Consider the following 123967-nt stretch of genomic DNA (forward strand, 5'->3'; position numbering starts at 1 on the left):
GATATATATGAGAGTAACTTTTAAATGACTTAACTTTATTTTTAGTCATTATAAAAATGATATTTAATTACACGTAGCAATAAGTTAAAAATGAAATGAAACCTAAAACACTTATCAGCATCGAGCTATTAAATTATTAGAGGCCTGTGGAAAGTTTGTTTGTTGTTTGTGTATGCCAATTAATTTGATTTATTTATATTTACTTTACGTATTTTTTTATTCAATTTGCGTTTTTAAATAGAAATTCATTTAATTAAAATTATTTTTATTTAATTTAATTAAAATTTCTAAATTATTCATTTTAGAGTGATGACACAGATTTAGAAAAGTGTTCGAAACGTACATAATTTTTTTTGAATTTATATTTTAACAGCAATCTTCTAAGAATACAATATAATTGTACATATGCAGATATTATTATAAATATATTTAAATATATTTGAATAAATAAATCAATATTACAATAAATATATTATTGGTTCTCAAAACGTGAATCGCGTCACATACAAGATAAATAAATAAAAGATTGATAGATAAAGCGATCGTCAAACAATGAACAAAAACAATAATATTTGTAAATTTATTCGTTTAATCGCTGATAGAAATAATATTTGGACTTTGATAAGATATTCTCTATACGAAATGGAAATGTTTATTAAAAAATACGATGATTTAATTATTACGCATAGAGATAGAAAAATTATCATGTGGAAAGGAAGAACGGATTTTTTTCATAGAATTTATATATATATATATATATATATATATATATATATAAATACACCAATTTTTATAAAATATGTAGGCTTCGTTGTCGCTGATAAGGAAAAAACAAAGTTCACTATTTTTCTGTCTGTCATCTTATCAGAAAACCAGATTGCTCCCAATGTCTAGGAATATTTTTTGGGTCGATTACAAATCATCACTTGTTGTACTAATGACAATAATGTTGTCATATAGACATTTTCTATATTTAATTAATTTTATAACAGAGTCAACTTTCCAGTTGGGGGTCTACAATAATTTTATAGCAAGTAATCAATAAATTTTACTTCATTAACTTAAATAATTGTCCAAGGTTACTCATTTAAGACACCTAAATTATTCAAAATAGAAACAACTTTCCATAGGCCTATAATAATTTCATAGCAAGTAATTATTTTCTTTCAAATGTTTAATCTCTATTAGTGATGCAAATATTAGGATATACACATATACATTAGGGTGGTCCTTAATATGGACATTTTCGAATTTCCTTGTTCCCAAGGGCTCAAATGATTCCAAATTGATAAAAAACAATTCTCTGAAAGTTAAAGCTCTTAATATTAACTTTTAGATAGCGCACAATTCAAACAAAGTTTTGCATAAAAAAATCCAAAAATTTTGCAGGGCATCGAATTTTCAATAAAAAATGACAAACTTTCACTTTTAATTCATTTGTCTCTAAGTTATACCTAAAATTTTTTTTTTTGATTTTCAAAATTTTTTCCATGCTATTTCCATACAAAACCATGCTCTATCGAAAAGACAATATTAAGAGCTAAACTTTCAGAGAATTGTTTTTTATCAATTTGGAACCATTTGAGCCCTTGGGAGCAAGGAAATTCGAAAATTTCCATATTAAGGACCACCCTAATATACATATTGATTTAATTATTCATAAAACCAGAAGACATACTTTTTGAAAATTTGTACGTTTCGAACACTTCACATACATCTGTGTCATCGAAATATATTAAATAAACGTTTAAGTTATTTTTTAAAGAACTACATGTTTTACGAATTGTATTTACTATCTTATGTTCCAACCTAGTATTTTTTCGGCATCCCAACAGTCAACCACTATTTTTTTTAAAAAATATCAGACTAGATATATATTAGATATGAATATCTATAAGTAAACGGTGTTGAAGGAATAACCACGAAAGGCAATTTTGTTTTGAGTTTTTATTTTAGACCTGGTGAGAATTATATCATACTGCTTGATATAAAGTTGTCCAAAGTTGGAATCAATCGAGGGACTAGTTTATATTAGCCTTCTTTTTTAAATATTATCATTATAAGAAGACAACATACTAGTTAAATTTTATTCTGTTTAGTTTTTATTCTGTACGTTTCGAACACTTTGCCAAATCTGTGTCATCATTTGGCAGTTTTAAAATAATTTTAATACGAATTAAATGCAAGGCAAAAGCGAATATAATAATTTATATCATTATAAAAATAAATAGATGAGACTTTATAAAATATTTTAAATAAACAGAAGCAAAATATAACTAATTAGTAATGAATAATTAATATATCATATGCCTGTTTATCAATTTTTTATTACCGATTGCATTACTTTTAATTAATTTATGCTAAGTTTAGTTTATATTCAACACGTGTCTAGAATATAAACAAATAAAATTGTTGTTGCAATAAATTTAAATATTATTATTCCATAAATGATGGGACTGTTAAATTTGACAATAAAAATGTTATATAATTATAATTACTATTACAGGTAATTATAATTATAGTAAATTTAAAAAATGTATAAGGCAATAAATTTCATTTTTTTTTTTTTTTTTTTTTTTTTTAATAATTTTATTTGATCATCTATCTACAGGAGATATAAAATCAATTGCATGGCTTAGAATTTAACAAAGAAAGAAAAAGCTAAGATCTGCATCCAGTGATGCAGTTCTTTACAGTATGATATATAGATAATAAATTTCATTTAAATATTTATTTATTTATTTTACGGGCTGTCAGTATAATGATATAATAAGGCTCATGTCAATATTTTACAGATTTTATATAATTTAATTATTTTATTATTTATTCAATCATTAATAATTTATTTATTATATACTTATTTATTTTTAGTTAATACTGATTATTTTTAATTGGTTTGTTTCATGAAAATTAATATATGTATTTATTGCAAGTATTTTCAATATAAATTTTCATTTATTATTCAAAGTAAAGTTTAAAATTTTTAAGGAATTATATTTTGTTTGATTACGTATTTAAATATTAATAATTAAACAAATAAATGTTATTAAGGTTTATAAGTTAAGCTATACAAATATAGCCGATAGCTTATTGGTTCTTTGTCTAATTGTTGCGTTTTTTATAAAAGTAAACTTATACATTTTTTAACTCCTGACACGATTTTTAATATTTTATTTTAATATTTAAAAACTGTTTTGAACTTTTAAAAATGGTTGAGTTTTACATTTTTATATTGGAAATATCCAGGGCGGAAGGCGAGGACGTCCCTTCGTCTGACTTAATTTTTATTAATTTAATCATATTAATTTATAACACAGTATTATAGGTATATATTATATAAAGGAATGCATACTCTTAGGAATCTATTAATAAAATTCTGTTAATAGGTCAACGACTCGTCCAGGTCACTAATTATATACATTTATAAATGTATATGTTTAAAAATTTATATATATATATATATATATATATATATACTCGTATATACATTTATAGAAATTAACAAATAATCGATACTTACATTAAACAGACGCAAGTTATAACAATAACATTTGTTTAAGAAAAACGTATTGAATGAAGTTTATTCACACCGGTATATTGTATTCAAAAATATTATTTTTATCTATTAAAAATTTTATTATATATATATATATATATATATTGAGGACTTTTTGGACACATATATATATATATTGTTGTACACCCCTGATATTATAAGTTGCTAACCACTGTCATAATATTAGATTCCTAACAAGTCCAGACTGAAATCTTAGAACCCCTGAGCTTTAGCTGATATTAACGGTTCATATTAACTTTTCTCAGACTACTGCGTAGTAGCTGACATTACACATTCTCTCACGAAATCATAAATCTACATCGACAAATCTCAGCAAGATCCTATTATCGACATTCCGCCTAGTTAACAATTCTCACCAAGTTCGCATGAATAACATTTTGTTTAATCAGCTAAATTCATTACTTTGTCCTTTTCGTTGTATAGAACATTCGAGGCAAATCCCCACTACGTTTCAAAGGATTTTAGTTTTAATAATTATGAAATAAATCAGTCTTAATCTGTCGGTCGCCGGGCAAACACTTCTCTTCTAATACCTCCGAGTTCCTTGTACTTAAAGTGAAATAAAGTGAAGTTTTTGAAATAGTCTTTTCATTTATCAATTTCAAGTATTTTCAGCAAGTGAGTTTTCAGAAAAGTCGGAAGGTCCAGAGCAACAACATCGATTTGCATATAGCGGCGCCAATAGCCCTTTCTGTTCATCAACGCGGTGTCCAACATATTATTTGGTGACAGCGGTGTTCGACTGCCCAACAATATATATATATATATATATGTGTGTGTGTGTGTGCGAGGATCATACTTTGAGATATTTTAGATTTAATTTTTAGATGGCAAATAATAGAGACAAGACAAAGAAACTCACAAAAATTACATTGCCTAATTTAGGAAAACAAAAATATGTTTATATATTATTATAAATTATAATAATTTTGAATAAAATTGACAAAATTTGTTTCTACGTTTCAAATTTTATCCCTGTGCCATTTTCAATCAATTCTTATTATGATTTTAATAGAGACTCACTCTTCTTTTTATTTTTTAAAGAAAAATCTAATTAATTTTGTTGTAGTTACTTAAGCCTTTTATCGCATAAAACATAAACATTAACTTTGGCGAGCAGCGCTCGGGTTAGCCCGCTAGGATACGACATCTAGGCGCGAGCAGTGTTCGTGCGTGCCCGTTAAGTGGTTAACAGTTTTAAAAAATATATGATTTCATCCATATAACTCTTAAGTTAAAACTGTCTTAAAATGTCCATTATACTTTTCGATAGTTCTTTGTATTGATATTAAAATTATTTAATATTATTTATAATAGTTTTTAAAATTTTAAAAATCAACTTAATACTGAATGAGCAATTAATATGGACTTAATTTATGAAAAAAAAAATTATAAAATGGTCCTTATATAAATATTTTTTATTTAATGTGAAAATGGAATTTGGTGTACCTATATATCAAGTTCAAAAAACTCTGTTGAAGAGCATGAAATAATTTAGCAAAAATGTTAAAAATGTATTTAAGGAGAAATATAAGGAATTTAGTATCTTTATTAATATTAATAATTTATATAAGCAATCTAAATATCAAACAATATTGTTATAAATAATAACAATATAGTTACAAATATAAAGTTATGGAACAATCTAGTTATGAACAAGGTGGTTATAAAACAATTAAGATATTAATAAAAAACAAATTCCATAAATTAATTGATTGTGAACGTTTCGAGTCATAATTTATCTCATCAGTGTAGAAAATAACAACACAAAATATGTATATATAAACATATTATTTAGATTACTTAAGGAAATGTATATATTGTAATTACAATAAGTAATTTATAAAGTTAATGTATTTATAAATTTTTTGCTACCTTCATTAACCTTTTGAAACTCCGTATTTTTTTTAATATTTTTGAACTTGCAATTGAAATTAATACTAAATTTATTTATATATTTATTTATTCACAGACGAGCCATTATTGTTTTAAATGTCTTGATTTAAATTTTCATCGAATTAAAACATGTCTAAACCAAATGTATATTATGAATATATCCAAAAGCAAATTTATATTAATATTTACAACAAAAAACAATTACTCTTTATTTAATCATGCATAAAAGGGTTGTTTTCTTATAAATAATTTACCTTATGGCACTTCATCAATACACCACTAGTTTAGTTAGAGTTCTATATAACAATCACCACTGTGACACCACTTCATAGAACTATTTCTAAAAACGTGTTAGAACTAAAATATTTAAAAAAAAAATCCGAATTTTCACCACACACGTGCACGAGTGGAGTGGAATGAATTAATTTTAGAACAAGAACTAAACTTTATCTTTGTTTGAGTTCTATTATTTTGGGAACGTGCTTCGGCGTGGAGCACCAGGCGACGACTGACTACTGACGGTTAAAGACTGGCGGAGCGCCCGTCGGCTCAACTCGCCCCGAGAGAAATAGATCGCTTCGGCGGAACCAGATGGGGGGAGGGAAATAAGAATTTCGTTGTCAGATTTTGAATTTTTTTTATATATACTTATGAAAATAATTGAGAAAGGCATTCGGAATTATGTCTTCTCTATGATACGATGTTCTATTAGTATCGACACCACGAAATATAAGGATATGGATAAGGATTTTATCCTAGACGAAGAGTATCGTAGATAGCCGATGATATCCGAAAAAAAGAAACACGCTAGTTGGATGCACACTATCCCTTGGCAACCAGTGGAGGTGCAAGAAGCTCAATTAATAAAATATCATATAATATTTATATTTCATACTCTCAATAATCATAACTCATATAAACATTTTACAAAGTGTAAATCATATTTAATATATCTGTTTGGACGTCTTTTCGTTTTATTATATTGGCCATGAAGGTGACAAACTTCAGAGCATTAAGCTTTACACGGAATGGTTGCTACCCCTAGTAGCGGAGTGTTTTTTGAACTAGTTACTTCAAAAAAGTAAAGTCCGCTTAACAACATGTAAATAACCAATAAAAATAAATATATCTTCTTTCATTATAACTCAGTAACAAATCAGTTATTGTGATTAGAACTGCAACAAATACATAATATACAAACAAATCAGTGTTTAATACAGTCCACAGCTACAAGGGTTAAATTATAACACAACAACCTGAATTATCGAAGGAGAGTTTTAATAAATTCTATAACTACGTAACAAAAGTACAATCATATTATACTTATATTTTACACACTCATATAATCTGATTTTACAAAGTGTAAATCATATTTAATATATCTTCGTTTATAAGTCTTAAAAACTTGAAATGATTTAATTACTTGATAACAATTTCGCAACAATTACTTGTTAACATTTTCAAAAAAAAAAATACTGAAATGATTTCAGTAATCTAAAGATATCAGTTGGGAATTATGCTGATCTTGATAAAGATCAACCACTAATTAAAAGTTAAACTAGTGAGGCGCATAGCATGGTGCCTTAAGGCAAATTGCTGGAACTTCCCGTACCAAAGAATTTTTTTTAAAAAAGATTAACATTTTTGAAAAAAAATTACTCTGAAAAAATTAGATTTTTGAGAAACTATAAATTTTTGACAAATTTACTTTTTTTTGAAAAAAAACTTTTTGAAGAAAAATTTATTTTGAAATATTTTGGAAACTCTGAACTTTTTTTCAAAGCAATCGTACTGCATAGGGACGAAATATGAAAGCGCGTAGGCGCCGCATCGCCGTCTAACGGATAAACATTGGTACGGAACCCATAGGAATGCAAACAAAATTTATACTTATTGTTAAAATCTTTATAAAATATCTAATAATTTGATGTGCATATGTCTAATGATCATTTTTGACCGCCAGATGGCATTTTTTTACGTTTTTTACTAGATCTCCGAAATCGCTAGACCTGCCTTCATGAAAATTTGATCAGTTCTTCATCTTGTTAATACAAATAAAATGTTTTTTGAATTATCCAAATCGGACGCTCCGTGCTCTTAAAAACTGAGTTACCCTTTTTGGCACTTTTTGTCCCATGTCTTCGGATCGGCTAGACCTGCCTTCGCCAAAAACTAATCAGCACGTCTCCTTGTCAAAACGAATCGAATGTTTTTTAAATTATTTAAATCGCTTCATCGATGTTTTCGAAATACACGCACACACACATACATCCATTTTTTCTAAGGTATGCCAAAATGTTCAGAAGGTTTTGAAACGTAAAGATATATAAAAAGTTTCATTTTAGATTCTTTTGCGATTACTATAACTTACCCTACGGGAAGTTAAAAAAAAGTTATGGCGTCATCAAAGAAACTAAACATGGCGATAGAGATTTTAGTCTAATCGAAACATTCTCCGATATTGTAGGACAAATTGGCAAGTTTCTGAGTCTTTTCTTAAACTTATTATTAATCGAGTAGATTATTTATATTTTTCAGAAAGTTCATGCAAGTCTTAAATCGAAATGTCACTTACGTCTAGTATTATTGAGTTATTCATAAAAAAATGTTCATTATAAAAGATTCTACCGAACATTATCTATTACAAAATAATAAATACCTGTCTCTCTCCATTATGATTTACGTCACCATTCCCAAAGCACTTGCGTATTCGCAAATATTTTGCGACATTTACGACTAATATTCACAGAAAAACATAAAAATGTTGATAAACACAAAATATTTTCACTGGCGAAACTTTTTCACTTTTTACTGGTAATCACACTATTTGTACTTGAGGTAGGAAGATAGAAGTCGTTGTCATAGTTGAACTTTAAGAGTATACGAGGTTACTGTGGATAATAAAAGATATAGATAATAAAAATTATAAAACTAGATAATAAAAATTATAAAAGATTATTTAATTTTTTTATATTTATATATTTGCCAAATAATGCATTTGTATCAGACAAAGTGTTGGAAGGATAGAAAACGATCCCTTGTTGAAAAATGAAATTGCATAAGACCTTAAAAAACTTTAAGGGCCGTTTATTTAACAAAAAAAATCATGAAATATTTCGAATGTATTTCACATGAATTTTAAATAAATTCAAAAATTAAAAAAAAAACGGACTATTTTTTTTACGTACTGATGTTGAATGCAGGTTAATAGTAATTATCATCCTGTATTACCAAAGGAAAGGGGAAAAAATCTGATGGTGTTAGTTCCTAATATTAACATCAAGATTCGCACTTCAACTGAAGTTTCTCTATTCCTTTTCCTAAATAAATACTTATTTTATAAAAAATATTCAATTTTTGTTGCATTTGTTATTTATGATCAAAACAAGCAAATACAATGCTTTGGTCATATAAAATATTGTTATAAAAGTCTAAAGCACAAATGGAGTTTTACCCATGTTACTTTCATAATAAACTTAGGTTGAAAAAATTTTCTTTATCAATTTGAATGTATGGAAGCGAAGAAAGTATATGTATAAGTATATATATGTATATATATATATATATATATATATATATATATATATATATATATACAAACATAAAAATATAATTATAATTTAGAATGACATATAAATTTTGAATGACCTTAATTTTTGCAATGCACTATTTGGCACAAAGCTCCATTGTACTTGCCAAGTACGACAGAGTATACATATATACATACATATAATATATATACAAATATAATATATATATATAATATATACATATATATATATATATTATTGTAGTAAATCGTAAAATTCTTTGTTCACTCACCAGATTCCGTCCAAATGTGAATTTTAAAGACAAACAGACGAGTCAGAGTCATTGTTTGTCGTAGAATCATCTGTGGATGTCTCATCCTAGTGTAAAACATCACACCATCACAATATATATATATATATATATATATATATATATATATAGAAAAAACTCCAGATTCCTAAACAAATAGATAAATTATCAAGAAAATAAATACAAAACAGAGGTGTTATCATAGGACTGTGAGTGTCAGTTAACCACATAAGCCTGTATACCAAAGGTTCTCAAAGATTTGTATCACAGAGTCCTTGGGGGCGTCCCAATTAATCAGGTCATAACTTAAAAGATTTTTGTACACCCCACCCAACATCAAGTGTATTTTTAGTACTCTGAGACAATTGTATTTTTTTTAATTCAGGAAAGTAATAAATGCATGTGATATCTAACTAGAGACCTACCACTCTTTCTTGTGATATTTCGTTATTTTTTGAAAAAGCCATCCAACCCCTTATGTCGATAGAAAGAAAATTAAACATTTAATCGAAATATTCCATAATTCTTTACGCTCCCCCATAGATTTGTGGTTAGAGAGCTATTGCTTCAAAATTCGATGCCTATCTCAAGCAAGTAATAACATCTGTTTTCAATTGGAAATTTACATAACAATATGTTTCCAAGTGAAAATAGCCCTAAAGGGGTGTCCATTAATCACGTGAGATTTTTAGGAGATTTAACAAAAATTCACGAAATATCACGTATGGGAGGAAGGAGTAGTAAGATATTAGTAAGATATCAAGTGTATTTATTTCTAGCTTATTTTTTTTTAAAAAATCCAAACATTTAAAAAAAAAATCAAAAATTTTATTATTTTCTCTCGTAACTAAAAATACATGTGATATTTGGTGGAGAAAGGCGGTAATTTTGAGTATCACCACGTATCACAAGGGAAAAGGGGGGTCCAAAAATCTCTAAAATATCATATTTATGTTTGCTCAATGTTTCAAGAAGTACTAAATGATCACAAGAACAATGTTTAAAAAAAAATAAAGAGATTGAATATTAAAATCTGAAGATTCAACAATATTTGATAAAGAACAAGGCACCATACAAATTTATGGTAAAACTGCAAAATTTTCCACTCTCTCAATTTTAATTCATATTTTCCAGACTCTATGATAAAGCACGAATTTTACTTTAAAAAAAACAATTTATTTTCATCAATAGTTGTCCACCCTTCCCATTTTTTAATTGAACAAATATTTCCCGATGCGCACAAACAGTACATAGTCGATTTTATGCATAAGGAGCAATTTTTGCAAAAAATATAGAGAGCTTGAATATTAAAATCTGAAGATACAACAGTTTTTGATAAAGAACTATAGGTACCATACAAATCTATGGTAAAAACTGTAAAATTTTCCACTATATGAATTTTTTCAATCTCAATCAATTCGCTAGGCATGCCACATAACAATATAATTTAAAAATAAATTATCGGATTTTAATTCGTAATTCAAAAATTGCTGAATTAATAAAAAGCACGGTGGTAATGTTATATCAAAATCTTGAATCTTTCAATGTACCAATTCAATTTAAATAGAATCAGTCCCAGATTAGGTTGGCACTTGCAAAGACTATTAAGGGACATTTATATGTGGCATGCTTTGCAGTGGGTAAACTATTCATTTATTATTTGTTAGCTACTCCTTTCACTTGTGCACCACATTTGCAATCAGTTAGTCATTTTCGTACTAAACATTTTGTAATAGAAATATTTTTTATTGCAGAACAACGTTTGCCGGGTCAGCTAGTATATATAAATAAATATATATATATATATATATATATATATTACATACACACATATATATACATACATACATACACACAATATATACATACATATATATATACAATGTATGAAGTGATATACACAGTGAAGAAGTATCAACTCTTTTGTTTATGCTATTTTTATAAAGATTTATGAAACAAGATTCTGAAAAGCGTCTCTGCGAAGTATTCGACTCGTGATATAAAATTGTGGCAACATCAAAATTGAAAATAATTTTTATATGTGCTATATTTCTATATTGATAATAATTTCTATCTGTGCTTTCAAACTAGAGTCCACTGAAGATGACACAAAACAATGTGTCGAAACGTATGCAAACAATAAAAATGTTACAAGTTCATACAAGTTTTTATTTGATGTATTGCCCTGAAGACTGATTCTCATATATATATATATATATATATATATATATATATATATATATATAATCCTCAAGATATATATCATGTATCCATTACCCCTGCCTGTAAAATTACAAATAATCGATTTATAATAAATTCAACCCCACTTCCAAGTTCACAGAACAATCTTTATTCCACTAATAAACCATAAAAATTTACTAATATTGCAAAATATAAAAACATTTACTCGTCTCGATATCAACCGACCAACCAACCAACCATCCAAGCAAACAACCACATTAACAAAAAAAAGTCTTAAACCTATGAACAGAACAAGAAGAAAGAACTATATGTAACTATTTTATCCAATGTACAATTATAATTAACATAATAATAATAATAATAGTAACTAATTGTAAAAGTAGATAATAATAAAGCGAAAGCAGAGTCTTGAAGGTTTCGTATAGTATAATATTATATTTATATATATAAATATTTGTTTTTCCTAAATCACTAATATCTTCTGAGTTTAGAACCGATTGAGAAGCTCATTGGAGATTTTTTTAAAAGTTTATACATGAAGGAAATCGTTTTGTACAATGGTAAATGAGACCATGGGGTAAATATATATATATATATATATATATATATATATATATATATATATATTAGGGTGGTCCTTGATATGGACATATTCGAATTTTCTTGCTTCAAAGGGCTCAAATGGTTGCAAATTGATAAAAAACAACTCTTTGTAAGTTTTAGCTCTTAATATTAACGTTTAGATAGAGCGCAATTTAATCAAAGTTTTGTATGGAAATAGCTTGAAAAAATTTTCAAAAATTTTAAAAATGTTTTTTAGATGTAATTTAGCAAACAAATGAATTAATAAAACTCATTAATTTGTTGCTAAGTTATACCTAAAACATTTTTTTTAAATTTTCAAAAAAATTTTCTTGCTCTTTCCATACAAAGTTTGATTGAATTGCGCTCTATCTAAAGGTTAATATTAAGAGCTAAAACTTTCAGAGAATTGTTTTTTATCAATTTGGAACAATTTGAGCCCCTGGGAGCAAGGAAATTCGAAAATGACCATTTTAAGGACCACCCTAATATATATATATATATATATATATATATATATATATATATATTATATGTGTTGAGCTTTGAACAAGAAATCCAATAAGTAATAAATAAACATAACAGTTTTTTTTTTATCAATTATGTATTGTCAACTAAGGTTTACCATCTGTTTCATTTCATTTTCTATAAATATTTCTGTTTTATTCCACTAGGCAAGAAATTACATCTATTTCTGACTAGAAATGATATATCTTTTATAATATCTTTAGTTATTAATTTCTGTTTGGACAATCCAGATATCCTGGCTCAAGAAAAATGTGAAGTGATATAGAACTTTCACTCCAAATTTATGAAGTGGAGATCTTTTCATGTTAAAAAGAAAATAATTATTAACTGATCTTTATTCTTCAGTTATTAATTTCTGTTAGGACAATCCAGATTTCTTGGCTCCGAGGAAATTTATCAGCAGGAAGATCCAAAGTCGGCTCAAGAAAAATGTCTAGTAATATAGAACATTCACTAGAAATTTATGAAGTAGAGATCTTTTCATGTTAAAAAGAAAATAATTTTTAACTGAAGAATTGTAAAAGAAACAATTAAAATTATGTTCAGAGATGTTAGTTAAAATTTTAGTCTTCTGAGACAATCATCACTTATGATAGACAATATCTAAGTGCAGCATTTTTTTTATATTTAAGCCCTTTTAGGGTTATTTGAATTACAAAAAAAAATCATTTTGGATTGAACTTTTATGAAGTACTAGATCATCATTAAATATATATGTATCTCAGAAATTAAACTAGAAAGTATAAACTAGCTAGTCAGTTCAGGTTGCACATTTTGTATTAAACTTTCTTGAGATTGCTTTCTGTGATATAGATTATTATAATTATTAATTAATAACATATATTTATATGTATACAATGTTTGTATATAATCGAAATTCTCTTTTAGACGTTTTTTTTTTAAATTATTTTGATAAAAAAGTATTTTTTGTCGGTTAATAAAATGCAGTTTGTAATGGTATTGTAGAACAGTTGCGCTTGTAAATTTTTCCCACAAATAATATAGTTTAGTTTTTTTGTTAAAACTTGATAAAATACATATATAGTATTATATATTTTTAGAAAGCTAATAAAATTTACTACAATACTGTATATTTTTAATAATTATCTTTCTAACAAATTTATTTTTAATAAATATTCAAACTTAATAGTTCATATGTTATTAACAGTGGGTAATTTATTTTAGTTTTTAGCTGATTTAAAAAAAAAGAAAAAAAAGTGTTTAAAAAATACGAAATGATGGTTCCTTTCTTTCTAAATAATTTCTATTTTTTTAACTATTTTATCATAAATAACTTTCGTTTTTTCTTTTTTATTTTCTAATCAAGATGATGTTCTTGATAGATGTTCTAAAGATGGAACGCATATAGTTCCAAAACGTCGATAATAAATAAGTTTAAAAAAACTTTATTTTTTTTTAACTTATTGCATTCCTTGCTCAAAGCTCAACAACAATAATAATAATTTTTATTTATTCATACTATATTTAGTTTTATTTATTTTCCAATTAAGGTCATGTTCTTGACAAAAATCCTAAAGATGGAACGTGCATTGATCCGAAACGTCGATATATACATAATAAATATTTAAAAAACTTTTTGGATTTTTAACACTATTTTGGATTCTTTGAAGCTCTTATATATATATATATATATATATATATATATATATATATTATATATATATAATTAGCAGCTAATTCGTCGAATTAAATTGATAAATTAATTTGCACTTAATTTGTACGTTTCGGCGCTTAATGTGTGTCGTCGTTGAGTAAAACTAAATTACAGAAATATTGTTTGAAACAACGAATACAATTTTTGAAAAAAATATTTGAACTTTAAAATGAATTCTATTAAAAATGTGAAATTTTTCATAGCGAAAAAATTAATCTCATATTATTTTCCCAGTTTAGTATGTATGTAAAAATATACATAAGTTTTTAAATAAATATTTTAATATTTTTTAAAAAAGCATATTTGAAATCACCGAAATCACTTAAAAAATTAAAATAATGTTTCATTTTTAAAAAAATACTATTCATTCCTTGAAACAAAATGTCTGTGTTTTAAACTTACTGAATAATGGGACATATTAAGCATCGAAACGTATAAATAAAAAAGTGAAAATTAATTAATCATCTTTAATTCATTGGTTGCTAATTATATCAATAATGTTTCAAGATCGAAAAAAATTTCGATTGATTTTTGAACACTTTTTTATATAAAACTGTAGACAGCTATTAGCTTATTTTACAATCTTTGTCAAAAAAAATCACTTCTTATTAATTATCACCAATAAAATTGATTTTCAATTATAAAAAACTCGTTTGTATAATTTATAACAACAACAAATACGATTTAAAACAAATCAGTCAATATTCCAGAAACGATAAAAAGTGACAAATGCAAATATAAAAAATTATTATTAGATATTTCATTTATTAAAACTAATGTAATGATCATAATTCATAACTTATTATGCCTGCAATTTCTTCGAATTTAAACATAGGGGTTAATTCTGGGATAAAATAGAAATGTTATGGTAATACAGTGGAAGTCCTTTAGTCCGACACTTGACATGCCTGATGGTCTGGAATTTTTTTTGGAAAATTTCTTTTTTTTTCAAAAATGTAAGTAAAAACACATGAGAGCTATTAGAACGTTTTCAGAATGATTCGGAATCATTCGGAAGGATTCGGTAAAGGTTGTGTTCATGCTAACTTCAGTTGTGTCAAGGTTCATGAACAAAGTACGTTCTACGATATGCGTAGTCCCTACGTTCTACAAAGAATTCGGCCCTCGAAGGATATATCAGTAGATTTAACCAATTAATTAATTGAGGCGTCCATTAATCACAAGAGGCTTTTAGGGGCAGGGTGGGTTTGATAAAAAATAAAAAAACATCACGCGGGGGAGAGAGGGGTTTAGTAAGATATTACGTGTATTTATTTTGAACCTGATTTAAAAAAAAAAATCCAAAGATTTTCAACAAAAACACACGATTTTTTCGTAAATTCGAAAAATTCTTTCGATGAATTTTAGGGTGGGGGAGGGAGTTTAATTTTAATATCATCGAGGGTGAGGGGGGATTCAAAAATCCCTTAAAAAATCGATCACGTGATCAACAACTTACTGACAAAAAAATTTGCAAAACCTCACGCGGGGAGGGAGGGGTTTGGTAAGATATTTTACGTATATTTATTTTTAACCTAATTTTTTTAAAAAAAAAAAACCCAAACATTTTCAAAAAAGTACACGATTTTTTCGTAAATTTGAAAAATTCCTTCAAAAAATTTCGAAGTTTGGTGGGGGGAGGGAGGGTAATTTTGAATATCAGTACGTATCACTAAGGGGGAGGGGGAGTGATTAAAAATCCTTAAAAAATCGATCACGTGATTAATGAATGGCCCCTAACTGTACAGTGACCGTGTTCTTTTAAAACTAACACTCAATCAGAAACTAAAAACCATAAAATAGCTGAAAATAAAAATCATTAAATTTTATGTAAAAATAAAAAAAATGAGTTTTGGTAAAAATTTATAAGAATTTTGTACATATATTTTGATAAATGTAAAATATACTGTATTGTTTCTATTTCTTACGTAGTTTAATAATTAATCTGATTGTTTTCATAATTACTGCCCGATAATCCGGAATTTTGGGTCCAGAGCAAGCCGGACTAAAGGACTCCTACTACACTATGTTACGGGTCTATGTTCGTATTAACTGTGTTGTAACAAACTATAAAAAAGCTATGTTTTTGCTGGTCGTTTGAGCGTTTTACACATAAAATCTAACCTCCAAAACGCACGGACTTCAACAAATAATTTTATCAAAAGTGCAACTTTGATAACACATGCGTGAAATTAGGTTTTATTTGGAAAACGCTTGATGGCACAGCAAGTACAAGTTTGGACAATTTGTTACAGTAGAAGTCCTTTAGTCCGGCCCCCAACAGTCCGAAATGCACAATAGTCCGGGAATTTTTTTTTGAAAATTTCGTTTTTTTTTAAAGCAAATAAAAACGCTCGTTTGCTATTAGAACGTTTTCTGGGAGGTTCGGAAGGAACGTTGTATCCAAGTTTATGAACAAAGTACGTTCTACGATAAGTATAGTCCCTACGTTCTACGAAGGATATATCAGTAGATTTAACCACCTGACTGTGCTGTGACCAAAACTTAATCAGTAAAGGACACGAAAACACGTAACACTAACTCTCAATCAGAAACTGCAAATCAACAAATGGCTAAAAACCAACAAATTTTTGTTTCATGTAAAAATTAAAAATGTGTTTTGAAAAATATTTTAAATATATATTCTAATAAATGTAAATTAAGCTTTGTTGATTGTATTTTCTACTGATTTTGTCCGAAGCCGGATTAAAGGACTTTTACTGTACTATGATACGGGTCGATCTTCGTATGAACTGGTAGAAACAAACTATAAAAAAAGCTATGTTTTTGCTGGTCGTTTGAGCGTTTTACACATAAAATCTAACCTCCAAAACGCATGGACTTCAACAAATAATTTTATCAGAAGTGCAACTTTGATAACACCTGCGTGAAGTTAGGTTTTATGAGTAAAACGCCTAAACGCACAGCAAGTTTGTCACAGAAGAATTCCTTTAGTCCGGCTCCCAACACTCCGGAATGCACAATGGTCCGGGATTTTTTCAAAAATTTTGTTTATTTTTAAATATGCAATTATACCAAGTTAAAAATCTAGAGAGTTATTAGAGCATTTTGGGAATTGTTCGGAAAGACTCGCTATTGTTCGGTAATGGTTGTGTCCATGCTAAAATCCGTTGTGTCCAGATTCATGACCAAAGTACGTTCTACGATATGCGTAGGCCTTACGTCTACAAAGGATATATCAGTATTTTAAACACTAACCGGTGCAGTGACCATGTTTTCAAAACTTAATCCTTAAAGGACATGAAAAACGTAACACTATAAATTTTATGGAAAATAAAAATGTGTTTTGGTAAAAATTTAAAAGTATTTGAAATATATATTCTAGTTAAATGTTAGAAAGAAATATTGTTTGTATATCCTACTGATTTTGAAGTACATTTTTTAATCTTTTTGTAATTGCCGCTCGATAATCCGGAATTTTCGATAAAGGACTAAAGGACTACTACTGTACTGTGTTACGGGTCTAGCTTCGTATAAACTAGTACTAACTGTTTAAAAACTATTTTTTACACATAAAACCTAACCTCCAAAACGAACAAACAATTTTATCATGAGTGCAACTCTGATAACACATGTGTGAAGTTAGTTTTTATGTGTGAAACACCTGATGGCACAGCAAATGCATGTCATTTCGACAGTTTTTACTAGCAACTTATATGAAAAAGAACCGTAACATAATTTTGTCATAACATTTTTAGGTTATCGCAGAATTAGCCCCATAGTCTAAAAATTAGAATATTCTACGTCGACATTAATCAATATATATATTTTTTACATTTCATTTTCATTCAAATTTCACATCTTGATTTCGAGTTGATTCGGCGCTCCCTCTAACGCGATATATACACAATAAGCAGAACACAGTTCTCGGTCCTTTAATTTAAATATATACAATTAAGTACTTATCACTTCTTTTATAAATATCTCCTACTAGTCGTTCAAAAACTATCACTTATTTACATTTATAATTATTATTAAGTACTCACAAAAGTAGTCCCGACAATAAAAATTAATCTCTTGTACTTGTAACTCCACTCCACTCCACTCGACACTTTTTTTTGTCACAGTCTTATAAATTTCACAAGTAATCATTATCTTCGGCCAGGTCCCTCGAGGGGCTCCGGTTCACTTCGGCAATGTTCGGAGTGTTATTGGCGGACGAATTGGAGGTGCCCTGTTTGGGGGTGCCGTCGGGCGGGGCGTAGTTCAGGAAGTCCCAGATCAGGATGGTGTCGTCGTGGGAGGAGCTCACTATTTGGAATTCGTCGAACTGCAGTCTGAACACTCGTCCCGTGTGCTCCTGACGATAAAACAATAAACAACTCACTCATAGGGAAAAAAATTTAATGGATAGTGATAAATGATAAAAAGGTCCATCACAGATATCTCAAAAACAAAGTTAAAAAAATTTACAATATTTGGTCAAGATTTGACCAGGGCTTTTTCTATTTAACCCGAGACCCTTTTTGAGGTAGGGGGTATAAATGTATGAATATAAATACTTACAATAACAGAGACTAAGATCTTATCTAAGTGACGGGATATTTATAATTTACAGTTTTCTTAATATATAATTAATCATAGTGATCCCCACCAATATTTGAAAGTAGAGGGCAAAAGATGTATAACTAGCCATGAACGATAGAAAAAGGTTTTTCATTATTGCCATTTATATTATGTGCTTAGTAAAAATTCATTTGTAAACTCATTCTTATTGAAGATTGTACGTTATTGTTCATAAATTTTTTTTTAAATATCCGCGCCCATTCCATTATGGAACATCAACAAACTTTTTGGTAGTACTTAGAATGTCTAAATAGAATACAAATCTATAAACAGATGTAATAAATGCTTTACAGAATATTTATTCATTGTACATTACTAAAATTATATATGCTCGTAAAATTTTCTGCCAATAGAGATAATTAATTTACTAATATAGAGCAATTATTACATTGTAGCATTATTTGCTATTAATTGTTTATTTTAAAATTATTACAGTATTACATTGTTTAGAAAGTAAAATTTTATGCAAAATTAATACTGGTACTGCAATGATATAATTCCAGTATGATTATAATTTCTTACAAAATATTTTAGTTTTAAGATAATCAAATTTCAAATTTGTGCTTGATTTGTTGCTTTCAAGAGACAAACACCAAAGTCTGAAAATCCTTAACAAAAGTATTTTCTTTCGTTGTTTTTTATTTCTTCGTGAGTACTGTTGGTTACGAGACCTCAAATATAATTTTCAAGTATAGGTTTTTAAATTATTTTATAACATGTATCGTTGATATTAAGTTAGATTATGGATGGATGATAGTAGATACACGACTTTAAGTGTGTTTTAAAGTGCCAGAATGCACCCTTGATATAATTATACACAGGGTGTCCCAGAGTTCAACGTCAAGCCCAGACAAGGTTATAATATTGGTCATAATTATCATGGGAAATTTAAAAAAATATATCTAATGTAGTTTGAAAATATGAGTTTTTAAGTGCAAACCAATTGTTTTGGTGAAACTGCGACCATTTTTCGGTTATTGTGGTTAACAGTCTTTTTATACAACTTCTACAAAAGCTTACAACTAGTTGGGGTAAAAAGTACCAACTGAAAATTTACCCTAGGAAAAGATGTGAACACTAAAAATAGTAAAAACAAATGTAAATTTGGTTAAAACTCTGCTAATGAATATTTCTGACAAAATACCAGATCAAGGTTGTATACAGTGTTATCTTTGTAACAAAAATGTACCCAGTAAATTTATATTTTGCATTGGTTGAATAATGTAGCTATAATTTCGTAAAAACCATTTAAAATTAAAATAAAACATTGGATCAGATTGACCCTTGGACGTCCCATTTTGACCCGCCTATGGGATAAAACGGTCCAGGCTACAAATTTTTGAATACCAGCAAAAAAAAACATTTCTAAAATGATGAAGTAGCTGGAATTTGCACTGAACATAGTCAGATAGTTGTTTTTTTGATATGTGTTATTTGTTGTTATGAAATCGTTTTGGTTTTCACAACATAATTGATCAATGTGAAATTGGACCTTTGTGTCCGGCCCTAACCTTGCTATTTTAAAGTAGAGAGAAAAATGGATGAAACCAGTGGGTGTATCACTAAATGAACGATTATATTTCCAGTTTCTTTTTCCGGAAATATTTTTTTCATTGTTGGTTTTTTTTTGGTTTTGAGTACTGCAGTTTAGTTTACGACATCTAAACATAATTTTTAAGTAAAGAGGCGCTCCGACTTATGAGAATTTGGAGCGATTTGTTGCTACGAGCAAAATTCGAGATAAAAACTTTGAACAAGTAACAGTTTTCTCAAAAAATGTTCTTAGCAAAATGAAAATATGAAAAATTTCTGCAGTTGTAAAAGTTTATAAAAATTTAGAAATGTCTTTAGAAATTTATGCACGTTTGTAAAAATTTATGTACATTTATAAAAATATTTCAATAACTTACAAAAATTTATAGAAAATATGCTGAGGTTCTTTAAAATTCATAAAAGTCCATAAAATTTTCCTCAATTTTGTAAACCTATATAGTAATTCTTATTAATTTAATAAAATTTAATGAATCATATATAAAAAATCATAAACATTTATAAAATTGTAAAAAAAATCAATGAAATCTCTTGGACGATAATAAAAATCTTAAAGAATAATCTAAAATAAAGAATCTAAAACCTATAAAAAAAATGGTTTTTAAAATAATAATAATTACTATGAAATAAATATGATACTGAACACAAGTCTCTGAGAGAAAAAAGGTAACTTTTAATTAGTTTTCTATATTTACCACCAATGTCCTCAAACACAAGGAAGATGTTGGAGCTCGAGGGTCCATGGCAGCCATCAAGTCCCATACTTTGATTTTGCCATCATAGGCACCTGAGACGATGCGTTTTGAATCGAATCTTATGCATCTTACTAGCTCCTCGTGACCCTCCAGAACTCGCAAGCAGGCTCCACATTCTATGTCCCATAACCTAAAACATAATAGATAATAATAAATAATAATAATTAATAATAGATAATAGTTAATGATATAAGTGCTAAGCTAAGTATCTTTTTAGCTTTGTATTTTACTAATTGTAATTAAGATTCGTTTTCGGTAATAATTAAATATTATTAATGATATTAGTGTTAGGCTTAATATAGTTTTAGCTTTGTATTTTATCAAGAATAATTTAATTAAGATAATTTGTTTTCTGTAATGAGTAGTTGTAATCCTGTATCATAAATATATGAAAACTAGAAAAAAATTGTTAGAAAACCCTTATGTCCTCATAGAGTTTTTTTTTAATTATTCACAGTTAGTTTCAACAATCAGATTACAAATCTATAAATACAATATATTAGATGAAAGTTCTAAAAAAATTAAGTAATAAAGTGAATGAGTAATGAAGTCAAAATGAATTTAATAAATAAATTTCTGTTTGAAAAATGTCAATTGAAAATGGCGCCAATTAGATTTTAGTAAAATTGATATCATTATAAATATCAGTTATCATTTAAGCATTTGAGTTTGACTCATGTCAGGGAAGTTCATATAACTTGCCTCATGACAAAATGCCACTTACATCTAGTTCAACCATTAATTACATACCTTATTGTATTATCACTGGATCCACTAACAACTATTCGATCTCGATATTGTAAACAAGCTATGCCTCTTTTGTGTCCATTCAGTGTTCGAACAAACTCACAACTAGATGTATTCCATACCTGGAATAAAAAATGTATTATATATATATATATTATATATATATATATATAAATATCTTCTATATATATAAAAATAAGTCGGGTTTTCCTTCCTGACGATTTAACTCCAGAACGCACGAACCGATTTCGACAATTTTGCATTCGTTGGAAAGGTCTCGGGCTCCGCAAGGTTTATAGCTAAGAAAATTAGTTGTGCATGGCATCGTGCCTTAATGCAAGCTGCTGGAACTTCACGCACCGTAATTAAAAATTCGAGTAATGACATTAGTGAGAATTATCAGAATTATGCTTGGTTAAGTCAACAAGCAATTTTTGCCCCAAGAATAATGATGTACACGCACTGAATTTCACCATTCAATCAAAAAATTTCTGGCGATTTGGTGACATAGCAATGATTCCGACTGGTCTTCCGTTTGACTTCAAACGATTGCAATTTCCAGTTCGCCTTGCGTTCGCAATAACAAGTCGCAAGGCCAATCGCTTAGTGTTTGCGGGATAAATTTCAAATAGATTATTTAGAAAATCATTGTTTTTCACATAGGCAGTTATACGTTGCCTGCTCACAAGTTGGAAAACCATCCGCTTTGTTTGTGTTAACGTCAGACCAAAAAGCAAAGAGCACTTCAATGAAACGGATAATTTGCGAATTCGCTTTCATTTACTTAGAGAAGTTCAACTAAAAAACACTTTATTTTTGTAATCGAAACAAATTCATTACTGCTGTATAATAAAATCAAATTTTTCCTTTTCAAATATAAAACAAACAAAAAATTTCTTCATCTTTCTCACGAACCATCTGGTGGCGAAACGAAGTTCGTCGGGTTTGCTAGTATATATTATAATGTATAAAAATATTACCTTAATAGTTCTATCCCCACTGGCTGAAACAATATATCTTTCATCAAAATCAACAACATTGACGGCTGCACGATGTCCAACAAGGACTCTGCGCAGACTAATTTCTGTAGATGTCGTCATGTCCCATACGGCTATTGAACGATCCTGAATAAATAAATTTTAAATTAGGTTATTACCATAATTATATCATAGGTATTATAAATTCTATTTTTTCCTTACCTTTGAACATGTGACCATCATCCCGTTACTAAATCTCAAATGCAAGACAGCCTCACAGTGATGTATGAGTGTGTTGACCATAGCCCCCGTGGCTACGTCCCAAACACGGACTGTGGAGTCACTGGACCCCGATATTATCACTCGTTCATCGTATTGCAGACACAATACTGAACCAGTGTGACCGGTCAGAACCTGAGATAAAAATTATAGAATTAATATTATAAATAAATTATCATTTTAGGGGGCGTCCATTAATCACGTGATCGACTTTTTGAAGATTTTTTGATATTTCAAAATATTTCAAAGTATAAAAAGAATCTAATTTTTCAAAAATGTCAATTTCTTTCAAAAGTTTCAAAAATCTATTTTTTTCTCTTTATCTTTCTCTTATCTTTTTCAAAAAATTAAATTTTTCGTACAGAAAGTTCCAGCAATTTGCCTTAACACTATTCCTACCGGGACCGGTCAAATGACCGTTTTTGATTTTTACTATTTTTCATATCAAACGTAATTGAATCGTCATCAAACTTTATGACTTTTCCTAATATGTGAGTATGATACGTTTTTCAATGTTAATTTGTTTTTTAACTTCCCGTAGGGCAAGTTATAGTAATCGCAAAAAAATCGAAAATGAAAATTTTTGCATTTCTCGACGTTTCAAAGGTTTCTGAATATTTTGGCATACTTTAGAAAAAATTGATGTATGTGTGTGTGTGTGTGTGTGTGTATGTGCGTGTGTGTATGTATTTGCGGATACAAATTTTCGTCGACGATGTCGGGAACATCGATCAACCGATTTGAATAATTCAAAAAACATTCGATTCGTATTGATAAGGAGACGTGCTGATTAGTTTTTGGCCAAGTCAGGTCCAGCCGTTCCGAAGATATGGGGCAAAAAGTGCCGAAAACGGTAACTCAGTTTTTAAGAGAACGGAGCGTCCTATTTGAATAATTCAAAAAGCATTTTACTTGTATTGACAAGGTGAAGAACCGATCAAATTTTCATAAAGGCAGGTCTAGCGGTTTCGGAGATCTAATGAAAAAAGTAAAAAAAAAATGCCATTTGGCGGTCAAAAATGATCATTAGACATATGCACATTAAATTATCAGATATTTTATAGAGATTTTAACAATAAGTATAATTTTGGTTTACATTCCTATGGGTTCCGTACCAATGTTTACGCGTTAGACGTCGACGCGGCGCTTACGCGGTTTGATATTTCGTCTTTATGCAGTTAAAGCAGTACGATTGCTTTGAAAAAAAAGTTTGGATCTTTCAAAATATGTCAAAATAAAGAAAACATTTTTTTTTTCAAAAAAAAAAAAATTAAAAATTTTTTTTTATCAAAAAAAAGTAATTTTTTGTCAAAAATCTTATTTTTTCGAAGTAAATTTTATTCAAAAATGTTAATCGTTTTTAAAAAAATAATAATTTTTGGTACGGGAAGTTCCAGCAATTTGCCTTAAGGCACGATGCCTTAATTGCCTTATGCCTAAGACAGAATTCCACTTACAGCTAATTTCAATTTTTATTTTTGGAAAAAAAATTGTATACTGTCTTGCCTACCGCGACCGGTTATTTGACCGGTAGTACGAAAGACGATGTTCGTACGGCATTTTTTGAAATAATTGTTAGGAATATGATCGAACTTACAATAAAATGTAAAATCAGAAGAATTTAGACTGGTAAAAAATACCTTCTGCAAATGTATATGCATTTTTTTCGATTCTGTATGCACTCTGCACAAATGAGGCAAGGAGTATAAATATTGCACTTCTACGGTATAAAAAGTGGGTTTTCTCATTTTTGCTCAATGTCTATGTGTAGATAGATTTTTACGAAGGAATCCAAACAACAAATTGATAGATTTTGTTTTGAATCCAAAGGTTGGTTCAACTACATTGACAGCAATCAAAATTGTTGTAAAAGTCTACGTATTACTATCGACAAACATATATTTTCAATAAAGGTAAGGTGTGAATTTATTCAACACATGTTCAATAGTATTCAGGAAAACGTATAAATATTAGTAACCGTTCAATATACGATGTAAATATTATTATGCCTAGCAAATCGCACAAATGGAGTGTAAAATTTTGGTAACCATCCAGTATACGTAGCAAACTGAGAATTTCTTTGAAGATTTATAACTGATGAAACCGTATTATCAAAATCGCTAGTACGACGTAAAAAATATATAACGTTTTTACCATCCTACATATAGCTAAACTTTTAGTAATAAAAACTGATGGTAGGTACAATTGAAGCAATATAACTGCTATAAATACTAGCAGAACTAAAAATCAAGGACTTCAACAATCAAATAATATTTACAATTTTGGAAGATAAGAAAGAAGATTCTAATTTTCACTTACATACGCATATCTTGAAAAAATTACACTAATACGGGAGTTAATTCAATTGGTATTAGCGTCGTGCTTGGTGTAGATGTCATTCATAAAATAGTCAGAAATCATTCGGTAAAATATGAATTTTAGAGAGAATTCATCAAGGATTTACATTATTTTGGATTCATTCAGGATAAATCCATTGTTGTCACATAAAGAAATTACGGAAAGACGATGTACAAGACGGGAATTTTCTATTCCAATTAACTTGCCGTATAGTTCTAACAAGAATTCAGAAAAAAATCAACTAAGTACAAGTGTAAAACAGATTTACTAAAAGAGAATATTCCAGATATTATTTTAGAAAGCTGATAAGGTGATCAAAATCAGCCAAAAACGTAAAAAATGCACTCTAAGAAAAAAAATCGTAAAAAATTTGAAAAAAAACAGAATAAAATGTATATTTTGCATTCTAAAATAAAAGAAATATTTTGTATTTGTATTTATAAACTCTTAAACTAGCATATTAACTCTTCATTCAATACAGAAAAATATAGCTTTTGTATGACCGGTCGGAATAGTGTTAAGGCATGATGCCATACACAACTAGTTATATATATATTTTCTTACCTGATTACATTGTAGTGTACTTCTATCCCAGATTTTAATTGTGTTATCCCTTAGGCCTGATACGATTTTAGTATCATCGTACTGCAAACAGTAGACTCCTTTGGAGTTCTCTGATCGACAGTTGATTCTTTGAAGATTATGTCGACCCATTCGCCAATTGGATTCAATGCTATCAATGTCCTAATAAATATATAAATATAATTATTTATTTATCTTCTTATATATAAAAATGAATCGCAAAATGTGTTGGTAAGCGCATAACTCAACAACGCCTGGACCAATTTGGCCAATTCTTTTTTTAAAATGTTCGTTGAAGTCCAAGGATGGTTCTTACGGCGAAAAAAAATCGAATAATTGCCGGGAAAACCCTAACAACAGCCCTTTTCTTTTTCTCGTACAAACGTTTTCTAACTAAAACGTAGAATCAATTTGAGCTTTATTGCTATTATATAAAGTTCATATTAAATTACAAGCATCCACTATATACTCCTTCTGAACGATTATTCGGGTTTTGATAAATCTTTCTGAAGTTTGTTAAGGAAATTTTCTAGAATGTATGTGATTATATTTCTGGGATGTATGTGAAATATTGTAGAAATAATTAAAAAAAAATTGTAAAAAACGACATGTCATTGTTTGCATTGAAAACAAATAAAAACTATCTTCTGCCAAAAATTTCAATTTACTTATGTACCTAAACAATATTAGAATATGTATAATAAATTTATGATTATGAATAAGAAAAATGAAATGAAAATCTACATTATTATTGCCAAAAAGCAGCTGAGATGTGCCAGAAATAAAAATAATATTAAATACAGTATACGTATGGCAGATTGAATGATACACATATTAACAGGATATGACAAATTAATTCACTTAAAACATGAATTTAGGTATTAATCAGGGCCGGTCTTGCCTTTGATGCGAAGCATGCGAAAAATACGAGCGCACGCCTTAGGGGGCGCCAACACAAGATTCGGATATTAAATTTTCAATATAGTATTTTTTTCAGCATATAATTTCTTTGCATCTTTTACTAATCTTTCCGCAATATTTTTAAAATTCGTAAAAAATTCACTTTATAACAACAAATGGGAAAGTAAAGATGAATACATACAATTCGGCCCACACGATATCGATTAGGACAAGTTTAAGATGCAATTTTGAATATCTTAAATAATAAAAAATTAAATTAATTTAATGCAACATGAAGTACTAGTGTTATGTTATGATTATAGTTATGTTATACCGTTTAAAAGACTTCAATTTCCAATATAGTGTTGGGGAATGGAAACTCATAATTTTATTTAAAGCAGTTCTACATTTAATATCGCTCATATTATATATGTATATGCATTTTGGCGTAAAGAGTAATTTAAAAAACAATAATAATTATTTTTGGGTAAACGGTACATATTAGTATATTATATTAAAAATTGTAGACATGGGTACAGGACAATGTCTGTCGGTATATAAATATATACTTATATTTCCTTTCCCTACCTGCATGATTTTAGGATAAAGTGCTGTATAAAAAGCATGGCTCGGATGCAAAGTGCCTGGTCTCGGTTTGAACAAATACTGAATCCATCCTCTCCTCTCGGCCAACCCTCTCCATGTGGAATCATGCCTAACTTTTTTCTCTATAAGTTTTTTCCAGAGCATCCCTTCGGCTATGACCCTCCTCCATTCTTTACAAACCAACTCTGCTGATAACAAACTGTCTGCATCCAGATAGGACAGGATGGATTCTGCAATGTGGTCTAGGCCTTTTTCTAGAAGAAACAGAACAAAAATTAATTCGAGAGCATTGGAGGAGGATTATTAAAATTGCTTTATATTATTACTTGGTAATAATGTGATGAAATCCCTCTGCAGCATTGGTTTCAAATAGGCATCTATATGTCCATGCTGATGGTGACACATCCTTGATAGGAGCCTTTCGACAAATTCAACCTGTTCGCTTTCTGTCCATCTCGAGAACAAAGCCACACAGCCGTCTCTTTCTTGAGGGAAATTTGATGATGATGTTATCTGGTGAGAAAAAGAAATATATAGAATCTTAACAGACAAATCAAACGGGTTTAGCTCTATTTTTTTTAAGTAAAACTTCATTAGGCGCGACTAAGGTGTAAATCCGTACAAATGCAACGGAAGTGCGTTACGGCAGATAAGATAAGACAAGAGTCGAGTGCCAATGATTCGTCATTCGCTCTCGATGATATCATTTTTATACGGGTCGATTGTGATTTGTCGTCGCGTATGTGAAATAGAGGATCTGTCGTTGTATGCGTTCCGATATTAACAAGGAAATCGGCATAGATAAATAAACATTTTAAAGTTACATCGTAGTACAGATCTTGATTTAATGAAAAATTCCTGAATCAGAAGAATACTTTACCCTGTTCCTTGAAAATAATAAAACAAATTAAGCATTTGTGCCGTGTACTAAATGTAAGTTTATTGATTAGAAATTATTTCTATATTATTCGTAATTTCTATAAATCTTTGAAGTTATTGAAATGGAAAATATTTTTATAGGCAAAACAGGTATTACAGATCACAGATGTTCACATAATGAGATTATATCGTCAGAAAAAAAAGTAAAAAAAATACAAGCAGTCAATGAATGTATGTTAACTTTAATTACATGAAGTTCTTCAAACACAATTATTACATGATGATTGAAGTTACGAAAACAATATTTGTTTAGGCTTTGTTTAACATAATCCACTCTGTGAATGAATATTTTAGAATTTATTAATCAGCAATTACTTAATTTTTCTAACGAAGGTTCATTTCTAAATGCTAACTGCAATGACAAACCGATCATGTCATATTTGAAGTATGACTTTAATTACATTATTGTGTTTAAATAGTATACATATTTTTAATGCTATTATAAATATATATTTATCATTTATTTACATATATATAAAAATAAATCGGGTTTTCCTTCCTGACGATTTAACTCCAGAACGCACAAACCGATTTCGACAATTTTGCATTCGTTGAAAAGGTCTCGCAAGGTTTATAGCTAAGAAAATTAGTGGTGCATGGCATCGTGCCCTAATGCAAATTGCTGGAACTTCACGCACCGTGATTAAAAATTCGAGTAATGACATTAGTGAGAATTATCAGAATGCTTGGTTAAGTCAACGAACAATTTTTGCTGCAAAGTATAATGATGTACACGCACTGAATTTCACCATTCAATCAAAAATTGCTGGCGATTTGGTGACATACCAATAATTCCGACTGGTCTTCCGTTCGACTTCAAACGATTGCATTTTCCAGTTCGCAATGACAATTAACAAGTCGCAAGGCTAATCGCTTAGTGTTTGCGGGATAAATTTCAAATAGATTATTCAGAAAATCATTGTTTTTCACATGGGCAGTTATACGTTGCCTGCTCACGAGACCAAAAAACAAAAAATGTGGTTTACCAAAGATCACTTCAATGAAACGGATAATTTGCGAATTCACTTTCATTTACTTAGAGAAGTTCAACTAAAAAACACTTCATTTTTGTAATCGAAATAAATTCATTACTGTGTATAATAAAATCAAATTTTCCTTTTCAAATATAAAAACAAACAAAAAATTTCTCTTCTTCTCACGAAACCATCTGGTGGCGAAACTGAGTTCGTCGGGTTTGCTAGTCATTATATAAATGTGTATAATGTGACACTAATAAATATGTGCATCACGAGTGTTACCATATTACTAATAAACATTATTCAAAATTGTTATATGATGTATTTATTTTTACTTAAATACCATTTTGTACAGTAGCAAATAAGTTTTACTTCAATCGCGTCTGAACCTTACGCGCACTCTTTAAACGATAAATTCAAATAATTCCTTTACCTGTTGTGTCATGTGTCCACCTATCGGCGACTGCATCATCTGATTGGTGTCGTAGATGTTGGTGGTCTGGTGTTGGTACAACTGGGCGAAGGCGTTCGGGTTCGATCCGAGAGGAGCCGAAGACGGAGGCGGAGGATTCGTGCCAGCGACCGGAGGAGCAGGGGGCGGCGACGGCGTCGGCGAATACACCATCGTCATCGCGAACTGAAACGGAAAAGGACGAAGAAAATTATAATGGATTGAAACTGGTTTAATCGAATTTATTCTATAGAATACAGATTTTGTTCATGGCAGAAAAAATATGAAAATAAAAAGTAAAAATCTAAGACAAATTAAGTAAAAAAATTGAAACGTTTTGGATAATTTTAAAACAAAACTCTGGAAAATTCTAATTAACTCGACTAAACAAAATATCTAAATTGTTAAAAATTGCAAAAAGCTTTGAGTTTGCTTGATGGCTTTTCATGTTATATATTTTTATATTTGTAGTCGGAAAGGAAAATTGTATTATTAGTGATTCAGAACAATTTATTTGACAATCGCAAATTAAAAAATCAGATATTTTTGGACAATTTTCAAAGAAAATAATAAGCTGTAGAGCATGTGCCTATATAGGGTATACCACATTTATAAAAGTCACTTGATTATTCACAATAAATTTTGTAATGGGCTCTTTTACTCATTTTTAATATATTCATTTTTTTATTAATATAAGTTTGGAAAAACATTTTAATCAATAGTATTAAACTGTTGGTTGATCTGTCGATTCAAATTTCAATCCGGTGGATTTTAATAAAAGCCAAAGAAAAGCATGGCCGGGTTTGCTAGTATATATATATATATATATATATATATATATATATATATAATATATAATGTGTAATAATAATTCACACTAATCAATGCCATTTCGTGGATGAACGGTTTCCCATGACTTATAAATAAATATTGTTTATTATTTATGTTTATATAAAGATACACGCAGGTATAAATTTTTATTTCTATATATATCCATTGAATGTAAATCACGTTTAGAAACTCGTTTTCTTTCTATTCTCTATAATTTAATAACAAATGAATATATCGACATTAAACCTTGTGATAATGATAATTATTATTATTGTTATTATTACATCAATAAACAAATTGTTGATGAGACTAATAGTTGTCATAATAATATTTATATAATATATTTATTACTATATTCATTACTAAAGGTAAAAATAAATATAAAATGGTATATACGAATGAATCGAATCAAATAAACAAATTATTTAATAATCATAATATATTATTAGTATATTTATAATTATATTTTTTATTTATTAACACAATTTATTCTTAAGAACATTTCGACAATATGTTCATTACGTCTCTAGAAAACTTATTTATTTGAAATTTGTTATATTTAATATCTCTTGCATAAGTTAACTAACAAGTACATATTTTTAAATAAAAAAAATATTTATACTAAATAAAAAATATGTAAATAATATAAGATAAAATCTATATGTTTAAATAAATGTAGTAATGAAAAGAAACAAATTAAATTGTACATTAATACTATAATTAGTAAAATATTCAGATATATATTTGCATTTGTTTTGTTAGATATATACATATATATCTGGTATTAATTTCACAATTTTAATGTTTCAGTCGAATGAAAGTAAAAGCCATAAAAAACTTATTAAATAATAAGAGAAATCTCGAAAAAAGAAACATTTATATATGATTCATAAAATGAACAAATATAAAACGCTGCATATTCGCAAAGAGAAAGTCCCAGCAAAGTAAATAAATATCACACCAATACAAATATAATTATAAATTATATGTAATATGTACATTTATATTTATATTAAAATATAATTGCAAAAAATAATTTGCTGAAGATGCACTGGATATATATTTCAAAACGTTCATAAGATAAAAATCGTATGAATAATTAGTATAGGGCAAATTATGATATTACAGGTAAACGTGCTAAAAAGTGTAACCAGAGATAAAATACAATTTCGATATTTCGCAGAAAATATTTTATAAAATTATATCCAATAATTTTTTTATTCATTTCAAAGAAAAGAAAACAGAATTGGACTCACATTAAAAAATGTGGTGTGCAAGTTGCAAAAAAATGAAGAAATTTTAATTCACTAAGTAATTACTACTTTACTAAGAAATTTAATATTACTTGGTAAAGTTTATTAAGATATACTTATTGATAGATGAGAAAATGAATTTTAAAATAAAACACCCTACATTCTTTATTATTTATTTAATAATGTTAAGCTTACAGACGTTTAAAACTGTTCCAAATATTTATGAATATTAAAATTAAATAAATATAATAAATGATGTAATAACAAAAACAGCTCATAAATATAAAACGAGCTCATTAGTCATCCAAATTCACTAGCAAAATTATTTAAAAAAAATCTTGATGAAGATTGAATTAACTTAGTTATTATTATAAGATATTATTTATAAGAAAATAGTAGAGTATATAGTGTTATTATTAAAATATTGTTAATATTATTTATAACGAATGGAAAAACAATTATTAAGTTGACTATAGTATACAATGTTCCTATTTAAGCTGACAATTATAAATTCCACAAATGTACTAAATGTCCTTAACTGGATAGTAGTAAATATAATAGTGAATAAAAAAAGATGTTCTATTTGTATAAAATTTGATTTATTAAAGTACAACATATTTATACTGATAAGACAAGAGTATTATATGTTCATGTATGTACATCGATTGCATGTACTTATAAGGCTTTGCGAATGAAGTTGTTGACACGACACGCCCATGTAAATACATGTAAGAAAACATCAATAATTTCTGGAGAATTCATAAATTAGTGCCAATTTTCACATTTTTAAATAAATTTACTAAATACTAACCGCTACAAAATATATTTTAAAATTATTGATTCAAATATCATATCTTATTATATTTTATCTTATTATATTTTTAGTATTATATCTGTATGTGGTCTTAATTTTGGCAGCAAAAAATATTTTAGAGGGTTTTGTAGCTATGGTATACAAGAAAATATATTTTTTTACCTAGTTTAGAGTATATCGTCACTAACACAAAAATCTAATACAAGAAAAACATGTCAATTAAGGACAAGACAACCATTGAGTTGCTTTCTAAGAAAACCCACATAACTCAGGACGCCCTGGTATGTTTTGAGACTACATAAATTAAGTTCAAAGTTTTCTGACGAATATTATATACGTGGTCTGTTCAAAAAGTACCCGGAATTTTCGTTTTTTCAAAAAAATATTTATTTATTCGTCTACATTAATGTGGTCCCCTTCAAAGTAGTCCCCCCCAGATATAATACACTTATGCCAGCGTTTTTTCCAATTTCGAAGCACCCTTGATATTCACTTTTTGATATGTCCTTGAGCACTCTCAGCGATTTTCTTCAATCGAGGAAAACCGCCGTCCTTTCATGGGTCTCCTTCAACTTTGGGAATAGGAAAAAGTCACACGGAGCCATATCTGGTGAATTTTTGCACTTTGCAACACTTTATTTCATTTTTTACGCAAAATTTAATACAAATTCTTTGACTTTTCAATTCTTCCATTGTAAAAATCGCCGAGCTCAGAAAAACACGTCGAACCTTAGCGACTACCACAGAAAAGTAAACAGTGAATATAGCTGAAAATTTCATCATACTTTAGGGGCATGTATACCAACACAATAAAAAAAAAATTTTGACAATCAGACACTCCAGACCCGCGAAATTTAATTATTAGTAATTCCGGGTACTTTTTGAACAGACCACGTATGATGTTTGAAGAGAATATATATTCCTGTGTATATATATGTATATAAATCGTGTTTTATGCGTACAATATATATAATATAAATATATAACATCCGAGAGAGTAATTACATGAACCGTTGTTTTCTGACACGGTCGTAAATAATATAATGCGAAGACTCCGCAGAAGAAACCATACAATTCTTCCTCTTCCTTATGATATTGAAATCGCTATAAATATACAACTCGAATCGAAATTTACATTTAAATAATTTGGAAGCAATCTTTCACAAAAAATACTATTTGTCATAATTAACTGTTAACAATTTCAGTATCAGAATATTTTCCGGAGGAGTGACACTGCTTTACGAGCCAGCAACCTGCCTAATAAAAGATGCTTCAATCGATTGAAATTTAAATCAATAAAAAAAACAATTTATCAATATTAAAAAAATGGATTTAAAACATATTATACATCTTGTCTTATTAACAGAATCAATATATTATTTAAAAAAATATTTTTTTCTAAAAACCATAATAATAGAGATTCAATATGGCGTCGAGAGCAGCAAAGACTTTGGGGCACCCGTACTATGAACTATTGATTTTACAAAAAAAAATTATTGAGTTATTGAATGAATTGTAGGAAATTTCATCTAGTTTAAATTCGTACGTAGCTACTTTTATTGTACAATGAGCCGAAAAGGAGGAATTTAAAAAAAAAAACAATTTTTTGACGCCATTTTTCCAATATGGCGGCGCCGACTTGCCGTGAAAATATGAGGTAGCAAAGTTGAAATTCGCAATTCTATAAGATTACCAATTTCCAAAATTTTCCGAGTACTATACCGGCAACAGCCTTTATTTGCACCAAATGTCTAATAAAAAATACTTCCTTTAAATGACTCAGTTTATTTTAAATGTTACTTGTTTCACTGTTCAGCAAGAAGAGAGTTATTTTTCATAATCAAACATAAATATAAGATGGCGGATACATAGGTATGATAGGGGAACATTATTGCCAACATTACTAATAGTAATGGCGGGAAATTTGAATTATTATACAATATATAACATAACACAAAAATGTGTCATACAATTTTGTCTAGTCTGGATTATAAGGACAAATTAAAATTCTCAATAATTCAACTCTAAGTGATAAATTTTTGTAGCAATAGTCTCGACACACAGGTAGCCAATTAGATAGCGATATTAAAAAATCGATATTATCCGACCCAATTTTCTTGTAGTGAATGTTTTATCTCTATTGTTTATTATTGAAAATCGTTCACATTCACATCGTTTTATTTATTGATTCATAATTTTAAAAAATCACCAATATTACAGAAAGTCTAATAGTCCAGTCATTATAGTAATCTCACCTCAGAATTCGAGATACCCAGCTGTAAGTCTGTAAATACTTGTATATTGACACCCTAAAGTTGTCTCAAAACCTACATATGGTAGGGTATACGCAATGTAGGTTTTGAGACAACTTTGTGTGTGCAAAATACAAGTATTTACAGACTTACAGCTGGGTATCTCGAATTCCGAGATTTTTACCTAATTTAAGCTTAAATGACTGGACTATAACAAAATAATTCATAACAGAAATTCATCACATTGAGATAGCACAACCGTTTGGGTTGCAACAGCTTATTCTCAAATTCTGATCAAACACAAAAAAAATCAATTTTGACAAAGGAAAAAATGTATCTCACACTTTTGCACAATATATTAAAAATTATGAACGTTGTCCTCCCCTGGCAGGTACCGCTATGTAAAGTTTTTACAGTGTCGTGTTTTTACCAAATGATTCATACAACACATTTATACGTTTATATATGCATTTATAATATATATATATATATATATATATATATATATTGTATATGTTTGTATATTTTATTGTATGAGAAGAACAAAGTCTACTACACCGACAAAACATACAACACGAGGTTACCACAAACAACACGTGAATTTTATATAAATAGATCATCTCTAAATGTTTATAATAAAACCGTTGTAGAATCACAAAATTTCGAACCAGACATATTTATTTATTTAATTTATTTTATAAAATTACTATTGCTCATCAGACAGCTATCTTTCATAGAAAACTGCTTACAAAAAAAACTGCATAAATTCAGCATAAAACATGAACAAAATCTTGGACACATTATTTAAGAAAAAGTCAAGATAAATACTAATTTGTAATTGGACTAAACTGAATCAGGCGTACAATACAAATTAATAATATATTTCTTTAATCACAAATATATAAATGTGATCAATCAAATGCATTTTTTGTATAAAATTTACCAAACGAGGACGTTTATTTTTTAAAATAATGAACACACACACACAAAGAATTTTCTGAAATTGCAATCCAAAAGTTTATCTATTTTAAACAAAATACTTTTAACAACTCAATAATTCGTACAAATATTTTATAAAATTGAATCCAACCATTTTTTCGTTTATTTCGAAGAAAAGGAAACAGAATTGGGCCCATATTAAAAAATAAAGTGCAATAGAAAAAGATATTTTAATAGATGATATTTTCATAAAGAATTTTCTGAAAATGCAATCCAAAAGCGATGATAATAATTTATGATATTTTCATAAAAAAAATTCTGAAAATGCAATCCAAAAGTTTAGCTGTTTTAAACAAAATACTTTTAACAACTCGATAATTCGTCTCATATAATATCACTCATATCAATATAATTTCAATCAAGTACATTTTTCACTTCCATAGATATAAAAAAAAGACTTCTGACAATTTTGGATTTTTATTTGTCATTTTTGAATCCTACAATTTTACTTGTTTTTCATTTTAGGACATATATAAAATTTATTATATAATAAAAAAAATCATACAAGCACAATAAATGGTCACTGCAAAATTATAGCAGATTTTTTTTATTTTAGATAAAATAATCAATGAATGGCTGATGTGAAATTATTCTATTTTGTAATCAAAATATTTATTCTAGCATTAATAAAGAGATTTTAAAGTCTTCAGAATCTCAATATAATTTCAAGTTGAAATTATTATTATTTCAACCAATTCCAAAATATGAAAAAAAACTAACAAAGGCCAGAAGTATTTTAGTAGAATTATAGCAGATTTTTTAAATTTTAGATAAAAAATATCAATGAACGGTTGATGTGAATTTAATGGATTTTGTAATCAAAATATTTATTTTAAAATAATTAAAGAGATCTTAAAGACTCCGTAATATCAATATAATTTCAACCATTTCCAAAATATATAAAAAAAATCTAACAATGACCAGAAGTATTTGTAATTTTGAAGTCAATTTTTTAATCCTAGAATTTTACTTACTTTAAGGCATGTATAAAAAAAATTATCATAGCAAAATCATGAAGAGATGTGCTGATTAGTTTTTGGCAAAGGCAAATTCAGCCGTTTCGGAGATACGGAGCAAAAAGTGCAAAAATTAGAAATCGAGTTTTTGAAAGAACGGAGCATCCGATTTGAATGATTCAAAAAGCATTCAATTTGTAATGATCGGAAGAAGTGCTGAATAATTTTTGGCAAAGGCAGGTCTAGCCATTTCGGAGACACAGAGCTAAATGTACAAAAAATTGCAGATTTTGAGGGAACTAAGCATCCGATTTGAATGATTAAAAACTGCTTGTGTTGACAAAACGATCGCTTTTGAGAAAAAAAATATAATTTTCAATAATAATTTTTTTTTTAATAATTCTAATTTTAATTTTAATTTTGCTAAAGCTCTAAAGCTCACTTATATGCTTCAAGTAAATAACATTACATTTGCAATTCAGTTTATATAATTCTTATAAATATTAGACAATGTCCTTCGTTTTAAAGTCTTTTGATTTAATTTTGTTTATTTACTTTTTTGTAAACAAATATAAGTAACAGTATTTATAATAATCTATTTGAAAACATTTAATATTCCTCGAATATTTCATTAAGGTACGGGAAGTTCCAGCAATTTGCTTTAAGGCACGATGCCATACATCCCTAGTTTTATTTTATTTTTACCGTTTCGTTTTATATTGAATTTACTGCATTTTTCATATTTACATATTTCTTGTACCTTACAACAATTTTGTACCCAAGACTATTACCAGTTTTGATTAACAAGATAAATTGTTACAATTTTTAGTGAATATTGTAAATTTTATATCGAAAAAACAACTATTGAGTTGTTTTTTCCAACAAGTCAAAGTAGTATACAATGTACCTTTTCGGCGGACTATTGTAAATCCATTAAATTTACTGAATGTCCTATACTGGACAGTTGTAAATAAAAAGAGTTAATAAAAAAAAAAAAAAAAAAAAAAAAAAAAAAAAAAAAAAATTTAACGAAATTTATTAATTTCGCATTTACACGAAATTATAAACACAAAACTATAATTTGCTTTTATATCTATAATAAAATTTTCATTGTTTTAATATCAAAATACAACACTACAAAATGCATGTTACAGTTACGAATTCTCATTATAAATGTAGATGGAAACTCCCTGTTTTATGATCAAAACTAAATTTTTTGTGTGCATAAACTAATTTGTTTGAAATATTAAAACACTTCGGTGCAAAACGGGAGATAAGTATATTTTTTCTACTATAAACAAATCTTAAAAACTCCAACAAGTACATTCTTTTCAATTCCATCCATCGACTAAACTAAATTCAAATTACAATAACACAATTGTTCATTCATGCAATAAAAATACTCAGCAAAACAAAGGAGTCCCTATTACACAATTTCCACAATTTCAATGTATGTACGTGTATGTATAATAATCATCTAATGTTAATAAAATTTACACTTTTTATCCTCTCACTTATTTTTGCAACTGACTAACTAATTTATGTGCGATATGTAACACCCATTTACATTTATTTAATGCTTCGACTATTTTGAATAGAAAAATAGTTTCACTTGGATAATTGAAATTTTCGAAGAATAAAAAAAATGGAGTAAAAATTGTAAAAGATGTTATAATATTGTATTATATTCAAGTGAAAGGGTGTCCATTAGACGTGAGTCTTAATAAAAAAAAGGGGGGATGATAAAAAAAATCACAAAATATCACTTGGGGTAGGGGAGGGTCTAGTAAGATATCACTTTATTAGATTATTTTTTACCTAAATTTCTAACAACGAGAGACAGGGTAAAATGCTATTGATAGAGTTTTTTTTGACTATTTCGCTGGCGATACAGTCTCATTCTAGCATTTTGTATGTGCCTTCCATATATTGCAATCAACATGTGATTTTAAAAAAAGAATTACAAACTAGTGGGGTGCATGGCATCGTGCCTTAAGGCAAATTGCTGGAACTTTCCGTACCAATTTTTTTTTTTAAAGATTAACATTTTTGAAAAAAAAATTAATCTAAAAAATTAGATTTTTGAGAAACTATAAATTTTTGACAATAATTTACTTTTTTTGAAAAAAAAAGACTTATTGAAGAAAGATTTATTTTGAAATATTTTGAAAATTTCGAACTTTTTTTCAAAGCAATCGTACTGCTTTAACTGCATAAAGACGAAATATCGAAGCGCGTAAGCGCCGCGTCGGCCTCTAACGAATAAACATTGGTACGGAACCCATAGGAATGTAAACAAAATTTATAATCATTGTTAAAATCTCTATAAAATATCTGATAATTTGATGTGCATATGTCTAATGATCATTTTAGACCGCCTTTTACTAGATCTCCGAAACCGCTAGACCTGCCTTCATGAAAATTTGATCAGTTCTTCATCTTGTTAATACAAGCAAAATGTTTTTTGAATTATTCAAATCGGATGCTCCGTTCTCTTAAAAACTGAGTTACCGTTTTTGGCACTTTTTGCCCCATATCTTCGGAATGGCTAGACTTGCCGTCGCCAAAAACTAATCAGCACATCTCCTTATCAATACGAATCGAATGTTTTTTGAATTATTCAAATCGGTTGATTGGTGTTCCCGAAATCGTCGACGAAAATTTGTATCCGCACACACACACATACACGCACACATACGTATACACACACATACATCCATTTTTTCTAAGATATGCCAAAATATTCAGAAACCTTTGAAACGTAAAGTTATATAAAAATTTTCATTTTCGATTTTTTTGCGATTACTATAACTTGCCCTACCCGAAGTTAAAAATATCCTTGATTAATGCACAAATGCAATCGAACAACATCCTGATTATGAAAACAGAAAAATCTTGATTAATAATAATAATAAAATGTCTAATTTTAATAGTCCTCATAAATTTTAAAACCTAAACTCATACTTTTTATATGTAAAATAAATAAAAAATGAAAAAATTTTGAACTATTGGTTTTTTTATACCACAACTCACTTAATGAAATATTATAGGATAATAAAAATACTTATCAAACATCTTTGATCAATAATTCTATTTGCACGAGAAACCTTATTATCACGAGAAAGCTTTTCAAGTCCTATTTTATTTCTAAAGCAATGCAATATGTAATTTTAGAGACAAAATTATAAAAATATTCATAATACAGCTTGAGCTTGAATGTATAATTGCAATCGAACAACAACCCGACTATGAATAAATAAATAAATTTTGTTTAATAATATAGTAATAAAGCACATTTGATATAATGATTTGAGGCTCAAATAAGATATCTAATTTTAATAGTGTTTATAAATTTTAAAAATTTAACTCTTACTTTTTATATCAGCAAAGTGAAATTTAGTCAAATATTGAATTTTTCAACCACAAATTTCACAAATTAAAGCCAAAACACCTAGAATGTTAAATCTGGCCATGGTTTATGACAACAAAAATTGTTATCGAGTATACATTTCTATTTAATATCTTCTGCAAAAAGGAGCAAAATAAATTCTTCGACATGAAAAAATGCAGTTGTGAAGGAAAGAAATTACAAACATTCTTTATATCAGCATCAGTATCACGAGAACTATTTTGGAGCCCTATTGAATATAAATTTATGACTACAATAATGCAATATGGAATTTTAGAAACCACAATACAGCTTGATCTATATAAAATTGTAATCGAACAACAATCTGAATAAAATCTAGATAAATGAATCAAAAATGAAGTTATTAAGCAACTAAGGGTACTATATTTTAACAATATATATAAGTCTTAAAAATGTGACTTATTTTTGATATATAGATGTAATCTATAAAATAAAATTCAGGCAAATATTGAATTTTTAACCACAAATTATACAATTAAAGCCAAAACAGCCAGAATATTAAATCTGAGTACAGTTTATGACAGCAAAAATTGTTATCTAATATAAATTTTTAAAATTAAGTGAGCAAAATAAAGCCTTTGACATGAAAAAATGCAGTTCGAAAGCAATCTAACTACAAATATCTTCTGTATCACAAGAACTATTATCGAGCCCTTTTGTATATATATTTATGACTGATAAAATAATAGTAAAGCTATTAAGCAACTTGAATGCAATATTTTAATAATATTTATTATTAAGTCTTAAAAATGTGACTTACTTTTTATATGTAGATGTGAGCAATAAAGTGAAATTTAGCCAAATATTGAATTTTTTAACCACAAATTACACAATTAAAGCCAAAACACCCAGAGTATTAAATCTGACCACAGTTTATATCAACAATTGTTATCGAGCATAACTTAACCAATTTTTCTATCTAATATCCTCTGCAATAAAGAGCAAAATAAATCCTTCGACATGAAAAAATGTAGTTCTAAAGCAATCTAAATAGTATCATGAGAACTATTATCGAATCCATTTTATATATTTTTATGACTAATATAATGCAATATGGAATTTTGGAAACCACGACACAGCTTGATCAATACAATTGTAATCAAACAAACAACAATCTAATTGTGAATCCTGAGCTTAAAAAAGAACTTAAAAAACAAAAGCCTGTGCTCAAAATAGTAATAGGGCTTCTAAGCAACCAGGATACCATATTTTAATAATATTTATAGATTTTAAAAATGTAACTTTTACTTTTCATATGTAGTGGTAATCAACAAAGTGAAATTTCACCAAATATTGATTTTTGAAACCACAAATTATATGAATCAATACAAAGCCTTCAGGACATTAAATCTGACTATATTTTGCAAAAATATTATTTGCTAGAAAAATTTTTCTATTACAAATAAAACCCAAGTCTTTCACCGCCCTTTTCCACATATTGCCTAACGTCAAAAACTGAGTCCATCAACCCCACATCCACAAATTACAACAAAATCTCCTTTATTTTAACAAACTCTTTAATATCCCTCTGACCCAGTTCGCCCCCAAAAATCGATTTTCCTTCATACCTGTGAATTACTGTTAGAATCCTCCATCATCTTGTCAGTTTCCATTCTCATCATTGTACAACACGAAAGCACTCGCGGGCACGGCCCCCTCGATCTTTAAGGATAATATTTCACGATAATGGGGCATATAGACGAACATTAAATAATAGTTTGGTACGATTTCAAGGATTAAATCAAACACAAAGCAACATGATCGTGATATCACATCTTTCTACGACAGAAGGTTTTCGAGTGCGCGGCCATTTTGACTTTTGTGAAGATGTTAAAGGTGAAGTGGACGGTGGAAATTGGGCGCTTAATTTGAAAACGAAATTGTAATAAATAGTATTTAAACATTTAAAATGGCATATAATATTATTAATTTGTTAATAACTTATTATATTGCACTTATCTATTCTTTTATCATACTAACAAATACTCAGAAAGTATTTTTTATTTAAATTATCCCCCGTAACCGCAACTCTTGACAGCTTTCCAATGTGAAGTCAGCAACAGTTTGCAGTTCGTATTTTTAGCTCGAATTTCAAAACATTTCGAAACATACAGATTAAATTACATTTGCCAAATAATGTTTGTAAACAAAACTGCTTTAGTATTGTACCAAAAATAACTCCACAACTTTTGTCCCTGCATTGATTAAAATAGTTTCCTTAGGTTAATGACCAGCATACATCAAGACATGTTAAAATAAGGTATGTCATAAAACTAATGAAATCTCTTGTGCATCTGGTTAGTCTTTAGAATCTAAAGCAAAAAGCATATTTTCTTGTCCTGGGGCACAATTTTTCATCACCAGCTGTGTAAATATCTTATTAGAACCACATCAAAGACTTCTTGCAACCTAACCTTCACTCATCTTTTGAATTAATGTTACTACTGTAATAAAATTTAAATTTAATTATTTTCTTCATTTCTTCAAATTCCTCTATGTATATATATAAAATAAATTTATTTCTTATCATTACAAACAATTCTCAACAATCACTGAGCTTACTAATGTCTTCATAAGGAATATCATCGACTTTTCGGCCTTTCAAAGGACCTGACATCAATTCAACAGAAACACTGAATTTTCTTTCGTTTAGTGAAGTTAAAATAGCTTTGTTTCCTGCATAGCCTCCGTTTAAAATTAAAACTGGCTTTCCTATCGCTGGAATTACTGTTTCTAGATGAGCCTAATAAAAGACATAGATTAAGAAAAAATAAAGCATATAAATATAAATATAAAATAGTTAAACATATAAATTTGAAGAGAAGTAGCAGTTTGAGTCAAATAATCACCTGATCTAATTTTAAGCTATCTGCAGTATCAAGCATTTTTACTTTTGCTGAATATTTATCTATAAGTTTCACAACAACACCTTTTTTTCTATAATATTTCTCTCCAAGACTTTCAGTAACAACCTACAAATACAGAAATATTAAAATAAATACATAATATTACTACATATTACACTTAGTACTTTTATAATTAAAATATTATTTGATAAAATAAATATGTAATATTACATATACTTGGAAAAATACTTTAAACTCTTTAAAACCTTTATAATTAAAATATTATGTATAATGCAAGTACTAATATCAATCTTGAAAATTTTCTAATATTTTTCATGATACATTTATTTTTACCCAATTTGTCAATATAAAGACAACAAGAAGAGTAATAAATGCTATGTGCACACACCGAAAGCAAAATTGAAGGAATTTATAACTTATAATACACAAATAAATAAATAAATCAATTATTATTCAACATTTGTTTAATTTTAATACTAATTACTTTACTACCTTAACAATTATGTCTTCAGCAAGCCAATGATCTTTCCGTATCCGTTTCTTTCTTGATTCTTCCATTTTTATAATTTCATCTAAAGCTGATAATCGTTTAGAACTTGATGGTTCATCTTTAACTGATTTTGCCCGTTTTCTTGAAAATTCTGATGTAGTCAATAATGCTTTTGATAAAGGTTTTATCTCTGCAAACATAAATACCTTAATTAATACAACAAATTATTATTATTTATATATGTATGCATATATAATTATGTTTATAACACAAACCTACTGGTTCAGTTTTGCGTTTTTCTGCTAAATTCAAATTTAAACTAAGTTTGTCTCCTTCATCTCTTTTTAATTCAGTATAAACTACTTCGTCTGTGCTTTTTGCTTGTTTCTTGCCTCTTTTAATTTGTTTAGCCAAAAAGTCTCTTTCACGATCCTAAAACAACAAAAATTTAGTAAACATACACATATATTATATTATTTTTATTACTTACTTCGTCATCCTTGTCCATTTTCTCTTTCTTAGCCAAAGCCTCCTGCATAGCTATCGTCTCCGGATCCCTATCAATATACGTAATAAACCATCCTTTCTCAGTCTCATCAACAACGCAATGTCCTTCCCTCCCCAACCACTTGACAAACCCCGTCAATGTCAACCACTTTGTAGCATTCATGTGCAAATGATTCCTATCAGATATATAATCCTGATACACTTTATTAGCAGCCACTCGTTTAGTTCCAAATTGTCTTCTCAGAAGTTCTAAGAAGCCGTCAGAGAATTCTTTTGAAAATTGATCTAGGTACATGTGTGAGTTATCAGCAAAGATTAAAAGTTGTCTTTGATGGGATTCGGACATTGTGTGGCATTTGAAACCGTTTTCATCTCTGCATTGTTTCTGACACATTTGGCAGTACCATCGGAGCTTCTGGAGGCCTTTGGCCTTCATTTTGTTGGCTATGTACTTGGGGGTACCTACTTCTGCTTTACCCATGGTTGATAATATATGTAGACTTTAGGGTAAAGGATATATTAATTGTACAACATAAATACCCAAACAACCAAATATCAAAGATTATTCAGTTCCTTATATTTATATAAATATATTTATAAGTATATTCCTTGTGGTTTAGAAACTAGACATTAATTGTGATTAAAATGTGAATTTTAATAATAATTTTTATTGTTTGTTGACAGTTTGCATTTTGACATTTCTCAACTAATGTTAAGTTAGCTGCATGTCGTGAGCTATGTGCGCGAAATTTGAAATATTTAAAATAATTATGTATATCTAATGTAAAACAGTACGTTACTAATTAAATTTGAGGCAAAATGTATTATAAATACCTTTATTTAGTTCAAATATGCCTTAATAATATATTTAATACAAATACTTTAATTTGTTAAAACAACCCAGATTTGTATGTGATTTCATACACTTTTTAACAATCTATTCATTTACTCATTTTTTAATATCAAATTATTTATAAAACACTTTAAATATACTTTTAATTATAACATATAACTACATTTACATAACATATAAATACATTTATTATAATTTTTATATATGTAATTATATAAATGTAAAATTCAAAAACCCCGCCATATTTTTATCTCAAGATGTCTGCGCTGTTATGTCAAATCATTACTGTCAATGTCAAATGTTAAGTCGATATTTCTTTGAATTAAATTATATACATTCATAATGAATAATTATTGATTAGTTAATTTATTAATTATAATTAGTGTGTAAAATGTGTGGTGTAGTTTAAAAATATTGTTATAATAAAGAGTGATGGAAAAGGTGCGATGTAATAAAAATATATTTAAATGTTTGTTATTTTATTTACTAAAATTTATAAATATAGAAATTTATTTTCCTTCACTAATGCTCCATTGTATTAAAATTGTAAAATATATATATATTTAGACATTACAACAGAACACACAAATAAACATATATAATATTTATTAAGTTATCAAAACTTTATACTGTTTTGAGTTTGAGCTAGAAATGCACCATGGAGCAATATTTTTTAATTAATTAAGAATACCCAATTTTGATAGTATATTCCACTAAATAAAGGCTATGATGTTAGACGAAACGTATGGGTTTTAAACCCATAAGTCACTTTTTTAAAAATGCATTCATACTATTTTTTATTGATGTAACGACTGATCTTTAAACCTATCTAATATATATATATATATATATATATATATATATATATCTTAGATGTAATCTTATATGTCCTTTCAGAAAAACTCTGAAAGAGAAAGAAAAAGACTACATCTGAAATTGACAAAACTCAAAAAAAACTTCTCGATTCAAAAACTTCAATCAAAAAAACATCAACCGGTACAAGCAAAACCCAATTGTTTGATTCCTCCACAAATAATGTCGACAAAACAAGTATCAACAAAAAATCCACATCACAAAAGGAGAAAACAACAACAGATCTGCAAAAAAAGGAAAAAGTTAGTAAATCTATTATACAAAACGGTTCTAAAACAAGACTCGATAAAGATAAAGATAAAGATGTTTCTAAAACAAAGGTAGAAGGTAAGAAAATTGATACAAGTAAAATTAAAAACGTGCAAGCAGATAAAAAGTATGCAAAAGTACCAATAAACTCAAAAGAAAACTCTTTCGTTGATCAAGTGCCTTATAATGCAACAAAAACTAAGTTAGTTAAACCTAAAGTCGATGATAAAACAGGTTTAGATAAAAAGAAACGTATCGTAGCTGATAGATTGAAAAATGGTGATGCAAAAGTCAGTTCGTCGAAGAAAAAAGATAGAGTTATGGCTACTCATACAAATGTTACTGTACAGTCGCCTGTTCATTCGAAACAGAACTCTTTGGTTGAAGATTTGTCACAAAATTATAATGAAGTGTCTTCTATGTATAAATCGACACCAGAAGCTTTTGGTGACAACATAAAAGTGTCTTCTAAGACAAAATCAAGACCAGAAGATCTTGGAGACAACATAAAAGTGTCTTCTAAGACAAAATCGATACCAGAAGCCTTTGGAGACAATATAAAAGTATCTTCTAAGTCAAAATCGTCCTCAGATAACACAGAAGTGCCTTCTTCTTCAAAACCAACACCAGAATCTCTCCGTACCAACACCGAAGAGTCTTCTATCTCTGCACCTAAAAAACTGAAGCGTGAAAAAACCTTGATCCTGGAAACAAACGAAATAAAAATCCTTAAAAATATTAGCTATACCATCGACTTGGACAACCCCGATGCGGAAATATCTTTAACAAATTATCCAAACGATGACGAAAATTACGACTACGAGGACGATTTTGAAAGTTACGAATCAGATTTCGAATCTTGTAGTTCTAGTTCACCAGAAAACCAGGAAGAAGACACATCTGGGAGTGACCAGGAGGAAGATAACGAAAATTTATCATCTAATAACGATTTAGATAGTTCTAAGGATATGGCAGCTAATAAAGATGGTACTTTTAAAGATTCTGGTGCATCAAAAGTTTTTACCCAAGACGAGGAACGTAAATTGGATTCTGGTAACTTTGATTTGCCTTCTAAACCGACTTTAAGTTCACCACCTACGTTAACAGACATCAATGAAACCGACAACGTGGTTGATGAAGGATTTGCTGAACAATCCAATCCAAAAAGTGATCTTTTAACTGAAGAATCATCATTAGGTGATGATATTGTTGTCCATTACGTCGAGATGCAACCTTTAACTTACAAAGAATTCATGGACAATAGTCTTCACCAGGAATCGCTACAAATACAAGAAAATCAAGATATGAACATCGATGACCTTTACCCCATACCTCGGTACATCACCGAAACTGATAACGCCTTAAATCGGGACTTCCCCGTAGACTTTCCCAAACTGAATACTTTCCTAAGAAAAGCCGCAAAAGAAGTTCTGTCTTGTTTAGAAGAACAGTTGCAGCCGAAATTGAAGCACAATAAAGAAAACCTGGATTTTAGCGAAGGATATTATAAAATGCACCAAGATTTATTCAAAGGAATTCCTGCCAGTTGTTTGTGTTTTCAAAACAACAAAAAATTTTTGGCAGCAGCTTTTAATGAAGTCAATTTGAAAAACGAGAGGCGCAATGCTTTGGATTTGGGTTCTGGGGATGATATTGATATAAGGTAAATAATAGTAATATAATATATAAACTAGTGGTGTATGGCATCGTGCCTTAAGGCAAATTGCTGGATCGTAACAAAATGTTGGAATATTAAATGTTTTCAAATTATTATAAATACTGTAACATTTACTAATATTTCTAAATGATATAAACTGATTACAAAGTAAAAAATTATTTATTTAAAGTATATCAGTGAGCTTTAGAACTTTAGCCAGAAATAAAATTAAAATCTTTATTATTTTCAATACAAATAAAAATTTGTTGAAAAAAAAACAGTAATACATTTTTTTTTCTAAAAGCAATTGTTTTGTCAACACAAACAGAAAGTTTTTTGGAACATTCAAATCGGACGCTTAGTTCCCTCAAAAACTGCCATTTTTTGCACATTTAGCTCTGTATCTCCGAAACCGCAGGACCTGCCTTTGCCAAAAACTAATAACCACTTCTCACAATCATTACAAATTAAATGTTTTTTAGATCATTCAAATCGGATGCTCCGTTCTCTCAAAAACTCGATTTCTATTTCTACACTCTTTGCTCTGTATCTCCGTAACGGCTGCACCTGCCTTTGCCAAAAACAAATCAGCACATCTTCCTATCAATTGTGCGTCCGAAAACGTGGACTAAAAATCGTATTCATACATACATTCATACACACACACATCCATTTTTTCTGTGGTATGCCAAAATGTTCAGAAACCCTGAAACGTAAAGATATGCAAAAATTTTCTATCTCTATTTTTTGGACGATTACAATAACTTACCCTACGGGAAGTTAAATAATAAATAAACTAATTAATTTATTAAAATATTATAATGAAATGAATTACAGATATTATAAATATGTTTGAAAGATTTATTTAGAAATTATTTCTGTTTTCAAGTTAGTTTATTATTGCTTTAATTTAAATATTTGATTTTATAATAAACTTATAGGGATATAAAATAAATAATATGCATCATTATAAAGAAATTCAAGGGCGAATCAAAATTAAATAAATAATATTAAAAAAAAATTAATTAGGGTCCGCCAGATTTTTTTTTGAAAACGCTGTGAAAAACTACTGAATATTTTCTCAAATTTTTAACTTCCCGTAGGGCAAGTTATAATAATCGCAAAAAAATCGAAAATGAAAATTTTTATATATCTTTACGTTTCAAACGTTTCTGAACATTTTGGCATACCTTTGAAAAATTGACATATGTGTTTATGAGTGTGTGAGTTTGTATGTTTGCATGTTTGTATGTATAATGTGTGTGTGTGCGGATACAAATTTTCGACGTTTTCGGGAACAAGGGTCAACCCATTTGAATAATTCAATAAACATTCGATTCGTATCGATAAGGAGACGTGCTGACTGGTTTTTGGCAAGGGCAGGTCCAGCTGTTACGGAGCTAAATGTGCAAAAAAATGGCAGTTTTTGAGATAAATAAGCATCCGATTTTCTCATTTTGCTTGTGCTGACGAAATAATTGCTTCTGGGGAAAAGAATTTAAATTTTTTATTTTTTTTATTTTTCAAAAAGTTTTTGTTTTAATAAAATTTATTCTTTGAATATTTCATTAAGGCGCAGTTCTAGCAATTTGCTTCAAGGTTATTGTTTCAATTTAAATAAAAAATACATGATACATCATTATAAAGAAGTTCAAGAAAAATCAATTAAAAAAAAAAAGTACACAAATTTTTATATAGGGTCAGGCAGATTTGTTTTAAATGCTATGAAAAACAACTACTGAATAGTTTCTCAAATTTCGTTTTTCATTTGAAAGTACAATAATAATGGAAAATAATTTCATTATAAAAAAACTAGAAGACGAAATGATTCTTAAAATTGCACAATTGTGTGTTTTGTTTTCAGAAGGACTAAATCGGATAGTTACATCTGCATATGGCACATACAAGACATTTCAAGTCCAAAATACATTTTAAACTCAAAATCAGCAATTAATTGCTGCAGTTTTATAGATAATTATGTTCTAGTTGCTGGATGCAACGACGGGTAAAATAATTTGAATAACTTATAAAGTATTATTAATATCATTTTAGTAGTAAATATTTTGTTTTTCTAGATCTTTACTATGTTGGGATTTAGATGAAAACACAAGTAAATTTGATGAAACTTTTAACAGAAATATAAAGTTACCGAGTCAGGTTATAATGGAAGAGAATTCTGAGCGTGGTTCCATCACACAGATAACTTTTATGAGTGATACGGAGTATGATATTAATACACAGGTATATATATATATATATATATATATATATATATATACTAGCAAACCCGACGAACTCCGTTTCGCCACCAGATGGTTTCGTGAAAAAGATGAAGAAATTTTTTGTTTGTTTTATATTTGAAAAGGAAAAATTTGATTTTTTTATATAACAGTAATGAATTTATTTCGATTACAAAAATGAAGTGTTTTTAAGTTGAACTTCTCTAAGTAAATGAAAGTGTATCCGCAAATTATCCGTTTCATTGAAGTGCTCTTTGGTAAACCACATTTTTTGTTTTTTGGTCTGACGTTAACACAAACAAAGCGGATAGTTTTTCAGCTCGTGAGCAGGCAACGTATAACTGCCCATGTGAAAAACAATGATTTTCTAAAAAATCTATTTGAAATTTATCCCGCAAACACTGAGCGATTGGCCTTGCGACTTGTTATTTCGAACGCAAGGCGAACTGGAAATTGCAATCGTTTGAAGTCAAACGGAAGACCAGTCGGAATCATTGGTATGTCACCAAATCGCCAGAAATTTTTAATTGAATGGTGAAATTCAGTGCGTGTACATCATTATTCTTTGCGGCAAGAATTGCTCGTTGACTTAACCAAGCATAATTCTGATAATTCTCACTAATGTCATTACTCGAATTTTTAATTACGGTGCGTGAAGTTCCAGCAGCTTGCATTAAGGCACGATGCCATGCACAACTAATTTTCTTAGCTATAAACCTTGCGGAGCCCGAGACCTCCCAACGAATGCAAAATTGTCGAAATCGGTTCGTGCGTTCTCTAGTTATTTCGTCAGGAAAGAAAACCCGACTTATTTTTATATATGTGTATATATATATACTAGCAGACCCTGCAAACCTTGTTCTGCCATAAACAATATATCTAGTGTAAAATGTTTTAGAAAATACTAACTGATTGCAAACGAACATTGTGACCCGCAACTTTTTCAAATAATATAATTTTTTATCCAGGTCTGTGTCCTTTACAAATACGGCTACATCTCCATCTGGACAATCGTCAAAAACCAACAAACCACTCTCAATCAACTAAATTTATCAAAAGACTCCTCTGGCCTATCTCTACAAAGCAACGTCCGTCTATTCAACAGCCACACGTTGAAAATAAAACCGTTGAAGAGCAATAAATTGGAACAGTTATTAGAAAACCAAGAACCACTTTTCAATGATACAAATAAAAAGGACTTCAACAATATGTTGAATGATTCGAATATGGATTTGGAGTATTGTAATATGTGTTTAGATGCCACTGATCCTCGACTTGTTTATGTCTTTGCAAAACATTCACAGTATGTTGTTGCTTGTAATGTCAGTTGGGATGATCGATTTCAGTATTATTCTTTCGATAATGGTGAGATAATTGATAGATAATAATATTAATATATATATATATATATATATATATATATATATTTTGTATGATTCTGAATTTGATGTTGACATATGTATTAACATAGTCTAATAATCGGGCATAACATCAATAAAAAACATGAATTTCTTTCAAAAATTTATTTTAAATCCATACGTTTCGGCTATAATCCTAGCCTTCATTCAGTGGAAACTAAAAATAAAATTAAAAACTAAAACAATTGAATTGGAGTGAAAAGAAAAAAATAAAATAGTAATTAGTACTTACAATTAGTTGATCTTAGTGTTAGATTGGAAAATTTAATAATCCATGGTATTAGGATATGGTAATGCACTACACTATGTATTATAAACATTAACTTGAAATTACACAATATTTTCACAAAATACTGATTTTCAAAAATCACAATTGGATAGTGTTTATTCGTAGACTGGTTGAAGATGTAATGGAGAAAGACATTTTTAAAAATATTTTTACCAAGATTCTACACATGTGTGGAACGAATTGCGAATCCTTTGCGCGACGCTTTTATTGTTTTGTAAGAAATTTGGAAATGTTATCTAAATAGAAGAGATTTGTGTCGCACAGCGTGTTGAGTTCATTCCGTTTATTTATTGTCTTATTGTTATAAATAGTTAAAAAAGATCCTTATAAAGAACTTATACGTACTCCCGATAACAAAACTAATAACAAATTGGTACCAAAAACCAACTAACTCTGGACGCTACCTTAATTACTTTTCTTATCATCCACTCAAAATGAAAATAGGTACTATAATAAATCTAACTGACCACGCAATACTTCTATCGGACAAAACATTTTGGGACAACAACATCAATTTAATTACAAAAATTCTAACAGATAACTAATATCCCTTAAAACTTATAAACTCCGTTACTAGTAACAGACGAACGTACCTTTTGAACAAAATGGACAATTCTACAGTACATAACGATTTACCTGACTCAGAAACTCATTCTGGTGTAATATGTTTGCCATACATCAAAGAATTGTATGTTCCTTGGAAAAAAATCTAAAAAAAAATATAACTTTTTTATAAATCTGGACTCCGACTTGTAACCAATTTAGGCAACGACTAGTACTATTTTTACCAAAACAAAAACCCCTTTTAATATCGAACGACTTAGAAATCTCGTCTATCAAATTAATTGTCTAGATTGTAATTTAATTTACATAGGAGAAACAAACCAGAACTTAATGAAACGTTTACAACAGCATAAAAACAATTTAAAAAATCCGAGACAATTTAAAACTATGATTGCAGAGCATATTTATACTTTAAAACACAATATGGACTTTTCTAACCCGACTGTACTACAATTCGAACAAAATTTATTTAAACGAAGAATTATAGAAGGATCTTTTTTAGCTATTTATATCAATAAGACAATAAATAAACGGAATGAACTCAACACGCTGTGCGACACAAATCTCTTCTATTTAGATACCATTTCCAAATTTCTCATAAAACAATAAAAGCGTTCGCGCAAAGGATTCGCAATTCGTTCCACACATGTGTAGAATCTTAGTAAAAAATATTTTTTAAAAAGTCCTTTCTCCATTATATCTTCAACCAGTTTACGAACAACACACTATCCAATTGTGATTTTTTTAAATTAGTATTTTGTGAAAATATTGTGTAATTTCAAGTTAATGTTTATAATACATAGTGTAGTGCATTACCATATTCTGCTACCATGGATTATTAAAATCTTCCAATTTAACACTAAGATTAACTAATTGTAAGTACTATTTACTATTTTATTTTTTCTTTTCACTCCATTTCAATTGTTTTAGTTTTTAATTTTATTTTTAGTTTCCACTGAATGAAGGCTACGATTATAGCCGAAACGTATGGATTTAAAATAAATTTTTGAAAGAAATTCATGTTTTTTATTGATATTATGCCCGATTATTAGACTTTGTTAATACATATGTCAACATCAAATTCAGAATCATACAATATATATATATATATATATATATATATATATATATATATATATATCATTTAACCATTTATCCATTCCAGATACTCCCCTTCATCTATGCTCAAACCCCAACAAACAACCCTGGTTCTCGCTCCTATGCACAGAGAACATTTTCATATTCAAAAAATTCCATCCAAAGCCCATAATCAAAATTACAATGTCTACAAATTTACACCAAAGTCGACCAAAACCGAATGAATGTTACATAAAAAGCTCTCCGAGCCATCCTGGACTTTTGTTTTCCATAAAAAATACACATTTGTGGATATTGGATGTAGTGAAACAAGAAATTGTGTGCGAAGGTGATTTTAAAGAGAAAATTAAGGATGTTGAGATGTGTCGGAGGATGGACAGGGATTATCTGGTCAGTAGAAAAAATATTAATATAAAATTTATTTCTGCTAATGTGTGGTTTGTTTTTTCAGATAATATCCCTTAAGAATCGCATAGAAGTTCACAAAATATCAAAGAAATATCGTTTAAACACTTCAGACGACATTATTAAGTACCAAGAAGAGTTGTCGGATTTTATAAAATTGTTTTAAAAATATTTTTATATACTTTTTAATATATTGCTATAGTCTAGTCGTTATTCTAGTCAAACTATTTAGATATATTTTTGATTTTTACACTAGTTGCACTTTGTACCTGTATATATATTTATAAAACAAATACAAATATATGATTATTAAAAAATGGTTTGGTATTATTATTGATCGAACAAAATGTCATGGAATATAAATGATAATATAGATTTACTTATATTTCTTTCTGTGTTAAATATTATGCTTGAAAGAATATTACAAGTCGTGTATAACTTTTAATTAATAATAGAATTCCAAATTATCCATTAAAAAAAATTTTAAATGGTCAACTTATTAAGGGGTTATTCTAGTGTAGGGACATGAATTTTAAGTAATTTTTAAGTAATCGTAAAAAAGAAGTATTCAATGTTTTATTATCATTTTTAACATCCCGAAGGAGAAGTTTATGTTTTCATAAAAAAATCCGATTCGCTAATTTTATGTTTTCTCGACGTTTCAAACCATTCTGAATCGGATGAGACCAAATTTAAGGGAATAGTATGTGTGGTTGTGTGTGTGTGTGTATGTGAACAGATTTTTGCCGTAAATCGACATTTTCTCGAAAACGGCTGGGCCGATATCAAAAATTTAAAAGCCACTCGATGTATCTCGACCAGGACTATCGTTTATCAGTTTTGTGCGACGATCGGCCAAGCCGTTTCTTTATAAATCGCAAAAAAGTGAAAAAATTTTCGTCTACGTTTTAGCCCGCAATTCTGAATCGATTTTGAAAATTCAAAAACCGTTCGAAAGATATTGGTTGGGAATCGTGCTGATTAGTTTTTGGTAGAGATCGGCCGGGCCGTTTTCTTGTAATTAACTGTTGAAAAAAAAATTTAGGCCGATTTTCATGGAACTTTTTTTGGCATTATATATCATGGTCTTATAGAACTTACTGTAATATTACGGTCTTACGACAAGTAGTTTAATTTTAAAAATTCGTCAAACTTTGTTAAAATTATTATCGTTTTTTTTAAAGTAGGATTGATAAAGTATATTATTTACACTTTTTTTTTTTGATTAAGTCGATTATTTACACATATCGGGAAGTTCATGTAACTTGCCACAAGGCTAAATACCAAACCAACTAGTTTTTATAATTTATCTATCAACATTACAAGAGTACAGAAAAAACCTAAAACATAAAAAAAGTTTAGAAATTAGCTTTTGTTTAAGTGGGTGTCTCAAAAAATTGATCATGAATAAATAAAAAAAATATTATTAATTTAGAATGATGAAAGTAATGGCATATACAAGGATTAAGTTAAAAATATTTTAACATAATGTCTACTGTTTAAAAAAAGCTTCAATTTCTTTTTTGTTTCTCAAACTTTTAAATAGTGAAAATAGAAAATTGGTGATGAGGCTAGTATTGCGAGAGAGAAGTCTATAAAGAAGATTCTCTGAAAATTTCAAGTAAATTGGTCCAGTAGAACTTGAGAAATCGTGGACAATGTATTGATAAAAACAGTTTTGAGAAAAACGCATTTAAAAGAAGGAAACGGAAGAAGATTATCATAGTCAAACAGCTAAATTTCCAAAAATAATTACAATTTTTAAAAAAATCCTCTCGTATATGTATTCTTGAAAGAAAAAAACAATCTTTTTGATTTTCCACACTACAATACCACCTTATACTATATTTTTTTTTATAATTAAAAAAAATCAAACATATTTACAATAACCAGAAAGAAATTTAAAAAGTTTTAATTATCTGTAACATGTACAATTGAAAATATATCAATATGATATCAATGTGATGTTGTAATGGATGATGATAATTTAAAATAAAAAAAGTCTACAATTTAATAAAACATCTATCTGAAAAAATCATTCAAAATCTATTTTCCTGTACATGGCACAGAATCTCAACAAATTCAGATCACGTCACAGCCATCTCATTCTACCATTTCCCAACATTTATTTCTTTTCATGTTTAGCTTGCGTTTTATAGGATATATAAGAATTCCACCCCACCGAAACAACCTGCACGAACAGCACTTGATAATTCAAAGGCATCATATAAAAGTTCACCAATTGCGCAAACGGCCACAGACAGTAGTTGGCTTTCATTATATCCACATAGGTAGTTTTTGTTTCTGCAATTGCTTGATGGAACGATTTACCTGTTACTAAATTCAGGGATGTTACAATGGCGAAGGTGAAATTCGGGGCCATCAATATCTGATCCATGAGCATTTTTTGAAGTGGGGCGAACTTACTAGGTTTGACTATACGGTGAAGAGTTCTGTACCAGACTGTCAACCATGGAGCCTAAGGTAATAATAATAGATACATGTATAATTGATTTATAAGATATGTATGTATATGAATTTTACTTACGACAACTGTGGCTCCAACAAAGCAAAATCCAAGCGTCCTGCTGATTTCATACTGACTGAAAGGCTTTTTTTCTAGGAATTTTTGGGCTATAAAATCACCGACTCCCATAATTAAACTAGTTTGAGCCACTTGAGTGAGAAAGGGCTGTTTCGCCAACATAGCTTGATATGCTGCAAGTACTCGCCTCATGGTTAATTTTTATTTATACAAAACAACGTAAATAAAAATTAAAAACTATAAAAATATTTTAGAATATAAATTTTAATCTAAATCAAGATAAAAATTTAAAAACATCTTTGATTACAGGTTAACCTTCACATGTTTTTGCCGACATGCTAAGATTGACAGTTCTCACTGACAGGTTTGATATTTGAGGTTAGGATTAATTTTATCTAAAAATCTGCAAATTAATTAGATAATGACCATAAAGACATAATTATTATTATTTCATCACGAGCATATAAATATAACTAATAGATATTGATAATTTAAAGTTTTGCTGGTTGTACTCATTGACAGTTGTGTTGACAGTTTTCATAACAGGTTTCAAATTAAACTGACACTTATTAATAAATTATTGCCACATAGACCTATGTGTACGTAAACTATAAACAAGATCAAATTTTATAAACATTATATGTTAAATTTAGTATATTAATTAATTAATTTAATCAAATAATATAAATCTTAATATTATTTTGACATATAACTTTTTTGGTTCTGTTCCCAACTGACATTTATCCTTCAATTCATCAATAGATGTCAAAACTTGTCAAAATTTGACATATTCACTTTTGTAAGCCGCCCACGAACAACAAACTCTTCAATTTTCCTTCAAAATCTCTTAAAATACCCAAAATTATGTATAATTTAATAAACACAATACTTCTTCTATACACAGCCTGCATAATTCACATATCTCACGGTACGTTTTACACATAATGCAATATATATTCACAATTTAAATATTCTAGGTTATGTTTCAATTTGATGGCTGACGTGGTCTTTTGTAAAATACTATATTTGTAATGAAATTTTTGTGTTTGTAGCTGGAAAGGCTACTTACGTGACTTGTGGGTCTGTTGTTAAGCTTTTGAACGAAGATGGAAATGTCAGATTGCATTCTCACGATGTTAAATACGGTACTGGGTCTGGACAGCAGTCTGTGACTGGTACGAAGATTCAGGAAGACTCTAATAGCCATTGGCTTATTAAGGCTCCTACAGGAAAGGAATGCACTAGAGGGTAATAAAGTATAATTAAATTAATAATCAGCACTTTGTTAATATTGTATTTATTTGTTTCAATAGCGAACCTATAGAATGTGGGTCTGTAGTACGGTTGCAGCACATGGCAACGAAGAAGAATCTGCACTCACACTTTTTCCAAAGTCCTTTGTCTGGTAATCAGGAAATCTCATGTTACGGAGACTCTGAAGGTAGATAAACATAACATTTATATAACATGTATAAGTACAATTAGTTATTAATATTTTATTAAGGTGTTGGAGACACCGGTGACCACTGGATGGTAGTTTGCTCAGGAGACAAGTGGAGACGTGACCGCAGTGTCAAATTGAGACACATAGATACACAAACGTAAGTAAAATCATATAAAAAAACTTACATTACATTTACTTACATTTCAACTGTATATTTCTTCTCTCTAGTTACCTTGCCACCTCCGGTAGGACTTTCGGTCAACCCATCAGTGGCCAAGCTGAAATAGTAGGTGTCTCAAACCCCCATGGCGGCTATGTCGATTGGAAAGCTGCAGAAGGTTTATATATTCATCCAAGTGAATTTGGATCTAATTATCGCTCTCCTGATGCTGGAATTCATACTGAGTTATAATCTAGGATGAATTAGATAAATAAATATTATATGCCAGTCGTGTGTGTGTATGAGAGATTTTTGTTGTGTGAAGAGTACCTACAATTTAATGACATTAGATTTATTGTAATTATATGTGATTTATGTTTTATGCACAAGTGTTAGAAATAAATAGAATGTTTGTAAGAATTTGTAATATATAAATGAATAAATATATATATGTATATGGAATTAAATATTACCGGCCTCCTTCATTTGCATTAATTTTTTTCTAGTTTCTTATTTTGCTATTAGTTATATTTAATTCTAATTAGTGCTCATATTTGTTGTCAATTCAATGTGTTATGTTTCATTTTAAAACTCTTACAATAGTCCTTTTACATTAGTCAATCCATTATTTTTATCAATATTCATTTCCTGGTTTTAATGCATCATTATTTTTCTATGAGCTAAAATAATTAATAAATAAAATTATAAATTAATTATATTTTGTATTCAAAATAACAAAACTTACCTTTTTTATACCAGTTTTCCTTTTATTCCTGTTCAATTATTTCGGGAATAATTTATTGAAACAAATCCTTGTTATATTTTTAAAATTTATTCACGTTTCGATAAATGTTCCAGAAGTGTGGTAACATTAACAACAATTGTCTTGAGAAGCGTACACATACACATACATACATATATGTATATATAGGTATATGTATAATAATATAAAATTAGTGCATTTACAATTATTATTATTATAATTATTTATATTTATATAATATAATTTTAGATAATTTTGTTTTATTATGCATGTGTGTAATTTTAGTTATACGCACAAAGAGGAAAACAACATACACACATATTCATTTATACACGCATTATAAAGATCATCAAACTTTTGGCTAGTAGAAATGGACATAGAAATATATATATATATATATATATATATATATATATATATATATATATATATAAACAAATGTAATATTTTTTCAATATAAAACAAAAACAAAATAATAATATGGAACTATTATCACTTACAACAAGAAATTACATAGTTTAAAAAACCTTTCATCAAAATTATTATTACTTTTGAAAATAACATAAAAATTCAATAATAAAAAAACAAATGTAACAGCAAAGCAAAAAAATAATTATATATATATTTATAAAAGTGATAATAGCGAATCACAGTTAAGCAGGGCACACTTTTACACATAAATTGAAATATATATATACATATATATATATATATATATATACAATACATATATATATATATATATATATATATATATATATATAAATATTTCCAAATGACAACAAAGTATGCAAACACACAACTACATATCAAAAATGTCTTTACATTAAAATTATTAGTCTTATCAAACACTTATGTACTAAAATTTAAAACAAACATCATCATCTCTACATATACACATATAAATATATATATATATATATATATATATATATCAATCACATATGTATATATGTAAAGATGATTTACAATTTAATTAAAATAATGCCCCCTAAAAAAACTTTAACACCAAAGCTTCGTGTGAAAATGATTGACAACACGAAAACATCAAAACGAATTGCACAGTTATTGTTACAAGTCTACTAACATTACTTAAAATTAAAGCTATATGTTAAAACAATTAATATTCATAGTTAAAAATATATAAATGGATAAATGAGGTAATATGAGCATATTCATTATAGTGTTTATGTATCTGTATATATATATATATATATATATATATATATATATGTTGAAAATGTTTAAATATATATATATATATATATATATATATATATATATATATACATTTAGTTTCTTGACATACAAAGTTATTTATGAATAAAGTTAGTAACAAATTTTTTGATAAACGTGTAGAAATGACTACAAGCCTATGAATACAAATATTTGTCCATAAGTTCTTGATAAAAAAATGTTTGTTACAGTATAAATATTTTTTAAAGGCCAAATAATTTATTACTAATAAAAAATATCAGAGAAGAACATGACTGCTTGCTAATACAGTCATTTTGCATAAAAATTTGTAAATAGATGGTTTATTAAGTAAACCTTTCATTTATTAAGGAAAGCCATTAACCCCCACAAATAACTTTAAAGGTACTTATAAATATATTAAAATAAGTAAACAGTATAAGATCAATGCAAGTTGGAAAAATATATCACAAATTTGACTTCGAATATTCTATAAAAGTGTTGTGGCATAAAAATGCAATTTTAACCAAATAAATAAATGGTTTCAAAATTTTCTTCTGTATGCCAAGAAATTAAGCAATATATATATATATATATATATATATACAATACATATATATATATATATATATATATATATATATTATACAATACATATAATATATATATATATATATATATATATATACAGATTATTTGAAAAAAGTAAATGCTTTAAAAATTAGTTAATGGCACATACACAAAACTAATAATACATATATCAAAAACCTATATAAACGTACAAGAGAGTAAAATGTATAAATTCCCATATTGATTGATTAAAAATATCCTCCAATTAACAATAATTAATAAAACAGTAAAAATCTAAATATACTAATTCACCCACAGAATTAAAATCGGCAGGACTGCAAATTTTAAAATCATTTGCGACATGGTATAAAATATACTACATGGCATACTGATTGCTTATTTGATTAATTTACATAGCAACATCGTATTGCAAATATTTAATACAATTTGTGATCTAAAAAGGTCTGTTTAGTTTAAGCGACTTTAGTAAAAAATCCACTTTTGTGTGTGTATATATAAGAAATAATATGTATATATATATATATATATATATATATATATAAAGTGTATACAATATTTAATATTTTATTTTGTTTGAAAACAAAACTAATTCATATATATACAACACACATACACCAAAACGTACACAAAGTTTTTAAAAGATATACATATATAAAACAGTAACAAATATAATTATTATTATATATATATATATATATATATATATATTGAGCTATGATATACAAATTCTCAATTTTTAATAAAAAAGTTTATAATTCAAGCCGTTTCCATTCAATAATAAATTCTTTTAATTAAATGTTAAATAACAATAATTTTGGAAAGATGTGCCATTCAAAATTTAGAAAAATATCTTAATCAGTTTCAACAAGTTTGGAAACTACTGTTTAAATAATATTATTATGATATATTTAGTAAAACAAAAATGACTTAATTTTTAGAAATTATAAGTCCAATTCTAGTCGAGCTGATAGGTTGGTTTTTGTTGCAAATTAAAATAATAAATCATTGATTTATAATTGTTGTTATTTTCGCTGTTATTATTAAAAAGGTGGAATTATCTCTCAAAAAATAATTTCAGCAATTCTACTTGAGCTTGCAGTTTCATAAAAATATATTTATTTTACTCTAATATAATTTAATTGTTCTAAATATTTAAGTAATTATTTATGCTGTTTAAAAATATATTTTAAATATAAACGACTATTTAATTGAGAACAATTAGTTGTAGATTTAAAAATGTTATATATCAATTAACTATCTTAGAGATAAAAATATCTAAAGAGTGTATAAAATTTAATATGAATGGCTATTGTATTCAGAAGAATTAGTTGTAGATTAAAAAATGTTACAAAACTACCTTAAGGATAAAAATATCTAATAAATGTATAAATTTGGCATGAATAATTATATGCCTAACTAATAAATAGATAAATTTCTTATCTCAACATGGTACAGATATTCTTTCCCAAAAAACAATTCCACCAATTTGAGTTTAAAATTCTGGTCAAAATATGTTTAATCTACTGTATAATGTCTTATTATAAATCATTCTGAAAATTTAAATAACTATTTAAATTAATTTACATTAAGAATATAATTGAAATATGAATGGCTATTATACTTAGAAGAATTAATTGTAGATTAAAAAATGTTACAAAACTATCTTAGAGATAAAAATATATAAAATTTATGAACAAATAATTTTATGAATTTATTATTTGAAATTGATTATTAAAAACTTCAATAAAAACAGCAGGTGTAAACATTCTTTCCCAAAAAAACAATTCAACCGATTTGACTTTAAAATCCTAGTAAAAATATTATTCTACTTTAAAATATCTTAATATAAATAATTCTATTTGAATAATGATTATTAATTTGCTTTAAAAATACAATTTAAATATCAATGACTATTTTAAGTTAGTTATAGAAAATGTGTAACCTTTTTTTAAGTTAAATATTCTTGATAATTATAAATTAAATTTAAAAGGCTTAAAACACTTGAAGATATCGTTTGATTTATCTTTAAAATTAGATCTAACAATTTAGAATCTAATAAAATAATTAAACCAACTCAAGCTTGAAATTCTAATAAAAATTTAAGATAGTATTATAAATAATGTAAAAATATATTTAAATATTTTATTTAGAAGAACTAGTCGTAGAATTTAATTTTCATCTTTTTTACCTTAGAAATTTGATTAAATCTGATTTTTTCATTTTTTTTATACAGAAATCTGTATATCATAGCATTAAAATTTGTATCTACAAATTATTTATCTCAAAAATGGGTAGTTAAAATTCAATCTATTTACAAAGATTTAAAATAGACACATGTATACCTCTATAGACGTATACACATTCGATTAATATCTATATAATATAAGTGTTTTATACATTTACAATTAAAATCAAAGCATTACATCGAAGCAGTGATAGCCCTTGGAAAAGAAACACATCGAAACTGGTTTCATGTGTTCAATATTTATTAATATATTTTTTTATATATGTATATATTTAATTTTTAGGCGCGCATCAGGAAGAGGGTTATTATTTATATTTTTCTTGTGTATAGGTCGAAAAGATGAAATTTTTATTTAAATATAATTTCATCTTTTGCAAATGTGTGTAATTTATTTAATATTTGTTTTTAATTCACTCACTGCTGTTGAAGTATTCAGAAGCGTTGCCTCTGCATATGGGACAGGTACGATTTGACTGGGAAAAGAAAAATATAATGTTAAAATAAATTTTTAATTTAATATAAAATGTACTGCTATTAAAGAAAAGGTAGCAAGAAAACATACATTTCATAAAACACATGAAATGTACACTAGAAACAAAACATATTTTGGATTTCTCAATGACAATTTTACACTCAGGTAATAATCTTGAAATAATATTGTTTATAGAACAAAAGAAATAATACTTTTTCAGTTTTTGAGGTTTGACATGATATCTATATTATAAAGTATAAAAAAAAACTTACCCTGAGCCATTTATCAACACATTTTGTGTGGAACTCGTGTGAACAAGGTAGAACTCGAAGCACCTGTCTAGCTTCAAAATCACACATGCACACCACGCAGGATGTTTGATCTCCTATAAATTAAAATAGTATCAATATATTATAAATATATACAAACATATATATATATATATATATATATATAAATATATATGTATATATATATATATATATATATATATTAATATATATAAATAATTTAATATTAAGCTTAATATAATATGATTATTTAATGTTCATAACAAAATATTTTCTAAAATTGTTAAATTAAAAATATTATGCTTTCAAAAAAATTCTTTCGGAAAAGAATAATATGATAGTATTCTCTGTAAATTATCAACATGATTTTAACACCTAAAATTAAAAAGTTTAAATGATGTTTTAAAAACTGAAACTAATATTTTCATGCACAGATGCATTCAAAGTTAGAATAGTAATTTAGACATACATTTAATTTTAGGTATTCAATATAACATTAATTACGTAAATGAGGTCAATTTTTATTTTAAAATTTTTAGCTTCAAACAATTTTTTTTAATATCAAAATGATTCAAATTTTAATTTTGATTCTGGCTAAAATTCTAAAGCCTATTTATATACTTGAAATAAAAAATATTAACTTTGCAATTCAGTTTATATAATTCTTATAAATATGAGATAAGATTGTTCATTTTGAATCTGATTGATTAAATTCTGTTTATTTACTTTTCATGTAAACATATATAAACGTCATGGTCCAATTTGAAATAAATATTTTGTATAAAAATATGAATAATGAAAGTTACAGTATTTATAATAATATATTAGGAAACATTTAATATCCCTCAAATATTTCATTAGGGTACAGAAAGTTCCAACACTTTGCCTCAAGGCACGTTGCCATGCACCACTAGGATTCCTTTAATAATTAGACTCACCTTGGTAACTAATTCAAATGAGATATTAAAAAAGAATGTTGATACAAAGTTAAAATCAATTATTTTTGTTAATTAATTAAATTACTATCCCAAATATCTATCAATTATAAGAATCTTTTATTAAATCAATTTTCTGCTCTCTTTTTACCTGTATGTGTATCAGCATCGTATTTATAGCTGGGCAGCTGTTCGATTTCGTGTCTGGCGAGCCCCCTTGGCTTGGCCTCTCCGAGTCTTTCTGCCAGAGACAATAGAGCCTCGTAATTCTCGGTTTCTGTTGAATCTGGGGACCCAACCGACCCTGGCATACCACCTGAACCGGGTACGGAACCATCTGGAGGACCGTAGGGCGACAAGGGGAACATTGCACTGAAAAAAATAATAATATATATTGACAACCGCTTAATATGACGTAATCGCACTAGGAATTTGGTTTCCATATAAAATTCCTTAAAAAAACAGCTGTCTAGTCGGATATATTGACCTCGATTACATTGACATGTCGCTTATAATGATCCATTTTTGCAAACAAATATGTCCAATTATAATGACCGACATGATTCTACATGATGTGGCCAAGTCTACGAAAGCAATTGCTATGTCTTTTGTGCACAATAGCACCAGGGACTGTTTTTACAATAAAATTATGTAAAGAAATCAATCAAAAATTACTGATTACTTACATTAAAACATCACTTTTGTATGTTTATGGGTAGGGTAGACCAATTATTAATAGTCCACCACGTCATATCTCGTAAACAAATAAAATTAAAATTTTTTTAAAAAAATATTTGATAGTAGAGGGCAAAAAATGTAAAAATGTATAACCAGTCATCACCATCATTCTTATGACTTTGCTAGCAGAAAATAAGCAGCAATGAGTGGGATAAAAAGGACCAGCTGAACTTTTACTTTGGCAAACAAGTAAGCAATAAAATAGTATAAAGTTTTAAAAAAAGCAATTTTACAAGAGATTAATTGAATAAATTGTTATTCCGGCTCTTCTGATAAATATTTCTGACCAATAACAGATTAATGTAATATACTGTGTTGTCTTTGTTACAATGTACCCACTGAATTAATATTTTGCATTGGTTCAATAATGTAGCATAAAATGCCTTTAAAATTTAATAGAAGAAATTGCATCTGTTCGCCCCCTGGTTGTTCCACTTTACCCCGTATGTGAAGTAAAATGGGTCAGATACCAAATGTTTAAAAAATAGTAAAAAATATAATATTTATATAATTAGGAATTATGTACGTATGCATGTAAGTTTTTCTGAAAATAGTTCGATAGATGCTTCTTTGATGTATGTTATGTGTTGTTCATTGGGTTTAGACAGTATAATTATCGTAAGTCAAATTGGAACGTTGTGCCCCCGCCCTACCCTATGTCAATTTTATTTTATATTAAATTTTAATGTGTCATTTTTATTTTTAACTAGATGACCCGACAGACGTTGTCCTGTACCCAAGTCTACAATTTTTTAATATAATATACTAATATTTACCGTTTACATAAAAATAATAATGAATGATTTTTAAATTATTCTTTACGCCAAAATACATATACATTTATAATATGAGCAATGTTAAATGTAAAACTGCTTTATGAAATGATGAGTCTCAATTCTCACACTATATTAGAAATTTAAGCCTTTTAAACGGTATAACATAACCCTAACCATAATATAACACTGGTACTTCATGTTGGATTAAATTCATTTCATTTTTTTATTATTTAAGATATCCAAAAATGCATCTTAAACTTCTCCTAATCGATGTCGTGAGGGCCGAATTGTATGTATTTATCTTTAATTTCCCATTTGTTGTTATAAAGTGAAATTTTGACAAATTTTAAAAATATTGTGGAAAGATTAGTAAAAGATGCAAAGAAATTATATATTAAAAAAAAAACTATATTGATAATTTAATATCCGAATCTTATGTTGGCGCCCCCTAAAGCGTGCGCTCGTATTTTTCGCATGAATCGCATTAAAGGTAGGACAGGTAATTAATACTTAATTTCATATTTTGAGTGAATTAATTTGTCATATCCTGTTCATATGTGTATCATTCAATCTGCCATACATATACTGTATCTTATATTTTTTTAATTTCTGGCACATCTCGGCTGCTTTTCGGCAATAATAATATAGACATTTCAATGTTTTCATTTGTTTTCAATGCAAACAGTGACATGTCGTTTTTTGCAATTTTTTCCATTTATTTCTACAATATTGCACATACATCCCAGTACTTTATAATCACATACATCCTAGAAAATTTCCTTAACAAACTTCAGAAAGATTTATCAAAATCCGAATAATCGTTTAGAAGGAGTATACGGTGGGTGCTTATGATTCAATATGAAGTTTATATAATAGCAATAAAGCTCAAATTGATTCTACGTTTTAGTTAGAAAACGTTTGTATGAAAAAGGAAAAGGGCTGTTTTTACTGTTTTCCCGGCAATTATTCGATTTTTTTTCACCGTAAGAACCATCCTTGGACTTCAACAAACATTTAAAAAAAAGAATTGGCCAAATTGGTCCAAGTGTTGTTGAGTTATGCGCTTACCAACACATTTTGCGATTCATTTTTATATATGAGAATAAAACGTTTGTATAGGCTTTTCTTTTAAATTACTGGAAAATGTAACATATTTGCACATTAAAAAGTTTTTCTTCAGTACGCTTTTAATGACGACCGGTTAGTATGACGAGATTTCGGCGTCCCTTCGATGTCATACTAAGCGGATTCTACTGTACTATCAATCTGTACAATCTATATATTAGGTTGTCAAATATCTCCCTTCCGCTTTTTTGCTCTTGGTTTATAATACAAAAAGGCGGAAAGGAGATATTTGACAACCTTATGTATATTTATGTTTATTTGCGTTTAAGAACTTCAATTTTTACTTAAGGGGGTCTCCTCATCAGTCAGTTTCAAAAAATCGATTTTTTTATTTTTGCTTCAATCGTTAGATTAATTATTTAAGAATATTCTTGCAAAGTTTGAGAGTCCAACTCAAACTAGTTTAGGATTTACAGGTCCGAGTAGAGTCGCGCGTGGGGCAAGCGCCAGTCAAGCCGCGCAACTTTAAAGCTTATTTTCCGAAAACCGATTTTTGTAAAATTCCGTGCACGATTAAAAATGAACCATAAAAGCTACATATACAAGTAAGACACCGTTTTTTAGATAATTTTATTGTCCATAGATTGAACTAAAAACATGTATTGAAAATTTTCATTTTACAATGTTGTTAACGCAATTACTCCTTAAAAAAGCCCTAAAAAAAACAGTACTTTTTTAAAAAAATGTTAAAAATGTTTAAATTTCAACTTTGAGCCACCATAATAGTCTATGATATGCAGAAAAGCCTTCTGAATAAAGAAGTATTTCCATTTTTAGTTTCAGATAAAAATTACGGGCTGTACCTTGCACGGAGTTTGAGTTGTCAATCGCGAGCTGCTGCGCAAGATTGTTTATAAATCAGCCATTTTTATTTATTTTGACATACAATAAATTTTATTTTGTTGAATAAATACGTGTTCAAAACTATGCAAAAGATCTTTTGTTTCTCTTGTTGTTTTCATGTTCAAAAAAAATTCTGAAAAATCCCTTTTTTTGTAAGCTACTGATGAGGAGACCCCCTTAAACTGATCATTTTCAGCAAATATTTCGCAAAATCGGTTTCTCATTAAAATTTATGAAATCTAAAATTCCTTATGATAAGAAAAATCATTTATACAAATTGGAAATTGGGACATTTGGAAATTGAGAGCGAATGTCAAATCATTGGCACTCGACCTTGCCGTATGAAACTTTCGTTGCAATTGTACGGATTTACACCGTAGACGCGCTTAAAAAAGTTTTACTTCAATTTCTTTTGTTTTTTGTATTGAATTTTCCTTTCTCTTTCTCTTTCGTCTTATGTCTTAGTTGATATTTCTATATTTACCATTATGAGTCCTTTCTACTTTCTACTTACAGGAAATTGAGCAGTATCCCCGAATACGGCGGCGGTGGTGGTGGCGGTTGCGCGTGCTGCGCCACCGACGGCGGCTGCTGCGGTCCATGATGGTGACCACCGGCACCTCCATTCGGATGGTGATGATGATGATGGTGATGGTGGTGGTGGTGCAACCGGTGATGACCTGTGGCGGTGGCCGTTGCCCCGTGACGGTTCAGCGCGTGCACTGTCACCTGCTGTATGCGGCGTCTGATCGGAGGACCGTGGCGGTGGACGGCGGCGACGGCGTGGGCTGCGGCGTGAGCTGCTGCTGCTGCCTGGGCGGCGGCCTGGGCTGCTGCTTGGGCGGCTGCCGCTTGTGCGGCCTGCTGGGGGAAGAAATGATACATAAATAATACAGTTGGGTAATAATATTCTTAGTTTAGATGTAAAGTCGTGATGTTATGCAATTAAGGGCGAAAAATGGTAAGCACGTTCATTATCTAACATTTGCACATTAAATAATCAGATTTCTATTGTACCTTTAATAATATGCGTTAGAGATGGGTAACTCAATCCGGAGTTATCACTCCTAAACAACTCCTATCTCGGAGTGAATCCGAGTAGAGTTGTTTCACAGAATTTGTCATATCCGACTTCCCTAAACTGATATTAATCTTTTAACTTGTTGTTAACTCGTGCAGACATTTACTGTTTTTGACGTTTTTGCTTTGGGAAGAAAGCACCGCTTTCTCGTCTCACAGACACTTTTATACCTTTTAGGTATGAAACTCAAAATAATACCATTGTGTATTTTCCAGAAAATATAAAAATATTACTTCAAGATACAGAACAATAAAATTGTGTTCGCGTATGAATAACTCAAATGTATAATTTATTGAATAGAAAGGGGTCATATTTCTCATATTCATGGGTACCATTACCAAACTACGACAATCTTGGCCGTGAATGACGGCAATCAGGAATATACATACCGAAAAATACACGAAACAAAATACATTTAATCTGGTTTTTCCATTGCCTGAAATAACAACACTTTAGAGTGCAAAATATATCAGTGACGTCAATAATATTTAAGCAGAAAAATATATAGTATTAAATTTTACTTTTACACATTATATAATTGTTAAAAGTAATAATATGCTAATCAAACTACCCGATATAACTTAATTCTCGAATGGAGGTAGCAGAACAAAAATTAGGAATCAGAAGTATTATTATTTTGTTAAAATATTTTATGATAAATGTTTTGCTTTTTACAAAGTTTTCTACATTATTCTTATATAATTAATCCAAACTAGCTGTAAGTGGAATTCTGTCTTGAGGCATTATGGCATCGTGCCTAAGGCAAATTGCTGGAACTTCCCGTACCGAATGTTCGAGGAATACTGAATGTTTTCAAATAGATTATTATAAATATTGTAACATTGTCTAATATTTATGAGAATTATATAAACTGAATTGCAGAGTTGAAAATATTTGTAAAGTATATTAGAACTATAGCCAGAATTAAAAATAAAATCTGAAATATTTTTTATAAAACTAAAAAAAAAAAAAAAAAAAAAAAAAAAAAAAAATTAAAAAAAATTTTTTTTTTTCCAAAATCAATTATTTTGTTAAGACAAGCAGAAAGTTCTTTGAATCATTTAAATCGGACGCTTAGTTCTCTCAAAAACTGCCATTTTTTACATATTTAGCTCCATATCTTCGAAATGGCTGGGCCTGCCTTTGCCAAAAACTAATAAGCACTTCTCCCAATCATTACTAATTGAATGCTTTTTAGATCATTCAAATCAGATACTCCGTTCTCTCAAAAATTCGATTTCTATTTTCTGCACTCTTTGCTCCGTATCTCCGAAACGGCTGGACCTGCCTTTGCCAAAACTAATCAGCTCTTTCCCTATCAATAGGATCGAATGTTTTTTGAACCATTCAAATCGGTTGATCCGTGCGCCCTAAAACGTGACTGGAAATTTGTATCCATACATACATACACACACACACACACACACACACACACACACACACACACCAACACATCCATTTTTTCTGAGGTATGCCAAAACGTTCAAAAACCTTCAAAACGTCGAGAAATGTTAAAATTTTCAATTCCGATTTTCGGCCCATTACAATAACTTACCCTACGGGAAGTTAAAAATCAATTATTCTCTCATCAAAAGAAAATAACTAAATTGAATTTGCTTCTCAAGTTTTGAGTTTTTACTTTGGTTAACACTGTTAAAATTACGAGTCATTGAGTCGATCATGTGGTCGACCGAAAAATTTTACAACTCATCATTTATTTGGGAATTTTTTAGAAAAATTATTTTATTGATAATTATTCATAAATTTTCATTTGAAAAAATTAAATAGGATTTGACAAATCCTCGGATGCATAAACAACGCACTATAGAACACTTTTGTGTCGAGTATTTCGGTTTCAAAATTGTCGGAGTCGTGGAGTTGTTAAGCGGATATAACTCCTCCCTGAAGCGGAGTCAAATCCGAGTCGATCCGGCTTTGGATATGATAAGCCCATCTCTAATATGCATATATTTGTATCTTGGACTAATTTTATTAGACTAGACTACTCATTTTACATTCCTTGCAATAATAATAAAGATTTTGCACTCTATCCCTACGATTATGCCTAAAACAAACAATTTTGATTGTTGCTTATCCTAAATTACATGCATATTCTTGACATTGATCAGAGGATTTTGTATTTCTAGCCTATTTTCTATTCTTAAAATTTAACAATCGAGTTAGTTTTTTTATCAATCATTTATGTCTTAACTAATCAGCACGATCCCCAACCAATATCTTCTATAAATCCTTTACCCAAAACTAGTGGGGCGCATGGCATCATGCTTTAAGGCAAATTGCTGGAACTTCCTGTACCAAAATTTTTGAAAAAAAAAATACTCTGAAAAAATTAGATTTATCAGAAACTATAAATTTTTGACAAAAAAAGACTTATTGAAGAAAAATTATTTTGAAATTTTTTGGAACTTCTGAACTTTTTTTCAAAGCAATCGTACTGCTTTAACTGCATAGAGACAAAATATCGAAGCGCGTAAGCGGTGCGTCGCCGTCGAATGGAACCCATAGGAATGTAAACAAAATTTATACTTATTGTTAAAATCTCTATAAAATATCTGATAATTTGATGTGCATATGTCTAATGACCAGATGGCATTTTTTCTTACTTTTTTACTAATCTCCGAAATCGCTAGACCTGCCTTCATGAAAATTTGATCAGTTTTTCATCTTGTTAATATAAGTAAAATGTTTTCTGAATTATTCAAATCGGACGCTCCGTTCTATTAAAAACTGAGTTACCGTTTTTTGCACTTTTTGCCCCATATCTTCGGAACGGCTAGACCTGCCTTCGCCAAAAACTAATCAGCACGTCTCCTTATCAATACGAATCGAATGTTCTTTGAATTATTCAAATCGCTTCATCCGTGTTCCCGAAATCGTCGACGAAAATTTGTATCCACACACACACACACACACACATTTTTTCTAAAGCATGCCAAAATGTTCAGAAACCTTTGAAACGTCGAGAAATGCAAACATTTTCATTTTCGATTTTTTTGCGATTACTATAACTTTCCCTACGGGAAGTTAACAAGTAAATCAGTGGCTCAAAAAAAAAACCCTATCCTTTACTACCTGATGCTGCGCGGCATTCTGCATCTGCTGCTGATGCGCCTGATGCTGGTGCCAATGCTGCTGTTGCTGCTGATGATGATGATGGAGGTCGATGGCAGTCTCGACCGCCACGCGTGTCCTTATACGAGCGAGCGCCCTTCTCATCGCAGTCTGCTGCTGAAGGACGCCGCCAGCAGCCGAATTAGCGGCTACGGAGCATACGCCCCCATTAGGGGCAGTGGTAAGGCCTACGTTCGGGGGAGCCGCACGACGCGAGCGGATCGTCGGGTAGAGTTCTAGTTGGGCAGACTGAGGAAAATCATGATAATTGATTGACATGATAAAAAATGGAAAGGAAAGCTCTCTTTGTGAAATTGAAATGAAATAAAAAATATACCACAACTTATAGAGCTCTATCCGATGCCGCAAACGCAAATTATACAGTAATTATATATATGTATTTAATTGAAGCCACTGATTTACGTGTTTGGGGAATTTAAATCATTTACTAAAGATTGGAAAGGACTATACAGTAACACAAAATAACACTTAGCAGAAGCACATATATATATATATATATATATATATATATGTATGTATATATATATATTAGGGTGGTCCTTAATATGGACATTTTCGAATTTCCTTGCTCCTAAGGGCTCAAATGGTTCCAAATTAATGAAAACCAATTCTCTGAAAGTTTTAGCTCTAAATATTAACTTTCAGATAGTGCGCAATTCAATCAAACTTCGTATGGAACTAGCACGGAAAAAATTTTGAAATTAAAAAAAAATAATAATAGGTATAACTTAGCGACAAATGAATTAAAAGTGAAAATCCGTGTCATTTTTTATTGAAAATTCAACGTTCTGCAAAATTTTTGATTTTTTCATGCTATTTCCATAGAAAAGTTTGATTGAATTGCGCTCTATATAAAAGACAATATTAAGAGCTAAAACTTTCAGAGAATTGTTTTTTATCTATTTGGAACCATTTGAGCCCCTGGGAGCAAGGAAATTCGAAAATGACTATTTTAAGGACCACCCTAATATATATATATATATATATATATATATATATATATAACAAATGTATTCTGAGTGGATAGATAAATATTAATTTAGAAATATGTACAAACAACACTCTTTTTCGCACTAATTTATTAACCAATAATTTTACAAACGTTTCGAGACTAGTTTTGTCTCATCATCAGTGAGTTATAATTTAAAAACTAAAATATGGAACCTAAATTAGCATTATGTGTTATCCGTCACAAGTCGTCCATTATACATGTGTTTGATATTAAATATATTAATATTTATTTTTTGTCCATTGTGTTTGTTATTCATCATATTACAAACTACAAAAAAGGGCTTTTTTATAATGATTTTAGTTTAGCACGGTTTTTACATGTAAAAGTGGGACCTATCTTCCCTGTAAAACGGCGGATATGTGTATATTCATTGTATAAATTTAGGAAAAAGAAAATTGTGTTTTGATGCGTTGAACTTAACAACACAAGGATAACATATAATGCTAATTTAGGTTTCCATATTTTAGTTTTTAAATTATAGCACAGTGATGTTGAGACAAACCTAGTCTCGAAACGTTTGTAAAATTATTATTTAATAAATTAGTACAAAAAAGAATGTTGTTTGTTCATATTTCTAAATTAATATATATATATATATATATAAATATATATATATATATATATATATATATATATAGACATACATATATATCAAAATCTTAAGTTTCTTACCTCAGTAGTAATGAACAGCGGTGGAGGTGACAGCTGTGCTATTTGAGGAGTTGTGGAGTGTGTAGTAAGCGCCAAGGAAGACAATTGGGGAGCCCGAGGTGCTCCGCCACCTGCTCCATGATGCTGGTGATGCTCCAGAGATTCTGCTATTGCTATCGCTCCATCAGATCTCTAAAAAATTAAAACAATATTTAATACACTACTCATATTTACTTTTATTTATTTGTTTATTGTATACATAGCCCATTAATTCCAGAAGATTTTAAAGAAATAATTAGTATAATACAATTATAATGAGTTAATAGCAAATAATTATCATGTAACATGTTCAAAACATTACTTACAAAAATACATTATGGATCTAATGCAAGCAAATATTTGATATAAACTATAAATAATTTTATAATTTTAATTAAATCTGATTATATGCCAAAAAGTATTTACTAAAACCTCTACAAAGTACAGATGAAAATTTGAACTTGAACTTGCTTTAAAAATGGTAATTAAATATTTTTACAATCCAATACTAACCGTAGGAATGTGTTGATGATACTGTGGTACTGCAATGGCACCAGGTGCTGGTGCAAACTGCGTCAGCCCCAGTTGACAACTAGTCGGGTATTGTGCATGGTATATACCATGTACCTAAAAGAATACATACCAAAAATTAAAATAACGACTTACAATCTGACAATCAATTGTATATGTTTATATCTTTATTTACCTGACAAGGTTGCAAATGTGGTGGATGTCCATTTGAACATAGAGATATGTGTGGTCTTGGAGGATATGACCAAATATGATCTGCAGTCAATGGCAAACTAACTGGCACCTGGAACATAACATAATAATAAGAAATAAATAGTCAGCAAAATATAATATTAACATGAGTATATCTGTAAATGATGTACTTGTGCTTGTTTATACCTACAATTACACTCAAATTATTTAATAATTGATAATGCTCACATTATGAGTGTAATATCAAGTCTTGTAAAAGTACAATTGAGAGCCATCAATATTGTGTAAATAATAAAGATTAGAAGATCTGTTATTTATAAACTATTGGTATTCGTAGTTTAATATATCCCATTATATTTATTAATGTATTTATATATATATATATATATATATATATATATATATATATATATCTTATATATAAAAATGGAGCTCTCTTTCAAATGTCCGAATAAAACTCGAAAACGGCTGAATCGATTTGGCCAGTCTTAGTCTTGAAAAATTCGTGCCAATCCAGAGAAAGTCCAAAAGGTGAGGAATTATTTCAAATCCGCGTAGAAACTTTACATTTTTAATTTGAAAATTTTTGTAGAAGCGTAATTCAAATAAAACAATGGACGGTGGCAATTTCGTGAAATGTCAAACGCTTTTGACAGATGATGTTCAATTACGTTTAATAGGATGTTTTACGCGCATATTATTTATTTATGATAAATTTGTAGTAAGTAGTTTTGTTTGTAGTTTTATTTATATACAAAAACGTTAGTAAACGGGCCGCAAGTGTTACTAAAGACTCAAAATATCAACTTTTTTGAAATGTTAATATGAAAATGCACTTTTTGGCACATTTTTCTCAAACACGGTGCTCTGAAAGATCTCATTTGTATAATTATATACTCATTGGTATATATAAAACATTTTCTAGGTTATATTATTTTTTATTTATCTTATTTAAATTCAGAACCCAAATTTGGTATCGATCAAATGGACATTTTGTCGAATAACATTTTTCCAGTTATAATTTCCCAGAATTTATCGCAGAATAGATAGTAATATATGAAGGTCCGGGATTAAAAAGGTCCACCACCGATGTGCCAGAAATCAGTAAAGTTAAGCATTGTTTAACAACAATATTTGAAAGTAGAGGAAAAAAGATGTATAGCCAGCTACAAACTTGATTTGAAAACGATAATCTTTGAAATGGGGGAGATAAACGGTAATCTTTGAAAATCCATAATAAAAGTATTTTCTTCCGTTGGTAGTTTTAGCATTAGTTAAAAATGTAATTATTTTGTAAAATATATTTAAAATTATAATAAGGCTTTAAACCTTTTGCCAACTGCCCGTTACAAGTTACCCCGCATATAGGATAAAAAGGTCTAGGTAACAAATTTTTGAAAGACGTCAAAAGAGCACATTTCTACAATGATGAAGTAGAAGTCAGTTTACTGAACGTAGTCAGATAATTGTTCGTTTGATATGTGTTATTTGTTGTGATATAATTGGTTTGATTTATATAATATCATTAATATTTGCTCAAAGTCAAATTGGACCTTTGTGCCTCGCCCTGCTCTACATATATACTTTTTACTAAATTTACTTTAATTCATCGAATGTTACTTAAAACTTCTAAAAAAGCAGGATAAAGAAGAAATACTTAATTAATTTTTTATCTCTCCTCGCAAAAATTTGAATTTTTTTTATAAGCTCAGTAATATTATTTACAATTACACACAATATCCAGAATCTAAAAAGAATCTGAAAAATTTGAAACGTAATCAATAAGTCGAAAGACCAAGAAATACTTGGATTGAATTATACCATGTTTACTATAGAAAGTGTATAAAACTTCCAGTTGCTATAGAAGCATGTTTGCTATAGAAAGTGTATAAAACATCCAGTTTGATTGTGTTGACAAAATATAGATAAACTAGTGGGATTTATTGTTTTTATAATTCCTCACTGTATATAGCATTGAAATAACACATCCTTATACACTGAAAGTATTAATTTTTTTGATTCTCTAGAAATTGTTTAGAATATACCTTACTTAGCAAAACAACGTTTGCCGGGTCAGCTAGTATATATATATATATGTACTTACATTTATATCAACTACCAGAGATGGTTGATGTGTCGAAGGAGCTGTTGTCTGGAACAGAGGTGTAATTCCTTCAGGCCAACTGTTGCGATCACGATATCTGGCTCTTCTCAAAGGCGGTGGACTAAAATAAATATCACATCATATTGAATTGCACACAACTCTAATTTACAAAACTATTATATGTATTTGTTGATATCTGGAGAATCGAAATAAATTTCATTCACAATTTCAGTCCAAGAAATACCAATACGTACCTGCTCTGCATATGCGGAGGTCCATTACCATTACCATTCTGGTGTCCATTAATCAGTCCATTATTACCAACCGGGTTGTTATTATTCGAAGACAAATGATGTCTAGGGCTTCGGCGTTGTCTAACAAGCGGAGGAGGATGTAGGAGTGGCCCCTGGTCATTCCAGCTCCCCTGAGATGGATTGTTCATTGAAGAACTGGAAGGTGTCGCATTTTCCCTAGGCCCATCGTCTCTTATCCGAAGAGATCTTGTGGAGACTAGCCTTCTGCGCTTGCGAGATGGACTGCTTGAGGAATTGTCTTGGGAGGAATGGGGGCTGTTGCTACCTGGACCTAAAAAAAAATTGTTTTGAATATTTATGGTTTTTGAGTGAATTTAATTGTGGACTTACTGTTTGGTGATCCGCTGTTGTTTGGTGAAATGCTTGCTGAGTTATTTGAACTGCCTGATCCATGTTTAACAGAATGTTCCACTTCCATGGACCATGCACCATCCTGGGGCAACCCAGGCGATATCATATTATCTATAAGAATAAAATATAAGATTATTAACTTTTTATTAAGGGTAAGTTATTGTAATGGGCCGAAAATCGGAATTGAAAATTTTTACATTTCTCGACGTTTTGAAGGTTTCTGAACATTTTGGCATACCTCAGAAAAAATGGATGTGTGTGTGTGTGTATGTATGTATGTATGGATACAAATTTCCAGTCACGTTTTAGGGCGCACGGATCAACCGATTTGAATGGTTCAAAAAACATCCGATTCCTATTGATAGGAAAAGAGCTGATTAGTTTTTGGCAAAGGCAAGTCCAGCCGTTTCGGAGATACGGTGCAAAGAGTGCAGAAAATAGAAATCGTATTTTTGAGAGAACGGAGTATCCGATTTGAATGATCTAAAAAACATTCAATTAGTAATGATTGGGAGAAGTGTTTATTAGTTTTTGGCAAAGGCAGGCCCAGCCATTTTGAAGATACGGAGCTAAATATGTAAAAAATGGCAGTTTTTGAGAGAACTAAGCGTCCGATTTAAATGATTCAAAGAACTTTCTGCTTGTCTTAACAAAATAATCGATTTTGGTAAAAAAATTCGTCCCATTTTTTTTTTTTTTTTGTATATCGAAAATATTTATTTTTAATTCTGACTATAGTTCTAATATACTTTACAAATAATTTCAACTCTGCAATTCAGTTTATATAATATTTATAAATATTAGACAATGTTACAATATTTATAATAATCTATTTGAAAACATTCAGTAATCCTCGAACATTTCGTTACGGTACGGGAAGTTCCAGCAATTTGCCTTAAGGCACGATGCCACCCACCCCACTAGTTTATTTTCTTTTGTGAGTAAACTAAATTTGATACCAATCTATTTCAATTATCCTCACCTCTACCATTCCAATAAGATTGATAATCTCCTCCTCGATCCATCATATCAGACCTTGAAGAGCTGCCCATTCCCGAGCTGCTCATATTTCTAAAATCTCTATTCCCTCTCTGCATCGGCCCATCCTGAACACCTCTGGGTCCCATCATATTGGGACCGTTTCTCATACTGGGTCTGTCCTGGGGCCCCGATATGCTGTTCCTTCTGTCGCCGTTCTGGTCGGAGGGCATTTCTGGTCCAAAAGAGAAAACCTGCCCTACGCTGCGGGACGACAACGGTTTGGGGTAGGTTTGGTCTTTGGGGCTGTTGCGGTCGCTGCCGTTGCCCTCACTAGGGATAAAAGAAATAGTTAGTTTGTGAATTTATTTTAGCCAATGACCACTCATATATACATTTATTTATTAACTTCCCGTAGGGCAAGTTATAGTAATCGCAAAAAAATCGAAAATGAAAAATTTTATAGATCTTTACGTTTCAGAGCTTTCTGAACATTTTGGCATACCTTAGAAAAAATGGATGTATGTGTGTGTGTGTGTGTGTATGTGTGGGTGTATGTGTGTGTGTATGTATGTACGTGTGTGTATGTATGTGCGGATACAAATTTTCGTCGACGATTTCGAGAACACGGATCAACCGATTTGAATAATTCAAAAAATATTCGATTCGTATTGATAAGGAGACGTGCTGATTAGGTTTTGGCAAAGGCAGGTCTAGCCGTTTCGAAGATACGGGGCAAAAAGTGCCAAAAACGGTAACTCAGTTTTTAAGAGAACGGAGCGTCCGATTTAAATAATTCAAAAAACATTTCACTTGTATTGACAAGATGAATAATCAATAAAATTTTCATAAAGGTAGGTCTAGCGGTTTCGGAGATATGGAGGAAAAAGTAAAAAAATGAGCCATTTGGCGGTCAAAAATGATCATTAGACATATGCTCATCAAATTATCAGATATTTTATAGAGATTTTAACAATAAGTATACATTTTGTTAACATTCCTATGGGTTCCGTACCAATGCTTATGCGTTAGACAGCGACGCGGCGCTTACGCGCTTTATATTTTGTCCCTATGCAGTTAAATCAGTATGATTGCTTTGAAAAAAAGTTCAGATCTTCCACAATATGTCAAAATAAAGAATTTTTTTTTTTTTTTTTAAGAGTAATTTTTTGTCCATATATATAGTTTCTCAAAAATCTTATTTTTTCAAAGTACATTTTTTTCAAAAATGTTAATCGTTTTTAAAAAATTAATAATTTTTGGTAGGGGAAGTTCCAGCAATTTGCCTTAAGGCACGATGCCTTAATTGCCTTAAGACAGAATTCCACTTGCAGCTAGTTTATTTATTTATTTATATATTTAACGCCTAAGGCAATAATACAATATAGTTACATTTTGAAGTGTACTAATTATAAACTAAAGAGATAATATGTGAGAAAATTAGAGTATTAAGAGTTCATAGATAACTGGTATATATATATATATACATAGCACTCAATATAAACTACAAACATATAACATTAAAAAAAAACTAATAAATTTAAACATTTAATACACTATAAATCACTACTTAAGACAGTCTTTTAAGAATAATTTTTCTGGCTTGATTTTTTATATTTGTCACCGACAGGCCAAAGATATCATTCTCAGAAGCAAATTCATTTACTGTATCTATTGTAACTTAAAAACAACTCATCTAATACAAACTAATTATTATAAATTTAATTTTGCAGGAAAAGACTGAAGAAAAAGGAATAAAATATGAGAGAATAATTTCAAATAGGCAGTTTATTATAAGTATATTTATATTATTGTAATTGAATCTTAAGTCATTTAATTAATATGAATACAATATAAAACAATTTAGTTCAAAATTGAGTAATCTACATCTTTTTCAAAAAGAAAATTTTCTAGAGCAACTCTGCATAAAAATATAATCTAGGCTCATTGTGTTTGTAAAAAAATACATAACTATTATATCTGTGTCATAATTTATAAAACAATCGTTTGATACGAATGATTTATATGAGAAATATGCTTAGGATTAAATATTATAAAATAGTTACTGATATCAAATCTCTACAACAATCTACTATTAAAAACATAATCAAAACCCAGAAATGTATGCAAAAATAAATACTTCTGTACCAATGTTTGTGCCATATCCATCCAATGCATAATTTTTATAAACATAATACTAGTTGTGTATGGCTTCGTGCTTTAGAGCAAATTGCTGGAACTTCCCGTACCGTAATGAAATGTTCGAGGAATATGAAATGTTTTCGAAGAGATTATTATAAATACTGTAAAATTGTCTAATATTTATAAGAATTATATAAACTGAATCAAAAAGTTAAAATTATTTATTTAAAATATATAAGTGAGCTTTAGAACTTTAGCCAGAATCAAAAATAAAATCTGAATTAATTTCAATATACAAAAAGAAATTGGAAAAAAATCCCAAAAGCAATTATTTTGTCAAAACAAGCAGAAAGTTTTTTGAATCATTCAAATCGAGTGCTTAATTCTCTTAAAAACTGCCATTTTTGACACATTTAGCTCGGTATCTCCAAAATGGCTAAACCTGCTTTTGACAAAAACTAATCAGCCTATCAATAGGAATCGATTGTTTTTTAACCATTCATCATTCAAACCATGAAAAAATGCAGACATACAATACACACACACACACACACACATTCATATTTTTTCTGAGGTATGCCAAAATGTTCAGAAACCTCTAAAACGTGAAGATATGCAAATTTTTTCTTTTTCGGTTTTCGTCCCATTACTATAACTTAACCGACGGAAACTTAATAAAATCTTAGTCTAATACTTACTTAAAACATTGTTCATATTCACTGTATTCCTTGAACCAGTTCTGCATCCGATTGCTTCTATTCGAATTCTGGTTCCTGTTTCCCATCGAACTGATGCTCCCACCTTGAGGCATCGAACGATTAGCTCCTGATGGCATGCCTTGTGTAGCACCTGAACCACGATTTTGGAAAGTCGGTGAAGTCCTAAAAAAATAATTAATACTTTAATATATATTGAAACTTACATTTGTAAATAATAAATCAACTCCGAAGTGGCTGGATCTGTTTTTCTCAAAGACTAATCAGCAATCAATAGCAATCGAGTGTTTTTTGAATCATTAAAATCGGTTGATCCGTGTTCCCGATTTTTTATTTATTTATTATTCATAGCAAGCTATACAAAGTACATTCAGCTGCATTTGTTACAGTTATTTATTAATTGACGGCGTGAGAAGGATCGCTATCCTGCGATAGCGCCTTCATAGAAGTTATGTTATATTTTGTAGTAAATCATTGCAGATTCTTTTTTTGAGACGCTTTGGTGGTAAAGGCTTGAGCAGATCTAACGCTAATATGTTTGGATGACGACTTAGACGAGTAAAGACTAATTTTTTCTTCTATAGTTCGAATTCTGAGATCTTGATGTATCAACCAATTGGGAACGTATTTTGGAGCGTTCACGATTTCTTTCAAAATTTTATTTTGGAACCTTTGTAGAATAATTACGTTCGATTTACTGGCCGCACCCCATAGTTGTAGACCGTAGGACCATATTGGTTTAATAATTGTCTTGTATATTAGGAGTTTATTTTCTATTGTGACTCGTGATTTCCAGCCCATTAACCAATTAAGTTGCCTACGTGTTAATTCAAGCTGCTGACGCTTCTTTAGAATATGTTCATGCCAGGTTAATCTTCTATCTAAATGTATTCCCAGATATTTAACAACATTGGATACAGGAACCAAATCACCATTCAATCTAACAGGGGGGCATGAACCTTGTTGTAAGGTAAAAGTAACGTGAACTGATTTAGAGTTATTCACTTTTATTCTCCATAGTTTCATCCACTTTTCTACTTCATCTACTGAATTTGTCAAGGAAAATTTGTATCCGCACACACACACGCATTAATTTTTTCTAAGGTATGCCAAATGTTCAAAAACTTCTGAAACGTTAAGATATGCAAAAAAAATTTTATTAACTTCCCGAAGGAGAAGTTTATGTTTTCATCAAAAAATCCGATTCGCTAATTTTATGTTTTCTCGACGTTTCAAGCCATTCTGAATCGAATGAGACCAAATTTGAAAAAAGTATGTGTGTGTGAACAGATTTTTGCCGTAAATCGACGTTTTCTTCAAAACGGCTGGACCGATTTCAAAATCGTGCTGATTAGTTTTTGGTAAAGATCGGCCGGGCCGTTTTCATGTAATAAAGTTTAAAAAAAAAATCGACGATTTTCATGATTTTTTTGACGGTAGATACCATAGTTTTCTAGGTCATACTAAAATATTACGGCCCTACGACAACTCGTTTAGCTTTAAAAATTCGTCAAAGTTTGCAAAAATTGGTATCGTTTTATTGACATTTGTCAAAATGAGATCTTTGATCGACGTTTTCTCAAAAACGCCTTAACCGATTTCAAAAATTTAAAAACCATTTGATGTATTTCGGTGAGGACTATCGTTTGTCAGTTTTGTGCGACGATCTGCCAATCCGTTTCTTTATAATTTGAAAAAAGTGTTAAACTTTTCGTCCACATTGAAGCTCATACTACCAAATCGATTATAGAAAATCAAAAACTGTTCGAAAGATATTAGTTGGTCGTGATACTGATTAGTTTTAGGTGAAAATCTATCGAGCCGTTTTCTTGTAATTAACTGTTGAAAAAAAATTTAAGCCGATTTTATGGATTTTTTTTAGTGATATATACATGGTCTTATAGAACTTACTGAAATATTACGGCCTTACGACAAATAGTTTGATTTTAAAAATTCATCAAAGTTTGAGAAAATGAGTAGTTCTTTTGAGATTTGTTAAAATTAAAATTAGACTATTTACTTGGTATAATGATAGAGTACTTGGTCTTGAACATAATAAACCATTAAAGTCCCGAAAACTGGTTCAATTATATAAAATTTGCATTTAGAAAATACTCCGAGTCAAAGTGTTCGTTCGTTTCAATTATGTGTAATAAATCCACTCGGAATACTTTTAATGACTCATAAATTAATTTATATTTTATTGATTAAGTCGATTATTTAAACATATCGGGAAGTTCATGTAACTTGCCTCAAGGCTAAATACCAACCAACTAGTTTTCGAATTTTAGACAATTACAATAACTTGCCCTAGAGGAAGTTAATAACTAGGATCAAGGTAACAAAAAAATGAAGCTTCAAAGTATAAGACACTACATTTCCGATAACATGCTCTTGCAAATAAATAATTATCCTTTATCCTTTATCCCTTATCTCCTTATTACCTGTTATTGGCCGCCGAATAGTTCCTCCCGATGGCTCCGCTGCCGGAGCCCCCGTTTCCGTTGGGTCCTCCGCCCCACATGTTTCCGCCCCCGTTTAAATTGTTCGAACTCGGCGGAAGTGCATACAGCATTGTGGTGCGCGGTCTCGAACGGGGCGAATAACAGAATGTCCTGCGCATCGTGGTTCCATGATTGCTGGGGTTCATCGTAGGGGCTCCTCCAGAGACCCTCCTGTCTTTGTTTACTGCCTCTTTGAAGGACTCGACAGTATGTCCTCTCTGCCCCGATAAGGGCACCCCTGGAAAAGGAGAAAAGATACATTAGAAATATTGAAAATAAAAATGATATATGTCTGTCGTTATAGCATCTTAGTGTAAATATAATTATAATTTGGTGTAAGAGGCATTTTGCCGTTTTTTCTATTATTATTGGCCTCGTAAAACAGATATTAAACAATTTTTTTTTCTTTTTTCTTCAAAAAAATTCTTCAAATCTATATCAATTTACTCGCTGCACTCGAGCAGGATACGAACTGAGTATCCCTGTACGTGCTGGCCTTGTTTCAATCGACTTAATCTAGCTATTAACAAATATTCATTAACGGTGTATGTACCAAAGGCGCAATTCATAATTTCAAACTCTGATAATTTTTTATAATTCAACCAAATTATTTTTTTTAATTTGAAAATTTGTTTTAATTGACTTATATAAGTATGAAAAGAGCTATTAAAAACATACTGCCATAATTCAACCACTTTTCATAGGCCTATAATATTTTAGAATGTTCGTTTTAGAAATTCTATCGATGGGAAAAGTTTTAATAAAATTATATAAAAAGTCACATTAACGAAACATTGTGTTACGTATAATATGTCACATTAACGAAACATTGTGTTAAATATAGTATGTTACATTAACGAAACGTGGCTCTACGTATTTTCAACTTAAGTTTGCAAACGTCGAACAACCAAGGACACTTTTTTATATTTATCTTTATAGCTTTGTTATTTAACATAATTAATATATAGTATTATATATCAAATTAAAGGTAATAAAATTGCCTACAAATCTGCGTGTAAAAATTTATAACCTTTCTAATAAAATCTAAAAAAAATGTAATCAAAATGGCTTATACAGCATTAGTTTCATCGGTTACAGATTTTTGTATAGAGATTTATTTTGTTATAAAAAATTAAAATATACCAAAAATACAACATATCATATTATATCGTTAAAAAGTTTATAAAATTATCTATAAAACTACGTATGAAAATCCATAATGTTTCTAACAAAATTATATAAAAATAATTTAAATTTTGATATCAAAATGGCTTCTATAAGATTAGTCATCGGCTGCAGTATTTTATACCTGCGTGTATTTTATTATAAATAATTAAATATAACAATCAAAATATATATTGTCTGCATATAATGTTAAATATATTCTCTAACAAAATTAAGTAAGAAAAATATGTGAAATTCTAAATTTTGCATCTAGTTATTAGTCGTTTGGTTACTTTTTTATTAGCATAATTAGTATAAGATCCATATATATTTTTAATTTATTATATTATATTGTTAAAAAGCTTATTAAACCATTTATTAATCTGCGTATAACATTTGATAAGGTTTCTAACAAAATTATATAAATAGATGTTTTAAATTTTGAAATCAAAATGGCTTCTATAACATTATTAGTCATCAGTTGCAGTAATTTATAACTGCGTTTATTTTATTATAAATAAATAAAATATAACAATTAAAATACATATGCTAAAAATCTAGTGAAATTATCTACTTATCGGCATATAATGTTTAATAACATTCTAAACAAAATTATATAAAAAACATATGTGAAACTTAAAATTTTATTTTAAATCTTTATTTATTAGTCCTTAGTTACAGTCGTTTATGTTAAGCAGGATTGTTCTAAAACTCATATATATTCTTAATATATTAAATTATATCGTTGGAAAATCTATAAAATTATCTACAAATCTGTGTATAGCAACTTACAAGTGCACATTTGGCTTCAACGCTTTGGCTTAATAATGGATTTATTAATTATATTCACTTATTATGATCAATTAGAAGGTTAATACAAAAATCTATAATTGCAAAAATGTTAATCTTGCAAAAATCATCAAAAAGTTAAATTTTACTTCACTTCTTCCAATGTCGGTGCAAATCGATTCAGAATAGCTTCAAAAACGTGGAAAAGTAATAAAATAAATTTTCTGACAAAATATAAATATTATATTGACATTATTGTACTCAATTAGAAAGTTGATACAAAAATCTATAATTACCAAAAAACTTGATCTTACAAAAGTCGACGAAAAGTTAAATTTTACCTCACCTCTTCCAATTTCGCTGCCAAACGATTCAGAGTAACTTATAAAACGTGAAAAAGTAATAAAATAATTTTTGTGGCAAAATATAAATATTATATTGGCATTATTGTACTCAATTAGAAAGTTGATACAAAAATCTATAATTACCAAAAAACTTGATCTTACAAAAGTCGACGAAAAGTTAAATTTTACCTCACCTCTTCCAATTTCGCTGCCAAACGATTCAGAGTAACTTATAAAACGTGAAAAAGTAATAAAATAATTTTTGTGGCAAAATATAAATATTATATTGGCATTATTGTACTCATTTAGAAAGTTGATACAAAAATCTGTAATTGCCAAATATCTTAATCTCAACAAAAATCGACAAAAAGTTAAATTTCATCTCACCTCTTCCAATGTCGGTGCCAAACGATTCAGAGTAACTTATAAAACGAGAAAAAGTAATAAAATAATTTTTGTGGCAAAATATAAATATTATATTGGCATTATTGTACTCAATTAGAAAGTTGATACAAAAATCTGTAATTGCCAAATATCTTAATCTCAACAAAAATCGACAAAAAGTTAAATTTCATCTCACCTCTTCCAATGTCGGTGCCAAACGATTCAGAATAACTTCAAAAACGTGGAAAGTAATAAAATAAATTTTCTGGCAAAATATAAATATAATATTATATCACATTTTTATAATACAGGTTTCGTTATTTTATATATTTGTTACTTATATAAGAAAATTGAGTTACGCATTTCTTATGAAAAGAATTTTTCTGGTGTTTATTTCATATTTTGGCTAGTGTAGAAAATATTACGTTATTCAATTCTACATTTTGAGGAATGATGTTTTAATTTAATAAAGATCAGATATGAAATCATTAAACTATTTTTGAGCCAAAAAATTTTCATAAAGTGAATTTTCAATTATAATGTAAATTCTAATAATATATTGACTTGTTTTATCAAAATAATATATATACACATAAATCCGCTTTTGATCAAAAATGCTTAAACTAAAGGAAACTCACTAATTAAGGGGTTACACCACGGTAGATTTTTCGAAAAACCAAAAAATTTTTTGGGCTAGAAATATACTGTAAACTATATTATATTACATTGACATTGTTGTACTCAATTAGAAGGTTAATACAAAAATCTATAATTGCCAAAAAACTTGATCTTACAGAAGTGGACAAAAAGTTAAATTTTACCTCACCTCTTCCAATGTCGGTGCCAAACGATTCAGAATAACTTAAAAAATGTGAAAAAGTAATGAAATAAATATAAATATTATATTGACATTATTGTACCTAATTAAAATGTTAATACAAAAATCTATAATTGCCAAAAATCTTAATCTTACAAAAATCCACAAAACGTTAAATTTCATATCACCTCTTCCAAAGTGAGTGCCGAACGATTTAGAATAACTTCAAAAACAAGGAAAAGTAATAAAATAAATTTTCTGGCAAAATATAAATATTATATTGGCATTATTGTACTCATTTAGAAAGTTGATACAAAAATCTGTAATTGCCAAATATCTTAATCTCAACAAAAATCGACAAAAAGTTAAATTTCATCTCACCTCTTCCAATGTCGGTGCCAAACGATTCAGAGTAACTTATAAAACGAGAAAAAGTAATAAAATAATTTTTGTGGCAAAATATAAATATTATATTGGCATTATTGTACTCAATTAGAAAGTTGATACAAAAATCTGTAATTGCCAAATATCTTAATCTCAACAAAAATCGACAAAAAGTTAAATTTCATCTCACCTCTTCCAATGTCGGTGCCAAACGATTCAGAATAACTTCAAAAACGTGGAAAGTAATAAAATAAATTTTCTGGCAAAATATAAATATAATATTATATCACATTTTTATAATACAGGTTTCGTTATTTTATATATTTGTTCCTTATATAAGAAAATTGAGTTACGCATTTCTTATGAAAAGAATTTTTCTGGTGTTTATTTCATATTTTGGCTAGTGTAGAAAATATTACGTTATTCAATTCTACATTTTGAGGAATGATGTTTTAATTTAATAAAGATCAGATATGAAATCATTAAACTATTTTTGAGACAAAAAATTTTCATAAGGTAAATTTTCAATTATAATGTAAATTCTAATAATATATTGACTTGTTTCATCAAAATAATATATATACACATAAATCCGCTTTTGCTCAAAAAGGCTTAAACTAAAGGAAACTCACTAATTAAAGGGGTTACACCACTGTAGATTTTTCGAAAAACCAAAAAATTTTTTGGGCTAGAAATATACTGTGTACTATATTATATTACATTGACATTGTTGTACTCAATTAGAAGGTTAATACAAAAATCTATAATTGCCAAATATCTTCGTTAAAAAGTTAAATTTTACCTCACCTCTTCCGATGTCGGTGCCAAACGATTCAAAATAACTTCAAAAACGTAGGAAATGATTTAAACAAAATTTCTGACTAAATACCGAAATATGATTGACGTCTGCACCCGACTACTTCCGAACTCGTAATGAATGTTAAAATGGCAACTGGCAACATAGCACCTAATGTTCTCGGTTCTCGTTCGGTTCGTGTTCGACTCCAACATCGAACCCAATCATTTTTAAACAAATCCATCGGTAATGTTTTCGCAAAATTATTGTAAATATAAATATAATTGTGCGAACAACAAGCGAACGGATGTTGTTTGGAATTTAAGAACTCCGAACATGTTTTTATCCATTTGTTCCATTGTTTTTGCATCGAACATTTATCTATAATAATGGTAATGATAATGGATCAATTAATACACTTCGAGGTTTCGTAACACCAAAAATTTCCAAAATTATAAATTTCAAAATGTTAACTTGAAAAATGATGTTCTATTAATATAATAATGACTCTGCACGGATCAGAGAGATGGACTCTAAGAAAAACCGACAATTGAAAAACAACTAACGAATCTTTGTTCAGTGACTCACGAAAGAATTCTACTGATAAAGGAATAAGCTACTACTTAACTTGCAGAAGAAAAATATTTAATGAGTGCAGAAAAAGAACTCTACTGACTAGCTATTTGAATCTCACATTGAGAGAAAATCATGAAATATTACGTGGTAATTAGTTTGTCCTGAATTTGAAAAAAAAACTCCATTATTTTTCAAATAAATTCCTAAAATCATATGGTTTTTTGATTTTGGGTGGGAGAGAGAATGTTAATTTTAAATATCACCGGGTATCACCAAGGAGGATCCAAAAATCCTTAAAAATTGATCACTTGATCAATTTTGATTTCAAAATTTAAAACATCTATTTATATAATTTTGTTAGAAACCTTATCGAATGTTATACGCATATTTATAGATGATTTTATAAGCTTTTTAACAATATAATATATTAAAAATATACCTGGTACATATAATAATTATGCTAAGTATAAAAAATGTAACCAATGACTAATATAACTAGATGCAAAATTTTATATTTCACATCTTTTTTTTTACTTAATTTTATTGGGAAAATATATTATACCGTATACACAGATTAGTAAATAATTTTATTAGGTTTTTAACAATATATAATATAATTGTCACATTTTAATTATTTTTAATAAAATAAACGTCGATACAAAAAACCGCAACCAATGAAGCTATGTTATAGAAGCCACGTTTGAATATTTTTTTAAAAATTTTGTTAGAAAGATTATAAAGTTTTACACGCAGATTTGTAGATAATTTTATTAGCTTTCATTTGATACATAATAATATATTTTAATTAGTTTAAAAAACAAAACCACAAAGGTAAATATAAAAAAGTGTCCTTATTTGTTTGAAGTTTACAAACTTAAGTTGAAAATACGTAACACAATGTATCATTAATGTAACATTCTGTACGTAACACAATTTCGTTAATGTGATATATTATTCGTAACACAATTTCAGTTAAGGTGTTTTTTTATTTGATTTTATTAAAGTTTTCCTAGCGTTATAATTTCTAAAATATTATAGGCCTATGAAAAATGGTTAAATTATAAAAAATATCATAGTTTGTAATTATGAACAGCGTCTTTGGAACGTACACCGTGAATGAATCATTGTTAATAACTATTAAGTCGATTAAGGCAAGACTGGCAGATACAAGGGTACTCAGATCGGATCCCGATCGAGTATAGACTTGGTAGAATTTTCCTGAAGAAAAAAAAAGGCAAATATCTTTTTTATTATGCAAAATGCCTCTCAAATGGATCCTGATGAGCAAACTACCTTTTGCGATGTGATGCTAGAGAAGAATAGAAAAAATAAAATCGAAGCAATTGTAAAAAGAAAACGAAACTGGGTTGGGCTGACGTATCTATTGCAAACTCCACTGATGAGCAAAATTAATAAATATAAGGATGATAAGGACAATACTGAGGGGTTGTCCATTAATCATGTGAGGATTACTAAAATCCCCTTTTTAGGAGTTTGACTTAAAATCACAAAATATCACGTGGAGGAAGAGGGATCTAGTAACATATCACGTCTATTTATTTTTTACCTAAATTTGAAAAAATAATTCAAAATTTTTCAAATAAATCCTAATCTTCTGATCTTTTGTAGCTACTAAAAATACACGTGATGTTGGATGGGGGATAGAAGGGTATTTTTAAATATCACCAAAGAGGGAGTCTAAAAATCCTTAAAAATCGATAAACGTTCCCTGATGAGCAAATTATCTTTCTCGGTACTGGAGAAGAATAGAGAAAAAAATGGATGCAATTGTAAAAAGAAAACGAAACTGGGTTGGACACATGCTGCTTTCACAGAATGAAAACAGGAACTCTACTGACGAATAGGATGATCTTCGATATGAAATATAAACTTGTACTCATTTTATACCTCCTAGAAGGTAAAAAAATGACTACTGATAAGCAAACTATATCTCAACATTAGAAGAAAAAACAAGACTCTACTAACAAGCAACGACTAGAGGAAGAATATAAAACTCATGAGCGAGAAATGAGTCTTCATTTGCAATATAGTTCTATATGGATCAGAGACATGGATTCTAAGCACAAAAGCTGCCTCTCTAAATAAAATTCTGGAGAAGAATAAAGAAGATAAGTTGAATCATGTGAAAAAGCACTGCTGAGAGTAGAAAACGAAAAAGACTTCACTTAATATGAATTTGTATTAAAAAGCATGTATTAAAAGATGAAAAAAAGCTTGGGTTGGGCACATGTTTTTTTGAAAACATCTGAAGTTACGACGAGCTGACTGATTTTCGATACAAAATTAGAAAAAAAACTCTACTGGTGAACAAACGAGCCTCGATTTGGAGAAGAAAATCATAAAATGCCACATTGAAAGTATGACTCTGTACGAATCGGAGACATGGACTCTAAGGAAGGACCATAAAAACTACTTGAAGATGTTTCGAAGAAGTAGTGCTGCAGAATAGAGAAGATGAAATGAATGGTATGTTAACAAATCATGAAATACTATTATAAATAAAATGTAGTACTCTCACACCATAGTCCTGCCTTCGGTTTGATCAACATCAATACAAATGCTGAACAAATTGATTAAGAAAATTTAATAATTTTAATAATAGCCATATTATAGGCTCGAATCAATCGATTTATATTCCACAAAGTTTTGTCCATTTATGAAATAAATAAATGAACAATAATAAAACAACAGTTAAGTTCTACTACTTCCCTTTGGTACTGAACCTTAGAACATTTGATAATAATAATATATCAGGTAAAAAAGTAACGGTAGAATATTTTGAAATACTGGTGATTCATAAAGACAAACAAAATTTATAGCAAAAGATTTTCATAATGAATATTGAATATGTTGATAATTAATGATTGTAACATTATTAATATTATTGTTAAGCTAAACTAATAAAATAAGCTTTAAAATAATAAAAACTTACAAAATATGATCAAATGGAGGTTCTAAAAAAATTTAATTTGGACTTGATTAAATAATATATTAATTATGAATAAAATTTGATTTTTAAAATTTTGCATGAATACATATCCCGTAAAATCATAACATGTTGTTAAAAATTTTATCGCAAAACTTAGACAAATAAAATAAATATTAGCAACTAAAAATTCAAATGTTTATGATTATTTTTGTGCATGAAAAAGTTAAAAATGTAGTTAACTATCTGAGCACTCTTGTTATGAAATTATTCCTTTGCAATTATTATTAACAATATTATCTGTAAAATGTTTGTAATCTTTGGAACAAAATATACTCATATTAAAACAAATTCAGACTGATTTTGTATAAATACATCCCTTTAAGTTCAACAATAACATAGTAATAAATTATGCTCTAATAAATGATACCTAAATTCTTCCAAAATTCCCTCACAAAAATTATATGTCATTTATTTTTATGAAATTATTCATCTGAAATAATATTATCTGTAAAATGCCTATGATTTCATGGGGTTCTCTAGGACAAAAAATTATATTAGAACAAATTCAAATATATTTTATGTAAATACATCTCTGTAAATTTAATAATAATACAGTGAAAAGTTAAAAATCCTTTCAAAAAACTAGGTGTAACCAATTTTTATGGAAAAAATCTTTGCAATCTTTTGTAGAATATCAAAAAAATTAGATTTCATAGGTTAGGAGATTGATTCGCATTTTGAACTGGCAATTTATTTAATTGTATAAAAGGGTGTTAATAGCAAATAAAAATTCAAATATTAACAATTACTTTTGTGCGTGGAAGAATAAAAAAATTAGTTAACTACTAGATGACTCTTTGTTATAAAATTGTTGAAAAATGCATGTGATGATTTCACAAAATTATATTATAACAAATTCAGACGGATTTTGTGTAAATACATCTCTGTAAATTTAATAAATATACATTAAACAAGTCTGCCCTAATAAAAATAGTAAATTCGTTAAAAATCTATCACAAAAATTCGGCATCATTCTTTTTTATGAAATTATTTCTTTGCAACTATTATTATTAACAATATTATCTGTAAAATGTTTGTAATGGCATGGGGTTCTACAGGACAAATAATTGTATTATAGCAAATTTATACTGATTTTGTGTAACTACATCCCTGGAAATTTAATAATAATTTGTGATCTAACAAGAAATACTAGAATTTGTTTTTAGTAAAACTAATTTTATGAAAAAAGCTTTGCTGTTCTTCTGTAGAGAACAGAACAGGAGTTTGACTCGCATTTGAAACTAGGAATTTATTTAACTGTATAAAAGTTTGTTATTAAATAAAAATGTATGTAAAATGTACATGAGAGAATAAAAAATGTAGTTAATTTACAGCAAGTAGAGATAAGAGTACCATAATAAAAATTCCATTCAAAACAAATATGATAAAAGATGGGATGCAAAAATTAAACACAAGCAAAATTTAATTCGGAAAATTTATTTTTGAAATCTTGTAAAAACTAACCAATATCTTTAAACAAAATAGAATTCTCTATTTTTAGTTTGTGATAAGTAAATATCCACGTATAATTTTATCATTTCGAAATATTGAAAAACAAAGAAAATACATCCAGCATACGTATTGCAATATATAAGCTGATTAAATATAAAAAAATGAGTTTGTGCTTGCTCATTGTATATATATTCAAGAAAGTTGTCCTTGTACCATCCTTGATAAAAGATAAAACTACATGCTACACAAGCACAAACTAAATTTTAGTATCTAGCATTTCAAAGAATTTTACCAAAACCATTGAATTTATATAACAAAGTGAAAATTCTACTATTAAGCAACCATTCATGTCTCCTCCATACAAAATTCGACGTATTGATCGTCGCAAGGTGTGGGACAAAAGCATATGCGAAAAATATAAGAAAAAATACGGAATTTAACAAAATACCTTTTATATCTCAACACCTTCGATAAATTCCACGGTCAGAACATTATTCTTGTTGAACAATTAACTATTTTTAACACTAAATTCTTTGTTTCAAGATTGACAATCACTAATCAGAGTTATGATGTTTTGGATTTCTCACTTGGCGTGAACTTCGCGGTGGTCCAAATGTCTAAATCACAGAAGGATAAACATTAGGATAATGAAAAAACTACACTAGATCGGGTACATTGTTCAAATGCTATTTGCAGTTAATTTATCTCGGACGGCCACCATTTTACGTTGCTATTCACTTTTAAAAACACTTTTACTTGAATTAGTTTTCACTTGACATAAATCCTTTGCCAATTCAATGGGTTTTAATACGGATTTTATTTAATTTTCTGCACGCACTTAATGCTTTATTAGAATTAAGAAGAAATGACTACGTATGTGAACATAATGAACGTCAGCCTCTTAGAATTATTTATTTTCTCTACATATTTACATATGACGCATATGGCGTTCGTGCGATGTGGCCATCTTGAGAAGTACACGATCGGGTGCTTTCGCGGCGCTTCGGAATCATGTTCCCTGGCGCGAATTAGTGTTGTAAGATCGAAAAAATAGGTCGAAGGAACATCGATATATAAAGGCGTTCAATTATAATAAAATTTAGTAAAATGTAAGAGGACTTATGTAATCTAGATAATAATCAATTTAAGCAAAAATAACTCTAAATAGTATTCAAATGTACAACTTTTCTTTAATGATCTGATTTTTTCATATTTTTTTTTAATATTTATTCAAGTATTTTTTAACGTTTTTTAATATTTCCATTACACAACAAATATTAATTTAGTCACAATTGTACTATCTAAAATTTTGAAAAATTCCCTCAAACTGTGTTTATCCAAATTTATAAAAACAAGATTAGTTGTTAGTGGCATTTTGCACTAAAATAAATCACAAATACTTGTTTTTAGTATAAAATAATCGACTTAATTAATGCTAATTGGTATATACCAATTTTGTTGAATGTAATGATAAAATTGTTAATAGTTTATTTTGAAAATAAAATGTATCATCTCAAATTTCAATTTTGTTGTTATAATTAGACCACTTTTTATGAGTTTAATTAAATACGTTGAATTAATTATGTTTCCACAAATATTTACGAAAAAATGATTGGTCGATGCTTAAAAACTAATAAACCTCATTTCTATCGAATATCTTTCGAATATTTTTTGAGTTTTCAAAATCGATTCAAGATTATTGGAAAAACGTTGGTAAAAAACTTTACTCTTTGCTGTTAATTTCAAAAAACGGTTTCTTCATCAAGTTTCATCCAATGATTTTAAAATGTTTAAAATCTGTTCAGCAATTTTTCAAAAAAAACATCGATAAAATATCAAACCTTGAACACGCTAAAATGTTGGTGTCAAAAGATTCAGAATGACTTAAAACTTCTAGATAACAATATTAACAAATATGATATTCTTATTATATCTATACTATATAAAAACATAAAAATAGAGTATTTTATTAACATAGGTATATATAAGTATGTATCAAATAAATTTACCTAATTTTCTTTCTTTAAAATTTCAAAAATATTCCTATTATTTCAATATAAGCATTAAACGCAACTTGATAAAATAAATTTTTGAAAAAAAGTATGTTTATTGTTTATCGAGTAAAAAACTAGTATTTATTCATATTTGGCAAGAATTTGAACCAGTTTCAGAGTAAATCAAGTTTTTAATACAAAGAATTATACACCCCATTTGTAAACTTGAATTGGAATCCCTTACACTTTATTTGAGTTTTATGTCTTAAATTTAACCCTTTCCAAAGAATATAATAAATTTAATATATAAAAACACATGAAATATATTTTTTGTATTGTTTATAACAAAATAACTACATCATTTTAGACGATTTTTTAATTGTAGAGTATCTTATGCATATGTTTAAAATATATTAAATATACAACGTGCAAAAATCGTAATATATTTCTAAAATGTATATATTTTCAATAAGATAACTTAATTCTTAAATAAATAATTCTACCAATTTATTGTAAATACTCAATTATAGAGTCGAATGCAAAGGTTGATGAATGCAAGAATAATTTATAATATTAAATTTCAATTTGTTTATATTGTTTCTAAAGTTTCTTTTGCTATTATTGAAACATCTAAAAACATTAGATAGTTTTCATTAAAACTCAATAGAAAATAATAGAGAGTGCTTTCAATGAAACTTCTCAATGATGACAAAAATATTATAAAGTATGAAATTTTACAATAATATTACAAAGTATGAATTAATTAAAATATGTAACTTTTCTAACTTTAAGTTAAAACTAGTTGGTTTGGTATTTAGCCTTGAGGCAAGTTACATGAACTTCCCGATATGCGTAAATAATCGACTTATTCAAAAAAAAAGTGTAAATAATATAGTTTATCAATCCTACTTTAAGAAAAACGATAATAATTTTAGCAAAGTTTGACAATTTTTTAAAATTAAACTACTTGTCGTAAGGCCGTAATATTACAGCAAGTTCTATAAGACCATGATGTATATCGCCAAAAAAAGTTTCATGAAAATCGGCTTAAATCTTTTTTTCAACAGTTCATTACAAGAAAACGGCTCGATAGATTTTCACCTAAAATTAATCAACACCATTCCCAACTAATATCTTTCGAACAGTTTTTGATTTTTTGAAATCGGTTTGGTAGTATAAGCTTAAATGTGGACGAAAGGTTTAACACTTTTTTTCCAAATTACAAAGAAACGGCTCGGCCAATCGTCGCACAAAACTGAGAAACGATAATACTCATCTAGATACATCAAATGCTTTTTAAATATCTGAAATCGGTCCGGCCGTTTTTGAGCAAACGTCGATGAAAGTTCTAATTTTGACAAATGCCAAAAAGATCATACTAATTTTTGCAAACTTTGACGAATTTTTAAAGCTAAACCATTTGTCGTAGGGCCGTAATATTTTAGTATGATCCAGAAGACTATGGTATCTACCGTCAAAAAAATAATCATAAAAATCGTCGAATTTTTTTTTTTTGAAAACTTAATTACAAGAAAACGGCCCGGCCGATCTCTACCAAAAACTAATCAGCACGATTCCCAACCAATATCTTTCGAACGGTTTTTGAATTTTCGAAATCGATTCAGAATTGCGGGCTAAAACGTAGACGAAAAATTTTTCACTTTTCTGCGATTAATTAAACAAAATTAACAAACAATAGTCCTCATGGAAATACATCGAGTGGCTTTTAAATTTTTGAAATCGGTCCAGCCGTTTTCGAGAAAACGTCGATTTACGGCAAAAAATTTGTTCACATACACGCACACACACACATACACACACACACACACACATACTTTTTCCAAAGTTGGTCTCATTCGATTCAGAATGGCTTGAAACGTCGAGAAAACATAAAATTAGCAATTCGGATTTTTTGATGAAAACATAAACTTCTCCTTCGGGAAGTTAATAATAGTAAAAAAATCGAAAATAAAAATTTCAACATATATTTATGTTTCAAGACCTTCTGAACACTTTGTTATTGCTTATTTTTAGAAAAAATTGTTGTATGTGTGCGGTGCGGATGCGGTCGTGAATTTGAAAGATCGAAAAAACATTCGATTTATTGGCAAAAACAAGTCGAGCCGTTTAGAATGATAAACGGTAAAAACCGCCAAAAATGGCAAATCTGTTTTTGAGATAACGACGCGTCCAATTTAGATGATTTAAGAATCATTTCACGTGTTTCGACGATATAAAGAATTGTTGTAATTTTTGGAAAAGCAAGTCGAGCGGTTTCGAAGATTTAATAAAAACGTTAAAAAAATGCCGTTTAGCGATCAAAAATGTTAATTAGATATATGCAAATTATCAGATATTTTATAGAAATTTCAATAATGTGTATCAATTTTGTTTACATTTTTATTGGTTTTGCGCCAAAATGTATAACATTTATTCGTGAATCTACAACGCAGCGGTTACGCGCTTTTATACGTATTTCATTTCTAAAAAAATCAGGTTTTTACAGCTTTCAGGTTTCTCAAAAAAGAAACAAAATACTTTTCAAAATTTTTTAAAAAAAGTTTAAAGTTTAGCGAGTTTCAGCGAAGTGCCTTAAGGCACGGTGCAATTTATAGATATAAGTGTATATAATTTATAGATATAAATATTATTAATAGATAGGAGTGCATTGCGGTTCTACAAGTTTTTAGTAAAATCTTGGCAGGGGCTCTATTTTTTTGCTAAAGTCCATAAGATTAATTGGAACTCTATTAACTTGTTTGATAACTTTATCAATGGATAAAAGAAAACAATTGTCAATTGTTTCACTACTTGTTATGTGTATTTTTTTTCTCTCTTCTCTACAATTCGATATCGAACGTCGGCTGCGTCGTTTCGTTGTTTGTCTTTTCGTTATTTTGTTTGGTTTGACACCGATGTCGTGCCCCCACTAAGGCGCCTATAAAAGCATCGGTCGCCAGTTGGCTGCGTCAGTCGAGTAGAGAACTTGTAGTACAAAAGAGAGTATAAGACATGGTAGAGAGGAGTGGGCTTACTGAATATTATTTAGTTATAGTCAAATTCAATTTATACAAAAGTAAACCGTTCAGAACGCGATAGCGCCGCGGCCGAGATTCATTCGATTCGATTTGATTTGATTTGATTTGAATTGATTGAAATCGTGTGTTATTCGTGTCGAGCACAGGGGACTCGATTTGATATTAGAAAGTCGGCTCGGGCGTCCATTTTGTCGAGTCAACTCACAACACAATCAACCCGTCGTTGTCGCGCGTATTATTATTACGAGTACATATGTGTGCATGTGTTTGAAACATACGGGTGATACATGAAATACACAACAGCTGTCGATTTTTGTTGTTGTTGTTGTACAAAGTTGCTTGTTTTGTGCCCCCATTAATCTCAATAAAACAACAATCGAATCGGGGTCTGTTTAAAAGAAAGTGCCGTGCATCATTTCACTGTGATAGTTTCAAGCAAGCATTGGCTTTCTGTTAACTTTATTGGTGACTAAACAAACTATTCAAAAAAAAAGTCAGTGCCATTTCAAAATCCAAGACAGCGGTCGATGTGTACGGTTTGCTAGCGAACGCAAATCGTCTCTACATTCAACACAAAAAAGACTTCGTAAGTCATTTATTACCATGACGAATTCTCACAGTCGCGCCGGAGCCACCGCCACGGCGACTCCGGGTCGCAGGGGGGCGCCGCGCAACAACAAGTCGCCCGGACAGACGTACTTCAATAGCTTCGTGACGCCGCCGAGGGGCTCCCACTGCAGCAAGACCAGCGGCGACTTCCAGCCGAGCAGCGCTCACCGCCTGTCGCCGGGGGCCCTCGAGCGTTTCGCCGCCAGCAAGTGGGGCGAAGCGCCCGCACCGGCGTCGCTGCCCAGGCCGCCCGTGCACTGGAGACTCTACATGAGCAATAAAGGTACGACCGACGATTTTTCCAACAATCTAAAGTTGCTATTGAACGTACAAGCCTAACAAAAACGCCGTATTACACCGACCAATTTTAATAATTTATCCAAGTACTGAGCGAACAATCAATTGCAAATGCGATGCGATGCGATGAATTCAATTCTTACGATTAATAATTAGCGTTATAATATTACATCTACTATATTCGTATATAAATAAAACTGAGTGATAATTGATTATGAATGGAAATGAAATTTAAATGAAGTAAGTGTAGTGAGTGTCTCCGTGTAGTTGTATAAATCGACAGCAGGTTTTTTTAATCAGATGAGAGAACTGTGTCGTAGATATTTTTAAATTTAGTTGTCTTAAGATCCAAATAGTGATCCCCATCCCAACCCGAGTAAGTGAGCTTGACCATGTAGTACTAACAACATTAGAGACGGGTTTGTGTACAAAACAATAATACATATTAATAATAATATAGAAAACCCGAACTTTTTTTACTCGTGGGCATAGTTTATAGATATTTTATATAATGTCCACTATTTTTAATAATTATAATTGTATCGATGAGACAATGCCGATATATGAATTGTGATAAAATTGGTTTTAAGCGTACAATATTGTCCAGCTCGCTTACCACATTTTTAAAATATATTTTCTTTTAAATGGAATCAACAAAAGAATGGTGTTTATTCCAAAATGTTGTACGAACAACTGCGGTTTGCAGTCCTTAGTCATTTCGAGAAACATTGTCTTTAAAAATAATAAATAGGGTGTAAGTAAGAGAAAGTACTTTTGTCGGTAGGTGTATCTGTGTGATCACATATAACTATATATTATATATAAATATTAAATCTATGGATAGAGTTACGTTTTAAGTTTTTTTGTACAAAAATTAAAATCAATTTAAAGAGAAACAAGCAAACCAAATTTCTATATCCCTCGACTCGACTTTCTACAGAGGCCTCCTCTACCTTTTTGTGATATATGAATGTTATTATAAAAAAAGTATATCACAAAACTATTGGAGTAATTTTTTCGCCAAAAACTATATGTATACACATAGGGAGGTCATCTTTAATGAAACGTACTTGCATTTAAATTGTTTTTAATTTAATCTAATACATATGTATATCTGTGGAGTCGTTGGTGAAACTGGGTTGATCTCGGGCCACATTCAGTTTTGAAAAATCTCTTGACGTTCACTGCATCGGTTCATTCAGCACTCATTGTTGTGTAAATTTATAGATATAACATAAAATGTGGTTGTCCGATTGCCTTGCCTTATATATTTAATATCAAAAGACTCGAGTCTGTACTCGAGCTGGTTTTGTAACAAATACATTAAATGTATATTGTGCACAAATGATGGCCTAATGGATAAGGCCAGTTCGAGTACAGCTTTTGTCTACTCAGGTCGAATATTTTTCATCAACGACCTCTGTAATATTAGGACCCTTATTTTCGATCATGCTGATATAAATGACATACCTTCTAAATGATTTCTGTTTAATAATTAAAATTATTTTGAACATTGTGACAAGTAGAGCAAAATGTCTCTATTACTAAATAATTATTTTCAATAATTATTTCTAAATCGAGAATGCACAACGTTTTTTTTTTAATATCAATATTTTAAATTAAATTCCTTTTCTTTCAATGAAATATTTTACACTGACAGTTAAAACAAGATGGAGGACGTTTTTATTTTTAAATTTAAAAGTGCACGGAAGGCGCGAATTTTTTATTTGAATCTTATAATTTTTTTTAAACATTATGAAAATGCTTCAAAATTTAAATTTTGCTCGTTTTTGATATAAATTAATCGAGAAATACAAAAATATTTCTTTATACAATTATTAGTTTGACATAAAAAGCAAGATGGATGCCTTATCATTTGTTTTGTTAAGATTTCTCAAATTATGAATATTATATATTGAATGCACACATTACTAATTTTTGCGATTTGAATCTTTATACGTAAATTTATGAATTTTGAGATACTTATGAAATAATTTTTGATATTTAACATTTTCTATTAGGTATATTTTATTTTCAAAGGATTTTTTTAAACGTCACTTTGACAATTGATTCAAGATGGCGGCTTTACGATTTATTTAGATACAAACATATGTTTTGTTTTAATGTACAGTTTTACTACCTTTGCAAATTTTTTTTTTGCAAAAAAGCTTTGAATTTCAGACATTTCTACTTATTTCATGAATTACGAACTTAATCAGATTTTGAAATATGTACGCAATCGATTGATTTCAATAATTCATAGTTTCTCTACAATTCTCTATAAATGAATTATTATCATAATCGCATTTATTATTATGCATGATTACTTTTTAAATTGCAAAATTGCTTCGATTGCACTTAATTACAAAATCATATGATTTCATGTAACATTTGTGACGTTCGTGGCGACAAAATGGCTGCCGCCGTTCTATAAATTGTAATCGTAAACACCAAGTCATAATAATATAATCTCTACTTTAATAAAATAAATGATTTATACAAAATCTAATTAGTTGCAAGATTCGATTTTAAACATACAGACTTTGAAAGCACTTTTAGTTATATAAATAAAATATGCATTCATGTAACTTCCGCATGGTTACAACAGTTTGAATCAGGCAGCAACTTTAGTAAGCAGAAAATACAATATTGCATTTCTAGTTTTATAATTATGAAATTACAAGTAATTTTATATATTTTGTTGACAATTTTTTTGGTAAATGGTAAATTGTCGTGGTGAAGAGCAATACGTGGATGGTGGGATGGGATTATTATTCAGTATTAATAATAAAAATATACACACACACAAAATACACACATATACATACATATGTATATGTATACATATACATATATACATATATATTTACGTAAGACACTTATGAAAAACATAGAGATTGCGCAAGCGCCATTTCAGTAGAACGTCAATACTCCATCCTGGTTTATATATATATATATATATATATATATATATATATATATATACACCTATTTAAATTTACATCAAATCCTAGATTTACATTTGAAGCTTTTTATAGGCCCTATAAAAATAAACACAAGGGTCTCAAAATTACCATTTACGATACGGCAATAACATAAATTTAAGATTTTCAAGAAAAAAATTGGGTTAGCCAATAAAAATTATGAAGAGAAATTTTCTAAATTATGTTTCTTGTTTGTGTAGATTTTATTTTTAAAAAAATGCTATGATATGAATAGTGTTTTAGAACAAAAGTGGTCTAACTTAGTTCAAGAATTAAAAGGCACATATAAATATAAATATTTAACATAAAATTTACAATTTTTCTATTTTTATTTTATTTACAAATAAAATTTATCAACATAAACTCAAAACGTCAAAATTTCAAACATTTTCCAAATTTGGTCTCATACGATTCAGAATGACTTGAAACGTCGAGTAAACATAAAATAAGAGAATCGGATTTTTTGATGAAAACATAAACTTTTCCTTTGGGAAGTTAATACTAAGACATTTTTCCAAATTTATTAAACTTTTTTTATAGTTTTATAATAATTCTGAATCTTTTGTATTGTTTCTTCAGGTTTGTATCAATTTTATATTTGGGCTCTTTTTTTAATTTGAGCAAAGTTTTTATACTTTTATGAATAATTAAAATCAGTCAGAAAGACTTTCATATTTTTTATAAAAAAATTAAGTTGAAATTTTAAACATCAGTTAACAGTATAAAAACAAATTTACAAATTATGAATAATTAAAATCTATCAACAAGAACTTGTTTTTACAAATTGTAAGTCAAAAATTTTACGGCTGTTCTAAAATAGTTAAAAAATAAATTAAAAAAAACTTTTGAATTTTTTTTTCAATAAAAGTATATAAATAACATTTGTTTAAATCAATTTTAATAGTTTTAATTAGCACTAAAACATCAAAACAACAAACAAATAAAATTAATAACTTTATGATGTATATTCCATAGTTTTTCAATATGGAATAAATATCATAAACTTATTATAATTTTATATTTTTTCGTAGTTTTAGTATTTTGTTGCTGATTAAAACATAGAAAAATATTTTAACTTTTTTGTTATGTTGTTCTTGGTAAGAACTGTTGGATGATGACACATATCAAGAGTCGAAACGTACTCAGTAAAAAAATTGTTGATATTTATTTAATTTTCCAGTTTGACCAATTTTAGTTACAAATTTTCCTATCAGAGCTTCAAACCACAAAATCCGCTGATAAAATATTTTTACCCGCAACTTTATTTCCATCTTATCTTACATAGATATATTTATAATGTCTCTCTCGATATTGTCACAAGACTGTATTTTTTATTTTGTCTGATTAAATTTTCTGCACAAACAACATGATAATGGCGAATCTATATATAGATTACAACTAGATGAATTCGCAACGTTAGTGGTAAACAACCGATACGAGATGAATACATACAAATATAAGTAATGTATGCGATAAACAATCTTTAATTATATATTATATAAGTAAACATTTACAATTGACAAAGACTGATTACACAAATTATGTTGTTTACGAACGTTATTTTATATTTGATTACATTATCTTATCAATAATGGACGGCAAATAAATATTGGATGCTGGATGAAAACACCAAAGTGTAAACATGAAAGGGGGCGGAGACCATTAATCAAGTGATCGATTTTTAAAAATTTTTTTAGGCCCTTCCTCACCCTTGGTGATACTCAAAATTTCAAAATTATACCCTCCCCCCATCGTGTATTTTTAGTTACGAGAAAACCATTGTAAAATTTTTAACTTTTTTTGAAAATGTTTGGTTTTTTTTTTGAAAATTCTGGTAAAAAATAAATACACGTAATATCTCACTATTTCTTACCTCTCCAACATGATATTTCGTGATTTTTGTCAAACCACTCCCCCCCCCTTCTTTATCCCAAGAACCCCACGTGATCAATGAACGCCCCTCAAAGTGTTAAGACAAATTATAAGACAATTTTTGCCCCCAAAGTGTTAAGACAAATTATAAAACCATTTTCCTCTCCAAAGTGTTAAGACAAATTATAAGTAAATTTTTGCCCCAAAGAGTTAAGACAAATTACAAGCCCTTATTTTTCATAAATTAAATATTTTTCCTCAAGTACAAAGTTTATGTTAAAAATTAAATATATATTTGGTCCAATAATATTAGAAGCATAGTTGTTAATCAATTTAATATCTTTAGTTCCTAAATGTAAGAACTTTAAACAGCTTGCTATAATATTATATGTATATTAATAAAAGTAAACACAAAAGTTTGATACAGGCTTCCATAAAAAGAAACATATTTAACTATAAGTTAAATTAAAAAAAAATGTTAACGTTTAGAGTCGCCTGAGTGCAAAAAAACATATCCCGACATTAGTATTTTTGTAAACAAAAACCTGTTTACAAATTATGGATTGTTAAAAACATTTTTGGTTCAATATTTGTTTCCAAATTTTATTTCTTCAGTTTTCTTGATTTTATTCTTAGCTTACTTTATCACACAATTTTTATTCATTATTTTATATAATATAATATATTTTGTTTTGTACTTTATGTACTAAAGATGAGTCAAATGGGAACAGAAACATTTTCAAATCAAACTCATAGTTTTTTCTTTATTAATTTGGATGGATGCCTATATTAAAACAATTTTGTTTACAATTATTTTGATATAAATATATATATATATATATATATATATATATATATATATAGTGTATATATATATATAATATTATTTGCGTAGCCGTTTGCATAACACCAAACACCTAAAGTCGTTTGAAAGTCAATTCATTCTGCGCACAAAATATTCCGTAGGGCTTCGCCCCACAAATTATATCACAAACAAAATTATTCAACGAATACGTTTCGACACCAAAATCTCTATCATCTTCAGCACCTTTTTTAAACTGGACCAAAACTTACAAAAAATAATAAAAACAAAAAAATCTGTTCACACACACACATACATATGTACACACACACATACTTTTTCCAAATTTGGTCTCATTCGATTCAGAACGGCTTGAAACGTCGAGAAAATATAAAATAAGCGAATTGGATTTTTTGATGAAAACATAAACATAATTCTCTAAGAAGTTAATAAAACAGCTATACATTTTGTTCTAGTTTGTCTTGGTACCGTTGATGACACATATATAGGTATCGAAACGTACACTTTGAATAATTATTGTCCTTTAGAGTATGAATTTAAATTAAATTTGACGAATTGTTTGAGATTATTATTTTTAAAATTTTGCTTATTTTACATTATTATTAAATTTTACAAGTCACATAAGACTTATTTTGTTTTAGTTTTTTTTAAAATTATTTTATGTATACATCCTCCTTAAGACGATCTACCTGAAACCGGTAGATGCTTTATTAGTAAGCGTATTATGCGGGATAAGGCGAATAGTGTAGAAACCCTCAGGATGTAGCGTATTACGCGGGAAATTGTGTCAATGACAATCGTCTTAACGGGGTTCTACTTTATATATCAGTACCATGCTTTATTAGTAAGCGTATTATGCGGGATAAGGCGAATAGTGTAGAAACCCTCAGTATGTAGCGTATTACGCGGGAAATGGTGCAGACGACAATCGTCTTAACGGGGTTCTACTTTATATATCAGTACGATGCTTTATTAGTAAGCGTATTATGCGGGATAAGGCGAATAGCGTAGGAACCCCCAGTGTGTAACGTATTACGCGGGAAATAGCGTCTATGAGAATCGTTTTAACGGGATTCTTCTTTATATATCAGTACGATGCTTTATTAGTAAGCGTATTATGCGGGATAAGGTGAATAGTGTAGGGAACCTCCTGTATGTAGCGTATTATGCGGGAAACTGTGTCGATGATAATCGTCTCAACGGGGTTCTACTTTATATATCAGTACGATGCTTTATTAGTAAGCGTATTATGCGGGATAAGGCGAATAGTGTAGAAACCCTTAGGATGTAGCGTATTACGCGGGAAATTGTGTCAATGACAATCGTCTTAACGGGGTTCTACTTTATATATCAATACGATTTTTATAAATATTTATTAATTATGTTCGGTCGTACTTTGTTTATAAATATATACATTTTTATTTAATTTTACACATATAGGATAATAATAATATAACACATAAATTAGATCAGATAAGACTACTTATTAGTGTTTGTGCAATTCTTCGTTAATTTTTAACAATATATATATATATATATATATATATATATATATTATTATATTCTTATATTTTAATTAAACTTTGATTTTTATCAAGAGACATATAAATATATCAAAATGGCGTTTGCGCTTTGTGAACAGGGGCGAAGAACATTTATTTATCGATATTTAATTTTATTTTTTTTATTTTTCAATAAGAATACGAATTAACAAATATAAATATTTTACGATCAACAAAAGACGTACAACAATTCTTTGTTTTAATATCGATATATAATCTCGATTTTAGTTTATGATATCTTTATCTGGGCTCATTGTGAAGATTTCATACCAAAATCGATATTAAAATATTGATAAATTCAATAATAACTGTAATCTCCATAGATATTTGCAAGATAATCGATAAATCTATGAATATTATCGATAAATATATCTTCCCCCTTTTAGTCAAAAGTATTATATAGATTTTATTAACACAAAAACACACAGACACACAAATTAGTTTAAGTTTAGACGACATTCCGGTAAAAAAAATTAAAAAAAAAAAACAAAAAAAATACCACGAGCTCGAAGACGACATTTTAAAATTTACCAAACAATAATAGTAGAATTTTGTCATTTGTTCACAATATTTAAATTAATCAAAATTTATCACGTTTTTCCTCGAATAATTCATTTTAAAATAAATAAATTAAAGGTATATTGCAATTATATCAGCAACGTCGAAAATAATTAAAGAGAGAGCATTTAATATTGAAATAATATTTTAACAATTAAATATAACATCTTTTGGAGTAATATTAATATTATTTTATAGTTTTAATACTTTTGTAAACGAGCGTCTTTTTTTAAATTTGCAACGCTCAAAAATTTTGATGAAATAATATTTCAATATTAAATTAGTACTCATACATATATATGAATATATATATATATATATATATATATATGTTTATGTAAGAGTGTGCTCTTATAAATGCTTTAGTGTTTTATATTATTAACTTTACGTTCATAATATTTCTCGAAATTATTTTTAAATAATTTCAAGATCCAATAACAATAATTATTTGTGATACTAAGCTCATGTATACATACATGCATATACATATTTATATGCATATATATATATATATATATATATATATATGTATATATTTAAATGCATATAATTGTTTAATTAAGATAGGTTTGGTCGCAAAAAGCTATTTTTAAAATTTATTCAAATATTTATATATATGTGCATGTACTTTTTTCTTCGGCTATGACTTTTTTGATTTAAATTATTTAAATTTTGATTGACAATTTTCAAATCAATTTTATAAATATATATAATTATTGACTTGCAAATTTATTATTAATTTTTAATGTGTAAATATGACTAGTATACGCATTTATATAAATATATATATTGTATATATTTATATAATTTGCGTATATGATATAAGAATTGTGATTTAAGACAATGTTCAATGCAAAAAGAATAAATTTTTGTATTTTGTGCAATCCGCAAGGGGGTAATATTATGTTTAAAGGAATTTTTTTATATATAAATAATTTGTAGATGTCCAAAATTAATATTTTTTATATATGTGTGTATAAGGTACACCAAATTTGATGTAAGGTTTTTTTCAACTGTATAAACAAATTCCTTTAATCATATTATTGTGCAACGATTAATATAGCTTTAAAAACGTTTTATATGTATATAATTAAAAGTATATATATATATATATATATATATATATATATATATATCTATATATATATTATATGTACCTTCCTAATTACTTTTCGAAATTAATATTAGACTTTAGAACTTATTAGTTTTTATAATATATACGAGATCTGTCAAAACAAAATAACAGTGAATTTTTAAATTATTTATTACTATTATTTGTACTACAAAAGGTCTTCATAAATCTTATACTTTATATTTAGTTTAAATATTTTAATAAAAATACTATTTATAACATTTTTTGTTCAAAATTTGACAGATGCTTTGAACTGTCACCCCGCCATTTTGAAATTTGTACCACCAACATGAAGTTATAACAATTTAGTGCCGCGAAATTTAAAAATTACTGTTATTTTTACTGATTCATATTGTGCTTCGAACAACAGATCCAAATAAAAACATATTAATTTGTAATTTATTTTCAACGTTTCGAAAACCATGTAAGGCATAAAAAGTCAAAATGGTGAAAATAAATTACACATTCTTGCAAAAAAGTGTAAGTTTTTGCCTTTTCAAAGTTTTTTATTTGGTTTTGTTGTTTCAAACAATAATATATTTATATATTAATATTTCGTAAGTCCACAAAGTATAAAATAAAACTCGTTCCAAAATGCGTTGCAATCAATATTTCTACTGAATTTTATTTTAAACAAATCAATTTTATAGAATTTTAAATACTTATATATAAAACTTTTAAATTTTACCAATATCAAAACACATTATACAGTATTTTATTATATTTATATATATATTATATACAGTGACCTTTTTTTAATATTAAGTTTACCCAAAATGGACTTGACTGTCGTCACTGTATAAATATATATGTATAACATCAAAGTAAAAAAATTTAAACATTTTGATATACAAATTTATGTCAATTGCAATAAATAGATGTGAATTTTTATTCACATGTAATTATTTAATTTATAATATTGCAATAATTTTTTTCTATTTCAAAATTGTGCGCTGATAATGGCTAAAATTGTATATCGAAACGTTATTTTTTCTTGGTGTTATGCCCTTCAAGATTTTATTCATATATTTTTAAGATTTTACAAAAACGCGCAAATTTTTTAAAATAAATTCCTGAAAACAGCGCAATTTTTTAAGTTAGGTCCACATATATGTCAATATTATATTTTAATAATAATTTTAATTTGTTTAAACGAATCGTACATTTTCCTCACAAAATATAGAATTTAGAATTATACAAAGTTTGACAGAATTTGATTTTTATAAAATTATAATAATTTTGTCAAATTTGTTTATTATTGATTTGTGAACGTAGAATTGTACATAAGAAAATTGTGTGTGAAGTTTTATTCAATAATAATAATAAAAATTAATATATATAAATTATTATTATTATTATCTATTAAAATTTGTGTGAATCTTAAACGTTGATCTCATAATTGTCCAATAAAATTTTATGAATGTTAATGTAATTAATTATTTGCTAAATGTCGTTGAATGTGTGCCGATTATGAATTTGTTTATTAAATTAATTAGTTTATAAAAATTTGGGAATTTGTACGATTTGTTTTTTTTTTTTGAAAATTTTTTTAGTGTTAGAGAAAAGGTACGATGTAATGGGAATTTGTTTAAAAATACATATACAGAGAAAAAGGGCTTTTTAAAGAAAGGTCTTAATTAAATTTATTGATTTTTACAAAAAATGCCTTTAAAGGCTATTTGCCATAAAAACTTAAGTACGTGTTTAATTTTATAATTTGTGATTGTTTATAAAAAGCCCTTTTGTCATGTGATTTTTTATATTTTTTATTTTTAAAATTTTCTGACAAAAATATATGTAGCATAAACCTTTATTATACTTTTGTAAGGTTTTTGAAGACCTATATTTTACAAACCAATTTTAAAAAAGGCTTATGCTATATATTTTTTAAATAATCTACAAAACTTGTGATATATGTAAGATTACACCTATTTTTTTAATATTTTATTATTGTTTAATACCTAAAGGCTTTTAGTAATTTTTTATTAAGGCTTCAATTTCATAACATTTTTAATTATTTGACACCAAATGTATATAAAATGCAATTTTATTTAAATTTTGTTAAAAATCTGATCCAAAGATAAAATACAATCAATTACACATATATACATAATGAGAATTTTTTTCATAAAATTGGCCTTAGAAAGGCCTCTTTTTTAATGTATTGACACCAAAATAACATCTGGGCCTTGGCCTTTATGTATCTATGTGTGATTAATTGTATTTTAATTAAATTAATATCAAAATTTGCAAAAATCTATCAAGATAATGTAAAAACAATTATATATAAGTACATGGTGGGCCTTTTCCGTAAAATTGGTCTTAAGAGAGCTTTTTTTTTTAAATTAGTTGACACAAAAGAACATCTGGGCCTTGAGTTCACCATGTATATATAAATAAATGAATTTTAATTAAGTTTTATTAAAATTTTGCAAAAATCTATCAAGATGATGTAAAAACAATTTCATATATGTACATGGTGAGCTTTTTTTCGTAAAATTGGTCCTAAAGGGCCTTTTTTTAAATTAGTTGGCTCTAAAAGAACATCTGGGCCTTGAGCTTACCATGTATATATAATTAATTGAATATTAATTAAGTTTAATTTAAAATTTGCAAAAATCTATAAAGATGATGTAAAAACATAATCAGCCTTTTTCCGTAAAATTTGTCTTTTTTAATTAATTGGTACCTAAAGAACATCTGAGCCTTCCTTGTATTTATATGTAACTAATTTTTTTTCAAGATAATATCAAAATTTGCCAAGACAGGAAAAAATAATTATATATTTATATATATACATCAGGAGCCTTTTTTCATAAATTTGGCCTTAGAAAGCCTTTATTAACCCAAAGAACATCTGGGCCTTATCTTGAGCTCGCCATGTATATATATATATATATATATATATATAAATAATATAATCTTATTTCAAAATTTGTAAAAATCAGACAAGATATCTACAATTAATTATATATACCCCAGAGACTTTAAAAAGTCCTTTGATGAATCAAATAACACCACAATTTATGTATATATAATTAATTGTATTTTTAGTCAACTGTAGCAAAATCCTGTTTTTCATATTTTTGGTACCAAAAGGCCTTATTTTATCAATTGACACCAAAAATTATGTGCATAACCAAATTTTGTAAAAAAAATCTATTACTATGAAGCATCACTCAAGTTAATGCAAGTTGTTCCCGTTACATCGAACTGATAATCCATAATCAATTAATTAATTAATTAATAATAATAAATATGTGTCGTGAAGAATGAATTAAAATTAAAATTATCGTGTACAGAGATATTTTCTAATTTTCCGTTTGTTTCATTTCCCTTCAAACGAAACAAAAATGAATCTGTGATCGAAGGACTTACTGCAGTATCATCTGTCGTGTGTTTTAAGAGGAAGAAGAAGGCGTGAGATTGAGAAAAATGTGTTTAAAAAACGGTGTTTTAATTATAAAAAATAGTGTTCAGTGTATAACTCTGATTGTTTACGAGTCGGTTGAGTTTTTTTGCAAAGAATAAAAGAAATAACTAAAACAGTGCAATAGTGATCAGGACCCCCAAATTTATGGTTGTGATGATAAAAATTTGTTGAAATTTAATATTAAGTACTTACCAATTATACCAAGAAATTGGTCAAAATCAACCTACCAAAATTTATCAAAATTATGAACTTTTTAAAGAATTTAAACCAACTTTCAGTCAGTTGTAACCAAGATTATGAATTTATTGATTTATTGATCTGTGATGATTCTGGTTCTTTAACAAATATCAATTTTATCCAAGAAATTACATAAAACCAACAAATCTAGAACCAATGATTATGGTTACCCCAACCTGTTACCTACAACAAAGATGATGGTTGAAATATACTACTAAACCTACTAAATATCTGCAAATCTTGGTTTAATCAACTAAACCAAGAAATTAGTCAAGACCAGCCAACCAAATTTGATCAATATTATGAACTTTTTAAAGAAATTTACTTTAGACTTCAACAAGATCTGTAAAAATGATTTTAAACCAACTTTTAGTCAGTTGTAACCAAGATTATGAATTTATTGATTTATTGATCCTTGATGCTCGTGGTTACTTAACAAATATCAATTTTAACCAAGAAATTACAGAAAACCAACAAACCAGGAACCAAGAATTATGGTTGCGCCAATAAGTATAAAAATAAAATCATTTACAGCAACAAAAATGATGGTTGAAAAATACTATTAAACCTACTAAGTACTTGGTTGGATCAACTAAACCAAGAAATTTTATCAAATTTAATTTGGACTACAACAAGATCAGCAAAACAATTTTCAACCAAAATTATGGTAAGAAATGACCAAAAACCAACAAACCAATGAACCAAAATGATTGTTGACACCAACAAATTACCAATCAGCATAAAAATTAAGATACATTTACTGAAAATTATAATTTCTGGATGATGTCTTTAATTGGTTCACAATTTTCATCTAAAGTTGGTCAACTTTTTAACCAAACAAAATTTCCTAAGGGATTTAGATTTCCTAAGATATTATTATTACTTGCAAAAAAATCCATCGACGCCAATGATTAAATGTTATTATGAAACAAACAAAAAAATAGTAAAACCCACCAAAAATAGAGTAGAGAGTTGCAGGAGAAAAACGAATGAAGTGATAATAAATTTATTTATTATTTTGATGAAGAAGTAATTAGATTTGTTGTTGCTGGAAGAAACAAATAAAAAATCCTCCTGAAGAAGAATTTCCTGTCTTTTCACCATATTATCCTTCAAATTATAAATCCTTGTTATCCTTGTCCCCAATCCCAGGGATCTAAACCAAAAAGATCCCTCAAATTGATCAAAAAAGGACAAGCATTATTTTACAAACAAAAATAAAGAAGAAAAATATATTTTTAATAAATAAATAAATTTTTATGTCATGTGCTAATTTGTATTTCCAGGTTTTAAACTAGTAGGGCGCATGGCATCCTGCCTTAAGGCAAATAGCTGGAACTTTCCGTACCGAAAATTATTTTTTTTAAAGAAGATTAACATTTTTGAAAAAAATTTACTCTGAAAAAATTAGATTTTTGAGAAACTATAAATTTTTGACAAAAATTTACTTTTTTTTAAAAAAAATAACTTTTTGAAGAAAAATTTATTTTGAAATATTTTGGAAATTCTGAACTTTTTTTCAAAGCAATCGACGAAAGAGACGAAGTATCGAAGCGCGTACGCGCCGCGCCGCCGTCTAACGGATAAACATTGGTACGAAACCCAAAGGAATGTAGACAAAATTTATACTCATTGTTAAAATCTCTATAAAATATCTGATAATTTGATGTGCATATGTCTAATGATCATTTTAGACTGCAAAATGGCATTTTTTTTACTTTTTTTACTAGATCTCCGAAACCGCTAGACCTGCCTTCATGAAAATTTGATCTGTTCTTCATCTTGTTAATACAAGTCACATGTTTTTTGAACTATTCAAATCGGACGCTCCGTTCTCTTAAAAACTGAGTTACCGTTTTTGGCACTTTTTGCTTCATATCAACCAAACGTCTCCTTATCAATACGAATCGAATGTTTTTTGAATTATTCAAATCGCTTTATCCATGTTTCCGAAATCGTCGACGAAAATTTGTATCCGCACACACACACACATACACACACAATTACATCAATTTTTCCTAAGGTATGCCAAAATGTTCAGAAGGTGCTGAAACGTAAAGATATATAAACATTTTCATTTTCGATTTTTTTGCGATTACTATAACTTGCCCTACGGTAAGTTAAAAATTTATGTTACGATTAAAACTAAACCATTGAGAATTTTGAAACAGCAAATACTAAAACTGTTGATTTTTTTAGTCAAAATATAAGTTTTTTTTTAGAATTATAAACTAAAGCCATTTGAAGATATTTCAAAATTTATGTACTAAACTTTGGTTTCTTCTACTAACATTTTTTTCTATTTAGTTTTTCATTTTTATTTTTCGACCATATGTTAGGATTTACATTTTGTGCAAAAAAGTATCTACAGGTACTACCCTCAAGGTCCTCCGACAGGTTAACAAAAGTGCACAAAGGACAAAGACGCCGAGGAGACTACGCCCCAAGGATTTGCAATAAATCACAGGTAAAATATTTTACTTTTGTTATAATTTCTAAAGATTTTGTACAGACGCATATATACATTACTACGGCAGACATAGTAATGGTCGAATGGATTTATTACCGAAATTATTACTTATGTAATAATACCAGGAGATGTTATATCAGATATTAGAGAAAATTTCACGTGGGCCATGGTAACTTTATTAGATGATTTCGTTAAAAATCAAATAAAGAAAGTTTCCTAAAACACTTTTCTCATTCTACCAGATCGCCTATGTCAGACATATATGTCTGGAAATGCTCGTGTAAATTTTTTTAGTGTCAGACGTATTTGACTGACATGCCTTAACATCTTAAAGGTATTTATAATCAAGTTGCAATATTGGAATTATATATATTGGAAGTACTTCGTAGTATAAAAATAATATAACTACAATATTGTAATAAATATTACTGTGGACACTCAGGGGTCCATGACAACTTTCACTTCAACAAATAAACTAGTGGTGTATGGCATCGTGCCTTAAAGCAAATAGCTGGAACTTCCCGTACCGTAATGAAATATTTGAGAAATTTTAAACGTTTTCAAATATATTATTACAAATACTGTAACTTTCATTATTTTTGCTATCTTGTTTGTTATATCTGAGCAAATCAAATGTGAATCATAATAAATCAATTTATCTCCAGAACATTAACAATCGTCATTTCATTTCAAATTCAATTTCAAAAAAAAAATAGTTGCTAATTTGCACAAAATTGAAAAAGTGTTCCAGTACATAAACAGTCTAAACGCACTTGGGTAAACATTTGTACCATAGTGGCGCTTAGACTGTGCTTAGCCTGGGTAATTTTTTTAATTTTTAATCCAAAATTACAAAAATATTTTATGGAAAATAAAAAAAGATAATAATTTTTTATCCTCAAAAGCAATTGTTTTGCCAATACAAGCAGAACGTTTTTTAGATCATTCAAATCCGATACTCGGTTCTCTCAAAAACTCGATTTGTATTTTCTGCACTCTTTGCTCCGTATCTCCGAAACGGCCGGACCTGCCTTTGCCAAAATCTAATTAGCACATCTCCTCATCAATATGAATCGAATGTTTTTTTGAATAATTGAAATCGGTTGAATCGTGTTCCCAAAATCGTCGACGAAAATTTGTATCCGCACACACACACATAGATTCATTTTTTACAAAGTGCGCCAAAATGTTCAGAAAAATCTGAAACGTAGATATATAAAAAAATTCATTTTCGAATTTTTGCGATTTTTACTCACCCTACGGGAAGTTAAAAAAAACGATATCGGGTAAATAGGAGCTCTAGAACGAAGTTCCAAGGAGTTCACGGCACCAAAAAGTTTGGGAATCTATGATCAAGATTGTTAAGTTATAATTTATGTCAGTCTTGTAGCTTTTTCATTAGGTTCAGAATTTATTTAGAATATATTTACATTATAGGTCGTTCAATTCAAATGCATTTCTTAATGTAGAACCATTCACCGTTGCATATGTTTAAAATTAAAACAAGACTTACATGAAACAGGATTATAGGTTTAGTAATAAAACAGGCGAATGGAACAAAAAAATAAACAGAAAAAATTAACTTTGTCTCTTTTTAAACAAATATACATAATATGTGCGAATTATTAAAATACTAATTTGGAAAATAAAATTCATAATTTGACTTAAAACATATCCTAACATTGGATTATCTTGAACGTGACATATTTTGTGTCGATAACAACATGAAATTAATAGCATATTATCAATTTAAAATATGTAAAATATATAAACATTTGCATATAAAATTAAACTTCAAATTATTGATAACGAATTAATAAAAATTATTTTAATTTAACATTATACTTAAATTTAAATAGTTGTTACCAAAGTTTTAGATAATTGTTGTAGGATTAATCTGTAATTATTATTATTTATTACAATATGGCGTTCAACAAAACAAAATGGCGCACCGTCACCTTGTTCGCGTTGCATTAGATGAATTAATAATTAATCACGCTATTACTTAGAATTAATTAATCATGATGATTACTAATCAATAATTTAACGACGTGCAAATTATTATCATCTTAATTACGACGCCAAATAGTGAAATTCAACAGAAATCCGTATTTAGAATTCTTATTCAAGATTTTGAGAGATGTAAATTCTTATACAATAGCAAGGTTAAATATTTCTTTATTTATCAAAGTTTTGCCAAAACGTAATTTTTGGCACGGATTCGAAGTTTGGGAATAATAGTAGTTTGAATCATTTTGTGACGTATTGAGATTAGATAAGTATTACTAGACTAGGTATTATTATTAATAATGTGCTCTTAAGCAAACCCTACATTAATTTAGCTTGTTAAATTTCTCGTGGAGTAAGTTGTAGCAAAAAATGAGAATGAATATTTTTGCTTATCTTTATGTTTCAGAGGTTTCTGAACAGTTTGGCATACCTTAGAAAAAATGGATGTATGTGTGTGTTTGCGGATACAAATTTTGATAACAGACAAGGCATTTATTTCAGAACCCTCAGTGTACATTCCAAATTTCACACTTGGATATAAATATTCAAACTTTTACACGTTTTGCATGTTTTCTACATAACAAAAACATCTGTCTGCTTATTCGTATTTATATTCTGGTTCGTGTTGATACTCATCGCCATCAGTAGCGACTGGAAAGTTCTTTATTGCCATGTCACCAACACATTGAAAGGGAGCTCCAGCAGACAAATGTATATTTATACAAGATTTAGTATGTAGTGTACGTTTTGTATACATTCATAAATACATACATATATACATATTTCTGTATCTATACAATATGTATACATGTAGAGTTGTTCTTGTTCGTTCGGAGTGCGGACGTGCGCTCTGGAGCGTCCTATAGAAATCACTGACACACAAAGAGCAAAGGCCGAGTTTTGTATTAAGTCGTAAAAAGTATTTTACTATCGTAATAATACACTTACAAATTTATATGTAAGCCCCAAGTACTAGTGGTGCATGGCATCGTGCCTTAAGGCAAAATGCAGGAACATCCTGTATCAAAAATTAAAATTATGAAAAAAGTAGATTTTTGAAAAAAATTTACTCTGAAAAAATTAGATTTTTGAAAAACTATATATTTTTGGATGGAAACTAAAATATTTTGAACTTTTTTTTAAAGCAATCGTACTGCTTCATCTGCATAAAGACGAAATATCGAAGCGCGTAAGCTCCGCGTGGCCGTCTAACGGATAAGCATTGGTACGGAACCCATAGGAATGTAAACAAAATTTATACTTATTGTTAAAAATCTCTATAAATTATCTAATAATTTGATGTGCATATGTCTAATGATCATTTTTGACCGCCAAATGGCTCATTTTTTTACTTTTTCCTCCAAAGTCGTTGGACCTGCCTTTCCAAAAATTTGAACAGTTCTTCATTTAGCCAATACAAATAAAATGTTTTTTGAATTATTCAAATCGGACGCTTCGTTCTCTTAAAAATTGAATTACCGTTTTCGGCACTTTTTGCCCCATATCTTCGGAACGGCTAGACCTGCCTTCGCCAAAAACAAATCAGCACGTCTCCTTATCAATATGAACCGAATGTTTTTTGAATTATTCAAATCGGTTGATCCGTGTTCCCGAAATCGTCGACGAAAATTTGTATCCGCACACACACACATATACACACACATACATCCATTTTTTCTAAGGTATGCCAAAATGTTCAGAAGGTTTTGAAACGTAAAGATATATAAAAAAATTCATTTTCGATTTTTTTGCGATTACTATAACTTGCCCTACGGGAAGTTAAAATATTTTTTTGCGATTGCTAGAACTTACCTTATGGAAAGTCAAAATGTTTTAAAACATTAAAATTTCTTCATTTTTTATCTCCTGCATTTGATATGCAAATTTTTACATATTTTTACTTTCAGACTTCTGAACATTTTGGTATACCTTAGTAAAAATTGATCTATGTGTGTATAGGTATGTTTGGATACAATTTTTCGTCAAGATTTCGGGCGTATCAACTGTTTAGAATGATTAAAAAAAATTCGATTTCTGATGTGCTGATTAGGTTTTCGCCAAGGCAGGTCTGGCGTTACAAAGATACAAGGCAAAAAGTGTCAAAAATGGTAATTCAATTTTTGGGAGAATGGAGCGTCCCGATATGAATGATTCTGAAAATATTTTACTTATATTGACGAATTTTAATGTTTTTTTGTCAATCAAAACTTCATTAAAGTTTTATAATACAGAATTGTTGAGGTTTATAAAAAAATTAAAAATTAAACCTAAATGCAATAATATAAATGTAAATTATAAACAGAATATTAACAAAATAAAATTACAGAATATTGAATGAACAACTGATACAAACTTTGGCAAGACAGGTCCAGCGGTTTCGGAGATCCAATAAAAAAGTGAAAACAAATGACCATTTTACCATTTGACCATTTTGACCATATATTAATAAGTATAAATTTATCAAAAAATTCAAAATACAAAAAAAAGTCAAATTTTCAAAGTAGTCTCAAAAATATATATATTTTTTCAAATGTTATAAAGCTTTTAAATATTTTGAATAGGGGTACAAGCAGTTTCAAATTCAAGGCATGATGCCATTATGTACTACTAGTTTTTTTATTTACATTATTAGTAAGTAATAATATTTGAAGGTATTTAAAGGTGTAAGTAATAATATTTGGAGGTATTTAAATAAAATTCAAGATTTTTGAGTGACCAACATCTTACTAGCTTAGGAAATCAAATGCATCATACTTTGTACTAGATGTCGGCTTATGTTCAATCATTTTCATCATAAATTTATTATTAATTTATTTATTTTTATTTTTTTGGTGTTAAACATTTAATATTATTCTGTCTATATTTTTATTTGCAATAGGAAAATTCGTTAGGCATGTTAGCAAAACTAATTTTAATTACAATTTATAATATTTCGTATGAACGACAGACTTTTTGATGTATTTTTAACTGTTTTTTTAACTCGCGTCAAATATTAAAAGTACCTTATCATTTGTAATAATCATAAATAAGGAATTATTGGTAATGATATTTTTAGAAGTATTTAAATAAAATTTAAGGTTTTTGATCAAATTCAAGATCAACATCTTACTATATGAGTAATGAGGTGGTTCTTATTTTGTACTATATGTTTATGAAATAGTTGATTATTAAAATAAACTTGAAATTTCTACATTTATTTTGCTCACGAGGAATCAACAGAGCGCAGATGTATTGCGAAAAAAAAAACTGGTCGAGTGAGTTTGACGAAAACTCGTACGCAAATAAGCAGCAACGCGTTTGTTTCACTCTTTTTTTTTTCGAAAAAAAATATAATATTGTACAACAGACAATGACGAAAATCGTGATTGCCATTGACGGCAGAGACATACACGAACTCACACACCTTTGCATTTGATTAGGGGATAACCGGGCAAATAGACACAAGGAAATATACAGGCGAAAATGCTTTGTTTAACCATGCCTCTTCTCTGCGAATCAGAGACACGGGTTCCCTGTAAGGTGCTCAAAAACGATCTCAAAGACTTCGAGACAATACGGGGAACGGAAATATATAACATCAATTTTTATATTATTAGTATTATTTATATTATCTTATCAATTCCCCGGCACTCCTCTATACCTACTCTATTATAATGAGTCATAGGAGAACAAGATTATTACGCAGAAACGATATCGTTGGAAAAAAACTTATGACTTAAATTTCCGCACTCTAATTGGCGTAGAACATACGAGAATTATCTGGAAACTAGATAACAAAATATTTAGCATAAATGTCATATTTAAAATAAATTTATAATAAAGTCTACTTCAAAAACAAATACTGAAATCGTTGTAAAAGATATTTTCATTTCTGATAAAAGAACGACAATGGTACGCTGGTAGAAAATTGATAAATTAAAGTAGGAAATTCATAATTTTTTAAAAATACTTGCAATGGAAATGCTGTAATTTTAGTATGTCATTCTTCAAGATGTCTACTATAACAACAAATACTAAAATCGATGATTTTTATTAGAAATTTCCAGGAAATTTATATTTTGATAAACAACTACATGAAAAACTGGTGAATTAAATTGAAGAAGCAAATTTATAATTTTTTTAAAAATATTTTGCTCTGTTGTAGAAAGTTGTAATTTTAGTATTTCATACCTTAATATGTCCACTAAAACAACAAATACTAAAATCGATAAGTTCTCTTAGAAATTTCCGAGATATTTATATTTTGATAGAAAACTACATAAAAGAAACTAGTACTAAATTGATAAATTGAAGTAAAAAATATGTAATTTTTTAAAAATACTTTAGTTTGAGGTAGAAAGTTGCAGTTTTAGTATTTTATACCTTAATATATCTACTAAACCTACAAATACTAAAATTGGCAAGTTTTCTTAGAAATTTTCAAAATATTTATATTTTGATAGTAAGCTACATGAAAAACTGGTAATAAGATGGATAAATTAAGAAGATAAATGTTTTTTTTATGTTTTAGTTTATTGTAGAAAGTAGTAATTTTAGTTAACAACAAATATTAAAATCGACGAGTTTTCTTAGAAATTTGCAAGATATTTATATTTTGATAGAAAACTACGTAAAAAAGTTGGTAAATTTAAGTACAAAATATGTAATTTTTTAAAAATACTTTAGTTTGAGGTAGAAAGTTGCAATTTTAGTATTTTACACGTTAATATATCTACTAAACTTACAAATACTAAAATCGATGAGTTTTCTTAGAAATTTTCAAAATATTCACATTTTTCATGAAAAATGTCTATACAGAAAAATGATTAAAATGAATAAAAATGAAACTATGAAGAAGGCAATTTATATATTTCATTAAATATGTCTACTTTAACAACAAATACTAAAATTGATGTGTTTTCTTAGAAATTTTCAAGATATTTACATTTTGGCAAAAAAAAATTACACGAAAAATATTATAGAAAATGAATAATTTTTTTTATGAAAAAGCCTATACAATAAAAAATGATAAACTATAAACAACTTATACAATTTATATACTTATTTTAAATACTTTGGTACGTTTTAGTAAGCTATAATTATAGTTTATCTTCAATATTTCTACTATAACACCAAATACTAAAATCGAGAAGTTTCTAAGATAATCACATTTTTGACAAAAAAAAAATACACGAGAAATATTATAAAAAATGAATTAATGAGATAGCTTGTACTTTTTAAAAAATACTGATCTGCACTTTTAGTATTTCATACCTTAATATATCTATTAAAACTACAAATATTAAAGTCGACGAGTATTCTTAGAAATTTTCAAGATATTTACATTTTTGACAAAAAGAACTACACGAGAAATTTTTTACAGAAAATGAATTAAAGAAGGTAATCTGTATTTTTCAAAAAATACTTTGGTTTGTTACAGAAAGATGTAATTTTAGTATGTCATACTTTAATACGTCTACATATTAAAATCGATGAAATTTCGAAGGAATTTTAAAAGGTACATATTTTTATAAAAATATGGGCACAAAAAACTTGAATTAAACGTCTAATCACAAAAACATGCACAACACAATAAGGAGAATATTTTATATTTCAATAAACAAGTAGTGATATGAAATAAAAAAATTGCAAAATTGTTATTATTTAAGTTTTGTTAAATTGACAAAAGTTCAAAGTGTAAGCGTATCCTTATTAGCCAAAGGGTTTTTATTGAGTAAGGCGATACGCGCATGTGGGACTTTTGTTCAAATTGGATAATTAAAATTAAATTTAATTTAATTCGGTAACGAAACAAATACGAATATGAATAGATTAAGTAATATAAGTAATAAAAGTAAAAACAATAAATACGGCAAAAATGTATCTACTGCATATCTTAAAAAAATATTATGCCTATTTCAAATTACCAATAGATAACTTTATTAGGTATTATTAAATTATTTGCAAAGTATGAAAATTCCCCATTTTATCATTTGCGACTGGTGCCATTTCGTCTAATTACCTTTGAGATATTATTAATAGAACTCGATAACGATTTATTGGAATATTATCGATGATTCTGTGAAATTTCATTAAGATAAGATAAGATAAATCAATATTTGCCACTTGCAATAATACGCAATCAAATCATACATATCATGAATCAATATAATATAACGATCTCAGCAAATATGGAGATAAAAATGGGTCGAAAATGCATTTTCTGTTGCCAATTGAGATGAATGTAAAAAGATTTTATGTAAGCATTAAATTTTGAAGAGTCCAAAATGCTGTTTTGCAAAATTTGCAATATAAATTGCATAACTTAAGTTCAAAAAAGTGTCGAAATCGAAAACATCCTACATTTTGCATCAGCATAAATTAAGAAATATTTGTGATTTATTATTAGCGATAGTTGTATATTTTTATTATAAATATATAACTAACCAAGATGTATATCGTTTTTACAATAGGAATTTTAACTTTGAAAGAAATGTATAAAAAACTGTTATTCAGTCTGAGCTTGAATTAAAATATATGTTAAAAAATTAACTTTCACAATTCGGCATAGCAACAAAATGGTACAAGGCTTACATAAGCACTAATGTACGAATAACACACTTCCATTTTGTGTATATATAAATATAATAGTTTAATTATGAATACTTTTATATTGTCAGAAATCATTTTTTATTTTATAAATTAAAATCACCAAAGGCGCTTTTGGACTCTTTCAAATACTATCCCCCTTTTGGGTAAAATTGATAAATTTTTTGCAAAAATGAACTATAAATTAAAAATAATAACTGTTATAAAAATTTGATTTCTACAATATAATTTACCTCCATCAAACCTCATTTTCCCAACATCTGTTACTACTCACACTATGAAGTCATATTCCCATTATGTACTACCCAGGGGGTCCCTGCAAGGACTCCGCTGGGAATTTCCATTCGACTACTTATTCATAATTCCCTTCCGCTTTGAATTCGAAAAGATTTGTAAATAGATTTGATAATCCTTGGGAATTATTATTCGACACGTAGTAAGGAAATTGAAATGGTACACTGAAAATTATTAAATTACCTAGCTTTTATTGACAAAGTCTTTGTTAAATTAAGGAGGTTTTGCATTGCTCTTGAATTCTTAATCCCATTGCATAATTGCACCTGAGGAGTAAGAAAGTGCATTTAAATATTTGGCAAAGAGCCATATGGCTTTTGGCCAACTATAAACAACTATTTACAAATGCATCGCCATTTTGAATCACAACCGGCCAAAACATTTTTTGACTTTTAATCAAACTTATT

At 28.4% G+C, this 123967-nt stretch overlaps 7 protein-coding genes across 8 annotated transcripts; 3 read left to right on the forward strand and 4 right to left on the reverse strand.

The window, feature by feature from the left end:
* Positions 1-18042: 18042 nt before the first annotated feature.
* LOC113388621 (beta-TrCP-like) lies at positions 18043-42349 on the reverse strand. 2 transcript variants are annotated; one of them, XM_026625985.1, is made up of 10 exons: positions 42113-42349; positions 29992-30195; positions 27969-28155; positions 27625-27896; positions 26119-26298; positions 23140-23331; positions 22921-23064; positions 21944-22062; positions 21134-21323; positions 18043-18618 (listed from the first exon to the last, which is right to left on the reverse strand). In XM_026625985.1, the coding sequence occupies exons 1-10, from the start codon at positions 42164-42166 to the stop codon at positions 18400-18402; spliced, it is 1761 nt and encodes a 586-aa protein (XP_026481770.1). In that variant the 5' UTR covers positions 42167-42349; the 3' UTR covers positions 18043-18399. The 2 variants fall into 2 exon arrangements, with proteins under 2 accessions (XP_026481770.1, XP_026481769.1); XM_026625984.1 differs by having other exon boundaries at positions 18043-18621.
* Positions 42350-43086: 737 nt separating this feature from the next.
* Positions 43087-45058, reverse strand: LOC113388577 (DNA/RNA-binding protein KIN17-like). The gene is made up of 5 exons (XM_026625946.1): positions 44392-45058; positions 44177-44333; positions 43904-44091; positions 43394-43516; positions 43087-43287 (listed from the first exon to the last, which is right to left on the reverse strand). Exons 1-5 carry the CDS (start codon positions 44887-44889, stop codon positions 43087-43089), a joined length of 1167 nt encoding a protein of 388 aa, XP_026481731.1. The 5' UTR covers positions 44890-45058.
* A 635-nt stretch (positions 45059-45693) lies between these two features.
* Positions 45694-54220, forward strand: LOC113388578. Its single transcript, XM_026625947.1, has 7 exons — positions 45694-45702; positions 46173-48046; positions 49905-50045; positions 50116-50281; positions 51249-51645; positions 53717-54039; positions 54101-54220. Exons 1-7 carry the CDS (start codon positions 45694-45696, stop codon positions 54218-54220), a joined length of 3030 nt encoding a protein of 1009 aa, XP_026481732.1.
* A 1930-nt stretch (positions 54221-56150) lies between these two features.
* On the reverse strand, positions 56151-56889 carry LOC113387962 (protein Mpv17). Its single transcript, XM_026625371.1, has 2 exons — positions 56603-56889; positions 56151-56533 (listed from the first exon to the last, which is right to left on the reverse strand). Exons 1-2 carry the CDS (start codon positions 56789-56791, stop codon positions 56180-56182), a joined length of 543 nt encoding a protein of 180 aa, XP_026481156.1. The 5' UTR covers positions 56792-56889; the 3' UTR covers positions 56151-56179.
* Positions 56890-57405: 516 nt separating this feature from the next.
* Positions 57406-58597, forward strand: LOC113387799 (stromal cell-derived factor 2). Its single transcript, XM_026625177.1, has 5 exons — positions 57406-57527; positions 57652-57847; positions 57913-58040; positions 58104-58200; positions 58272-58597. Exons 1-5 carry the CDS (start codon positions 57464-57466, stop codon positions 58453-58455), a joined length of 669 nt encoding a protein of 222 aa, XP_026480962.1. The 5' UTR covers positions 57406-57463; the 3' UTR covers positions 58456-58597.
* A 4598-nt stretch (positions 58598-63195) lies between these two features.
* On the reverse strand, positions 63196-88865 carry LOC113388579 (atrophin-1-like). Its single transcript, XM_026625948.1, has 15 exons — positions 88715-88865; positions 83884-84181; positions 81422-81604; positions 78586-78914; positions 77583-77714; positions 77193-77523; positions 76939-77059; positions 74818-74925; positions 74625-74738; positions 74094-74264; positions 72350-72637; positions 68690-69039; positions 64845-65065; positions 63741-63853; positions 63196-63469 (listed from the first exon to the last, which is right to left on the reverse strand). The coding sequence occupies exons 1-15, from the start codon at positions 88863-88865 to the stop codon at positions 63407-63409; spliced, it is 2973 nt and encodes a 990-aa protein (XP_026481733.1). The 3' UTR covers positions 63196-63406.
* Positions 88866-99294: 10429 nt separating this feature from the next.
* Positions 99295-99639, forward strand: LOC113388580 (proline-rich nuclear receptor coactivator 2 A). The gene has a single exon (XM_026625949.1). It carries the CDS (start codon positions 99295-99297, stop codon positions 99637-99639), a length of 345 nt encoding a protein of 114 aa, XP_026481734.1.
* Positions 99640-123967: the final 24328 nt, after the last annotated feature.

The sequence above is a fragment of the Ctenocephalides felis genome, unplaced genomic scaffold (genome assembly GCF_003426905.1).
Source record: "Ctenocephalides felis isolate EL2017-DRISC unplaced genomic scaffold, ASM342690v1 CF-g0.4_SCAFFOLD_03572, whole genome shotgun sequence".
NCBI lineage: Eukaryota > Metazoa > Arthropoda > Insecta > Siphonaptera > Pulicidae > Ctenocephalides > Ctenocephalides felis.

What these genes read in the sequence shown, in the direction of transcription:
- LOC113388621 (XM_026625984.1), bottom strand. Translation starts at nt 42,166, where the DNA reads ATGATGAGAATGGAAACTGACAAGATGATGGAGGATTCTAACAGTAAT. An exon ending in TTTCATCACATTATTACCAA is followed by an intron (nt 27,897 to 27,968) that starts GTAATAATATAA and finishes TGTTTCTTCTAG; the next exon opens with AAAAAGGCCTAGACCACATT. An exon ending in TGTGTTTGAGGACATTGGTG is followed by an intron (nt 18,622 to 21,133) that starts GTAAATATAGAA and finishes TTTTATCGTCAG; the next exon opens with GAGCACACGGGACGAGTGTT.
- LOC113387962 (XM_026625371.1), bottom strand. Translation starts at nt 56,791, where the DNA reads ATGAGGCGAGTACTTGCAGCATATCAAGCTATGTTGGCGAAACAGCCC. An exon ending in TTGTTGGAGCCACAGTTGTC is followed by an intron (nt 56,534 to 56,602) that starts GTAAGTAAAATT and finishes TTATTACCTTAG; the next exon opens with GCTCCATGGTTGACAGTCTG.
- LOC113388577 (XM_026625946.1), bottom strand. Translation starts at nt 44,889, where the DNA reads ATGGGTAAAGCAGAAGTAGGTACCCCCAAGTACATAGCCAACAAAATG. An exon ending in AAATGGACAAGGATGACGAA is followed by an intron (nt 44,334 to 44,391) that starts GTAAGTAATAAA and finishes TTGTTGTTTTAG; the next exon opens with GATCGTGAAAGAGACTTTTT. An exon ending in ATAGCTTAAAATTAGATCAG is followed by an intron (nt 43,288 to 43,393) that starts GTGATTATTTGA and finishes GTCTTTTATTAG; the next exon opens with GCTCATCTAGAAACAGTAAT.
- LOC113387799 (XM_026625177.1), top strand. Translation starts at nt 57,464, where the DNA reads ATGTATAATTTAATAAACACAATACTTCTTCTATACACAGCCTGCATA. An exon ending in ATGTTACGGAGACTCTGAAG is followed by an intron (nt 58,041 to 58,103) that starts GTAGATAAACAT and finishes TATTTTATTAAG; the next exon opens with GTGTTGGAGACACCGGTGAC. An exon ending in AGACACATAGATACACAAAC is followed by an intron (nt 58,201 to 58,271) that starts GTAAGTAAAATC and finishes TCTTCTCTCTAG; the next exon opens with TTACCTTGCCACCTCCGGTA.
- LOC113388580 (XM_026625949.1), top strand. Translation starts at nt 99,295, where the DNA reads ATGACGAATTCTCACAGTCGCGCCGGAGCCACCGCCACGGCGACTCCG.
- LOC113388579 (XM_026625948.1), bottom strand. Translation starts at nt 88,865, where the DNA reads ATGGATTTGTTTAAAAATGATTGGGTTCGATGTTGGAGTCGAACACGA. An exon ending in CAACAGCGGATCACCAAACA is followed by an intron (nt 77,524 to 77,582) that starts GTAAGTCCACAA and finishes ATTTTTTTTTAG; the next exon opens with GTCCAGGTAGCAACAGCCCC. An exon ending in CACATTTGCAACCTTGTCAG is followed by an intron (nt 74,739 to 74,817) that starts GTAAATAAAGAT and finishes GTATTCTTTTAG; the next exon opens with GTACATGGTATATACCATGC.
- LOC113388578 (XM_026625947.1), top strand. An exon ending in GGGGATGATATTGATATAAG is followed by an intron (nt 48,047 to 49,904) that starts GTAAATAATAGT and finishes TTTTGTTTTCAG; the next exon opens with AAGGACTAAATCGGATAGTT. An exon ending in GTTGCTGGATGCAACGACGG is followed by an intron (nt 50,046 to 50,115) that starts GTAAAATAATTT and finishes TTGTTTTTCTAG; the next exon opens with ATCTTTACTATGTTGGGATT.